The sequence below is a fragment of the Tenebrio molitor genome, chromosome 4 (assembly GCF_963966145.1).
Source record: "Tenebrio molitor chromosome 4, icTenMoli1.1, whole genome shotgun sequence".
NCBI classification, from domain to species: Eukaryota; Metazoa; Arthropoda; class Insecta; order Coleoptera; family Tenebrionidae; genus Tenebrio; species Tenebrio molitor.
Window position 1 is genome coordinate 24,828,569 of NC_091049.1, and position 122,543 is coordinate 24,951,111.

The following is a 122,543-nucleotide window of genomic DNA, read 5'->3' on the forward strand; positions in this document are numbered from 1 at the left end:
GATCTCAGCAGATAATAAGTGAAACTGCCAGGAAAGGAAAAGGGATATAAAAAAAACAAAAATTATAAAACAAAATAAATTCTAAAAATTAAAAGAACAAATTATAAAACTGAAAACAAAAATAAACTTCTCAAAATTAAAATTTACTTTGTACTAAATTTTATTAACTACCTAAAGTAAAAAAACAAAAAATATTGGGCCGTATCACGACACCCTTATTAAATTTAATCATCACTCTAATTACCTTGGTGACGAATTCATCTCTTTCTGGCAGGTTATAACTGCATAAATCTATATCGTTTTTGTTTACTTTAATCACGAATTTAGCTAATGGCAACTCTAATAACGGTGTCGTGATACGGCACATTATCTTTAAAACAAAATAAAAAATCAAATAAAATACACCTAGCTATTAAGACAACAAGTGTTTTATAGACGATTTAAAAATCGAGGTCGTAGTTTAAATCAGAGCGACCGCAGGGATCGAGGATTTAATAGACCGACATTTTTAAACTATAAAACACGTGTTGTCTTCAAGATTTTTTCTAACAGTAACATCTTATCAGAAATTTAAATAAATTCAGAAATTATTCGAGACGCGTCACAATACACAAAATGCGAAGGTTGCTGTGGTACTATGGTAATAATATCAACAAATTTTGAAAAAAACAATTTTCATCGTTGAAATGCGCCAAAACGTTCCAGAAGAAATAAGAAAAAAGGGGCAATTTGTTACCAATGAAGTCTAAAAGTGCAAACGAAAAGGTGTATGTTTTGTTTCAAGGCCGGAAAACATTGTATCGCGCGTTCAAATGAAATCCTGGGTTGAGTAGGCGTTGGAAAAAGTAAACCGTTTAGAACAGTGTAAAGTTTGAATTTCCCGCCGTTTGACACGAATGACATTTGTTTATGTTTAATCGGGACATAATTGAACATGTTTGTTTTCAGCAAAGGATGCCCTTAGATATTTGCAAAGAAAGAAAAAAGAAAGATTTTTTTGTTTGTAAATTTTAGGTTAGCTGTCAGCATGCTCCAATTAATCTACGCTTTAAAAAACCACAACAATTGACGGTTTCCAACGCCTTACCAGCCCAAGATTTCATTTGAACGCGCGATATTTCTGCTGTAGGATTTAACACGTTTTAATACCGAAAAACTTCTTTCTACCGATACTGATGTTAGCGGGAGAGATACAATTAAACAAAACAATTTATTTATTTCCGGAAAATCGATAGGTATCTAGTGATATCATTTTTATAAATAAATTTGTGACAGAATTTGGATAAAACAAAAGGCGACTAGATCAAAATTTTACTTTTAAAATTAAGACATTACCAACGGCCACAAAAATCCCTTAATCGACTAAATTTAAAAAAAATTGATTAAAAGGGGCAAATTACAAAAAAACAGTATAAAAAACTCGATTCATAAGACCTCGAAGCACTCATTCTTTAAAATAACTCACTCGTTTTTTAAACTTGAATTCGTGCTTCAAGACTGGTCTTTTGAAACTTGTTTTTTAACATACTAGGTATTACGATGCCAAAAGGTGTGTTGCGGTTTGGAAGATGTAAAGCGTGCTGGAACAAAATCGGAAATTGTGTGTTAATAAAAGCAATAGCTGACACTAAAAATTGATGATTTTTTTTTTATTTACCAGAACATCTTCCTGTAACTTTATCACATCCATCACCTGTACATAATGGACCACATTCGTTGCTGCAGGAAGATCCCCAGCTTCCATTTTCACAACCTGCAACATAATTAATTATTTTATTCCGCCATTCAAATGAATTCGTCTAGTTTACTCTGCTGACATAAGAATCCTTGGTATCCCCAAGCGCAACCGCACTGGGAACCCTGGCAAACTCTGTGCTTTTGACAATATTCGAACTCATTGCCTAGAACGTTGTTACAACTCATGTTACAATATTTTCCTAATTTTCCAGGTTCACAATCAAAGGCTGTATTCATAGTTCCATTGTCTTTATCTTCAGATTCCAAACCATCCAAAGTGTGACATGCATAATATGTTGTCAAATTTGGAGAATCTAATCTGTGAATATTTTCTAGTAGAAACATTTTTCTTTGTCCATTAATTTCTGTTTGAATTTTATGACAATTTCTTTGTCTTGATTTAGCAAATTAAATTTATCAAAAGATAACAACAAACGAACAATGGTAAAAAGATACAGTAAAATAATTACCTGTATTGTGTTTTACCAGAATACCATCTGATGTCAACTTCCCATAGTCCATAATCCTCAAATTCTCTAGTCCTTCTATGGAATTCAATTTTGGTTTTTTGAAAAGGTTGAATTTCTATTACATGTTCTCGCCAGGACTTCAAAATAGATGAAGACTCATGTCTAGGATAAATCGATGTTGTGTGATTATTAGTACCAAATACAACTATTTTTAAGAAGCAAGCCTTGCACAATGATACATAGAATACTACGTAAGATAACTTTTCTATACTAGGAACCAATAAAACTGTGGGTTGTTCCTTGGTGGTTTCATTCGCCCATATAGAAGAATCTACAAAATACAAGTTTAAATAATTTAATTACATCAACAATCCAAAATCTTACAATTGTGTATTTTCCAAAATATGTCTTCTTTGCTTTTAATGACAAACTCGTAAGGGTTAAAATCAAGTGTGGTTCGTATTGTCTGGCCATTTTCCAACACGTACACGTTATTATTGTGTACGGAGATTGCGTAATGATTCCATTTCTTGATATTTTTTATTTCATGTTGGAAGTGATCCAAATTTTGTTCATCGTTTATAAAAATTTCTATCTTCGTAACCGAATGCACGTACAAAGAAAAGGAGATGGACTTGGTCGAGTTAAACATTTGATAATTTGATTTGATTGTAGAAAGATCTGAAAAATAATCGCATAACATTAATATCGGGTGTTTTTTAAATTTCACCTCGTAGTAAGCGTTGAAGAGTCGATTGTGAACGCACCACTCATGTAAAACGTAAGATTTAAACAGCTGATCCGTAATCCATAACCTGTACCTATAGTGCGTTCACAATCGACTCTTCAACGCCTACTATTAGGTGAAATTTAAAAAAACACCCGATATAACTTTATATATTTTTATTCTTTGTATTGATTATTGACATACAGTAGAAACTCGCTAATTCGTCACTCGTTAATTCATCATGTCCTCTAATTCCCCACCTGAATTATAACCAATTTTAATAAAGTGAAAAAAAAAACAAAATACTAGATACAAATGTAGAGGTTATGTAGTTACAGAATTCAAAAATATAAAAACAATACATATGTACTTCAAAATGTGTTTTAGTTATTTTTTCCAAAATTTTCTATAATTCGTCAAAGAGACTATTAGTATATGATATTAGTGAAAGTGAGTCTTTTTGTGCCAAGCCCAAAGATTGAAAACCGAAGCGAAGTTGATGCCGGCAACTGGGCGAACAAAATGCAAAAACTGTGTTATGTATTTACAATAAGTACCTAGCTTTTCTTTTGTATTGTTGTCTTTCAATAAATTTTGTCTGTTTGCTTCTAAATAAAAATGCGTTACGTAATGAAACCAGTGCGGTAATGAACTACATTACGCAACTCAAATGACTATAAATGAATGTGGTTATAAGGTCTTATCCAAGCAGCCGTAGATAAAATAAATTTTGTCAGGTAGATAGGATCAAATTTCTATGACAATAATCAAAGGCAAAATGACAATAGGTAAATCTTGAACTACATCGAATTTTTCCAAAACTGACAGAAATTTGATGTCCCATTTTTTATGCTCCCAATAGTACGTCGCCCAAAGCAATAGATAGATCCAAAAACTACATTGACTTGCTGTTGCAAAGGTCTAAATACGATTTAAGGCTACTGCTACTAAGACTGAGATTACAAATATTACCTACCTTCCCATCTTTTGTCTACAATAAGGCTTCCAACAACGCTTTCATTTTTTAAAATCCAGTTATCTGTCGTCCAATTGACTTTTTGTAAAATGCTTGATGTATATTTATTAACACTAGTAATCGGAGGTACAAGAAAAATAGGTGAGCTAATGTTTGCAGATACACAAGTTACGTAACTGTCATTTTGTAACGTAATAATGTTACTGTTCACAACTAAAATTAAGGAAATATAAAGGACATATTTTAACAGTCTCATCACGTTACGTTATTGATTATATGTTATCTTTGTATGTATGTACGAGGGAAATTTAATAAAGACTGGCATTGAATTTATAATAATAGGGTCTGGATATCTACTAATGACTATCTATCAATCGGCGTTGGTTATAGTTGGGCCAGCTGCCAGCTGTGATTTACTTATCGTTCAGTTGGGCCGATCATTAGTTAGGGGTAAGATTATAGCGTTATTTAAAGGAATGTGTATTATAAAAACTGCTACTAAATTTTGCATGAAATAATTCGCAGTTATTTTTAGTTCTATACATATACAGGGTGTTTTCGAAGTTGAGGCGTTCCTTTTAGCATGTGATAGTATGCGATGTTCTAAAGAGTTTTAGACAAAATCACCTTAGTAAAATGTGTACGGCAATGAAGATCCAATAAGTAATTTTTTTGAAATGTTTGAAACCGGTCCTACTCAAATTTGCCCTGATTCCTTAGAAATTAGAATTGACAAAAAAATCAAATGAGCATGAACGTTAATCAAAAATACTGTCAGAGTTGTCATCTAATTAGTCGGAATGGCTTTATCATTACGAAAATAATAAGCTCAAAGATATGTTGCTTTTGCTTTTGAAATGTTTTAACAGCAAAGTTGAATCATAATTAATCATAATGTCCCCATGAAAACTGAATTTCTGCTTTGCTTGATTAAGGAATTTAAATAATAAATATTTTTAGCTCTTTACTAAGGTTTAACTTTAACATATGAGTCATCATTGTTTATGCCGGCAGGTGGTGTGATCAGTGGCGGTTTTTCAATAAGAGCTGCAGAGCTGCAGCACCGGCTCTTAATTTGAAGAAAATAATATGTTATTATTGTATTTCTTAATCCAAGATTTACCAAAACAAAATAATATCTGCATTTTTCCCAGCATTTTTCATTAACTCGTGAGACTCGGATATCTAGAAATCAACATACACTATTTTGTATTAGATCGGCAATCCACAATACATTCGTTATTCCTTGTCTTGCCTCGTGACGTCAGCTAGCCGTTGCAGCCGACATAAACGCGTCAAATTCGTCATCCCAGAGCTTGAATTCGCATGAATATCATACTTGGCCTTGAGTTGACCAATGAACGTCAAGTATTATGGAAGTTTTGCATGGGCTCTGAGCTGCAAGTCACGCAGCCAGATAGTGTGACGTGAATTAGTAGATGAACAAGTGAAGTCAACGGTTCCTTTATTAGGATTAATTTTACGTCACGTGCTCGCCGGTTCCGAATTTTCAGTGGATTGTTTTTTAACATTAAATAATAAAAATGGATATTATTTCTAAATATCAAAATTTTCTTTTTATTTTATGAGCGAAGATGAAGACGACTTATTTTGCACGGTATATTTCCAGGAGGTATGGTTAGAAAAAGACAAATGAATTTTTATGAGTTTAATTCCCCAAAACTTAACTGTTACAAGTCTCAAAAGAAAATAACAAACGGCTAACCTAGGAGCCTCGCTGGGTAATAACAATTCTAGTCTAGGTTAACAAACTGTGGGGAATTACTCTCCCAAGATGGTGAACAAGATACAACGATACTAAATTAATTTAACGAAAAACCTTCAACACTGAAAAGACCAAATTTATAAACTGAAAATGTAAGGCGCGCTGAAAGCACTAAATTTTGTTAAAACCCTCACATGATTATAAAAAAAAAATACAGAATTAAATTCGAATACAAGGAAGAGATCTTACGCCAAGCACGAAAATGTTTTTCTCCCTGGGCGGTGTAAGTTGCAGATTTCAAAAAAGGAGGGTCGGAGGAACGTCTTGCTAGCGCTAATCTGCTACGGTGTCCGTATCTACGGAAGCCAATATGGCGGACTGAACAGGGACCGAGTATGACCTTGTCGGGAGGAGTTCGACCTGTACAAAGGGAGGCCTCGCCGAGGGCTCGCGGTCCGGACCTTCTGGAGGATTCCCGGGGGTGAAGATGGCCCAACAGGGGTGGCGCTGTCCAAATCCACAAGAGGGTAGGGTTCGATGAACCCTCGTGGGGAAATCTTGTATCCGCCTCGACGATAAAGCTGGAGAACTCCTGAGACGTCCTTACCAGCCGATCTAGACTTCCTCTACGGGGACGCCAACACCTGTTGCACCAAACACCCCCAAATGTCCCCCTTCAAAACACAAACACACCCCCACGTGCACAGTCGTGAAGCCTCTCCAAATGGCACCGGAAGTCGGGGTTCGAGAGCCCGTTCTGGAACGTGTGCGAACCTTCTGGAATTTACGATTTGCCCCAATAAGATGAGATAAGAAGAACCAGACATGCGCACGTCTACGATAAGCTTAATACATTAGTCACTTCTTATTATTATGTCAAGCAATAATCGTAGCGTCTTCATAATTTTTTTGACAGTGGTTTGTTCCTTACCCATCATTCAAAATCCACGAAACGACTCGGATTTGTTGGGTAAGTTTTCAAATAAAAACTTTTTCTACTTTACGTCTTTAATGACTCTATTAAAACACCAAAAACAGTGTTTTAATGAAGGCTACTAAGACAGTGTTCTTAGAAACTTTTTTTTTGTCATATTGGCAGTATCACGCAATTTCTGCTAGTGTACAACAAATGTTATTCCTTTTCGTAAAAGGGACCATTGAATAATTGAAAATTATCGCATTTTCACCTTATTTGGCAAAGTAGGAATAGAAATTACATTTGTAGGTTAATTTTCACAGAGGCAAATGACGTACTCTATCTAAAATATATTCAATGTCCAGCTTGCAAAAAATATGAAAAGTCCACGGAATATTCCAAAGGTAAGATTTATTTCTCGAGTTATCAGATCTACAGGGTAATTCATCTTTTACCGCCGGTGGCAAAACGACCCTTAAAAATTGAGAAAAATTTTGAAATCTACAGATTTGATTTGTCGAAAAATTTACTTTCGGCAGGTATAATTTATTTCAGAAAAAGTTTTTTTATGAGCAGATATTTATAAAAAACTATTTTTTAAAAAAATTTCATCTTTAAAATGTTGCATCAGAATATGGCTAATGGCGTATAATCCAATATCTGCAATCGGTTTCGAAAAATGTTTGATAGTTTTTGAATTAAATCGATTTTAATGGAAAAATTGCTTTTATTGGTACTCGTTGACTTTTAGTGTTGTAAATTTTCTTTAACAATGACTACCCTGTAAAACTGAGCTGCTTAGGTGAATTTGTTCGATTTTACGAATAGAGTTGTAAAGGGCCCACTGCTGTGGCAATAATAATAGATCTTATTGTTAAGATATTGGGACATTATGTCGTAAATCATGAAGCGAATACAAATTTGAATATCAAAATGCGTTTATTTCAATAATACCATATGCTAATAGTTATTTATATATCAAGGCTGCGAAATCGTACTTTGACGACTAATAAATAATTGAGAAAATGCCAAATTTGACCTAATTAACTTATAAATTGCATTTTTTTGATATTATGTGCCTTATAAATTAGGTCTGCAAAATATGAAAATGAGATCATAATTTTTAAGGTCAATTTTGCCACCGGCGGTAAAACATGAATTACCCTGTAAAAAGAAGTGGAAAAATTTAACCAAACAAGCCCTTGGCCTGCTATAGGCTCGTAGAGTTTTAAGCTTGAATTTACGTCTACATATTTAAAAAACTAAAACGTCCACCAAAAAGTCTTTCTTCTTGACGTGATACACCGAAAACTAATTTTGGAATTTATTTCAGGTTTAAAATCCTTTCAAGGACCGTACATATCTATAGAAAATGGTCTCGATTCGAGCTTCTCTGTTAAAACACACGTCTCAGGCCACTTACTAGTTCACCTAGAGATGGACGGCATAGTGTGGCGCTTTCCGACATTTTAGAAAGAAAACCAAAGGAACGACTACAGCGTTCGACAAATAAGTAATACCGTATACATAATAAAAAATGGAAGAGTAATAAACAAAACTGAGAGCCCCGTTTCAAAAACAATTTTCGTAGAATTTGATTCAAGTGACACATTGTGGACAGTTTTTTTTTTTTTTTAATCGTGAGTCAGGTAACAAAAAACACAGCTATATTTATTCACTATTGATTTTGTAGTACGAGATGGAAGAGGAAAACTCTTAGAAATGGGTGAAGAATATGAATTCTCCCTAGAAGAATTTTCTAAAGGTAAATATTAGTGGTATCACTACAATTATTCAGTACTCTGAGAAGTAAAAACTAGCTCTAGATTTTATATTTTCCAGATTTTCAATCATTTCAAAGTGGATCATTCTTTGTAAATGAGGACAACTCGAGATTCTTTATTAAGACATCCAATGCAGGCGCATTAGATTTTAACATCGTAGCTGATAACATTCCAATCCACTTTTCAGTACCAGAAGAAGGAAATCAATGGAATCTCTACAATGTTTTATTTATAAATGGTACCATATGGGTAACCAAAAATGGTAACATTATAAGACAGATTACTAGCTCCGCCCCGGAAAGAATTTACGTAAAATTTCCATCAAATAATGACACGTCGTGGATGGTTTTTAACGGTGAGTAAAGTTGAGAATAATGCGTTCATTTTTCTCTCTGACTGTTTGGATAAAGTGTTATGTTATTAATTTGCGTCATGTAATGAAGTTCATTATCACACTAGTGAGGTACTGAACTCAACTGATTTTATTTATACAAATAATGGAAGCAACAATTGCAAACAACAATTATAATGTGGTGAAACTTAAACTAAACAAAAAATACAAATTACACCTGCAAATAACACAAAAACTTAATTGTTATAAATATTATTTAGGTACGTAGTTTTTACGTTACAAAGTGATGCCACTTCTGACAAATCTTTGATATGTATAAGTTCTTTTTTTCCTGCAATCTCCACCGAGCCAAATAATAAATCAACGCAACCTCTAAATCAAAATTGTAAATGTACGGAAGTAATGTGGTTACATCTTAAATAGTCAGTAAAAAAATTTTCGTCAGCTTCTGGCAAGCACTTGATAGCATCGCGTTTGGTAAAAAAAATTGATTCCTTACGAGTTTCTGTGTAAATTGGGCTTTTCTAATTGTCGGAGGGACAAGATTCAAACACGAGCGTAGCAAGGGTTTTAAGGCCTCGAGGGCAATTAGAAAAGCCCAATTTACCCAGAAACGAGTTGCATACAAAATTTTGTTGTTTGAAACGACGACCCTGAAGCTTCCAAATCTTTTAAAAATGGTTTCGCATTTGCTTTTGACAGTTTTGACAAATTTTTCAAGACGTAGCAGAAATGTAGCGTTGAATGTGTTGTCTAGGGCAACTGCTCGTTATCTGCTCATTTTGATTTAGGGCAGTTAAGAGGCAGTTTACAAGGGAGAAAAATGAGAATTTATGACAGTTGAAAGCAATAAATTCTTTGACAACCGACAGGTCACACATAATTCACTCCTTTATGAAAATCAAGATTTCAATGTTCTCCTATGATGTTCTCAAAATCATTAACCTAATTTTTAAGACTGACATCTGATAATTGAAATCTTAACGAATTGCCAACTGAAATTTTTGGTCACAACCAACTCTAATTTTGTTTTCGATCTTACTAAAGAGTAATAATATTTTATTATTAAATTAATATTTGCTTTAGTGTGTGAAGATCGAGAGAGCAGATCCTGTGATATTCAATGTCCAGATTGCAAAAAATATGAAAACTCCACGGAATATTCCAAAGGTAAGATTTATTTCTAGAGTTATCAGATCTCTTTTGTCGATACAAAAACCCACAAGTAAAAGTATACAAACTTTGCTTAAGAGTTCGCGAGATTTGTGGATTTTTTCAACAATTTACGACTTGATGATTTTTACAAAATAACCCTCTTTTTTTCCTTTCAGAAAATGTGAGGAAATCATCTGCTAACATCCACTCCTCCTGGGAGGTCATGTTGACTATTGCCACATTCATCTCTCTAGCTCTAGGTCTTTACTAAGTAATAACTTATGGCAATGATTATTATTTTTAAGTAGGGTACGTTATTAAATATAGTTTGTGGACTAAATCAATGTTATTAGCGTTGCATTCACTTCTCTGTACTTAAGCAAGTACAAAAACAAATACAAATAAATGATCAATAAACGGACAACAAAAATAAACGTAAAAAAATGTTATGCACATTTTATAGAGAGTGAATGTAAGTTTCGCCTAAACTATACAGGGTGGTCCCGATATAACCTGCCAGAAGAAATCCAGTAATAGGTGACGATGAGTAGAACTCATACACAAAAAAAGTTTCTAATAAAAGTCTTTTCGTTTTCGAGATAAAAATAATTGAAAATTTGGTCAAAATTTGCTGTACGCTAATGAGTTAATCGGTTTTAAAAAGGTAATTCTGGTTACTTGGCTGCGGTTTCTTTAGCAACGGTACCTGCAACACCTATGACATTTGTCAAGTTTAATTTTAAATTTGCGAATCCTTAAAAAAGTTATGAAATTCACGAAACAAGAATACGCCGATTTGCATTTACTCTATGGCGAAACACGTGGTAATTCAAGACCGGCATGGCTACCATACGGCGAGCGTTTTCCTGAAGGAGTCCTTCCGTCTCGTTGTACTTTTGTGGAGCTACATCTGCATTTATGTGAGGTTGGTTCTGACTGATTCCAATACGATGGCGTCCCCGATCCTCCATTTAACCCCCCTGGATTTTAATTTTTAGGGCCACAGGAAAGATTTGGTATACGAAGTTGAAATAAATACAAAAAGCCAACTCCAGAAACGCGTAACAGACGCCGCGAACCAAATTCGTAAAAACCCAGAAATGCTGAATTCTGTTTATGAAAATTGGTACCAGCGTACTCAAATGTGCTTAAATGCCAACGGAAGGCACACAGAACATTTATTATAAAATAATGTTTCTAGTCTAGTTTACCTTTCATTAGTTAGTAGATATGCTCAGTTAGTATAGAGTTGAAAGTACGAACATGTAAAGTGTAAATAAATTTATTCAATACATTATTTTGGATATTTAACCACAATTAAGACGATACTCTTATTACACAGTTCTTCCACAATTTTGCACACACTACCTATACATTTATTTACACATTGAGGAACACCACTTTATTATTTTATTACTCATTCATCTCAGTCTACAAAATCAGCTTTTGTACCTAAATAAGCTGGTGAATTAACGCACGCAGTGTACAGCGTTTTCAATAAATGTCATTAATTTGATTTAGTTTGTCAGATTTGAGATTTGTCATAAACGATACAGGTACCTATGTTGCTTAGATACTGTCATCCTTACAAACACCAACAATTAATTCCTGAGTAGGTACGTATTTTTGTGGTCAGCAGCGTCGAATGGGTGTGGATAGGGGTTAATTTATCCCCATTATTTTGGACCTAAGGAAGGGGGGTTTTATGGACTTGTTAGATCCTTCTAATGACCCAGAATTTTTTTGACAGGTTATATCGGGACCACCCTGTATATTTATTTATCGTTCTTCTTTTTTTTTACTTTTTTTTATCCTGAGAATGTAGTGGTCAGTTGTGCTTATTGTTAGCTAAATAGAGTAAGAATCTAATTGTAAGTTAAACGTACTGTATATGAAGTAGCAGATTATTTTAAGATTATTTTCATCTTGATTTTATTTTTAATTTGTAAGGATTTCCAGTTACTTTTAAACTAAAAAATACCTTCTCATGTTTAAAAAGAGCCAACATATTTCTTTTAAATCAGTATTTCATAAATCTTGCCATTAAAAAATTATATCAAAAGTGTAGGTATTCTACTAATTAATTTTACTCATTCCTACTTACTGAACTGAGATGAATATCTTTCGGCGCATATGCATATGATATACCTACTTACATTACACAGTGGTATTTTTGTAATATGTAGTAATATAAATAAACTTTTCTTAATATGTAATCATATTTTTTTTACATATTTACATTTTTTCTGAAAGCAGAAGATTATACAAGGTTATTCATGAGGAATAAAGAAAGAAGAAATATTGTCCGCGTCCATATCCAGCTTTACTTTGCAACTGTATTGTGGGTTGCAATTTTCAATTCTATTTGGCGTTGTTATGACATCGCAAATTCTTGAAGACAGATTTTCTGTATTAAATATCACAACGCAACTGATTTTATTTACTTTCTTGGGGCGTACTAATAGCAGACATGCGCATTAAGGCGGCTTCACTCGGCCGGCCGTATGTCCCCTCCCTATTATTCTATACTCCTTGCTTTTGAGCAGTATTTTGGAACCATTCGATTTTTGACAAAAATTAGTAGCACAATGCTATGACGGTGCAAGTGTCATGACAGGAGATTTGAACGGACTTCAAACACAGATCAAATCTCTAGCTCCGTTAGTACTTTTTACTTGCTGCTGTGTTTAAGTTGTCCGGTCGTCACATCGATACCATAGAATTTGTAACAAAAAGTGTACAAATCAAAAGTTGAACACTTTTGGAATATAAATCCGAAATTGGTAATTGTTCACTTTAACTACTTCTGGAATTTTCGCGTTTTTTCTGGCTAGACAGCCTCAGGACGTCCTCCTACATCGTTTCCCACCAGTCAAACCTTGTGCAAATGAAAATTTTCCTTACCCTAAGGGCGCGTACAGACTACGCGAACCGAGCATGTAATGTAACATGTAATGTAATGCTCGTCGCAAAATTGGTGCCACGAACAGCCGACGAACCGAGCGCGCAACGAACAGCTTCTATACTCCGTTCACTGATAGATCGCACGCCTTTTCACAGACACATAGACGAGTGTCTACGCTGCAAAAAGTCGAATAGCGCACATAACATTTGTTTATCATTAATACATACTCGAAGAATAAATAAATAAATAAATAAATAAACTTCATTCAGATTTACAGCTGTAATTCTGTTAACAACATCATAGGCGTAGGAAAACTACTGGCGGGATGGAGAGTGCAGGTTTCTCAGGTCCTCTCGGGCTGTTGATGTTGCTATGGAAACTTTAAAAAACGCGCGTTTTTTTTTGAAAGTAAAATAGGTTACCAATAAAAAAAAATATAACCATCACGGGTGCTCTGCCCGTATTTCGGCGATGGTCAGAATAAAATGGATGCCCGTTTTGGGGCCGATTTCTAATTTTACCTGAAAAGGTAGGAGGTTACAAGGAAGGGATTCGTCGCTAAAGTGTGCTTTCAAAATAAAATTTTCATTCTCCGGCGAACGTACAAGTAGTATCTTTTTTCGAGATTTTCGGTCCTATCATTGTCAATAATTTGTCAAAGTCTGTAGGAGACATTCTTGTAAAATTTGTATAATGTCCACTGACATGTTGAAATTTTAAATCTTGCATAAGTTCATTACCGACGCGTTTTCTATAGAGTTCGGTTCGCCACCAACGTCGCCGCTTCTTCTCTTTTTTAATCATATTGCACCCATCGTAAAATTAAAAAAAAAAGGCAAAGCCATAACTGCACATCTTCGGAGAAAGTAGGTAGAATGTTGGTTGTTTTTTAGTTTTGGTACCGAAAATAGACTCCGTGTCATCAAAAAAAAAAAACGAATTATAGTTTAAAAAAATTAAATTATAATCGAAGGTAAAATAACAAGACCTAATTTTTTTATCAGATTTAACAAATTAGGTCGCGTTATTTTTGGCAAGATTAATTCCAGAATTCAAACTTTAACGTTAATTATTTATTTTTAATACTTACAGTTATTAAAAACACAATTATTAAAAACAATTTGGGAATCTGACAGGCGTAACATGCAATTTTATTCGTTTTTGACAGAAGACAGACTAGGAAGACGATTTATCCGCGATAAACATTTTTGATTGGATGAAAGCAAGCGCTGAACACGCACGTTTGATGTATGTGAGAATTAATCTGTAGTAATATAACAATAATTGACTTAAATATCGGATTGATTTGCGAAGCTGATGGCATGCTCCATCTCGACTTATGCATTTTTACAACAAATTGACACAATTCGCATTATTTTAGAAAATGTGAAACTTATTTATTAGTTACTGTAAAGAGTTGCTTTCAAAAATAATAACCTATTTATTTTGTTCAGCATAAATGAAATGCTTAAAAAACTACAGTGTTTCATTTGACAATCAAGACCGTTTAAATAAGGGACAAAAACTAATGGTAACTGAAATTGTTGGAGATTAGATTTATGAGTTTATGACTGTGGTCAGCTCCCTTTGTCGAGATGCGTTTGTGAATGGCTCTTTGTGTTCGTCAGAAAACCGACACTGAGCGGAGCACTGCGAACCGTTCGTGGCGCGCATGCGCTCTCGAGGTTCACAGCTTCGCCATCCAAATCAGACGAAGGCTTCCTTGTAATTTATTTAAAGAGTGTAGTAAGTTATGGTATCTATTTAATAAAATGTATGGATCACCATATTTGTAAGACAGCCTAACAAATTAGTGAGTAAATGTTATAATCAACAGCAACTTCGCTCCTACCTTTTCAGGTAAAATTAGAAATCGGCCCCAAAATGGGCATCCAGTTATTCTGACGGACAAGCAGCCGTGATGCCTTAATAATATTTTTGCATCATCGGAACTATTAATAAATAGATAAAATTTTCTTTTTAATTTATTAAATTGTTTGATTTTTCCAAAGAAGGCATTTTTTTACATTTTTCATACTAAAGTCCATTCATTTTGTATTGAACTTTTCAAGGTCAAATAATTTTATTTTTTAGCTCTAATTATGTTTTGTAAATAATGACATGCAGGTAAACACCGTAAACGTTGAATTGAGCATTGCTAAATCACATTATGTTGGTTAGATGCAAGTCACTATTTACAAAACATAATTACAGAGCCAAAATTTAAATTATTTGACCTTGAAAAGTTCAATACAAAATGAATGGACTTTAGTTTATGGCCCATTGCTCTGCACGCGATGCCGAATCTAAACAATAATTTCTTATTTGATTACTTACCGTCTTTTGATAAGTAAACATGTTCATGAAATCGGTAAACACGTGAAAATGACCGGTGGTGCAAAAACGTTTTCTACTGACAAATTGTCATTACAAAAGTTTACCTGTAAAATGGTAAAGAAAAAAAAATTTCTTCATTTTAATAATAATAATAATAATAATAATAGCTTTTATTAACCCAAGAACAAAACTGTCCACAAAGGGTAACAAATAATAAATAATGTATATGTATATTCATAGGCATATACATAAATAACAATAAAAGAGAAAAGAAAAGGTAAAAAAAAACAACCTAGAAAATAATATAATAGAGAAAAATTAAATAAATAAATAAATAAATAAATCCCCAACATAACCAGCAAATACATCAACCACATCTAATTCAACAAAGACAATGCTTCAGATATTCGACGACGGAATGTACCAGCATGATATTCAAATATATCAGCAAATAGCTGCAACTGGTTATACAACGTACACATAGCAATAATTGGTGAATTTTGATGGTAATTAGTGCTTGAAAGTTGATTGCAGAATGTAGCACTATAACGAATTCCCAATTTTGGGATTCTAAACTTTAACATTTCAACTAATTCCGAACAATCAATCTTGCAATGCACGATTCTGTGTAAGTACAAAACAGATGCAATCTGACGCCTGACATACAAGGGTTCCAGCTGAAATTCATTGATTAAACATGTGTAGGCATAACCCCTAACTGGATAAGCACCAAATTTAACAAGGTACAAATACTTTAAAAATTTCCTTTGTATGGACTCAATGGAAGAAACATGAGTTTGATATCTAGGGTTCCATACCACACAAGCATATTCAAGGTGAGAGCGAATGAAAGCATAGAATAATAGTTTAAGGCAATCAATACTTTTAAAACTCTTAGTGTTCCTAATTATAAATCCTAACATTTTATAACATTTAGAAGATAGATGTTCATAATGTTTAATAAAATTTAATTCTCGGTCAAAAACAACACCCAAGTCTTTTTTATTGTGACACCTATTCAATACAACGCCGTTAATACTATATGGATACTCTATACATGACCGTATCCTAAAGAAAGACATTGCTTCACATTTCTTTATGTTTAGGTTCAGCATATTCCTACTACACCAGTCACAAAGAGCATCTAAATTTAATTGTAAGGACAGACAATCATCAATGCATTTAACAACCTTCATTAACTTCAAGTCGTCGGCATACATCAAGACTTCCGAGGATATGTGTTTAGATAAATCACTTACAAATATTAAAAACAGAATAGGACCCAAGTTAGAGCCCTGATTAACGCCGCTAGTCACTTCATACATATATGATTTAACTCCGTGATATTCAACATACTGCCATCTATTTGTTAGCATTGAAAAAAACAGTCTCATAAGACCATCGCAAACACCAACATTTTTAAGTTTATCCAGAACTATTCTGTGCTGCACCTGGTCAAAAGCTTTACTGAAGTCAGTAAACACTACATCCACTTGACTCTTGGCTTCTAGTGCATCAGAAATACGCTGAGTGAAAACTGCAAGATTAGTAACTGTGGAACGACCCTTAACAAAACCATGCTGATGTGCGGGTATAAACTTGGCTACGTGACTATACAAATGTGAAGCAATAATACCTTCAAATAATTTAGCAAAATTCAGTATAATAGCTATGGGTCTGTAATTAGATACAATGGATTTATTCCCAGACTTGAAAACTGGGCAAATTTTAGAACAACGCCACAGGTCAGGATAAACACCAGTCTCTACAATAAGGTTCATTATAAAACATAATACATCTTCAAAGCAATTAAGACAATCCTTAACTAAAAACGATGGTATTTGATCACTACCCATAGTAAAACTTGGCTTTAGGTTCTTACAGGCCATCCTTAAATCCGGGACATTTACTGAAAAAAGATGCAATACATCACAGAATAGCGTGGTATCACAAATCGAGTCACTGCAACCCACATCACTATCCTCACCATTGGAGACAAACACACTCTTAAAGTAATCTGCAAATCCATCGACGATGCCTTGAGCGGAAGATAGTAGAATTTCATTATTATATAGTTCACCAGGTATTCGAGTTGAGTTCTTTTTAGTGTTAATGTAGTTCCAAAAATCAGTGGGGTTAGATTTGATTCTACTTTCAGCAGACCGTGGAGGGAGAAAAGACTGGAGATGGCACTAATTCAAATAAATGTACCCGCCCGCGAAAACTACAGAGTCATAAAAGGTTTCTGAATATAGACGCTAGGCCAATGGTTTCCTTCGCCTTCCTTCCAGGCGCATTTTGCTTCTTTATCTAGCGCATGGTGGACTGGGTCATAAAAGGTTGTTGCACGTGCTTTTAGAGGGTTCGCATTTTTAACATGGGCAGCATAGGAAATGCCATCTCCAGTCTTTTCTCCCTCCACGCAGCAGACTGAATAAATTCATTGTATTCAGCACGAATATTTTTCTTAATTTCATTTTGGATACGTTTGGCTTGATCTTTATACATTTGTAACTTGGTCTTTTTATATGATTTCCAAGCTCTTCCTTTCCTCACGATGCTGTTAATAGTACACTTACTGAACCATGGTGGATATTTAGAAACTCCATTCTTAAGTAATGGGACACATTCATCAATCACCCGCAGAATTTTAGTGTAAAAAAGGTGACACGCAGAGTTGACATCTTGGCAGTGCATTACATCATCCCAGACTATGGCTTGAAATGCTGCATACATTTTAGGGAAATTAGCCCTACGATAATTGTATCTCAACTCAGGAGAAGAGGCAGTAAAATTATTTTCAACCATAGAAAGACAATTCACCTCGATATCTAAAGATGGATGGTGAACATCTTCACTTACCAACGGTTCGTCGCATCGATAAACTGATATTTTAACTGCAGTAGATGCATACACTAAGTCTAGAAGTCTGTCAAAGCCATTCAAGATGTGGTTGTGTTGAACTAAGTCATGGAAATTTGTAAAATTAGAAAGAATACCTTTCTTACTTAGCAAAGAGGGTATGTTAGGGTCACTATAATCCGGAATATTGAAGTCTCCAGCCAATATTGTACGAGATTTCAGATCAATTGAATCTTCAAGATATTCAAGAATAACGTTGTAGTTATCTACTGGAGATGAGGGGGGTATATATATGGTTACAACATTTAACACCACACCATCACTACCAAGGTGCAGCTTACAAGCAACAATATCAATATTATTGACAGGGCAGTTGATAGTGAATTCATGGACCCTTAAAACTTGTCTGAAAGCAGATAACACACCACCACCTCTGCCAGTCTTCCTGTCACTTCTAAAGACACGATATTGGTCATTAAATATTTCAGACGATAAGACATTATCATTAAGCCATGTTTCTGTTAGCAGGATCACATCATTCTGACAAGAGAGTATATTTGTAAAGAAAGTATCTATCTTGGTGTTAAGGCCGCGTACGTTTTGATATAATATGTGGAGTGTAACATTGCTACGCGTTCTTGAGTTATTCATTGGTTTTTTCGATCATCAATTCTCGCATTGACGATATTGGGAATGCCGTTAGTGTACTTCAGCTTGATGTTTTCGCCCTTACTGCGTCGTTCACGGAACTCTTGCCGCACTAAATAGGCCTTATTCCGTTGACGAGCAGTCAAATCATGATTGACATATATATTATCCTTTACCTTATAACGTTTTAGTACATTAATCAGTGTTGAATAGGAATTAAATTTCATAAGGAAGAGACGAGGTCTGTTTCCTGTATTTTTACCAATTCTGTAACAATTTACAATGTCATTCTTATCAGCGTTAATTATACTTAGGCATCTTGCAAGATCATCAAGTTTCCTGCCCTCTGCCTCCTCGACTGTAGATTCGGGAAGATTATATATGATGATGTTGTTGATACGACGCTGCCGGTCATCAACCTCGTTAAGAATATCATCCTCAGAAAATACCTGATTAGGAATAGACGACGACACGGGTTGACCATGCTTCATGTTTTTCAATGCCTCGATTTCGTTTTTTAGCGCACTCATATCAGCTCTCAATTCATCGATAACTTGCACTACATTACATTTATCGCAAAAGAATGTGATTTTCCTCTTCTTAGCTCTTAATACGTCGGCTTCCTGTCGGGATAATCCAGCACAGGTCGGATGAAAGGGAGATTTACACCCATCACATAGTATTACGTCATTTGTTGACACAGATTGATTACACTTTCTGCAGGACATACTAACTGCACGAATGCTAATGATTCACAACAAAACTACTTAATTATTTGTTATTAAGAAATATTTTGATTATAAATAACAAGGAGGAGACGTTCGGACACTGTGCCGAATTTGCGACAAAGGCAGTGTCTTCGCACTTTATAATAATTTTCTTCATTGTTGTAGCTACTTTTAATTCGTTAAACAAATTTCTGAACTAACAATATTTGCGTTAATACTTACCTGCCTTAAATTGAGATTGCACATCGAAAACGCGTATTCTTTTTGGAGATTTTTGGGTCATATTTTGGTTAGTAAATTCTCACCGTCTGTGGGAGACATTCTATTAAAAATTTTATGCTGTCCGCTAATATGTTGGGACTTTAAATCTTTCTAAAGTTCGTCGAGGCTTTTTCTCTTTTTTCATCAGATTCCACATAATTCTTACTGCATCACTACACAGAATTAAAGCTAACGGTTTTTCGTTATCATTCTTATCACATACAGGTCGCTAAAAAGTATCGATACAGCTAAATATTTTCAAAACGGTTTAGCAAAGCTCGTTGAAATTTGGCACACAGCTAGAAGTGTTTAAATTCTATAGGCGGATCTTTTTTTCAATTTTATAACATCTTTTATTTTGAAGATACAAAGCCAACTTGATTTTTTTAAATGGCACAAGAGGTCAAATTTAACATCGTTAAAAAGAATATTTTTTTGTGAATCCAGTGATGTAGCACATGCATATCTCAATTTACTCGAAACTTTATAACAAAATTATCGAATTAATAAAATTTGAAAAAATTTGACCTTTGGAATGTTTTTTTAGCCATTGTTAATTCTTTGCCGCCTGCACTTTGGTCAAAAAATTAATAAAAGTAAATAATAAGTATAGAAGTAAGACATTTAATTGAAACATATATTTTAATAAAAAAGATAAAAAGTTTAAACCCGAAATACATAATTTTTAACCAAATATTACATTTAAGTCCCCTGTGCCATTTAAAAAAAAAAACAAGTTAGCCTTGCATCTTCAAAATAAATGACTGTGTGCAAAATTTCAATGAGCTCTGCTAAACCGTTCTGAAAATATTTAGCTAAATCCATACTTTTTAGCGACCCTGTATAATGTAGCTGTAATGACACGCAACCTCGGAACTATCGAACTGAACTGAGACGATTATTAAAAAAAATCACTTAAAAACAACGCACTGAAACATACAAAACTCTCCATCCCGCCAGTAGTTATCCTATGCCTATGATGTTGTTTACAGAATTACAGCTGTGAAGTTTCAGTACAGGTATTTTCAATAATTGTTATAAACTGTTGTTGGAATTATTTATTCTTCGAGTATTAATGATATAACAAATGTTATAAAGTGTAGACACTCGTCTCTGTGTCTGTAAAAAAGCGTGCAATCTATCATCAGTGGACAGAGTATAGCTGTTCGTTGAGTGCTCGGTTCGTCGGCTGTTCGTGGCACCAATTTTGCGACGAGCATTACATTACATGCTCGGTTCGCGTAGTCTGTACGCGCCCTAAGACTTGGCGCGACCTTGACGCGACCTTGAAACACAACAAGAGAGGAAAAAAAAAGGTGTTTGCATAAGGTTTGAATGGTGGGACACGATCTAGGAAGACGCCGTGAGGCTGTCTAGCCAGAAAAAACGCGAAAATTCCAGAAGTAGTTAAAGTGAACAATTACCCCGAAGTTTTTTAAGGGCCTTACCGAGTTAAATTTTGAATAAAAGACTTTCGACAATGGACTTAATAACATGGCATCTTATGGACAGGTGTTTCGCGGACACATAAAAATTGAAATTGTGCAGTTAAGAAGCATTGATTTTATGACAAAAAGCTACTGTAAAGATAGAAAATGACTTAAGGAATTCGCTGGTGCCCTTAATTACCATCCTTACCGGGCATTCCAAAGAGAAACATTGCGAAAACTAAGAGTAAACAGCTATTAATGCGTCAGCCATTGTTCAGACGACCACATGACTCACCACCAATGGCAATGCTAACGCAACGCGACCAACTCTTGAGTCAAAACAAGATCCGATTAAAAATGTCAACTTATATATTTAATGATTCTTTCTTTATAAATCATAACATTTTGATTGTACGAATTTAGAAATCAGTTGCTCTATTGACTAGAAACTGAGACGACCGGACTACTTTAAATGTCTTTTCGAAACAGAAAAGGCACTCACAGCATTTCGGGCAGCAAAATATTTTTTGCGACTCTGCCAGGCATTCAGTCTCCAAAACATGAGTTTGTAATGACCAAATAATTCGAAACAGATTACTTCGATCTAATGATAATGAAACACGCTGGTGGGTATACCCCCTTAAAAATCCTAGTAAGGCTTTTGACGAAGAAATAACCGCCCCCCAACTACAATTTATGTTTCAACGAATTATAGGAATAGTACCTCATAGATAAAACATAAAATCAAAGATAAAACCTACAATTCATTTCACGAGAGAATTCGGTTACGTCACAAATTTATTGATAAGTTACCACTGTTGCGCTAATATCACATACGTTAGAAGAAGAGATGTACAGTGACGAGCATTAAATCTTGGTCGTCAGGGTTATTTTGAAATTTCCCGCTACTGTCACAAATTAAACATTTTGCCTGTTTAATTAGAGCCAATGTCAATAAAACGTCAATCAACAAAAATTTGTCAAAGTCTTACTCTAAACATTCAAAATTATGCCCCCAATATCGTATTTTGACAGAGGAAAAATTATTTCACTGATAGAGACGGATGTGTCAGAAGCTAGGGTGGCAACCCAGTTGAGATTTCCAAAAAGTTGATAAGATCTTGACAAAACCAAACAAATAGAATTTATTAGAGGTTTCACATTAGAGCACTTTCCGTTGCGCCAAAGAATGACCTTGACGACCAAAATTTATTGCTCGCGACAGTATGTAACGAAATGCCACTGGTATCCCCTTTATTTGCTAAACTTTGTTTATCGTAGATAAATTCTACTAGAGAACATTAGACATGTTGCACTAGCTTTAGTACCTCGCATATGTCTCAAAATACTCGTAGTTATTAGTTGGTGATAGTGTTGAACACTTTGCTATTATACAATCAACTTTACCTTCTCATCGCCGTACCCAAGTCTATTAAGCACAGTACTGATTGCTAATGTGATGGTACCCCTTCTCATTTTGTATGTATGTACTTTTACCTTTAAGCATACTTAACACTAATCACACTAATCACACTAATGTTTTGAATGTAATGTAACTATGTGTAACGACCAACCGTCAAAACTTTATGTTAGGGAATTTTCTGTTAACTACAACATTTTGATAAGAGCAAGCTTAGTCGCCAAAAAATAGTTGCAATGGCAAATGATATTGCCTAAAAAATGGCCTATCGCCGAAATTGTATCAGAAATTGAATCCGAGAAAGTAACCGCGACCCAAGAAGATAAATAGCCCAAACGGCGATAAATCACCCCTGTTTGCAACCCCGCTGACATCATTTTCTATTGTTAACCGGTGCCAATCCACGAACACCATGCTGTCACCATAAGCCATAACTTATGGCTGTGTTGCTGTGTTTTTATTTCATGACTTTTGACCCCCCCGTCCCCCCAAGCGAAATTCTGTATACCTACCCCCCGGAGGCACTCGAACTGCGCACAGATTAGGAACAGGTAGTCAGGTCATTAGAAGGGTTGCTTAATCCTCAACTGAACTGCGCTCAGCACTTATGCAGGTACTTACTAAATTGATTATACATTTACTTGGTTCCACGTTGCCTCCTGTGGGTTTTGCCACAGGACGGCGACAAATAGACGTCGAATGATGGGATTTAACCAATTGTTTGAGAATTGTACGTACCGAAAGTAGGTACTTGTCGGCGGAATTATTAGAAGCAGCATCATAAACCAACATTTTCAATTTCCAAAAAGAATTTAACTATCAACTATCGGGAGGTCAAAAGATTAAATAGTTGTCCATTGAACATTCAGATAGGAGAACCGAGAAGGACGATGAGACGATGACCAATAAAAATTTTCAGAAAACGTTTACTGGGCGCTGGAAGGAGTGGTAAGGAGTTGAGAAAAAATTATAAATAAGGGAATTATAAGTAACTAAGTTATTTGTGAATTTTAGTTTTACTGAAAGGGTAAATATGGAAAACGTATTTTTATCAATATCATCTATCGAATCCCTTTGGATACTGAGCGCAGTTTAGGTGTTTGTAAAGGTCAGTTCAGGTAGAGTAAATTTCTTGAGCGCAGTTCGAGTGTTGGATTAAGGATCTAATGAGTTTTGTGCGCAGTTCAGTTGCACCCTACCCCCCTCTTGGTACCTGACGGAATCCACGGACGTTAATGATATGACAAGTGATAAGAATTCTCACTAAGATCAGTTAATTCCTAACTGTCGTGAAATCATCATGTTCAAGTGCATCATCCAGTTCTTAATATTTCCAGCGGTGCTTTCTTTGCAAAGTCCGATAACGAGCCCAGATGTCTGTGGTAAATATTGAAAAATACTTCTTAAAAAGTAAATTAATTAAAACTATGTTAAATATACTGCGGTAGCAGCAGTTTCATTTCGTTAATATTTTGTCTATGTTCTAAATTTCCAGCTGTTGTGTTGAGTTGTGTCAGTTTGATAGTTGTATCGAAGGTAAAATAACTAAACAGTGAACTCAAACACGATTGGCTATAGATTTTAAAAATCCCATTGCAGATGGGTGGTTCCTTGTTTCATTCCCTCTGCCACACTACCCCGCTGCCATCGTCGGCTGCCGAACCGCCGGGTCCCACCCAAATCGCCGACATGGTGGCGGCGTAGTGTTCGTGGAATAGCACCAGTTAACAAAAAATTGTGATGTCACTAGGTAGTATCTGGGCGGCTACGTAGCGTGCAATTCCATTGCCATCTAGTTGTACAATTTTATGCAATATGTATTATGAAATATAAAATTTAAAAATAAACTGTAGGTAATACAGATAATGTGAAAGAAATTTTCATATTGTGTTTCACTGGACTCGAATAACAATTTAATTTTAAGGAATAAATTTTATACAGGGTGATTCATCTTTTACCGCCGGTGGCAAAATTGACCTTAAAAATAATAATTTCGTTTTCATATTTTGCAGACCTAATTTACCTATTATTCATAAGGCACATAATATCGAAAAATGAAATTTATAAGTTAATTAGGTCAAATTTTGGCATTTTCTCAATTATTAGTTGTTTAATTTATTCAACCTTGTGGCATATGCACGCTCAGGTATTTTCACACAATTTTACCATGTTAAATTAATTTTAGCATATACGGGGTGATCAAGAATGACTGAGTCTGTTGGTAAAAATGAAATTTGGCAAATTTAAAATTTACCAACAAAGGTTCATTTTTGTAATAGTATAAACATAACCTGCATAACCAAGAATGTTTTTAATGTCATCTCAAGTTAAAAAATCCGGTCAGTGCGTGGTCAGTGCCAATAACTAGACAAAAATCACCAGTATTTCAATTGTTTCATTGCCAACAGACTCAGTCATTGTTGTTCACGCTGTAGTATTATTGAAATAAACGCATTTTGGTATTCAAATTTGTATTTGCTTCATGATTTACGACATAATGTCCCAATATCTTAACAATAAGGTTGTTGCGTTACACTTGGTTCACTAGGACGGGAACTGGACTGCTGAACTGAACTGCCGGGTGTGATGCTGGGGTGGAATTTGATTCCTCCTGGTGCCTCACAGAGCGGTAGTCGGGGGTTTGGGTCGCCATCTATCGGTGATTGCTGATGCTGGTGGAAGTTCCATTGGGATCGTCTAAGGCTCGTAGGCAGTAGCTGGTGATGCCATCTTCAGGCGATCGTTGGGAAATCTGCGGATAGATCTATTGGTGGTTGCGGATGTATTATTGGTTGCAGTGACTGGCTTCCAACAGGTCGCTACAAGGTCTATTGGGGATCTTTATTGCCACCACAGTGGGTCCTTTATAACTCTATTCGTAAAATCGAACAAATTCACCTAAGCGGGTCAGTTTTACAGGGTAGTCATTGTTAAAGAAAATTTACAACACTAAAAGTCAACGAGTACCAATAAAAGCAATTTTTCCATTAAAATCGATTTAATTCAAAAACTATCAAACATTTTTCCAAACGGATTGCAGATATTGATTTTATACGCCATTAGCCACATTCTGATGCAAAAATTTAAACATGAAATTTAAAAAAAAACAGTTTTTTTTTCTATAATTGATTCAAAAAATTGAAATTCACGCATACTGTGCCTGAAGTGGGTCATTTTCTAACGTGCATTTTTTTTTGCATTGTTAGTGCATACGACTATTTTCATTTCACGCACTGTTTTTTATTAGTTACCTAGCAACATGGTCACTGCATTGAAACTTCAGAGTTCCTTCACCCTGTATTTTAATAGTAGCAATTCCCATTTTTATCAACAGAAAACAAACTCCTGAAATACGTATTTGCGAAAGCAATAACAATTTTAAAAGTAAACAAAGATAACACCCCATTTACATCTCATTTACTGATTAATTTGCCGTCAGTAATTGTTTATGATTTTGTTATCTAAATACGTTAGAAAACTTACACCACAATCTACGGTTAAACATCACTCTGACATCACTTAGATTGTGGAGATAACAATTCACCTTCATGCAACTCTTATCACATATTTTATTTACCTAATGCCTAGTGATAATGTAACATATTCATCAGGCGTTAGAATAGCAAATAAAAACATCAAAATATTATCGTTTCATGAAATGGAAATCGCAAAACAAATACAAAAAAATGTTTAACCCAAATATCATACACCATATTTGAGTCTCTGCAACAGCTCACTTTGTAGTCTCATCTTATCAACTATAGAAAACTAAACAACGTAACTGTAGATGATCTATTTCCGTTGTCTAATATTGACAATATCTTATATTAACTTGATCATAGTAGAGAGTTTGCGGAACGTCATTTTTCGTTATGCTTATGCCTGATTTTATGTTATAAATATAACGTAATTCATAATTTTCAAAAGTAGGTATTTGTGGAAAATTTTCATAACCACAAAATATTATAATAATACCCTTATAATTTTGACATTCATTTAGAAAACTGTCACCAAAATGCTGAATATTTTCGAAAAACTTATCGTTTTCGGTGAAACAGAAAGTGCTACCGATTATATTTTATACAACTCAATTCAAACAGTATTGATGAAAAAAAAAATGTTTGTATAATTGTGTCCCATTTGATATTAATAATATCCAAGAGAAGAACTTCCAATATCTCTTTCGTTTTGAAAAGGAAGATATATTTAAAGTCCATTCAAAAATCAAAAAACCACCACCTGTTGCTTTAGGTTGGTAAAATGTAAAAAACCCTAGGTAGATATTTTTTCATACTATGCTTGTAACTATAAATTATGACATTTATTTGATTCAAAATAAAATAAATTGCTTTGAATTTCGTTCATATTGTTTTATTAGCAGCACGTTTCATTTATTTATTGATTCTTATTATTTTTACTTAAACATGCCCAGAAAAACAAGATACTTAATAAACATTTAACCTCAAAATTACAAGTCTCACCAAATTTTACACGAGGCAGCGTTGCCGATAGTAATTATCGAGGAAAATGCGACGTTGGTGGTTTTTTGATTTTTGAATGGACTTTATACTTCATACAGCTTTGCAAATGCCTAATCGATTTGAAACATCCAATATGCACGTTATCGGAGGTTTGAGAATTGAGTTACCACTAATACATAATTGTTTCAATCTAAAAACATTAATATTATTTTAACAGGAGTGGAGGGTTTGTGCCTTTTATTGCGAAGATTTGCATATCCAAATAGGTTAAAAGAGTTACAAAGCGAGTTTGGATTACAATATTCATCTATAAGCAAACTTCTCAAGTCAGTTTGTCACTTTGTATACAATAAGTGGGGTCGATTGCTACTCAACTTTGGAGAAAATACGTGGCTCACACGAGAATTCTTGCAAACAGTAGCAGCAGTAGTGCAGGCAAAAGGCGCTCCGTTAAATAACTGTATTGGATTTATAGACGGAACAGCCCGGCCAATTTGCAGACCTACAATAATGCAGAAACAATTATATAGTGGACATAAGAGAACTCACTGCCTAAAATTTCAATCAATCACTTTGGCTAATGGGATTATTTTACATTTAAGTGCACCATATCCTGGTAGACGGCATGATGCTTACATTTTAAGAGATACATTTATTTTACAGCAGTTAAGATTATATTGTCCCCAATTTTGTCTCTACGGCGATGAAGGATATCCACTAAAAACACAGTTAATAAGGCCATTTTTAAATACACGACTAACAGAGCAACAACAATTGTTTAACATAAAAATGTCGAGATTAAGACAATGTGTTGAATGGAGTTTCGGGAAAATTGTTCAACAATTTGCGTTTGTTGATTTCAAAAAAAACCAAAAGCTCTTCCTTCAACCTGTAGGTAAATTTTACTTTGTTGCAGCATTGTTAACAAATGCTCACACTTGCATTTATGGAAGTATAACTTCCAAGTATTTTAATATAGAATCTCCAGACTTATTTGAGTATTTTCGCTAAGTTTGGAACATGAATAAAATACATATATAAAAAATTTAAACTTTTATTTGAAAATCGTTACATAAACGGAAAATATTTATTTTTTTAAATTTCCTGACATAAGAACATTTTCAAGCAATTTTAACATTCTGTCATTCCTTTCTAGTTCCATCTGTCTCTCTGCTGCTTGGTCTCTCCATTTTCTTTCCTCAAACTCTAGCTTTGCTCTCTTAAAATCGAGTACATCCTCCTGAAGTTTTATACTATCGTCATGTTGTTTTCTTTCAAGCCGCAATTCTTCTTCTCTATATTTATTTTCGCAATTCATTTTCTCAGATAAATACAAAAAAGCCGCATCATTCTTAGAACTATTCCTAGTTTTTCTTGATTTGGAAATTTGTGCTCTGTTGACAACATTGTTCTGTTGCACCGTTATTTGGAATATCATTTACAGTTGCATCATTAATGTCTGAGGCATTAGAATTCAAAATGGAACGTCCATCATCATATTCGAAGTCCAAATTTTTAAAACTCTCATTATTTGTATTGATTTGAATTGTTTGTAATGCGGCTTCCCGAATGGTCTTGGCCAAACTAACGTCATCGTCCTTCTTCGAGTTAGTTTCTTTCCTAAGTCGACTACTTTTATTTTTCTTCCTCTGGGCATCAGCATTTACAAGTTCCTCAAAGTTAGACCATACAGTCAACAACTGTCTGACTGTATCACCCCATTCCGACCTCAATCGTTCTTTGCCACTCTCTGTGACTTCTTCTGCATCATATTTTTTAAATTTTGTTATTTGTTCCAGCATGTGGTCTCGTAACAGTCTTAGACTACAGTTTTGGAATCTAAAATTAAAAGTTATGTACTCACGTTCAACTCTAAAATGTTCTGTTAATTTAGCATTTATTATTTTCTTACCTTGGATTGTCGTAACACACAACAGAATGTAAATTCTTCCATAATTCTTCCTCTGTTTCCACTAATTCACATAGCGTGTTGAATAATTCTTTTAAACATTTTATACTCTCCACATTGGAAAACCGAAATCGTGTTTTTTTCCCTGTGAAGAAACTGATTGTTGTGGAAGTTGCGATAATTGTGAACTCTGAGTTTCTCGCAACCATGCAGCTTCGGAGCACATTTTCGAATTTTCAGACAAGTTTATTACTGCGATTCTGTTTCAAAATTTAGCAAGATTGTTATTGAACAATATTGATTTTGCGTAGATCCAACCAATCAACAGCTTCATATCATAGCAACTACAACATTGTTATATAGCAATATTGGTAAATTTTAAAACAGAATCGCACCAAATATTTGTCAGATTTTAACGTGCAACTATTTGATTGGCTACGTTATTTTTTAAAATAGTGTAAGGAATCGGCTATTACGATAACCTTATACGTGAATCTTATGATTATAAGCATAAGGGACCGTTTTATAAGCAAAATATTGCCTGCCGCAAACAGGCTAGTAGGTAAATATTTCGTTACATTACACTTAGTATCCTGTTTTCCAAATTGTGATATTATATGTATTTATTGACAGTGAAGTAAATTTCACTTCTTCATTTTATAACTACAAATTTTCGATTGCAAAAAAAAGTTGTGTACACCTCGGCCGCGAAATCCTTTGACGTCCTCGAGATTGTTCTGTCTCCGCCACAAGCGGCCTCGGCGACATTTCGCGGCCTTGATATACAAACTGTGACGCCGCGCCGGCGCCGTTACAAGTTTAGGCAACAAATTTTAACTTTTTCTGTGTTCAGGCCAGCTTGTCATGAACATTTTAACTGCGTTACTTCTACATATTATTGCCAATATTTTAATATACAAATTTAAAAATTAAATTTCCTTCACGAATCTTTTACATATTGACCGACAACAGTCTTTCTCATTTTTCACCTGATAAGTCTCTAATTGTTTCAAATAGATAATATTTTCCCAATCGTAAACAGTCCATCTATTTCTCTTCCTCCGGTGTACCACAAGGTTCAAATCTCGAACCTCTTCTTTTTAATATTTTGCTTAAGGGAAATCCTCGACCCTAATTGTCTATTGTAAACTGATGATCTCAAAATATATCAAAACATACGACAATAAAAGACCAACCAAGTTATAATCACCACTGAAAAATTACTACAACAAATACTAATTTTTGCATTTATTTCAGAATTACAATCATTCAATGGAACAACTATACGTTCCAAGGAAAATAATCTGCAATTCTTAATTAATGCAACCGTAGATGGAGAATTGGAGTTTCATCTGGTAAACCATGGTCTTCCAAAACGATTTACCACATTAGAACAAAAAGGGCAAATGAATGAGTACAACGTCTTCATAATGAATAACACCCTGTTCATAATTAAAAATGGGCTTGTTTTGAACAAAATCCATAATTTCACCCCAGAAGAAATTATTGTAATATTTAAATCAAGCACTAAGACTTTGTGGATAATTTTGAATGGTAGGTCAACGAGAAAAACCTAAGTAGTAATATTAATATATAGTCATGTTTTGCAGTCTGTGGAGATGAAAAAAATAGAAGACCGTGTCATATTGAGCATTCAAATTGTTGGGAATATGAAAACGTCACTGCGAAATACTCTCAAGGTAATTATAATTACTTAGAAGAAATTGTGACAGGCACGAGGCGAAGCCGAGTTTTCGCGCTCTAAATTACCTCTACCGTACTCTAATATACTCGTAAATAACTAATTCATTCTTGACAGAATTTTCTTTTCAGATTTACTGTCGTTCCAAAGTGACACAATATATGCTGAAGAAGATAATCTGAGTTTCCTCATTAAGTCACCCATCGCAGGCACCTTATACTTTCATCTGGTAATCGACAATTGGCCAGTCCGGTTCTCAATACCAGAAGAAGAAAATCACTGGAATCATTATAACGTTCTGCCAATAAATAACACAGTGTGTGTTATTAGAAATGGGTATATTATAAAACGAATCAATAGTTCTGCTCCGGAAAAAATTTCCGCAAAAATTTCTTCAAGTCGTGACACATCGTGGATAGTTTTTAATGGTAAGTCAAGAAAATAATCGAACTAAAAATGTTATATTAAATTGCATTGTAAAATGTAGCAATTATTACGAACAAATTTCTTTCAGCCCTTGCACATAATAATCATTAATTCGTTCAAATTAATTTTGCAGTGTGTGGAACCGGAAAGAGAAAACAATGTAAGATTCACAGTCCAACTTCGAAACATCAAGAACACTTGACTGAATATTCTTTTGGTAATAATTGATTTTTGGAATATCCATACTTTCCAAGTCAAAACAGAAAACATTCAATTTAATCAAACTTCTACTTCGCTATTTCTCACTTTGCTTAATTTTTTCGTTTCTTTACAGAAAACGTACCAAAAGCGTCCGGCAGTACTGGTTCTTGTTGGAGTATGGTGACGATTATTGCCATATCTAGTACACTTCTGTGTGGCGAACTCTACAACCGCTTCGTCTAAACACAGATCTAATGAATTTATTTCCTAGGATTTTTTATTATTCATACTTAAGTATTACAAGAGAGACAACTCCAATATTAAGTACTGGACCTGGATGAAAAATATAATTTTGGTGTAAGTATTTGATAAGACAATTCGAGGAATCAGAAGAACTTCTTTCTAATCCTTTCACAGTTTCTCTAAGGCATCATCGAAGTAAACATCTGCAAGAAAAGAAAGGAAACAGCCAGAGAAGACAGTTAAATTGATATAATCGGAAGACTATTTGATGGTACCCACTTTTGACGCCCATTTTAAACGAATTTTTTGCAAATCATAATATTCCCAACACCCATCAAAGAATTTCTTCAAGATGAAAGACCTTTTCATTCCTTCGGTGATGACCATTCGATACTTATCTGTTCTTGATGGTTCTTGGACTCTTTTCAAAAATCATTTGGAACGAAAGAAAATACTTTATCCTGGTAATCCTGTGCAACCTAGTACACAATTCTTTAAATCTTCTTGAAATACTTAATTATTAAATTAAATTTTCGTTTTATTATAATTTGTCTTTTATTATGCATTTTATAATGCATATTTTCTCCATACAGTGCACCACGTGTCTTGCATGTTGTTGAACTGGTACTATCTGAATAGTACCACTACATCTTCTCGTCCATAAAGTGCAAACTGTTTAGTAAGAACCAATAGACTAGGATATACTCGTATTTCGCAAAAAATAATTTTTGACAGTTCTTAGATGCTATAATTCTTTTTTTCTATTTTGCACCTATAACACAGTCAGTATAACACTCAAACGGGTTTCGAAAAGGAGCTCTTTTCAATACGCGTTTCAGGAACATTTACTTAAATTTTTACTGTTGGCAGTGACTCATAGTGAGTTGTTGCTACGTGATCACTGCATTTCACGACACTTAAATTCAAAATTTACAATTGTTCGTCTATTTACCAGCGTTACCAACCTTTATATTTGGCAAACATAATTTTCCTTGCATTATGTTGTGAACTTTTTTTTAATTTAAGGGGCAAAATAGAAAAAATATTGTATTATACTCGTTTTATAAGCCATTTTGTCGCACTTGTTTGACTTATAGCACTCGTCGCTGCGCTCCTCGTGCTCTAAAAAACACGTGCGACAAGATGGTGTCTTATAAAACTCGTATGATAAATTACTATTTCGTACGACGGATTGGTGGGTACCTTTAATATGTTATTTATAATCACTCAGTGAAAATATTTACAAAAATTAATCTAACTGGAAAAAAATTCCCAAGGATCATACATTACTGCTGGACTATACAACGACAACGACGGAATTGAAAATGCAACCCACAATACATTTGGAACAGAAAAATAGGTATTGCGCGTCCATATCCAGTTCCAAATGTATTGTGGGTTGCATTTTCACACAATACATTATTACTCGTGAATTACCTTGTATTTACTTACTCGTATTTCTTGTGTCCTAGTGTCCAACCCAGCGTATTTCTATACTTTTCCATTTTTTTGTGAACACAGTACGCAGCCGTTCTAAATTTATCGGGTGCACTCGTGTTTCCACTTATAAAATAATTTAGAATAAGTGGCACCGCGGTAGGCGTGGATTATCTAAAGTGAGCTTTATGTTATGTTAAAAAATTTACTAAACGTGTAAAACCGTTATTACTTTATTTTGAGGTTACTCACTGGAAATGTATCAAAATGTATCTTATAAAAAAAAACAGGGTTTTTTTACACTTTTTGTAAACGAAATAAAGAAATTCCAAATACTATAACAAGAAAATAAACACGAAACGATTCCTAAAACCAAATTAACAGCCAAGGATACCAACGTAAATTTGAATTTCCAACGCCTACCACGATGCCACTTATTCTGAATTCTAATATAACACTACTGAAAACGTTAAGAACAGAGTTCACTAATTCTCAACATTTCTTGGCACGAGTTAAAAAACGGTCTGAAGTACCACAAGATTAACACGAAATGATTCGAAGAAAAAAAAATCTGCAGCGGCAGAAAACCCCACAAAACCATTCTATAGCATTTCTTATAACTGAAAATTCCCTACATTCATGATTATTTCGAATTAAGAAACGCTGAAGGACTCTCCCCACACAGCGTGTCAGGCGTCTTGTGTGTAGACTAGTGTTGATAAATAGTTGTGCAACATCTCTCGTCCTCTTTGGTCCAGACAATCTTGTGCCGTATAAAATAATGCGATTGTTTTGCAGACTGATACACTTTCTATTGTTGGTGTCGTGTCCCACATTTTTTAAATATGTCAGTAGTGATAAGGGTAAGTGGAGGTGTAAATTAAATTACTTTAATATTTCACTTTGTATTATGTTAATTTTGTAATGTTGTTTAGATGTACGAGTGGATAACAACATTCTGTAGTCGTGAAGACTTACACCAAGGTCACTTGACCTTGTATTATCAAATCTGAGAATTATGACTCAATATTTTTTACTGCGTTAATGTGTTCGTTTCTTCGTGTGAAGAAAAATAAAGAAATTTCGTATTAGCTCAGTATTCATGTATGTAAATGTTTTAAATGACATTTGTGTTGCCTAAATACAACAAAATATACAGTTCAGCCACAATCATGGGAATTTCCAGTTTGTTTCAAATCTTTAAAAAATCTGGCCTGCTTGGAGATTAACAGAAGAAAATATTTATTATCAACGCATTCGATTAATTTAGGATGGAGACAAAATCAAAACACAAAAATTGAGAAAATATACAGCCTGTCCCAGAATTATCTCCCTATAGAAAACAGGCATGTGCTGACAGCAAAAGAAACTCCAAGATGTCTAAAATAAATTTTGCTGTAGCTGACATAACCGAGTTATAAAGTTTTCAATGTCACCAGTCCCAGAAGCTCGGATTTCGAAACTTCGGCAACGCAAAATTGCGGTCATCCTACCTTGACGATGCTCAACTCTGATTGGTCAAGTTTAGGAAGTCTTTTTTCGATTATCGCTTGAGACAGGACTTTTTTGCTTTAAAATTCAGATTAATACATTTACCCTATACTCCTTTTTTTCTCTGGAGAGGAAGTTCTAGGACACTGTATACAAATAATAGGTATATGCCGTTCACGATTATTTTAAACACGCAGGAGGCCGCGATATTTTTTTGTTAGATTGGCGTCAGGTCCTGTCATATGACGTTTCGTTTTTAAATATTCCCATTGTTGTCAATTCCGTCATTAATTTAGTTAATAAGAATTTACCTAGAACTGCCCTACAAATATGTATGTTTCATTTCAATTACAATTTTACGATTATTGTTCCTAATGCGTTCAATTATTTAAAAAATGTAACAACTTGGGAGCAGTGTTCGGTTGAATTATAACCTAAAATAGATTTATTAAGACAAATCACAATACTGCCAACTAAAATGTCAGATTTTCATAGATAGCCCGAATTTGAAATAATCATGAATGGTATATATTCTGTGCAGTTCTAGAATCACAAAATTTTCACCAAACTCAAATAGTAAAATACAGACAAAATATTTCAAAACGGATCTTCTTGCACCAAAAGGAAATAAAAAGATTCTTGCTCGTCCACTCTTATCTTATTATTATTATTACCTAACCCTCCACCACCCGGCGGCACGGCAATTTTGCCGGAGTACATACACTATTACTTATTATTCTTATATTCGCAGTTGGGGAACATCCTGCGAGCGATTTCAGGCATTATACCCTCGTGAAACCCCGGATGTACCATGGGCGCCAAAAAAGGGAAATAACAACCACCAAAAATGAGGTGAGAACATGTGAAACTAACACAATTAGTCGGTTTTTTATTAGATACGTTTCAAAAAATGTTAAATTCAAAGTCCTACATAAAATCTATAAACTCTACTCCAATTCCATTCCACAGAATAATCTTCATCACCTCGACCACTTAACGGTGACACTTCCCATCGACAATGAGGAACTTGTTCTGGATCTGACCCTCAACAAGCAACTTATCCCTGAAGGATTTTTCCGAAAAATACAAGAAAACAGGACCGATAAAGTAATCCGTCCTGGTCCAGAAGAAATAGACTTGTGTCATTACAAAGGTAAAGTGAGGGGCAAGTCGGGCTCGTGGGTGGCTTTGTCCACTTGCGATGGGTTGTCGGGGGTGATTTACGACGGTAAGGAGATGCACTACGTTGAAAGAAATTTACTTGGAGATGACAATGTGCATTTTTTGTACAGACATTCAGATCTGATAGACAATGACAGATCGTGTGGATATTCAAAAAACTATCATGATCATGAGAATAAACTGTCTAGGGTAACTGTCAAAATTTTGCAGAATTTTCAAAAATAATATTTGTGATTTCAGTATAAGAGAGCTGTTCAACATGGTACTCCAGTACGAGGACCTTACAATTCCAACAGAAAGTCAAAATATTTGGAACTAGTTTTAGTGGTAGACCACGGAAAGTACAAAGAGTTGAACGAAAGCGTCAAAGAAGTAGAACACTACTGTAAAAACATCGCCAACATCATCTATGGAGTAACTTATCTTTCCAAGACATTTCTTTACCCTACTCTATCACGTTCCAGCTCTACGCCCCTTTGAACATATTTGTAGCTCTAGTGGGAGTGGTGATTTGGACAGACCACGATGAAATCACAAAGTCTTCAAATCCCATCGATACTTTGACTGGATTTTTGAGATACCGTCGCCAAAAACTAGTTCCAGAACACTTCAACGACAACGCCCAACTCGTGACGTAAGTATAAAATGATCTCAACTTCATTCCTCACTCCACTTATCCAGAAAATTCGTCTTCGAGAAAGGAACCGTTGCAAAAGCTTTAAAAGGAACTATTTGCACCTTCCAATATTCGGGAGGTGTCACTACTGACTTTTCCCCAGTTGCTGGCATTGTAGCTGGTGCTGTAGCACACGTGATTGGTCACAATTTCGGGATGGAGCACGACAGTACCAACTGTTCATGTCCGGATGAGAAGTGCATCATGACTACCAACATCACAGCAACGGCGCCAACTCATTGGTCTTCATGTAGCGTGGAGTCTCTAGAGTTGGCGCTCTCTAAAGGCATGGGTTACTGTCTGGAAAACAAGCCGGTTGCGCTCTTTGATGGTTCTCTATGTGGCAACGGGTTTGTGGAAGAGGGGGAAGAGTGCGATTGTGGTCTTCCGGAGTATTGCACCAATCAGTGCTGCGATCCTGAGACTTGCAAGCTGCACGGCAATGCCAGTTGCGCCACTGGAGAATGCTGCGATTTGAAAGTAACACAAGGATAATTCTTTGCCATTTTAGATTTAATGTGTTGTTTTTCAAGATTTGCAAGCTGAAAGGTGTTGGGACGTTGTGTCGTTCAGCTGACCAAGAGTGCGACCTTCCCGAGTACTGCACAGGACAAAATGAGTATTGTCCAGATGATGTATACAAGACTAATACAGAAATCTGTGCTGACGGTGAGGCTTTTTGTTATGAAGGCTCTTGTCGCACCAGAAGCGATCAATGTAAACTCTTGTGGGGCCCCACGGGTGAAGTTAGTGACGAAAAGTGCTATAAATTAAACGTTAAAGGAGGAAGGCATGGGCATTGCGGCTACAGCTTCTTCAACGAGACATTTGTTAAGTGCAACGAGGAGTAAGTGGTACATTACTTAATCTTTCAGCAAATAAGAGGTCACACATTTACAGAGACATCCTCTGCGGCATGCTTCACTGCACCCACCGGAACGACCAATTGGAGTTCGGTCTAGAACAGACTTCGATCTTGTCTTCTGCATTTCTCTCAGTAAACGGCTCAATTAAAGCCTGTAAGGGTGCCATTATAGATTTAGGTCTGGACCAAGCGGATCCAGGAATGGTACTAAATGGGGCGAAATGTGGTGAAAGCAAAGTGAGCCTTGAGCAAGATAAATTGTTTCCTTTAATTTACATGATCCTGTAAATTACTTGCAGATGTGTGTCAACCAGAAATGTGTGTCTGTGAGCAGTGTAGCAGGTCGGACATGTCCCCACAATTGCTTTAATAATGGGTGGTGTAATAATCTAGGACATTGTCACTGTAAACAGGGTTACACTCTCCCTTTCTGCGAACATATTCATCCAGGGGGGTCGGTCGACAGTGGACCAGTGTCAAATTAACAGCGAGAAATGGAGGTCACGTCGTGGATTGAACCCGCCACATATTGTCATTACTGAGAATAATATAATTATTGACATTTTTTTTCATATTAGTGCAAATCTTTTTTTTTTATTTTGCTTTACCTACTCATATATTGACATAAGGGGCATTATTTAGTCATTGGTGCAATGAATCAAACATTTTTAAACGTTATACATCTTCAGAACACTCCAAGACGAAATTCAAAAAATGTTGCAGCGTCAGTTGGATTTATTTGTTCTGCTTCTTTGAAAATGGTAGTTGCTTCATGTGGTGATATCGAGCTTACTGTCAAATTATAGATGAGAAGTGTCATTTATTTAACACTAGGAACTGATCAATGTAGATTAAAATTAGGTATTGTGGGGCCCCACAGGTGAAGCTAGTGACGAGATTTGGGCATCGCGGATATAACTTCTTTAACGAGACATTTCTTAAGTACAACGATGAGTAAGTAATACATTAATTAATCTTTACGTTAAATGAAAGGTCACCATGACGTAATTTCCATTATATCAATTTATTAAGCTGTGACATTTAAAAATGTGGCAGCAAAATATAAAATGTTCATACAAATCTTCAGAGACGTCCTCTGCTCCTCTGTGGCATACTTCAATGCGTTCGCGGAAACGAACATTTAAAATAAATAGAATTGACGTCCATTTTATCTTGCGCTTTCGTCCAAGTAAATGACACAATCAAAGCCTGCAAAACTGCTATTTTTCTATGGTCTTCCTTTTTACGAATATTTGTACCCAGGAGAGTCAGTGGACAGCGCCCCAGCTTTCAAATTTACAGATTCTTACGGATAAAGTGTGAAAAGTTAATCAACATTTAAATTCATTGAAACATGCTGTATTGCTGGTTGAAGACATAAAAGTGAATAAATGATCTCTATTGTTATTTTCAAGTTTTAATAGTATACTAGAGTTGGTATTTAACGTAATTATAACGTAGATGCTATCCAGAATTCAGTAAAAGTGATTAAATGTGTTATTTAAATTTGACAGAATTGTTGGATCGCGTCCTGTTCTTAGTGTGTGTTGGCAGCCCTAGTCAGGTTGTGCAACAGTCCCGTATTGTTTTCATGTGTCACTTTTTGTCAACAGACTCGCCCCCCAGCCCAATTAATCATCAATTAATAAAAAACCCGTGCACGTCCGAATTACAATTCCGAACGTTAATCGAGTGATTAAGTTTTTACGTTATTTCCAGAAGAAACGCTAACCAAAAATGGCACCCAACCCATCGACGACTTGAAAACATATTGGACAAGTCGCAGTGAAACCATGCAACTGACACGAAACTAGCGTCGATGTGAGTTTCTCCGCGAAATGGCATCCGCATTCAACGCAGACACCATTTCCGAGTGCAGCGAGGCGAGCACGCTCATCGACGGAAGTGTCATCTCGACAGTACCTGACCGCCACGGTTTCCTGGGGGGCTCCCAGTATTCGCCTGAACCTCGCCAAGGGCCCCCGCCGGAGATCGTGCTGAGGCGTGAGCGGAAGTGGCTGAAGATGTTGTCCCAGTGGAACTTCTACATGGACAGGAATTACCGGAAGATCAAGGAGAGGTGTCGAAAAGGTAACTTGTGACAGGGAAAAGAAATTTGTCCTTGATCAAAATCGTTTTTCAATATTGATGTTTCTACGCGAATGTTTTCTTGGGGGCCCAATTGTTCACAATTATTGCCACATTGTGTAAATATTTCACAGATTTCTTGCTGATAAAAATGACAAATGTATTGTAACAGTTATCTAAGATAAAACCATTAGACACTTGTAAAATTTTGTCAACATTGTACATTTAAGAAACTGTATCTTTAATATAATCATGCATTTTATAGATGTTTGCATCACATAAATTCTTATCAGAAACATGAAATTCTCGATTTTTATGAGATGTAAATGATGTTTAATAACACTTGATAGATGACATAAATAAAAAGAAATATTCTTATTGCTTTTACTATAATCATAGCCATGGTGAAATAAAACCAAAATTGAATAAAGCAATAAAAAACAATACATAGCTTCATAACTCAGATTTTTAGAAAAAAATTGTAAAAACGCTGTAGTTTGCGGAATGACAGTAAAAGGAAAATGATACTATATATATGACAGTTACGGAAAAGTCACCAGATATTACCAACTGAAAAAATAATACAACAGAACTTCGCCAAATAGATTACCCAGAAAGTTCTTCAAATCATTACTGTGATTATCTTGAAAATAAAATTGCGAATGTGTTTTAATCGGTCTTATCTTAAAAAAAATGTAAAAGCATCGGGTTTAGTTGTTCTACACTGTTCAGAAAAAGTATAACGACCTTTTAAAACATTCAGTTGAAGAGGTTTAATGAGCAGATGCATAAATAAAACGCGTAGAGCTGTGATTTAACAAATTTAATGATACAGTTTATTTTAAGAATGGTTTATTCAGTTATTCCAAGTTTTCAAAGTTACCCAGCGATGGTAGCGCTGAAAATACGTGACATATCGTTTTGTTTCTGTTTTTTGATTAATTTAGATTTTCTGATATTTTTTAAAATAGAAACGTTATTTCCCTTGATTTATGAATTGGTAAGATTTTTTTTTTGCGATTGTGTAACATCTGTAACGCTCGCAGCTCGTAAACCAAGCATCGCAGGTATAAAATGTCTAGTCAAAATGTTCGTCTTCAAGTCCCACTAATGAATGTCTAAAAATATTTGACGTAGCGTCATTAGTATCGGAAAAATGACACGTCAAACATGTTTAATATTAACTGAGTTTAGTTAATTGCGAAGCGTTAAATTACATTTGTATTAAAAATAGGAAAAAGTGTCATATACTTTTTAAATGTTACGCTAACGAAATGGAAAAAGATAACTAAATTGGATACGTAATCAGTTGGAAAAACCGTTAACATCCCAAAGACGTTAGTTAACGCCACGCCACACAAGCACCATGCCGATTTTTTTTCCGGCTAAACTAAGACCTACTAAAACAAAACAAAAAAAAACACTGTGTTGGGAAAGGTTCAACAACAGAACTCGGCAACTAGTGTTGGTTTACAAAATTTATTTATAAAGATGGAAACCTGGAAGAACGTGATGCTTTGAAGAAGTAAGGTTGAACTAAATTCGATGCAAACATTGCAAACATTTTTTGTCACAAAAAACAAGAAGAAAATTGATGAATTTTGCCACATCCACCATACTTCCCCGATTTGTCATCCATTGATTATCATTTTCGCAAACATCTGGATCACTCCTTAAGAAAATAATTTGGTGATCAAATGCTGCCGAAAATACATTCCAGAAATATATTTCTCCACGACTATTAAAGAATGAATGCATTCTTGTTGGATATTCAATGAAAGAATAATATCAATTCCACGCCCCGTGTTAGAATATACTGAAGTCACAGAATAGAGAACAAAACTGAAGTCCAGGGCTGTCGGCCAATCACATCCCACGTATTTTCATTCTACAACGACAGATCGCCAATCGGATGCGTTTGTAAACAATAATAAGTCGCGCATCGCGTAACAACCGCTAAACGAGACACAATTTTAATTCAAAGATTGTTTTTTCTTCGTATGGTTGTGGAGAAAGTAGTCTTCAACTCGCATATAATGGCTATTATTCATTCGGATGATTCGCCACTCGCCTATGGCTCGTGTTGCAATTTTCATCCTCTTGAATAAATAGCCATCATTATACGCTCATTAAAGAATGTGTACTATTCTTCCACGACCACGAAATTTTTACCAAAAGAAAATAAAAAAACTTATGCCTCTTTGGCAGAAGTGTACTGCTGCCCATGGCTTTTCTTTTCGTCGTGTTGTTTCATTCATAAAATGAGTTTCATAGTGATGTTGTCGCAAGAAAGAACTGTTTTTACGAAACATTTAAAACACACTAGGTAAACAAAACAGTTTTGTTTGTTGTTATATTTCATGATTTGCTTCTAAAAGGAAATAACTTAAAATAAATTGTTGTTTATTTTCTATCAAACTTTAATCATTTGTTTATTTTAGTTATTTATTTATTTATTTTTTATGTTATTTACGTTTGGAAACATTCCGATTTCGGTGAAATTCAGTACAATTTCCAACCAAAATCTCTTAGCTTGCTGATATGCTTTCTTGATTCTTGCTAGATGCGATTCTTGCGTGGGCTCGATTAAAGTGTTTAAAATGCACAGATGCATCAGAGAACTCTCGAGTATTAGTCATCAAGATGGTTATGGAGATTCGCCCAAAACCTCAAAAAAGCTTGTTAGATTTATAATGCCTTATCGCTTCACGTAAAGAGTCTTTTTTTACCGAGTGGAAATTTTAACCGCAAGTAAATTATTAATTACTATTATTAAACAGAGGACAACAGGCGAATACCACAATTTTATTTGAGATGTATATAATCTTCTGGGGTTCCTCAAGGGTCTAACAAAAGACCATTATTATTTAAACCATCTGTAAATAATACTTACGAATTTATCAGTTGCCAAAGTCTAGTAATTGGAGATAATTTTAAATGTGTCAGAGGAAAAATCTGTAAATGAAAAAATAGAGACAAAACTAACATAACAAATGACGACGTTTTCCTGTCAGCTTGTAGCGCCCCTACTTGAGACCGATATTCGTCATTTGCGGAGATATGACACATAGCCCATGAGAAAATCCAAAACCTCTATACCCTGCAATTTTAAGGTTTTTATACTGAAAATTGCATAACACTTGAGTCAATTTGTCAATAACAGGATTCATTTATGGATAAAATATTATCCGGGTTATTTACGAAATGAGTGCGAGAAGACATTTTTCGAACATGAGCGAAAAAAAATCGGTCTATATCTTTATTATTTTATAGCTTTATATCTCAAAAACAAAAAGAAAAAAAAATGTAATTAACTTATATTCATCGTCACCAACTACCGATATTTTTTTGACATGCATTTCGAGGACACCTGTATAGGCAATGACGTAACGGAATTCTTTCGCGACAAGAAGTGTAAGTGATAACTGGGGAAATAATACTTTTTTTTTTCATTAAAAATATTCTCTTTTCAATATAATTAATGAAATGACGTATCTCTATAAATATTTAATAAAAGATGTTTTTTATCAGATATGAAAAATATTTCTGTGACACTGTAAAAGCTTTTTTTATTATTTACAGTAACATTTCCGGAATAATCAGATTTTAATTTAAAAATCGTGATTCTTTTATCAATAACAATGTTGACAAAAATGGCGTCTTATTAATACATAATTGCATAACTATTTACAGATATTACGTGTTGTGAGAATGCATGAATATATTTTTTTTTTTATTTATTACAATACAATAAATAAAGGAATTAGGAGTTTATGACAAGATCTGCCACTTTGTTATTCAAAAAAAAAAAATTAAATCATTTTTTTACCGCTTATCTTGTGCTTCATATAATAATTTTTCCAATAACATTTTATCCATAAATATTTTTTGCGTTAATGTTGCATTTTCAAAGCTAAAACCTTTCCTACAAGCCAGTTTTGAGAAGTAAGATCGATGCCGGCTTGCTTGATAATACGAGAATACGACATAAATTTTTTTGCAGTGTACAACTGATTAATTTGGATTTGAAATTATGAACTAAAAAAAACACCAGTATAATTCAGCTACAGTTAGTCAGTCTAAATCTGCAATCAATTTAGGTATGGTGTGCTACAAGGTTCACTTCTTGGCCCGATGTAATTTCATGGCCTTATCAATTATTGCAGAGTTGTAGTTTCTCAAGGAACGAACTCTTGGTTTCAGGTATACCAATGTCGATCCGACCTCGAGCTTGGTTGTACCTGTGCGGGGGCAAGATCCTGATGGACAAAAACCAAAACCTGTACGAGGACTGTCTTCGGGCCGACGGCGACCCCAAATGCATCGAAGAAATAAAAAAAGACATCCACCGACAGTTCCCCACTCACGAGATGTTCAGTTCTGAGGACAAACCTGGCCAGACGGAACTGTTCAACGTCCTCAAAGCCTACACAGTGCAGAACCCGAAGATCGGCTACTGTCAAGCCCAGGCGCCGGTGGCGGCGTTCCTCCTGATGCACATGCCGGCAGTACAAGCCTTCTGGTGTCTCGTCAGCATTTCAGACAAATACCTCGAAGATTACTACTCGCCCAGCATGGAGGTGGTGCAAAGGGACGGGCTGATCTTGCAGGGTCTGCTGAAGAAAGTTTGTCCGGCCGCTTACAAGCACCTGAAGAAAGTGAACGCCGAACCGATGTTCTACTGTACGGAATGGTTCTTGTGCGCGTTCACGCGGACTCTCCCATGGGACTCGTTGTTGAGGGTCTGGGACATTTTCTTGTGCGAAGGGGTCAAGATCTTGTTCAAGACGGCGCTGGTCATACTGATCAGTTGTCTGGGGACGGCCAAGAGCAGGAAGCAGTGTCCGGGACTGTGCGAGACCCTGAACAGATTGAGGAATCCTCCCGAAGAGATCTTGTCCGAACAGAATCTGATCTATAACATTTACAGGCTGGACGTCAGCGAGAAAGACTTCGAGATGGAACACCAGAAGCAAACCGTCAAGCTCAAAAACGAAAAGGCGGCGGCCAACGGACAACGGTAACACCGTTGCCGAAAGGGAAATAAATTATTATTGCGGGGCTGTATGGGGTCGAGTTCGTTCTCGTGTAACGAAACTATCGAATATTATACTTCTTGTTATTGTTTTCACAGATATTTGCATTTATTAGTTGCGTAGATGCTTAGTTGGAAGTAAACTTTTTTTTATCATTTAAGGGCACCCGATATTTTCTAGTCTGCGGTGCAAACATTTTAAAAATCTAAGAATTATCGTTTCATTTATTATAGGTTAATCAGATTCGGCTATAGTAGTGTTTCTATTACGCCAATGTTTTCTATCAGATGTATATAAAAGTGAAATAATTTTTCAATCTAAATTAATAAAATTTCAGATATTATTACAGATTGTGGTTTGGGTGAATCACATCCCATCTGTCAAATATGCAAACGCAAAGGAATCCATTTCACGGATTTGTTACCAGATTCGTTCGTAACTTTTTCGATGGCCCAGGTATACACTTCAAAGATCATCTGGTATTCACAAAAGAAAAAATAAGTAGTAAGAATTTTTTGGGGCAGAACGAGTGTCACAGTGCGTCTTATAAAACGAGTGTAATATACTATTTTTTCTGCTTTGGTCGGATTAATTTCATAAAAACTCAAAAATCTAATCATGAAATAATCTAGGGACTTTTGTGTGGCATGAGTTATGATGGCATTTCTGTAAAATTGTAAATGTTTTAACAGGAGCTCGATAGAGATGTTGGACGCTGGCCAGCGTGCTATTGCAGCAATACCAACGTAATACGTATAAAAAAACAAAAAACAGTTTCACCAAAAATTCCTTTGTGATACTACTTTTAGTTTCACAAAATTCCTTTATGATCGCAAAGTAGAAAAAACTTCTTAAAACGTGCAGTGTAACCTAATAAACTGTCACTTGTCAATTATGACATTTGTGTGAAGTTTTTACAACAGATATTCATTAAGCAGAAAAATGTTAACAATTTTGAGAAAATGCTAAAGGGAAGGACGTATTTAAGACAACTAACTTCTTTTACTTCCAAGGTGGATTACAAAGTGCACGTGAAAAACTGAATACATTTAGACTTTCACGATACACCAGATAGAAACTCCAGAGTGCGCTCGGTACACTTCCCAGTTTAAAAAGTAATAAATATCATGGAACTATTCCAATAAATTCAAACAAAAACAACAACACTCAATTATTTATAATTATCTCCACGTGTATTCATTCAAAAGATGACCAACAACATGCCAACATAACCTCAAACTTGCCCACCAGATCCCCACTCCGCGGAATAATGACGCAATTCCTGCTGATAATAAAAGGATTATAATTTTACAACTGCGATAACAATCGAAGTACAAAACTATTTGCGTTAACCGAGTACAAAAATGAAACTGACGCAACTACGTCCATTTTTGTCGCACTCACGCAGCTGACAAGTTCGAAGCTGCACGCGTAACGCCGGTCCTGTCTTCGACTAAGGTCACCTCTGCGAGACCCACACTCCAATTCTGCTTGACCCCGTACTGTATCTGCGTCTCTTTTGCGCACTTCCATCCTCACGATCTCCCCTCTCGGTCGCTTTCTATGTGACACCTATTAAAGAATGCAGTGGGGTATCGAGACCAGTTTCCGATTTATTTTTGAAAAAGTTGACTGAAAATTTACGGTAAGTCCTGTTATTTGGTCGTTTCTCATCTCGTTTCCGCCCCCTTGATCGAAACAAACGCGAGATTACTCGGATAGGCGGGCAGGAGGCCAATTGGTTTTTTCGGCGATTTTTTCCTTCGGAGCTGTTTGTAAATGCCAAGAGATAAATCTAATCCATTGATAAGTGTCACCCAACCTCAAAGTATTCGATGACGCACTAAAAGCATCGCGTTTTCATTCAGAAAATGTCGAGGGAGAGGTCTTCGTCGCGCCGCTTCTACCGGGGCGAGTCCTACAGCAACCTGATGGCCTGCATGGACCGAGGGATGCAAGCCGAAGAGGAGAACAGATGGACGTTCGAGATCGCCTGGGAAGCGGCCAACAAAGTCGGCGGCATCTACACCGTCATCCGGTCCAAATCCTACGTCTCCACCGAAGAAATGGGCGACCAGTATTGCCTCATCGGGCCCTACAAAGAGCACTGCGCCCGGACGGAGGTCGAGGAGGGCCCTCTGGGCGCCGACCCCTTGAACGAAGCCGTCCAAGCGATGAGAGAGAAGGGCTTCAAGGTGCACACCGGCCGCTGGCTGGTCGACGGCAACTCCCAGATCATCCTGATGGATATCGGCTCAGCCGCCTGGAAGCTCGACGAATACAAGTCGGAGCTGTGGAACAAGTGCAACGTGGGGGTGCCGCACTTGGACATCGAAACCAACGACGCCATCATCCTGGGGTACATGGTGGCTGATTTCATCGCCGAGTTCAAGGAGGCCGCTGACAGGTACGGCACCGGCGTGCCGGCCAGGGTGGTTACGCATTTCCACGAGTGGCAGGCGGGGGTGGGCCTCATCATCCTGCGGACGAGGCGCGTCAACGTGGCCACAGTCTTCACCACGCACGCCACCCTTTTGGGGCGCTATTTGTGTGCCGGTAATACAGATTTCTACAATAATTTAGACAAGGTAAAAGTCGAATTTGGGGCTCATTTTTGTATGAAAAAGGACGTTTTTGCAGTTTAACGTGGACGAGGAGGCGGGCAAGAGGCAGATTTATCACAGGTATTGCATAGAAAGGGCGGCGTCACATCTTGCTCACATTTTTACAACAGTTTCGGATATTACAGGTGAGAACTTACCCAAGACTTGACTTTGAAATTATGGGGCTCCTGTGACGTCATTTCAATGTACGCGTGCCCCCAAAAATAGTTTATTCACGATTACTTCACGCGAACTTTTGGCGCATATTTTTACAAACGTCATTTGTCAAAGTGTCACAACAGAAATAGTTTAGGGACTTTTTACGTTTCACATATACAGAGCGTCACAAAATATTTTCTTTTACCTTCCACAACAATGTGACGTAGGTAATTCACATTCTGCTTGGCATTTTAGTGTCACATCTCAATTGCATAAATAATGTCAAGATGAGACCTTGAACCGTATTTAATTGCATCTGCATATTGCACTAGATTATGTGACGTGATTTTGTTTTTTTTTTTAATTTATGATCCGTTAAAACTGGAAATAACCTATTATAACGCTATTGCCTATTTAATTAAATGCATAAAAATAGACACAGGTAAATCAGTGTTCTCAAATTATTTTTTTAGGGACTTTTGCTCCTATCACCTATCAAGCGAATAATGAAATTGATTTATCATACAATTGTCATTGTACTTTGATACCAGATGAGGTCATATCGTGAACTTAATCTTTATATCACCAAATAACTGTGACATAACATCCATCCATGGCACAGATTGCGTATTTTCTAAATTTAATCACACCAAACGCTTCCGTATACCTTCCAAAAGTCTTCTTCCTTGACCAAACATGTGAAATTCACTTTGGAGTCTGGATTATGCGATAGAAATATTTTTTTAGCAGGAAAAGAGTTTGAAATGCTTGCAGCTCCTCTCCACGACCTTGTTGGTTTCAGGCTTCGAGGCTGAGCACTTGTTGAAGCGCAAACCCGACGTGATCACCCCGAACGGTCTCAACGTGAAGAAATTCTCCGCCTTGCACGAGTTCCAGAACCTGCACGCCCTCTCCAAAGACAAGATCCATGAATTCGTGCGGGGCCACTTCTACGGCCACTACGACTTCGACCTCGACAAGACCCTCTACTTCTTCATCGCCGGCCGCTACGAATTCGGCAACAAAGGCGCCGACATCTTCATCGAGGCCCTCGCCAGACTCAACCACTATCTGAAGTCCACCCACCCGGACGTAACCGTCGTCGCCTTCATGATCTTCCCGGCGCGCACCAACAACTTTAACGTGGAGTCGTTGCGCGGCCACGCCGTCACCAAGAGCCTGAGGGACACCATCAACGACATCCAGAACAAGATCGGCAAGCGCATGTACGAGACGTGTCTGAGCGGGCGGCTGCCCAGCGGAGAGGACCTGCTCCAGAAGGAGGAGATGGTGAGGCTGAAGCGGTGCATCTACTCGCTGCAGAGAGACGGCTTGCCGCCCGTCACCACCCACAACGTCGTCGACGACTGGAACGACCCCGTCTTGAGCAGCGTCCGCAGGTGTAACTTGTTCAATACGAAGCACGACAGGGTGAAGATCGTCTTCCATCCGGAGTTTCTCAGCTCGACTAACCCTCTGTTCGGGTTGGATTACGAGGAGTTCGTGCGAGGGTGCCATCTGGGGGTCTTCCCGAGCTACTACGAGCCTTGGGGTTACACCCCCGCGGAGTGCACAGTCATGGGCATTCCCAGCATCACTACCAACCTGTCAGGGTTCGGGTGCTTCATGCAGGACCACATAGCGGACCCCATGTCTTACGGCATCTACGTCGTTGATCGACGGTACATATCTCTGGAGGGGTCGGTGCAACAACTAGCTCAATACATGTACGACTTTGCCAGATTGAACAGAAGACAGCGAATTATACAGAGGAATAGGACAGAGAGGTTGAGCGACATTTTGGACTGGAGGAGTCTTGGAGTGGTAAGAATTTTACTTACTATCAAGTGGTGGAAATTCAGTTGTTAGTGAAAGACAAAAAAAAGTTCACTCGTAGCTTGACTCGTACGTACTCGTATATGATCGGCGGAGAAAAATTGGCAGCATCTGTGACATTTTTTCACTTGTTTGTATCTTTGATCTAGAAGCTGTTGAGAAACAAGTCGCAACAGTAAACTATGTATTGGGTGATTCAAAATGGTTGTGGATAAATATGGAAACTATTTATGTGGCAACTCTCTAGGTAGGATAGAGTTGACTCGTGGAGTTGACATTTCTCTGGCAGTTCATAGTCGCGCAATTTTGAAAATTGTCAAGTCAATGTGCAGTGGTATAAAAAGAAATTAAATGCGCGCATATGAAATGGCATACAAATGTCAACTCTACCCCACCCACACAGTTGCCACATAAATTTTCGTACATAGTTGTCATATTTATCCACAACCATTTTGAATCACCCAATATATAAGAGACAAGAAAGTTAAGTCATCTGTCAAGGACATCTCTGAAAGTAAGTTTTTGTTCGAATCTAGCACAAGACAACTTTAAAATCGACAAAAGACGTAATTGTTATTGATGCTTCATTTTTGATTTGGTGATTTAAGTCGTATGGAACTGGCTACGAGGGGGGTTTTATTTTTCGCCATCACCTATATTTCTAACTATTGTTTATTGCTTGCGGTCGGTAAAGTAGGTACTTACTGAATTTAATTAAATCTGCTTCGGAAGATTGATAAATGGGATTTAGTCGGTAATTATCGGTAATTCAGAGAACAACCGTGAACAGTGACAAACAAAATAAGTAATTAAGCGACTAAAAAGTGAATAAATCGCAAGTTAGAAGTGTTTATAAACAAATACAGTGTGAAATAAAATGATTTACATCTAGTTACCTTTGCATTACCCTTGTAAAAATACGAAATGCCGCTCTACAAAAAAAAAGAAAGCCTAACCTCAAAATATTCCAAAATTCCAAATGTAATTTATTGCGAAGGGATGATATGAATGCAAAGTAGAGATTGAAATTAAAAAGGAGCTAACAAAAGCAAGTCACAGCTAGTGTTGAAAGTGGCCACCAACGTTTGTTAATTCAATTTAGTAAATTGTAACAATTGTCAATTCGATTGATGACATTTATTGACAGAACTAATAGTTCGGCACTTCAAAAAAAAAAGTAGAGCGGTACAGGAAAATTTACATGTGCAAAAATTCCAAAGGTAACTAGATGTAAATCATTTTATTCCACACTGTACAAAACGTCGTTCGAAGCTATAAATTCGTATTTATAAAAACACAAAGTAAAGACGTCAGGAAATGGAGTAAAAATAGCGCCAACACCATCTAAATTTAACCAAAGCATAATTTTTTTCAAAGTGTCGATTACATCATTAAAAAAGATTTTTGGCTATTACCTAGTACAGGTAATTACAAATGTTTTTTATATAGTTATTGGCTATGATTTATAGTACATGTATAGATTTGCCGCCTTTTTTGGATTTGTAAATTTGACATTTGACAGTTTACACTTGTCACTTTGCAGCTTTCATTGTTTATTACTTTTTTTAAAGCGTTCAGAGTTGGTTCAAAAAGTAAAAGACTTGTTATTACTAATTAATCACTAACTTTATACATAAAAAGACTATTTTTTTTATCTCCCACGATCAATACGACAATACGACCTCCATAACTATTATTCTTTTTTTCTTTTACTCCCACTAAAATGTAACTTTAGATGGCAAGTGAAAAAAATTACGTTTTGTGGCTTTGCAATAAATTTAAAAAAAATCATAGTCCCTAACTTTTAACTGCTGCAATACGTCCCCTTTTCCGTTGCTCTCCTCATTTTCTTTTTATTGCACCATAAATCCTCATTGCCTCTGAACCCCACGCGTTATCTAAAATCATTTACGATTGGATTATAAAAGTCTTCCGCCGCAAAATATGACATACTGTTTGTGGACTTTTTTCTGGAGAAGTAACAATGTCGCAAATGCAGGACGTGCGGTTCGGAATTCTAAATTGCAAACAAAATTCGCCTAAACGAGTTATTTAGAGGATAACGCGGTCGCAGTTTTCGTTCGGAGCCTTCGCACTTCCGTCCGTCTCAATTCCAATTTTTAGTATTACAGGCAAGCCAGAATGCGGGCGTTACGTGAGGTGTTTCCCGATTACAAACAGGACGACGAGAACGGAATAGGAACGTTGAAATATCCTAGACCCATTTCCGAACCGCCCTCGCCTAGTTCGAGCAGAATGACGACGCCGGCGGCTTCGATTCACGGCAGCGACGACGAGAGCGACTCGGTTGACGAAGAAAAAGAACTGGAAGAATTGGGAATCAATCACCATTAACGGAAATGACAAGACTTAAATTCAAATTCAATACTCTCTGAAAGAAAATGCGATTTTTTTAAGATACGTATAGTAAACTGTTGGTATATTCTTGTTTTATCGATTGTTAAGGTTGGAATACCAGATTAGACGATTTATCTAATTGTCCATGACTTATTTCAACATTCCTACATTCCCACCGATAAAAAAAAATCGAAACAAAAACAACTATGCGCAACATTGTGATAGCTAAATTATAGTTCTGCAAATGTGGAAAAAGATTTTGTAAGTGCTGCAGTAGTAATACATTCATGTAACACGAATGAGAAATCGAAAATTAAAAAAATTGTAATTTATTATACGAGTTTTATAAGACACCATTTTGTCGCACGCGTTTTTTAGAGCACGAGGAGCGCAGCGACGAGTGCTATAACGCAAACAAGTGCGACAAAATGGCTTATAAAATGAGTATAATACAATATTTTTCTATTTTGCCCCTTAAATTAAAAAAAAAATTCAAAACATGCTAGGAAAATTATATTTGGCAAATGTAAGGGTTGGTAACGCTGGTAAATAGACGAACAATTGTAAGTTTTGAATTTAAAGTGTCATGAAGTTAGTGACGTGGTAAATAGAATAGACGGAGCGTAAGATACACCGCTTTTAAAGTGCCTATAAGATACGTCGTTAATGACAACGTTATCTTATAGTGTTATAAAATACGCTGCTGCATGGTATTCAAGTAACATTTTATTTATAGTAAAAAGTACAATTATTGAATTGGAATCTGTGATCACTGCTTGAGCTAGAACTGTCATATTTTTTTCAATGCTATTAGCTAAACGATGTGGGAAACCAACTTTCCCTCGTTTCCTTCTTCTATCGGCAACATAGACTAGATCTAATCTGCTTATTCTTGACGCCATATCCTGATCTCAGCGGAGTCTTCCTTCATCGATATCCAACAATTGACTGTCCAAAATTAAATTTGTGCAAGTAGACGGATTTTGCAAAGAAAGTGTTAATCACAGAAATGAAAGATGTGACGTCTACTTGCACAAATTTAATTTTGATTTCTTGATCTCGAAATAACCGACCCCTTGTAATTTTTTATGGCAGAAAGGACAAACAGAAACCAATTCGCTGCTGGAATTTCGTGGAACGCCTACTTTAGTACTCCAGTATCTAAATTTAGAATCATTGTAAATAAATTATGCTTAACATTAATTACAATACTTACATTGCAGCTTCTTTATTTATAACGTGCCCACAAGGTGTAAATGCACAATACGTTTCCGCCATATTAGTAAAAAATACAAGTTGGGGATCAAAAAACATTTTTTGCATTTTACATTTATATTGTGTATCATTTGGTGATATATTTTTTAGTTGAATACATCCACATTCTCGGCATGCATATATGTCCAATCCTTTATCTTCAGGTCCTCTTGGTAGAATGATGTAAGAATCATTATTAGATCTTGTGCTATCAAATAAGTTAATTGACAAGGAATCTTCCAACTCTGCCCTTTGTGGAAGAGTATTCAAATTTTCTCTAAATTTCCATAGAAATGTAGAGTATCCCACATTAATTAAGGACCCGTCTTGTAGATGATTGGTTTCTTCTTCTACAGGTATTCTTTCACCACCTTGTGTTTTGAACAATATATTACCTTCACATGATACTTCATACCACAACCCTGACTTAGGGTTCTTTAGAAATACGCTGTTTGGATGTAAAGCTATTACCCTGACAACTATCTCTGAAAACCAGTTTTTGATTTTCATCATTTCCCCCAGCAAAAATTTTAGCTTTATTTGCTGTATCTGAATGTAAAATTCGAAAAGCGAAGTGAGGGATCCTGCTGCCATATTTGATGTCTCCATAAATTTTGAAGTCGTTCATTTTGCTTCTTGCACCACCAAATTGGAACGTACACCACAAATGGCCATCATGAACATTTACTACAAAAAGATGCTTCAAATTAATTTGGTTAACCTTAAGTAAAGTCCATTCATTTTGTATTGAACTTTTCAAGGTCAAATAATTTTATTTTTTGGCTTTGTAGTTATGTTTTATAAGTAGTGACATGCAGGTAAACACTGTAAACGTTGAATTGAGCATTGCTAAATCACATTATGTTGGTTAGCTGCATGTCACTATTTACGAAATATAATTAGTGCCAAAATTTAAATTATTTGACCTTGAAAAGTTCAATACAAAATGAATGGACTTTATATCTATTCATTTTGATTGTGACCACTCCTAGTAACTTTTCAGTTGCTAGGTTATTGATAGGGAATTTTAGATAACACTAAATCCAGTCGCAGTTGGCAACTCTCGGAGGCGCCATTTTGACAGAAACGTCACTGACAGAAGACTGAACGGAGAACGACTTGCGCAAACGTTTTTCGAGGTACACTGTGCGCATATCTATAAAATTGAGTTTTGGTACAAAATTTTAGAATTCAAAAAGAAAATGCCACGTCGTCTTCTCAAAGTTGGGACCAAACGGTTAATATTGACTTGTTTCGAGACATTTATTAAAGCCAACGAGAAAACAACTCACAAAGACGAACATCACCAATAAAGTTAACTCTATTTGTGCTTTTTTGTTCGACACTGTGAGAATTTGAGAATTTTCTCCTATGTGAACGGATTTTGATAAATGTCACAACTTGCCAAAACGAAACGTCAAGCTAATTTTAAAGATTTTAAGCGATTTGGAGCCTTTAAGGGGCTCGTCGAACAAAAAAACGTTGTATTCAACTCGTTCGTGTGTAAATGGGACCTTTTTTGGCACTCGTGGGCCTTTAAAACGCGAGTGAAACGAGAAAAAATAATTTAAAATTTAAAACCGTTAAAGTTGAAGGATTCCACCCAAGGTCACGTCTGCGGTCTGCCGCGTCACCACAGTATCCGTCAATATTAAAAAATTAAATTTCACTGTTTTTAGTATTATTATTATATCACGCCTTTTCCTGTTACGATACGCAAAACAGTATCGTAATAGCATCAGTACGAACGCAAAGTAGAAAAACAACATTACATTACAGATCCTTGTAATGACATTATCTATAGGATTATTGTTCTTTTTTGCAACTTTTAACATAACACGTGCTAGTCATCTTCAAAAAGCATGAGTTTTATAATTATATGAAAGCAAACAAATATGTAGGTGCAGTGATCACGTAGCAACAACTCACTATCAGTCACTGCCAACATTAAAAATTTAAGTAAATGTTCCTGAAACGCGTATCGAAAAGAGTTCCTTTTCGAAACCCGTTTGAGTGTTATACTGACTGTTTTATAGGTGCAAAATAGAAAAATAGATTTTTTCGCAGGTTTGGCGCAGTAAGAGGGCCATCTGCATTTGTTTGGGGATTAACAAACAAACAAAAATTAAATGCACTCCCGACCTTATTACAGCGCTTTTATGCAGTGTATACAAAAGCCAACTTGCACATTGCACTTGCACTCGAGACGTAGACTCGAGACAAGTAAAGGAATTTTTTGTAAGCAGTAAACATTGACACGCACCGAATAGATTACGACATTACAACCGAAGGTTTCTCTACTAGATTCATTCCCAGATGGCGCGCACAGTTGCGTGTTTGTCGATTTTAATAAAGTAGTCGGAGATAATCAGTTCCTGTTCATTTGTTTGTGTCAATTAGGTATTCTTATCATAATTATGCACTTCACTGAACAATCAAATGAAATTTTATTTGCATTTCAATTAATCAAATTGAATAAGTATAATTTATCTACTATCAAAATGTCAAAATTTATAACATTTATTTAAATATCATAATGAGCAATGACATACTGGACTACAAGGTGATCAACAAGAAAACAAATCAAGAGTGCTATCTCATATTTTGTTTTATCTTAGCTTCATCGTACACATAATATGTGTTTTTTGTGTTTCCTGAAAAGTTGTGGATTTTGAAATACGAGGTTTTGACTTCGAGGCGACGATATGTATAGTTGCTATGCACAGTCGTTTTATTGGTTGCCTACCCCTCGAAAAATTTATTAATAATTAGGTAGTTGTTAATAATTAATGCTTTTTCTTCAATGGTAAAACCCACTTTCCACTTATTCTGGGGTAATTGGTGCTTACAATTACAAGAAACGTCTAAATCGAAAACTTTTTTCAAGGTTAACAACATGGTGTTGTTTAAAATTGACGTTTCTTTGACATTTCACCGGAAAATCTGCTTTTTATAAATACAGTTATTATAGAAATAAATAATAAAAAATAAACAAATGTTAACATCCAAAAGATATTATAGGATATTATGATACGAGTCTTATAAGAATCATTTTGTAGCACGCACAGGTTTAGGGCACGACAAGCTTACGAGGAGTGCCATGAAAGAGTAAGTGCTACCAAATGCTTCATAAACGAAATGTCACACACGATTTTTTCTATTTTTCCCCTTTTTAAATGAAAACTCGCAGTTTTAAGATTTGGGGGCATTTTATGGTGGTTGGTAACACAAATATTACAGTGGAACATTTGAAAATGTAAGTTAATAAGTTATTGTTATATCGTTTGTTTAGCGTGATTTGTCGTTTAGCATTTGATGTTTGACATTGAAAGTTACCAACCTTGAAAATGTAAATTGTACTGGTCTATTACAGCACTCAAATCATCTATTAACGCACTCTTTTGACTGCTGCTTTGTTACAAATGCAAAATACAATATGTTTCGATTGCACTTGTTTAGATAGAGGAGAATTTCATAATTGTATTCTTCACATTGTTTCATCACGATAGGATATCAGCGAATTACTCAGTAACGACAAATCTGAGCCGAGTACATTGCGGTGTAGTGAGTTCCCCTCGCTTATTTCTATTTCGTCAATTTTAGTGTAAACCGCATGCTGTCACATCATCTATTTTTTAAATTCAATTCTTAATTCTTTTATCTAAATTTACTGTAGCTACTTATTTTTCTATCACAACGCTTCACTGAACTGAAATTGAATATCATTTGGGGAAAAGATTTTAACTAAATTTACGACTGTTTTGCTAGATTTCTAGAGAATTTCTCCTGTGACTCAATTCTAAGAGACAACATTTTGTTAAAAAAAAATTGCATCTTTCCGCGGTATTTTAAAATCTCTCGATTCCCGATGCTTCAAAATTACATTTTGCTACCTACAGCAGATTTATTTTTAATAATATTTAATAACTGTTGTTCCCATCTTGACCATCTCCTTTTCAGTGAGTACAGCTCATAATTAATGACTCAAAAGATATGTTCAATTGAATTCCGCTTAATTAAAAGTCATCTACTAATAACATTTTTTGCGATGTCTTTATAGGTACCACATTGCTTTTTAAATTTATTACCTGAGCTGCTCATCCATTGAAAACAAGATAAATGACTCGAGTATGTTTCTTACAGGACTCTCTTTTATAATACAAGTATTCCATAACTGTTATTCAATTAACAATCTCTGCTAATACTCAGTACATCCAGTAAATGTCCATTACAGGATACATTAATAATAATTTATCAATAGATACTGCAGACAAATTTAATGTTGCATCGTTTTTCGGTTCGCATTTGTACAAAATAGTATATTAAAGAACAAGTTTTATAAGGGTTGATTTGGCGCACGAGTCCCAGGTGTAGAAAACGAGCCGTAGGGGAGTTTTCTATGGGACGAATGCGTCAATACCCTTACAAAACAAGTTTTTATGTTATTTTTTCGAATTTGCACCCTTTTTTTAATTTTTAAGTAAAAAAATTAAATTTTCAAATTCTAGGGAATTTTGTATCAATTGTTAATTCAAGGTAACGGATGCAACTACATCTGCAACAGATGTTAAAAAGTAGAGTTTCAATGTTAATATTGGAAGTTTTTTGGTGTAAATGACAATAATACACTAAAATATTGATAAAAAATTTCTTAGAGATCTATTAAGCCACAAGTGCGTTAATAGATAGCCATAAACGACTCCAACTTGAGTACAATAATAGACCGATTAGAGACGCAAATTCGAAAAATGACGTTTATTTGATGTTACTTTAAACACGAGCGTTCTTCATAAAAATGAACATAATTGTTGGCATTCAGTTTCACTTCCAAAAAATACAACTCTTGATCAAAAACCCCTTTTTTTATTAAGTACCAAAAAATCAAGTATTCAACAATCATAACGCAAACCGATCTAGGAACCGTAACTGTCAGCTGTCAATGTCTAATTTGACGGTTATTATTTTTTTACTAAAAATTAGTGATTTTGCAAAATGTTATATAGAAAAGTTTCATAAATTGGCGAGTTCTTCCACTGGTTAAAATTAACACACGTATTTCAGATACACCCTGTATATACATATATATTTTTATTCTTCTCAGCAGGACTGTCTAACATTATGGAATATTTAATTTTAGGCGTTCTAGACGAGAAAACAGTTACCGGTTCATTACAAAACAGTTAAGAAACTATGTTAAACCAAGTAAACAAGCTATAATTACACATCAGCCGCACCGCAAGAAATCAAAAAACGAACAAGATCTGCAGGAAATCGTCAAACCAGCTCAAGTGAAAAGCCAGCAACAAATTTTTCAATAAACAACAACAACACCGATTTGTTACACAATCGTTGCACAATGGAACCCACAACATCCGAATCTGCTCCATCATCGAAACCACAACAAAAATCGAAAGTGTCAAATGGTCGGCTTTGTTAACCCATCAGCTCCGACCGCAGCCAATTATCGTGTACAATTGGAAAAAAAGCAGTGGCGTAGCGACGTGTCAAATCGCGCCACCACTCATTAGCGCCCGTTCAAAATCCATCTCGCACCTCTACCGTTCCTTCCAGGCAAAGACCGTGACAGCAAACCCACCACGGCTTTAACACCAGTCACGTACCGACAACCGTGGTGAGTGCGTCAAGACGGTGATTTCGACGTGCGATGAGACGCCGAAAACTGTGATTCTCTGAAGTGACAAGTTACGATATAATGACAAGGAAAAGTTCACGGGGTGAGTGGAAAATCAAGACGAGTGAAAGGAGCGAGTGGGGCTAATTAGCGATTAACGAGCCCTCGTGCGTTGTGTTTTCCCCATTCAATGGGGTTCCCACACTTTTAGTTTCGTTGTAGTTCGGCGATTGTTCCGATTCAATGCGGAACAGCATTTTTCGAATTAGTCGCCAGAGATTTCTTTTGGAAAAATCTCGCGGCGATTAATTGCTGGAGATACGCGAGAAGGACGCGGCTTCCTTCCGGGCCACGAAACGACCCCTGTCAAAATTAATGCACCGGTAACGGTTTCGCAAAACAATAAATTAACGGTTCGCTCGCAGATGACTAAGTGGCCAACAAGCCTGACCGGCGCTGAGCCATCATGGTACTTCATTACAGTGGTAAATCGCTTATCTAAATCGGAGCTCATGTCGTAGACGCTCCACCGACCACAGACCATATGGGGCCATAAATTTGGACGAGTTGTACCAAGATCGTGGAGTGAAATCGCCGCGTCCTAAAATTATAATACTGCGACCATCGTGCTGTATATTCCTCCAGCTCTAGTGCTAGTGAGGGTGATGAGGAAATTTTTTGCGAACTCATTTCATTATGCTCAACTTCATTGTTCTTATTGCTACATCAAAATGTAATCATTTTTTGAAATTCAATATATACAGGGTGTATTAAAATGGTGCATAATATTGACATGACATGATTCTATGTTGAAATACAAGCAAAAAACTCTAGTACCAATTTACTGTCAACTCTCTGCTCATAGAGTTATTAACAGTCAAACTTGGAAATTTGCTTGGATTATAATATACATATATACATATATATTATACCTAATAACACATAATTCAACAAGTAAAATAAATAAGTATAAAGTAACAAGAATTGTCATTAATGTAATTTTTGATAATAATACCGAGTGACTATAAATGATTGAAAGAAAATAGTGGATTGGCAACACTGATGCAGTTGGTAGTGCAAGTCTTGTCGTGCATTATCTGTCAGTCATTTCTATTTAGGTTAGGTTAAGTCACGAAATACATTGTCGATTTAGATTTTTTTGACGTTTGTTTCAATTTTAAAAATTACGTGTGTCATGCCAACGATGTCGCCAACTAAAGATTTCAAATGTGTTACCAACATAACAAAATAATTTTCAATCATTTATAGTCACTCGGTAGTAATTTAAAAAATATTCGTCTGAGACCAAATTCGAATTAGACTTTTTTGTTTGGTATTCAATGTAGATTCCCGTGACATAAATATTATGCGCCATTTTTAATACACCTTGTATATTTTATTTATCTCTTGTTCTTGATAAAGTTGTATACTTTTACGAAATAATTAATTTAGATTTGTAATTGAGATTTGTTTTGCATTAATAATAGTAAACCGAGAAACGCAACTCATCTTGGAGATTTTTTGGGATGATGGTGTTACCACGTGCGGATGCCCATCTGGGACGCGGTGTAATGGATAATGACTGTAATTTGGTACGGCGCTCGCACTTCAAGTGCGATATAAAAATTGCGCCGACCTTATTCTCGTTGCAATAATTCGGCGACGAAAGCAAAAGTGCGATTTTTTGCAGAAATGTCATTGTGCTCCACAACGGGATTCCGGATTATATATTTATTAGGTAACTAGAAAGCGCGCTGAAGAAGCGTGCGGCAACGAACTACTTTTTTCCAAGTGGGATTGTTTAATTCATCCGCGATTAATTTATACCGTTACGGCGCTAGACCAGTAAGTCATGCTGAAGAGGTGCGGGCCTAAGACGCCACCCTGCTGAACACCGCTCATCTCCTTGTTTGCGCAAATGGTGAAATGTCGCGTAATTCTCGTTAGCATTAAAATAGGATTTTTTGTACCAGATCAGATAAATCGGTGAAATGTCGGATGAGCTAATCCCTTCACTCTTTCAATCTTGACGAAATCGCAAATCTCTTTGTAACAATAATTCGTCACACATTCACAATTAATTATTCTTTCACATTTTCTACTTTTCGACTTGTGTTTAAAACCCCAGTTTTTAAGCGATAGCTAAATTTATTGCATTGTCTCTCTAGATCATCAAGACAAGAATTCCATCCAACTATTCTTGATTTTACGAGGCTCGTGATACTAAATTCCGGAATTGGAATTAGTGTCATCAAAAGTTGACTCGTTCTAGATTTGCTAATTGTCTAATGCACGGTTGTGGTTTTACATCGAGACATAAAAAATACCTAAAAATGCGTTTTTGAACTCACTACCTTTAAAATGACATTTCGCGACCGCAAATGCGCGATATTTGCGCACAACTATGCGGTCGTAGACCATTTTGAAACACTAGTGCGCGAAATCGACGTTTACGCACTACTGCCAATGCTTTTTGGATTATTTTGAAGCACTAGCGAGCGAACGTCGATTTTGCGCACTAGTGCTTCAAAATAATCCAAAAAGTATTCGCCTTTTTGACTATTTTGAAAATACATAATTTGACTTGATAATAAAATGAAAATTTCGAAAAAGTGAAAATAAATCGCTATTAATTCGATTGATACTTTGGCAATCGCATGGACAAGCGCTCGCTCCTTCGTCGCTCGTGCCTCAAACAATGCGCTCATGCGGGAAAAATGTCGCATTCATTTTTATGTACATAACTATTTTGTGTTCTTGTTGTTTCGTTAAGCCACCCGGTATACAGTGTTTTGATGAAACCTCATTATAAAAGTTGCCGTGTCATTATAATATTGTAGCAATTAATTACACAAGACTGCAAATGTCAAGAGATCGTCACCATTCTCTGCTGTTACGTGTGGCTCATCAACACTTAATTTGTGTTTAAATGTTTAAACATTTTTTAAATGATTTTCTTTTTTATTATTTCATTTAAAAATGGTAATGGTGCGTTAATTAGCAACGTTTCGAAATTTTGCATATTAAAAGCAAAAGTAAATAAAAATCGTGGAAAGTGCATCAGAATCGCATGGTTGACAGAACAACTGAAAGTTTGATTTCTTCCAAAATACATAAATGAGATGATTAATATATTAAATGTAATACTAAATATTATTGTTAAAAGAAATCGACAGCGAAATGGCTGGCTGAATAAAATATTGCCTATTTAAATACAAGCTCCATAATATTTTTAAATTAGAAATTGAATACAGTTAAAATAATAATAATAACTTATAGGTAATAAATTATTCGTAATAAAAGGGGAAAGGTTTAATAGTTACTTGGGTATCAAGGCCAAAAAGTGCATTTTTTTGTCTGAGTCTGAGTTTGCTGGCCGAGGCGCAGCCGAGGTTTGAAACAGGCGAGGACAAAAGGCACTTTTTGGCAAAGGTGCACATAAGAATGTTTACGCGACCGCACGAACTACAAAGCAAAAGACATCATTGGAAAAATTATAAATTTATTTTGTATCAACCTTTTTCAAATAGATACATATTAACAATTTTTTTAATATAAATTTTTATCAGCTTACTAACAAAACGAGAAATTTACTATTTGCAATACAATTACCTATTTACGTAATTTATGGTGACAGACAAATATTATCGGTTGGGTCGGTTTCGTCGTTAACACACTCAACAGACCAACAGATGTCGCCACGGTTCAGCGCCCGAAAAAGTGCGTCCGAAAAAGAATTACTTTTCATCTGCTTTTAGAACGTAAAATTACCGTTTTAATTAAGGACGCCTAAAAAGACCTTTTGTTATTATTAGATAACCTGACCTTTTGTTATTATTAGATAATAAAATGGGTCACTTCATCAACAAATACAAATTTTACAATTCAGTGTCAGATGTAAAATATTGATATTCAAACAATTAACTTGATCTACCACAGTATGTTTATAAAATACAAGAATTTTTGTTTAAATTTGGTTTAGCTTAATGGTTTACGATTGTCCAACAGTTCTTTGTCAAATGTGAAGCTTCTTAAAATACAGTTAGTTAATTATTTCTTGTATTGACTAGTCCAACAGCTTCTGCTGTTGTCGCACTCAATTTCTCAATACTGGTTAAGATGAACCCACTACTGGTGTTTCAAGTTCTCAAGTAGAAAAAAACGTTAGGATATTAGTAAAAGTAGTATTTTTCTTTGTTTTTGTAAGTAGTGAAAATAAAGTGTGACAGTGGCGCAGAGAGTAGATCCCCACCCCATAGTCGTAAAAACATATCGCCGATAAAATTACATTAACATTAAAAAGGAGCAATAGAAAGTCGTAGTCTATTGAGAAGTGACAAAGGGAGAATGCAATTCATAAATTAGTGACGAGAAGTAACGTAACACATTTTATTGAAAACCGATTGAGGAAAAATCAAATCGAATTTTATATAAATAATCTAATAACTGCGGTCTCTCGATTGTAATATAATTATTCGATCAGTTAAGCAGTGTCGGGTGTGACCAGCTATTGGATGGGCGGCCGCTGGGGGAAATCGTGTTCTGTTGTAACTAATAGGTACAAAAATATTTTTTTAAATCTTACAACATTTCTCCCATTAATAAAGAATTTAAAAATGATTTAGCTACAGTAGGAGGAAAAGATATTGGAGACGACTTATGCAGGTCTTTATCACGTACTATAGTATATTATTTGACGAGCTAATAATCCCTATCATAATCCACGAGGGTGAAAGTTAAAAAACGAGCCGCAGGCGAGTTTTTTAATCACCAGAGTTAATTATAGGCATTATTCGTGAGTTAAATACGACGTTTTATCTACGACCTACCACTTTTTTTCATAAAACACTTAGCTTACAAAATTTTTAAGATCTGTGACTTATGACAAATCACAAGTGACTTATAATAAGTCACGGGTGTAATTTATGACTAGCATTATGTATCTATAGCTACGTAAATAATAAACGTATAAGATCTGTGACTTATGATAAATCACAAGTGACTTATAATAAGTCACGGGTGTAATTTATGACTAGCATAATGTATCTATAGTTACGTAAATAATACTTATAATAAGTCACAGGTGTAATTTATGATTATCATAATGTATCTATAGTTACGTAAATAATAAACGTATTATTTAATGGTAGTAGATAAATACTTTTATGAGGGTTGGAACGGTGGGGCCAGCCCATTGCTGTCGGCCAGTTTACCAGTTAATTTATTTAAAGTGAAGTGCGCACCCGTTACGCTATCTTTTGTTTTCTCCATGTTCTCTTTTCCTTATTTCTTCATAAGTGAAATTGATCTGTAGTTTTTTCAAATCTTGGTTTTTAAGTACATATTCCAAACAATACATGCGTTGCTCTTCTCTTCTTTTCTTATCTTGTACCACGCTTTGAACTAGGTGAATTATTGATATGCATTAGAAATAGCAATGGTTCGAAAGCTAGTCCTTGCGGTATTCCACGATGTACAGAAAGAGCGAGCACAAGAAAGATAAAAAATGTATATAATTAAAATATGCTTCTAACAAATCACAGAAGATGTCACCTAGATCTAGTTCTCGTTAAGAGAATAAGAGGTGAAAAATATGTGTTTAGAATTTTTTTGAGAAATTCTTTTTACCCTTCGGCGTAAAGTTGCAAAAAGTTAAATGAATGATGTACTTGTTTATTAAAAAATACTCGTATATGACTGTCTAGAAGTAAATATCTCGTTTTATTTGCTTTTCACTGTTTGCTGTCATTCGCCGCCTATACTTTATTACCGCATCCTCCCCCTGACAGTTGTTTGCAAAGTTATGTTAATTCAAGTCGATAAACTGGTAAAATATCTTTGAAATTTTAATTCCAACCATTTTTCCACACAATCTGCACAACACGTACACTCGTGAGAAAGTGCATAATGATGACACACAGATGTTGGATACGCTCGTAATTTTTAATTCTACGCTTGCGGAGATACATTTTTAATCTGGTGGCTGCGTTAAGCTAGCCTACACTTTATTACGAAAATAATCCAAACAACTGTGTCATTTTTCAACCCCGGTGAATCACGAAACACTCTTTTGATCAATCTTGTATGAGTTCATTAAACAGGAATGTTTATGAAGCTCTCAGTACGATCGCAACGAAACGCTTGAAAGAAAATACACCCTCGTAATTATTCATCCCTTGGGACCCTTGTTCTGGTAATGAAAGAGCAACATTTCCGACTGGTACTGTGGTTGCGATTTGGTCATCCTGGTCAAGGAACCAATGTAATGTCTTGTTTGGCGAGTTTTGTTTAGTTTTTCTTCAGGAAAAATTGTAAGAGAAGAAAAATGTATTGAGTTTTGTGTTGTGTTATTTATTTTGATTTAATTAAGGATCTATGAGAACCTTTCCATTGATCGATGAAGGGTGGCGCGGCTGTATTTGCGCTCTGCGCCAGATATTGATCACCCTCGTACCTGGGTCCTGGTCCACGGAGCCGTAAGATTAAAATTCTTAATTTAACGAACCCATTACAGTACCGCCGGAACGAGCGTCATCTGTGCACCTAACGGTACACCTGTTGACTTCTTCGAGACCAATCGGTCACCACCTTTTCCGATGTATTTTTTCTTCTTTCGGTGATAGCTACCGGATGATTTTTCGGTCACCAGAGGCTCTCATGAGCCACCCATTACACGAACAGTTGCCCACGGCACGCGAACGAATTGCGCATCAGACACAAATGGCCAATTACGTGGTTTGTCTTCCAAGATGTGCAAGATAATGGCTTGATATAAAAAGCGAGTAAAGTGTCTGCGGCGACTGCGCCACCTAGACAAAGCAGAGGAGTTTCAACGGACTGGTGTATGCACAAGTAATTAATAAATATTCAAGTTTGAGCCAGTTTTGTTGATTGTTGTGGTAACAATGTCTAAAGGTCGGGGGTCACTGGAACGGACGATACGCATGGTACGACAAGTAACCTCTAGGAAGTATGCTTTAAAACAAGGAAACCGCGTTGGTCTACGTTTTATAAAATATCTATGATAAACAGGGTGTATTTTTAAAATGTGCCGAAATTTTACCTACGAGGTTGTAGGACAACGTAGAAGACTAAAAGCAATTTAAAAAAATCGTAGCTCAAAAAATAAATGTCATTTTATTTTTTGACATAGACTTTTTAAAATATTCTTTCCGAGTTCTACATGAAGCCAGTAGCTCGTGGTTACAATTTGTCCACGCATTTCAATAACACCCTGTATATTCTTGTTTTTAACATTTGTTATCGAGCGATTGGATTTTTATTATTTGTGACAAACTATATTTTAAAATACTTTCTCTTAAAGCCCCTTATTTTTAGGCAACCAAATAAGCACATTAATTTACCTTGACGATAGTGTAACTACCTTCTGTAGGAAATTTCACAGCCCACTAGACTTATAATAAGCCTGTAGTAATAAGTAAACATTCTGTTTACACCTAAACTCTTGCTTTAGCAACAATAAATAGCTATTTTCAATACAAGTGACCAAAGTAGTGCGTTTAATCACGAGTACGGAAGTTGGGCGTCTGAGCTGAAGGCGAGGACCTCAACCGTACAAGTGTTTAAATGCATGTTTGCTCATGCGTGTTGAATCTGATTTTTTCCATGATCATAAAATAGAGTCACGGAATTGAAATTTCGGGCACCATTTTTTGTCATTTTTTGAATTTTGAGTTAATTAAAGTGAGTTTGTAATTAAATCATCGCTTTCATCTGCTGCCTACCCCTTATTATGCCGCAGATCACTATTTTTTAATGTAAATAAATCAAAATGACAAAAACATGACAAGAGTAAAAAATGAGGTTATATTAACGTGAACTGTACTATCATTATCTATCTGCATCACTATTTTTCATAACTGTTAAAATCACTGAAACAATAACTTCTACAAAATTAGCGCGACAGGAAAACAGTTTTTCACAACAAAACGTGGATCAACAAAATTCCAAACAAAAGAGGTTATGTTGTTAGGCGTTGCGTGTTTGTGATTGGTTTACTGATTTTAGTTTAATCAGTGATACCAACACATAATGCATTTAGCATGAATTATGAATTTTTCCAGTTTAACCCCAACCAATTTCACGTTTTTTCGTCAATTGAAATCTAAATAACAGGTTAAAAATTTAAATAAGTCAAAAATAATACATGCTCTATTTATTAATATTCAGAAAGTAGGTATTTTAAAAACAGATTAAAAACACTTTCAGTACAACATATTTGGCACCCTCTATCGACCTATCCACAAACTCTCAAAGCATTCACTTTGCTCACTAGTTAGAAAATATTTTTTCCTCACTAGTGATTCAATTGCCATCTTTGCTCACTATTTTCAGTGAGCAAAGACCACTGAATGATCATGGAAAAAAATATTGATGTTATCCTGAAAATGGTATTTGTCCCAGGCTTCTCTCAGTTCATTTTACGGCAGATATTTTTTCTTGGGAGCCTTGAGGATCTTGTATAAGTGGACTAACGTTATATTTCTTTATAAACTCACACATCCCAAATCTGATTATCCTCTTATTTTGGGCCTGACATGTTTTCTGTAAATTGTACGTTGGACGGTTCTCGCTTCTCAAATATATCTTGTTTGTCTACGCCAACAGCCAACATCGGAAAATTCTCCACGCTCTGGAGAATGTGGCAATTGTGATACAGTTGATCTTACGACTGACGTTATTAGCTGTTACATGGGAGATGCGAAGCAATTTAAATGGTCTCGAATTTATTGAATTTTATCTACACAGATGCATATTCATTTATTTTGTTCATTGTTTAATTATAGGATTTTACATTGTTTTAGAAGTAGCTAGTACTAGATCATTGGTAAATATAAAAATATCGAAGGTCCCAAATTTGATCCTTGAGGAATACCGGAAATTACATTAAACGTTAAACACATTGATATCAAATTCAAAATCAAATAATAATAATAATAATAAATGATAAGTAAATTTGACCTGGATGCCATGCCCCCTTTTGAAAACTGAAATAAAAAAATTAAAAATCTAATAAAAAGTAGTTAAAACAAATACATACATTAAATACGTTAAATTAAATTAAAATACTTATATAAATAAATTGGCGAATTTAACAATTGGAAGTCTAGCTCAAAAGGTACAACAAAAAATGTTACACAAAAAAAACATGAAAAGAGAAAGAAAATACAATTTAAAATACAAGCAGAAACCTTTTTTTATTATCTGTAAAACAACTCAACAAAAACGATTTCATACGTTTTTATAATTATTTACAGAAAGATTCTTTCATTTTACAGGAACTAATAGTGATGTAATAAAAAATGTTACAAGTTTTTTCTCAAATCCGATATTAGAGGTTTATTTTAAAATATAGAATGATCTAGTATACCAAATGTCTTATTGCATTCTATATCTGCAATCTGCAATAGTTATTTACATTCGATTACGGTAGGGGCATTTTACAGCGCCAAAACTAGGTTTCAGGCACGAGGCGAAGCCGAGTGTCTGATTAGTTGGAATGCTGAAAAATATCTACCGTACAACATTTGAATTAGACTTTTCGGCTGACCAAATGTTTTATTTTGCAATTTTGCAAAACATTCTTCATCAAATGTTGCGTTTTAAAAATTTTGCTTTTATAAGAAAAACAGTAAAACTTTATGCAATTAAGGTACATCAAGTGTTTGCAGTCCTGCAACATCTCGAGTTGTGCAAAAATACCTGAAAGAATTTTTATGAATGTCGCAAGTGAGCGTCCTCTCCAGGAGATTTATTATAATTGGTAACATTGCTGTCAGAGGAGTTTGACTATTTTGCCATTAATCACGCAAACGCTTGACGTTGGAATATTCAATGCAAAAATTAATGAATGATTACATCCACATTACGTGATATGTGAACACGCAGCTTTTCGTAGGAAAATTCAGCACACTAAAACAACTTCATATTTGACATCTAAACTGTTATAGCTTCTTGCTTAAAAATTAGGTGAAGCAAAGTAGTAAAACTTTACAGTGGGCTTCCAAATATTTCCGTTCAGTTAAAAAATTTTTTAGTGATTATATTTATTTCTGTAACCAAACGCTCATTCTCTCAGAGTTTTAGACAACTAAATTAATATTTTTTGAATAATAAATGTATGTGAAAAATAAATTTCGAAAGTAAAAAATTTACTTTTGCTGCTATTAATACATAATGGCATACTTTACCGCACTTGTGTGGTTAAGTGACAATTTACTGTAGTATAGTGACACTTGACCGCACCGAAGACAAATGACAGTAGTACGTCTTCAGCCTATGACTTTGGTTTGTGTAATGTTAATAATCATAATTTACAATAATAATTGATAGGAGATAAAAGGTTGTACAATATTCGTCGTACAACAATTATTAATATGTATTAATTATTTATATTAATTTTTATTTAACAACATTTATAGAAAAACTTGCTATGGATAGTCCAATTTTACAATTTCAGTTTATGTTTGGAAGTGTGAGAGTGACTTTGTAAAGAGTCACTTTCATTTTTTTCATAATTCAGCTCTAAAATTTTATTTTCAGTTGAATTATTCTAACATTTGAAAAATTTTTCAAAGTGAAAACAACGCCTTAGCAAGTTTCGTAATTTGTTAAACTTTGGACAGTTTTGAAAATTTGCGAAATTCCTCTTTTTACGAAAACCTTGAATAACAAAGCGACGTTCAGCGATTATTAATCGTGGTGTAAAAATTACGAAATTTAGAACGTCATAAAATGATTGCGAGTTTTGTGTTATATTACGTAATTAAGTGCTTTGTAGATAATAAAGTTAATGCAGAGATTAAATGAATATTAAGTCAACAGCCTCGGGTTATAAACAGTAATTGAATGATTATCTTCATTTTCACTGAATAGTTATTAAATATACTGTTAGAAACGAAGTGAGGCTCCGTTTTGATCTATTTCCGTCAAATAAAGAAAAATTTTAAAAAATACAATGGGGTCAAAAGTCTTATTGGGGTCCTCTAGACTCTAAAAGCAACAGATCACAATAACAGTTCTTTAGATTTTTACAATAATCTTTCAGGCATTGCACACAACTTGCACACTTTTTTAAAACATTTCTTACATAGTTTCCGCAGACTGATTTCTGACAGCTGACACCATAATCTGCAGTTTCTTCACCTTCCATTGTAAAGCCCCATTTGGTCTCTCTTGCGTAAGAATCCAACATCTTTCTTCATGCAGCCATAAAGAAGAGGAAGAAACAGCAAACCAAAAAAAATATCCGACAAAAGATTTAAAAAATAAATCGTACTTCTTGTGTTAAAGCTCTACTAATTATAAACACTTTAGGATATTCACAGTTTGCGACCTGTAATAACCGTCATAATAATAAAGCTCTGGCTGTGTTATCATCATGGAAGCAGTAATTATAGTTAGATGAGAAATTAAGCAACGCTGGCCGCAATCCATATTTGGGCGGGTGGCCGACGCGAAAGCACGTTCCTCTGGCATAAGATTTTAATTTGAACTATTTTCAACCGAGCATCGTGGCCCAAGGACTTAGCGCGCCGCTCTGCATTCGGAAGGTGCCGGGTTCAAACCCCGGGACCGCTTGATTTGGTGTGGGTTTTTTTAAGGGGTTCTACACACCATCACATCCTGATATGAACACAGGTCTCATAGATAAGGCGAATGCTGGGTCAGTATTTCCTCAAAGCTGGCGTTGAAGAGTCGATTGTGAACGGACCACTCGTCAATCAGCAGAGTAAAAATACAAACAACGCAAAAAGTGAGGTTAGATTTAAACAGTTGATCCGTGATCGTAATCGGTGGTGCGTTCACAATCGACTCTTCAACACCTATTTGGAGGTGAAATTTAAATAAACACCCGTATAATAAATAAATAACAAGTAGAAACAAATTGATCAAAACCACACATTAATGGCTGAATCGTTCAAAACAGCACAGATTGTTTATGCTGCAATAAAACGAAAAACCGCACTTGAGAAAGTTGATCACGTCAACAAATAAATACATTTCGATTATGACTCAGATGTACTCGTAGCATCTTTTGGTTTTGCTCAGAAACTCGCGTTACACCATCGTACCTGTAAATTCAGCCATTCATCATTTTCTACAGAATCATCCATCAAGAAACTGTGTTCCTGTTATGATGGCTCGATCGTTACCAGTTTTTACAACCGAGTGAAATCACACCAGTCAGCTTTTCTGGGTTGCTACACTGGTTCAATCCATGACCATTACATCATGTGATTTATCACCGACGACTGAAATGCATTCCGCTGTCTGCCAAACTTGGAAGAAACTTGTTTTTGGGATGGTCTTTACTTGGCGAATGTCTCAAGTTCATTTTTTCTTGGAGGTCAAGGATTTGATTGATCGAAATGTGACCCCGTCGCCTCCACCAGAAATCAATCACCGGAATACAATAAATACAAAGAAGATGATGGACGTTGCAAATTCAACACAAAGACATCATAATTTTTTATGAGGAAGAAGCACTGGGTCAAAATTTGGCCAACATTCAATTGTACCGCTAGTTGAATTTAAAGGATACTTAACCTTGTTCTGAGTAACATTAACTATTCATAATTTGGTGTGGTCATTGTGTTATTTAAACACCGTTCCTTCTCTTCAACCGCAATTAATTCTGTTGGCTATTTTCAACAATATTTTAACTGCTGCTGAATCGAGAATAAAGCGAGTCAGAAGGGTTTTCCTCGAGACAATGTAGAGCTTTACGCTTTAGCTGACATATTTCCACAGTCGTAAACGTCTTATTTTTTATTTGTCCGTTAAGATTTAATACGGAAAATTGGTTTAAAGAAAGTTGATCGTAAAAGCTGCGCAAACGGTATTAACCATTTTAAGAGCTTTCGTACTACCGCATTTAACCATGGCTAGGTTTTATGCGTGTGTACAGTGTTTCATAAATGTAAAAAAACAAATCTGGAAATATTTTGCTTTGATTTAATTATATTCAAAATAGAAAAAATAATGAAATGAAGTAATCAAGAATCAAGTATGATTGCGACGTAAAAAATATAAGACGTGAGAATACATGACCGCACTGCTTAGGTTAAAATCCAGGCGAGGCGAGCTCACTACACCGCAATATACTCGGCACAGGTTTATCGTTATCATGCAGTTCCTCGACGTCGTATCGTGATGAAACAACGTGCAGAACACACCAGGAATTGTCCCCCTCTATCAGGCTTCGTTTGAAGAAAATCGATTCATAACTTTCGGAGTTAAGTGGATTCAAACAAATAACCAGACAGACACGCTTGTTCTCGTCACAGTATGCAAAACAACCTGATAAGTAGTTAAAAAAATGGCGCCTGAAGTGATATAAACTGCAACATTTTATCCACCAGGTATGTGGACGCTCATTATTACCTTCCACTTTTTCTATCACAACTGTTGTCGTACGAGTTCTTGCACTATCTCGTTATGGATACTTGTTACATACATAAATACATTACTTTAAATGGATATATTTGAAATCCATACATCCATGCACATAAATCAAACTGGAGTGTCTTTTTTATTTTGCTTAGGCAATACAGAGAATATTTTAGCAGCTTTTGGAATTTTTGTTTGTCTACTTGTTTTCTTTTAACTCAGTAATAAATAAATCGATTTCTTCAAATTAAATACACAAGAAGCTTGAAAGTCTTGGTTGTGATTTGCACTTTGTTTCGTCACGATATGATGTCAGGTAGCAGCGCAGCAATGATTAATCTGTGGCGTGTAGTGCGCTCACCTCGCTTATTTCTATTTCGTCAATTATAATTTAAACGAGCTCCTTATGTTTTCGACATTGCAATCCTGAACGTTAGAAGTTGATTTTAAATATAATTCTCACTCTCTGGACGGACCTACCATTGAGGAAACCGTGCTGCAGAGAGATGGTACCATGCAATAAAATTTCGAAGGCTTTGGAAGATACAAAGTAAAGTGTTATAGGTGAATAATTTTCAATTTAAATTTTTCCCTCGTTTATGAACGGGACAGACACACTGTTTCCAAGCAAAGGATACGCCAGATCTGAGAGGAAAATGACAAGTAATGGAAAAACGCAGTCCTTTAACAGAATGCTGTCAGATCCGGATGTCATTTTATTTTCCATTTTGTGTGTGGAAATATATCCCTCATGTTCAGTGAAACATTTTATGTACAGAGGAGGGCAGCGAGAAAAGGATGTAATACAAGGTGGATTAGGTGGAGTAAAAAAAATAATATCCTTTTTCGATTACATAACCGAAGTGGCAAGTTGTACAGGCTTATTCAGAACTTTATGAACAAAAAGCTTGACAATAATTGTTTCATTTATCATTGTGGGAAAATTTCCCTAGCATTATTGGTTATTTCCTTAAAAATTAAATCATTTTCGCTTTTCATTTAACTCGTTTTAAATGCATTCTCGCGAAGTACCTATGTGATGTTCTTGCATTTCACGTTTAGGGAAACACTTTCTTGCCAAGGCGATCTTTTCTTCTAGAATCTTGAATTAAAACAGATTTTTCATTCATTATTCGTTCCTTGGGGCTCTCGTAGTCGGGGACGCTCCATCAGTGGCCATTATACTCAAGCAGCTGTGGTCCGGCGCAGAGCATAAAATTAAGCCACGCCACCCATTAATGAGGATATGGAACTTTGACAAACATCTGGAAATCTTTATTTTTTTTAATGCTTTGTATCTAGTCCCAAAAAGATTCCGACTATTATTATTATTACTTCTCGTTTTGTGTATTTTTTCCCTGATTTGACCCGTTTTTCAGAGCAATATGCTCTTCGAGAACTGCCACTCTGGAAATCTCATTACGCGTAAATCCCACTTCTGAAATAATCCGAAAAAATCCCCGTTTATTGATACTAGCAGCCGCGTCGGCGAAGACATCTCCCCCAAATTGCCTCTTCAATCGCTTTAATGTATTCGAACGGCGCAAAACTCATTACATCCGATCTCCCGCATTACGACATTACGCAAAATATGAAATTCAAATGTGACGGCGCCTTTCTTCGGCCGAATTCGACCGGATTCGGTCGCACCAACGCACTTCCTCGACCGAGAAATTAATTCGTTATCGAGCGAATCGAGTTTGTTCAATTTTCGAAGTCGTTAACACGAGGATGATTAATACCTGGAGATACCCGTCGAAAGCATTAACCCGTGTTTATGTAAATGAGCGCACGCGACGCGACCTCCGACACGAAAACGTTAATCATTCAGGAAATTCTTCACTTTCTTCGTGTTTCGGTCAAAACCACTTTTACTCTTCGGTTCGGGGACAATTGGGTCGATTTTCGATTTGGTCACGGTCAATTATGAAGGAACTTTAATTAAGTCATGTCAATAATACCAGTTCTAGACCACGTGTGATTTGGACCCCTTTTAAATGATTTTTAAAATCCTAAATATTAGCTTGATTTCAACCAATTTTACTTCATTTTCGACCCCTTTTCAAATATTGTAAATGGCAAAATAATTTTTCTTTTCAAAATATTTCATATAACTCGTTTTAAATGCATTCTCGCGAAGTATGTGATGTTCTTGCAGTTCACGATTGGAATGACGCATTCTTGTCAAGGTCATCTTTTCTAGAATAATTTTAACAGATTTTTCATTCATTATTCATTCTTTGGGCTCTCATGGTCGGGGCTGCTCTACCAGTTCAAGCAGCGGTGGTCCGGCGCAGAGCACGAAATTAAGCCACGCCATCCATTAATGGGGAATGGATCGTTGACAAACATCTGACACTTGAAAAGAGTTTCTCGTCTTTGCATTACATGTTCGAAAAAAATTTCTTTTTGCGTGGAGCAAAATGATAAACCAAACAATTATTTTTTCAAAACCGACTAATTGAGTAAGTGCATCTTTCACTGTTAAAATGAAACAATTTATAAATTGTACGTGATTCTAGTAAACCAGTTGCGGAGAATTAAAGAACATTAGTATTTCTTCTAATGATGATGATGAACTTCGTATGAAATTTACCCATCCAAAAATCACAAGAAATGGTGTTTAGGATGATTGTTTTATAAACAACTACATTCAGTTATTGTTCATTAATAGTCATGTTAATATCTCAGATTTCTCTTGTGGAATAAATGCCAGGCTTAATTTGTGGCAATGCTAAAAGTAGCAAGAATGACAGTGGTATTGCTATATTAATTAATAATGTATTAAGTAAAAATGTAAGATATTCAATAAGGAAGATGGTCTTTTTAAGTCTACAAATATCTTGTTTTATTAAAAATCTATTTCAGCTGTTGATGATATAGTGTGTGATTTACTTGTTTCTGATATTTCTATTACTTCAATTCCTGGACTAGAATTAGTAGTGGTAGAGCAAAAAAAGATAATCTGGATGCACTAAATAATAATTTTATTATAGATACACTAATTTCGATTTTATAAAAATATATACAGGGTGTATCCGAATTCGACCGACAAAATTTTAGAGCAGTTTCTACGATCAAAAATAAGCATAAAACTCTTAATACATATGGAGTCAAAAACGCTTAATTTGCGAGATAATCAACAAAAACGTAAAAACAATTACGATCTGAATTCCTTGGATTTTATGGGGTTAGGTATCTGTGCATTGAACAGGGGGGCGAAATTTTGACAATTTTTGTAAATTGTACATACCTCCTTTTTATTTTTGTACGTTTCATCAAAAAATTCCACCCGATTCCTTTTGTTGCTGGTAGAACTTTTTAGCCGATTATCTCGCAAACTAAGCATTTTTGACCCCATATGCATTAAGAGTCGTTAGCTTATTTTTGATCATAGAATCTGCCCTGAAAGTTTGTCGGTCGAATTCGGATACACCCTGTATAATAAAATAGTTTTTTTTTCTATAGCAAATGTTAAAGTGTGCTTTCACTCCTATCTATTCAAATCAAAAGGTCAAGTAGCATTTTAACCGCAAGGGTAGATAAAGTGCTACTTTAACAGCAAGGGTAGATAAAGTAATATATTTTTTTTATTACCCTAACAACGATCATGCTACCAATATTTTAAAATGTAAAAAAGCTTAAATTTATGATTTTAAAAATTTGCTTAGAAGTCGAAAAATCAAGTTAAATTTATTAATCCCTTAACTAATTTTATTTCCGTATTTACGTATTATCCAGAACTGGTACTGACATATCCACTCATTCTGTCGGCAATAAACCATCCATTGTCTTTAACTCAGTCACGAATTTAATTACGACTGAGTCAGATAGTTCCTCGACGAGTCCTCTGCGCTGCAACGACTTAACTGTTGTTAACATGCACCGGGTCTAACGTCAATCAATCACTTAAAGGCACCGACTTGATTCCTAACTGTAAAGGATAAGAGCAGGAAGCGTTCTATTCCTGGAACTATTTGTTCAAACCATTTCGAAGATAAACGAATTAACTTGTTATAATCGAGTTAGAAAGCGTGACAGGTCGAAAATTCAATTAATGGGAAACAAAACGAAAATTTTTACACTGGTGGTAGTAGAGTTTGTAATTGTGGTAGCTTGACGAGGAAGTGCTGATGTTCAACAGGTAGTTGCTTATTAAAATCTTCAATACACTTTACTGCACTGTGACAGTTTGTATTGTAACTTTTTTTTTTAAAGAGAATTAACAAGTTTCAATTTATTCACTAAATAATATACAGGGTGACTTCGAAAGTAGTGCAGATATTTTAACCACGAGCTACTGGCTTCATGTAGAACTCGGAAAAAATATTTAAAACATTCTGTCTCAGCTACAATTTTTTTTAATTGCTTTTAGTCTTCGACGTTGTTCCACAACCTCGTAGGTAAAATTTCGGCACATTTTAAAAATACACCCTGTATATCATATTTTATAAAACGTACACCAATGCGGTTTTCTTGTTTTAAAGCATATTTGCTATAGGTTACTTCGCATTGGCGTACATTTTATAAAACATGATATACAGGGTGTATTTTTAAAATGTGCCGAAATTTTACCTACGAGCTGTTAGGACAACGTAGAAAACTAAAAGCAATTTAAAAAAATTGTAGCTCAAAAAATAAATGTCATTTTATTTTTTGACATAGAATTTTTTAAATATTTTTTCCGAGTTCTACATGAAGCCAGTAGCTCGTGGTTAAAATATCTGCACAACTTTCAAAGTCACCCTGTATAATAGTCAACAGAGAGTGAAATTCCTAATTTGAGGGATTATTATTAGTATTATAAAGGTGGGCACGATATCGAGGCCGGATTGAAGTTATCAAAGCACTTGTATAACATCGGGTGTTTAAATCTAACCTCACTTTTTGCGTTGTTTGTGTTTTTACTCTGCAGACGTGCGAGTGGTACGTTCACAATCGACTCTTCAACGCCAGCTTTGAGGATAAATTTAAATGAACACCCGATACTTTCTTCTGCGTTGTAAATGCCTCTTTATTTGAAATCTTTAAAGAATTTGATTTTGCTTTTATTGAAACCTTGTCATCCGTTTCTCTTAAAAGTTTCCGACTTTCTTCTTTCTGTACCAAACCTACATTTTTTTTTTCGTTCTTCCTTTCTTCAATCAGGATTTTTTCTGTTTTTACAACAATAAAAAATATTATAGTATTTTCTATTTGCAATCATTCCATTTCTTTTAATTTTCAATTGTTGATTTCTCTAGGATTTTTCTTCATTTCAATCTCTTTATCTATTGTATTTATTCCATTCTGTATTTTTACTATTATTATGAAAAAATATGGTAATTTTATTTTACTCTACATATTTCATTTGTAATTGCTTCTTCATTCGCACTTCCTTTACATTTCATTATCATGTTTTTGTAGCAACTGTTTCACTCTAAATGTTCACTTCATAGCTCTTATTTTTAAAATTATTTCTTAACTAATGACATTCGATTTTATAATAATTTATTTGGACTGTTCAATGGACTTTGTAAATCGTATTTAACAGAAAGACATCATAAAATAAAAATCCATGAAATTAAAGCAAAATACACCATTGTTGACTCATGGAACGCCCCAACGTTCAGCACTAAGTCCTATTTCAGATCCCATTGTAGAGGTGTTGGATTCTGTCATGGGCTGTGACCTTGGAAATATCTGCGCGAAGGTGGAGAAATAAACGATTTGTAGCGCCTGCTTGAGACCGATATTCGTCGTTTGCGCAGATATGACTCATAGCCCATGAGAAAATCCAAGACATCTACCACCAAAATGTCTGCTTCATTCTTTCCACCTTTGCTTTGATGATTAAACCACAATATTATAATTATTACTTTTAAATTTTTTGTTCTGACCTCTTTTCATCATTCTTTGCAGCAATTACATTCCAAAATTTTCTACTTCTTTATTTTTTCCATGGAAATTCCGTCCTTCTGCTTCTACCTGTTGTCTACGGTTCTTGAGTCGTAAAATTCAACCAAAACCAATCTCCACACCGTGTATCAGAAGTAGTTTCGCAACAACTTCCCATTAGCAACATGCTAGCTAATCTTCATCTCTTGCCATTGTAGTCTTTCGCTGTAACAGTATTCTCTTCCCCGAGTCCACCCCTTTCAAGACGTCTCTTCGTGGCGATACCGTTAATCGAATTAGAAAGCGCGACTCCTCGCACAAAAACAAAAAGGAAAATGATCGCTCAAAATAAGACGTAACGGTGCGCAATCTCTTTATAATACTCATCAACCGCGTAAAAAGCGTATACCAGAGGTGGCATCGAACACATGTCGCGAATTATTCCGGTCCGCAAGTTGTACCGCAACGATCTCGAAATCGTTATGTAGGAATCGGCGGGTGCGCCTCAGGGCTTTTCCGGGCACCGCAACTGTTCCCGGACGAATGTAACTTTTGTGATCGCATCTGTGTCACTTGAACGAGCCGATTCTTCTCGTCGATACGGTTTCGCGAGTAAAAGCGTGAAACGTTATTTATGTAGAATTTAAATGGCGCGCATAGACCACGAAGGTATTAAAAGCTCCGCTGGTAACTGCGTTTCGCATGCGTTGCTGCTTCCGAGCGGTGTTACGCACGGATTTACATTTTCTGGTACCTGCCACGCATGCATATTCATCTTCAATTGAGGTGGCTCGAAGAGCGGATCGAAGCCTCTCGATGACCTTGTATCGATTGACCTTCCGCTGTTGCGAGCTTTTTCTCTGTTGTTTCCAGTCGGATTGACTGTATATTACACTTGTCGCTTACGGCTGGGTCGCATTAAATCATCCATTACAGTTTAACTTTCACTCTCCGGATGTGAGTATGTATATGAGTTTATTAGGTCCCCAGCGGCGTTATTACGACTTAATAACACACTTCTTGCTTAGTTCGTTTTGTTTTGTCTCTTGTTATTTACGGCTCTTGCACTGAGCATATCATTTTAATTATCTCGAAATCGTGATCGACAATTACACAGCGCTGGTCCGAACGCACCGCCCTGTGGACTACTAACTTACTCCAACCAAGACAAAAGTTGTTTTTTTTTTGTTGCCTTATTAAAATTGCTATTTTGGAGATTCTTATGCGCAGCATAATATTTTTCGTTTTGGGATCAGTAGTACCAAAACGCAAATAATTTTCAATAATACTTTTACAAAAAGCAAGAATCGCTTGTCATTAAAGCTGTTGGAAGTATTAGTAATGTTTGTTTCGTACAATGCTTTGAAAAAAAAAATTCTATTTGGCACAATTCACATGAAGAAGTAGGTACCGTGCGATCGAAAATAAAAAAAATCGAGATGGCCATGATTAATACACTTCAGTTGGCAGCACGTAAAAATTTAATTCAAATGTCATTACAATGGTAATTGTCATTATGTAGCGTTACGAAACGCCACAATGGCGATTGGCCGGAGTAGGAGGCCACGAGGTCCTACTTATGCTCGCGGGGCTAATAGACCGCAGTTCGAAGACCCGGAACTAGCAGTTAACGCACGGCATTTGGCAACGCGACGCGCCCACCCTGCCTTCAAGTTTTTTTACGTCGCTCATTCCGGAAGCGGAAAGTTTCAATTTAGAGTCATTTGTGCCAGCCACCACGGGGGGGCTGGAAGAACACATGTTACCCCCGCAAATGTCAGGCTGAGGTGGCCTCACGCCTCTAGGTTGGCGAGCTGCAACCTATCTTTCAGAACCCCACTTTCACTTTCTCTTTCTCTTCACTTTCTCTTCTTCTCTTCTCAGCGATAGGTGACCGTACGGCAATGTTGGGTCCCTTTTCCTCTTTAGTAACTTGCCGGAAAGTCATCTCCTTCTTTTCAACCCCATCTTTCTTCCTGTCCTTTTTTTGACCTGCGAGTTACGGCAATTAACATCAGGATAGACGTGCACGACTTACCGACACAATACCGTCCAAAATCTGAATTCTCCCGCTCGGTATAATTTCGAGGTAAACAAACCGACGCCATGACGGTCCACCTGTCATGACACGCGCACGTGTAGTACCACCGGAAATGCACATTTTTGATTGCGCAGTACCACGCAAGCGCAGCCCGCCTTATAGCACAACTGAATAAGGTCGAGAATCGCGCGCGTGACGATTTTCGCGATTTATGGGACTGCGGTACCGAGATTAAAAATGCGGAAGTCGGACACTTCGTCGAGAGCCGTCGAAGCGACGCCAGCGAAGCGCCTTTTAGAGTTCGTGGTCGAGTGACCCCTCGCACTATAGAGGTAATTATCGTTCAATTTTGAATTCATTTCACTAAGACCATGTATTAGGGGTGGTTCGATCCAGTTTAGAGTCAATCCCGTTTGGATGAATTGATCCAGTACCGTATCGCAACTTTAGAGTACCGAAAATTTTTGAGTAAAGGAGTGCCGGAAGGACTTCGATTTAGCGCCAAGAACCCCCTTTTTCGCTGAAAGGTAATTACCGAATCTTCCGATTTTCACAACACTAACGACAATTCGTTAGGGGTCGTTCGCAGGGCGATTCGTAGCCAGATCGTTCGCAGGGCGATTCGTAGCCAGATCGTTCGCAGAGGCGACCATTTTGGAGAACATCGTTCGCAGAGGCGATCGTTTATTTTGAGCACCGTATCGCCAAGGTCACACCGCAAGTCAAAAGGACGCTATTCGAGGAGACAACAGACCCGTCATAAAGCTAAGTCGCCATATTTTTTACCGCGGCATTGCAAAATTTAGGAACGCCTCGAATTTCTCGCTTCTCGCTTTCATAATTTTTGTATGTTCACTAAATTTTTTGAAACTTTGCAAATGTTTAGAATTTTTTTGTAAGAACCTTTTCATTCAATCTCCAGTGTCAACTTAAAGAAATTTCAGTCAAATTTAACGTTTCGGAACTTCACCGATTTAAACTTTCCTATCAGGATCAATTTTAATTTTTTTGTCAAGGTGACACCCCAATCTTGACCTTGGGTTTCATTAAGTTTACATTTAATAATTAGCTCGATCAGAAGGAAGTCTAAGTTCGGGAGGTTCCTCATCAGGAATCTAAACATCTTTTATTTCGTCGAAGAATATCATGTTTAGTTTAAGATTCGGTCACATGTGAAAGAAAAGCTTTTCTGGTTACGACCAAAGTAGATATTAAGGCCACCAAAAAGTACTGGTTCCGCATCTTTCAATTTTCATCTAGTAGTTACAAGCGAACCATTATCGCATTCGTGTGAACCAGTACCGAACCACCAAATACTGTTCTGTGGATAATTTTGCAGTAACCGAATAAACCAAAATTTGTTTAACGATCAGAAAGCGTTTGCTTTTACTTACCTTCGACGAGTAAGATCTGAGCACTTGTCCCGGCAGCTGGACAAGCAACAACCAGCTCAAGACAATAGCTGCCTGGCGCCCATTTTTTTAAAAATCCGAACCCACGCCCTCTGCCCCGAAAAACCCCCTGGGAGCCCGGAGCTGTCACTGGCCAACTTTTGGTCACAATTATTAATTATTGACTATTAAAATTTGCTATTACAATATGTTCACTTTAGAGCAACAAATTTTCATTGTCCAGTGTTTCTTCAGCAATGGAGAAAGGCTTGGTCCCATTTGACACCTCGAGTTTTTGAGGAATTTCAACAAAAGTTTCCGGACTTTCAAGGCACTTAACCAACAACTTGCCCAGAAAGTCTACAAATGCGTAAACATGTTTTTGGAAACAGGTAGTCTTCTGTGCAAAAAAGGCAGTAGATGACCGACAAAAAGATCAGCTGAAAATATTGAAGAGGGTGAACAATGAATTATTGCAGAGATTAATCCAAGAAACTAACCTATAATTTGGTACAGTTCAGCTTATCCTTAAAAAAGATTTGCACTTTTTTCTCTATCGTGTGTCTGTTGTGCATGAAATTACCCCTTGACAATAAGAGCCCCCACAACCGACAACAACCGCACTGGATAATACTGATTGGTCGATCTTGGATCGATTTATAAACAAGCGGCGTGCGCATGCTTCGTGCTCATCGTGACGTTAAATAAAGGTGCGGAAGTTTTAAATCTCATTGTTTCATTGCACTAGCTGAGGAAATTCTTTTATAACCGACGGGTCACACAAAATTCTTTATGAAAATCAAGAAGATTTCAACATTCTCAAAATCACTAACCTAACTTTTAAGACTGACATCTGATAATTGAAATTTTAACGAATTGCCAACTGAAATTCTTGGTCACAGCCAAGTCAAATTTTTTTTCGATCTCGGGGTACTTATAAGTATTTACAATATCTTCTAACTTTTTTTTGAAATCTCTAATTCTGATTTAAAAGAATTGTCGTTTAGTGGTTAGTGAAGAAACTGAGTCATCCTGGAGAATTCTTCAATTTAAATTTTGAAAAAATCTGAGTTAAAGATGTAAATGTTTAGTCTTCGGGATTTTTTCTTCATGCGCCGTTGAATAATCTTTTACAGAAGTTCTGATTCTTAACTCAGTAACTTAATTCCTTTTTCATTCAGATCCATATGCTATACCTTTTTTCTTCGGTACGATTTCAGTTTTGGGAACAATAAAAGACCAAACTAGGTCTGCCAGATCCCGATTCTGTTGCTAAAATTCAGATTCTCTAAATTCAAAAATATTGTTCTACTATATTCTTTTGAGATAATGGCACTTCCTCATTATAAGTTATTAATAGCTTCCAGGGAACTTTCTGGGAGCAGTTTTTCTTTCAATACATTCTTTTGCTAAATGAAATTGTATAGTCTATTCTTGTACATTCAGAAATTCGAAGTGGAAGAATCTGCTTTGGAAAGATACCCTTTTGACCTAAACACCAACAACATTTTCATTGGCTCTTTTGTAGATTCTTCAATGAATCCGGTAACATTTTTCTCTCAACTTTCATAAAAGCACAAAAAACTAGTTCGTCCCGAAATTCTAAAATAAACTTCAATTCCTTCATTTCTTTATCTTTATCCGCCTCTCTTGTAACACTTCTTCGTTCCTTGCTTATTCTTCCTTGATAGTAGCTTTAAGAACCTGTCTTGGTAGTTTCGAGAATAACAGCAGACCAGACCAGGACTGTCAGGTAGATCCTTCTGTTGTTAGAAGCTAGGTTGTCTAATTTCTTCCAATTTTGTTTTGAGATAACAGAGCTTCTGCTTCCTAGAACAAGATGAACCCATAGGATTTTGACAGGGCAATACAATTACAGCTAAAATATTGTATCGGTCCTGGCAGTCATGAATTCAATAACATTTTTACTTCGACATTCTAGAAGGCAGAAAACTAGTTTCTTCTGAATTTCTAGAATGGGGATTTGCAACACACCCTGCATTGACTTTGTCTCCTTAAACACATTTTGTTGTGGTTTGGTTTTTAGTCACCAATCGTCCAATATTCCTTTCTTCACAATATCAATAGGATATATTCTTCAGTAATATCTTTCAAAGAACTTTCTTGGAGGAGTTTGTTTCCAATAGACTCTTTTGCCAAGTGGAATTGGAAATGGAATGATCTACGTAGAAAGATAGAACTCGAATCTTATGATATGTACAGCAACAGCTCCACTGTGTTAATAATGACAGAAATTTCTGTTGGCCATCTTGTAGATTTTTTGAATCAAGGTCGTTGATGCATTTTTCTCAGTTTTTATAAAAAGTCAAAGATTATTTTGTTCTGAACATATAATGTACTTACTTCAATTTTTCAATTTCTTGGTCTTTCTTGCTCTTCTTTGTTTTTCTTTTGATGCTTTGAAAAATTGTCTTGTGGTGTCTGTTTTCATTACTGTGCGTTGAAATTCGAAGCATAATTCATACACTTAATTAAAACCTTGTCACTAATCAGTTTTGAATATTTTCAAAATTTGCTCCAGCCAAGGAGTTACGCTTGATGATATATTGACAATCACGTCATAGATTTCCGTGGTGGACTAAATAAGAACTCATTGGTAAAATGTTACGCCACCAACCACTTAAAGATCCTTTCGCTGTAGCAACTATATTGCGGAAATCTATTTGATAAAATCTATGATAAGTGTTGAAAAAATCATTAAATAGTTAAATATGTCCCTAAAAAATTTTACTTGTAACAAAATTACTACTAAATATTAAGCAAAATCATAAAGTTTATGTTTTTAACACCACCAATAAAACTTTTTCATAACCTTCCTTTATTATGTAAAAGCTTTTTAACCTGGCTAAGATAATAAAAATCAAGAACAACAAGAAAACAAATCAACCTCATCTGTTTTTTCATCGAAACGTCTGTCTTAGCTTGATCGTACACATATGTATACTTGCTATACACAGTCGTTTTATTGGTTGCCTATCTCTGGAAAAATCTATTACATATTAATTAGTTCATTATTAATGCTTATCTCCAATGGTAAAACCCATTTTTCCACTTATTCTGGGATAATTGTTGCTTACAATTACAGGAAAAGTCCGTAAACTTTGCCGAATCCGAAAACTTTTTTTTTTTTCAAGGTTAACGACAACACCGTTACTTTAAAATTGACATTTCTTTGACAGTTCACCACTAAATCTGCTTACCAGTGGCGTCGCGTTTCCCAATAAAGCTGGTAAATTGCGCATTCTTACGAATGTAAAATGTTGCTCTTGTTTTTTTATAAATTTTCTCCATTATCAGATAATAATAATAAAATGCACAATTATAATTCCAACGTCTAAGATTATAAAGTAGCTTTTGAAACACAAATTGTCTACGCCCATGCATTGAACGCTTATTTGCATAGAATTTCGCTACGACATGACCGATAATTTGCAAACGCCTGCTCTGATTTGTTTTGTTCTTGATCACTTTGTAGATGTATCCCATGATAATGTAGAAATTATTAAAATAAAATTTATAGTCTACTCTGTTTCCTCAAGACTGAAGCATTATAGGTACCGTTAACCTAACATTATACGTATTATTTTCAATCTAATCAACTCTAGAGTACCAATTATAAAATATTGTTTCATAATTATTATACATATTAGTATTTGTAAACCAGTTAAAAAATTACTTTACTTTCTCTTTCACCATACTAAGAGACAATTTTATCTCTTTGTGCCAACATGCTGGTGGTGTGATTAGTTTCTACAAATGAGTGCAAAACATGCTAAAGTATTTGTGTTATCAAATCCAAATTAATTAAAACGTTCTCAAAGGAAATATTTCTCTATTCCGTCCATTCATCGACGTAATTTGCACAGCACATTGAGAAAATTTTCTAGGATTTTTCATTCGCTAGCAAAACACAAACCAAACAAGTAACAGATAAACAACACCTGATACACTTTGTGTTAAACAATACTTTGCTATAATAACAATAAAACAACTATAAACGTAAGCCAGGACATGCAAAACCTACATAACTCGGTAATTAATGTTGGCTACTAAACACGACACGATAATAATATAATGATCGTTTTTGTACTGAATGAACATTTATCTTTGAAGCATTGTCACTTTTTTTCTGTAAAATGCTCCATTAACTACGCTGTTCTTCACATGATTCATTAACTCACATCCGCTCTGCATCAAGATCGAATAACTTGAAGAGTTTAACTCTTATTGATCCAATTTCGCACCTTAATAGAAATAATTCACCAATAGGTGAGTCTTCTGTTGTCCAGAATGAAAATATGATATCGAAGACCGGGCAGTTGTAAAACCGAAAAATATGTGTATAATAAAAGTAAAGTAGCTGGGTCGTAACGTTGTTAAAAACCTGAGTGGTATGGCTGCTATAAAATGTGAGCTATGGAAAACCGTCTGGTGTTTACAGTATGAAAGCTTTAAAATGTTCAACGCTTGGCCGTGGTATTAGCACATAAACGTAAAAGAATGGATGATAGTGCATGCATAATCAGCTGAAACGATCCACTTGGCTGAAACTAAAAACACATTAAAGCAAACGCTCTCATGACATGTACATTCATTTCTCGATCGTCAGAAATAATGTCTTCGTCGTTTTCATGAGAAAATTCCTTCCAGAGCGATACAGTTCTCAGCATATTCATGTATTAGACCCATTATAAAACCTTCACGTCTGGATATTTTTTAAATACAAATTGTATTATTTCATTATCGAAAATGATGAAATTATGGATAGCAAAGATTGCTGAACAGCAGCCCCGTAGATGCGTGGCAAACGCGTCTGGTTTAAATTCGGGAGGTCCGGGGTTCAAATCCCTGACCGGACTGTAGTTGGAAGAGGTTTTTTTTCAGAGGTGGACTCTCATACACAGGAAGCGAATGCTGCTCCAGTGACCATATCCTCTGAAAACACTCGAATTTGACAGTGGTCCCACCCAAGGGTCAGGCCGGAATATGGTATATGGAATATGGGCGCAATAACGGTCTCTAGTCGAAGAGCCCTCAGTCATAACAGTCCAGTGTTTTTTCCGCGGCAGTCTTTCAAGATTCTCATTTGGGACCAATGTTACTATATCTCTTTTGTGAATTACGAGTATGTAAGAAAGTTTTTCATTACAAGTACTTTATAATTTCATATTTGAAAATATCTATTTATGAAAATTGCTTCTTATATTGATGATTACAATCTGTAAATTTGTGAAAAATATTAAGATTTTCCTGTAAAAACAATTAGAAAAACTTAAACGTTATTAAAATCTTATGACAAACTTGTTTACTTTAATGAATTTGGCTGATCAATACCATTAAAGACATGTGGGATTTACTTACTTAACTGTTATTTGGAACTGAAGAAGAAGTTGTGTCTTCTAAAATGTAAAATATGCTGAAAAATATTTAATTCCTGGACCAACTTAACTACCGATAACAATTTATAACAAATCTTTTTACGCTCGAATACTTGAATAATAAGTAAAAAAATATAAAGGAAACGCATTACGACACATGTAAACAGTTTTTGATTTATGCAGAGAGAGGTCATAGTAAAAGTAGATTTTATAGTTTGTAAGTTATTATGTCATCTACACATAAAATAAGTTACAAGTGAATAATGTTATATTAATTAAAATTGGACCTAGAACTGAACCAATGTAAAAAGAGAGCTACAGGAAATGTTTCGTTTACATTTACAACGTGACAACCGCAAGTAAGGTGTGAATGTGTCAAATCTAGCACGCTGAAGGAAGAATTGTAGGTTTCAAGTTTAAGAAATAATATTTGGTAAGATATGTATTACTTTTTATAAAAAAAAATTACTGAGTCATTTCTTTGGAGAGCTGGGGCTCTTTCACTCTTTCAAAAATCGCATCGAGGAAACCATAAATCGAACACACTTTTCTCCATCCTAGGCCGAGTTGTCTTCGGATTTCCAAGACCTTTCTAGGAAAAGTTTCCAGCACAAGATTCATATAAATCTTTACGGACACGTCGTACATGCAGTAATTCCCGAACCAGCCGCAAAAATAACTAAATGCAAATAACGTGAAAGGCAGGCTGTTTACCTTTCCTAACCCCAAACTATGCAAATTTCAAATACCAATCGGAGTTTTTCAGTGAAATTCCCCTATTTGCAGAACACTCGATTTCAAACATATTTGCAGAGTAATCGGCCTCTGCCAACATGAAATTTTTCAAAATTGAGGTCGGCAAGAAACAAGCAATTGCGGTTCGACTGTTAAAAGTAAAAGTAAATGTACGTTTTGTCAAAAAACTGGCGATAATTTAGAACGCTCGATTAAAACCGTCGTGTCAGTAATTAAGGAGTTAATTACAAAACAGGTGTTTTTGATTAAAGGAGTTTTTCACGGCCACACTATATTCAGCGCGCTGGTCTCAACATGGATCACTTCCAGTCGGCGTTGCCACATTGACAAAGTTACCTGTTTTACAGGAAAAATTCGTCTGCTGCTAAAAAATAGAAAATGCCACAGAAACGGGTTGTTTGTTGCAACTAATTTGGCAGCGAAAAATCTATCTTATAATGTTTTTTCTACTTTGCGTCTTAATGACTACTAAAACACCAAAAATAGTGTTTTAATGGAGGCTATTAAGATACTGTTTTTGGAAACTTTTATTTCTGTCATATTGGCAGTATCACGCAATTTATGTTAGTGGACCTTGAATATTCAACAAAATGAAACGTCAGTTGACAAACAATAACAATCAGAACAGAATTACCAACCCAAACAAATTAAGAGCAAAGTAAAAAAAAAACTGTATTACACTCGTTTTATAAAACATTTTGTCGCACTTGCTACCCGCGCGTGCGACAATATTCTTTATCTACGCCCGTGGGATAAATGAGAATGACGTGCGATAAGAACTTCATTACCGCACGCACTTTCGTTACCACACCCATTTTCATGCATGCTTTTTTAACAATTAATCAAAATTTAAATTTAATAAACATTCAACTACAAGAACAATTGATATATTTTTATAAATATTAGTTGTTGTGAATTTTTACCTACTATATTAAATTCTACGTTATTAGTAGTGGTAGATTCCCACTTCGGTGAAAAAAAATGATTTTTTATTCTGGGCGGGCGTCGATAAAGTATTGTACAATACACGTGTGGATAACGCATCATTAACAGACTTGTGCGATTACACAACTCGGCTTCGCCTCATTGTGCAAATTTCGCACGCGTTTGTTAATAATGCTCTTATCCCACTTGTATCGTAAATATCTATTAACAAATTAAGAAATTAAACTAACACTAACACTAACTTCTAATAAATTAGAAGAAATATAAATAATAAAATATAAATAAAATAATAAAAGAACGACGCTTAGAATGAAAATGTAAAGAAATGTAAGACGTGGGGTGAATCGACCGCACGTCGCTTAATTTAAATTCGACGAGACAGTAAAAGCGAGGCGAGCTCACTAGACCGCGATGTACTCGACACAGATTGATCGTTATTGTGGAGCTCCCTGACGTCGTATCGTGATGAAACAACGTGCAGAACACATCAGGAATTGTCTCTTTCAAACAATATTCGTTCGAAGAAAATCGATTCATTAGTTTTTAAGTTGAACAGATTTAAACAGAAAACCAGCCAAAAATTCTAAAACTGCTAAAATGTCCATTTGGCACAAGTTAGTGTTATTCTAATTAATTTTTCATTATTATTATTATCTTCTCAAACGAATAGTCGACCAATTAAATCACACAGGCACCATGACAAGGTCAAAAAACAAATTTTTGGCCCCTTCTGTTGGAATGTCTTGTTTACTGCAAGTACCACAGAACGAAGACGAGATCATTACTAGTGGAAGGCATGCTCGACCACTACCCGTCCATTACACAAATTACTGCAGAGAAATTAGCGTTGTTAGTCGATCAACTTTCTTCTTTTTATTGCGATTTCTTCGCGAAGATGCAATCTGACCCGCTTAGCGAACAATTAATTCCGTTGAACTAGGTGGGAGCAGGACTGTGGACCGAAAGACTGGTCGATTGTTCGACGAGAGGTACGCGCGACACATGTCGAACACGTCGATTGTTAACGACGGCCGCGAGATAACAGTAACGACGGCTTTAACTGTTACGCAACGAAATAATGACCTAACTGTAACCCATCATCATATTGGAAATTTGTAATGTACAAGATGGCCGACGCCACAACATCTGTTCCATTCGTAACAATCCAGAGAGCTCTAATTTATTCTGTTTGTTTGGAATAACGGGCCCTCGGGGATTAACAGGGCCGGTTCGGATTGGGGAGATTCGGCGCCCCAGGGTCGGCTCACGGTTAAAGGGTGCCCATGAATAATACATACTGGAACATTTTTGCACCTTCGTTTTATCGTTGATTGGTTTACAATTACGTTTCCAGCTGTTGCGACCCCACCACAACCCGAGGCCAATAATTATTGTCTAGATGTCTTCAGTTTCATCACATCATCAAAGAAAAAAATTGATTGAACGAGCTGATTTAAGTAACTCCGCATCACGGTTTCCGAGTACGCAGATAATAACTCTTTTGCTTTCTACGGCATTCAAACAACTACTTCTCTAATTGGTGTAATTTGATTAGTGTTAAATACAAGCTCTTTTTAACACCACTAATCACAGGATTAGAACAAGATAATTGTGAAATGTGATCAGCAAAAAAAAACGTTAATTGATCCAGAAGACAATTAATCCATTTTTAAAGTAGTAAGATTTAAATTTCCCGCACAAAACTCAAATTTGGCGAGGCAGTGTAAATCAGGCTTTTCATGACGTCGCTACGAACTAACACGTGACTACTCCACTGGTTCGCCGCGCCAACTATAGTAAACTGCGTTCCGTTTTTCAATTGGTGTGATTTTTCTTTGCCAGATAGTTAGACATTAGTACCGAAGAATGAACAAAATTTATTTTTTTAAATATTTTATTTTCTTCAGAATAGCAAATCATTAATACAACGTTAATATTTTTCAGGGTTTAATTAATTATTAAATCTATCTAAATTAAGCCTTTTGAGCCATGAATGATTCTGCGTTAAAACTTATTAACTTGTCACGTTTCGAACGTAAATTATCAGGAAATTGAACATAAGACAGTTTGAGGCGCCCATATTTAATTGATAAACGAGTCTAGATCGTGTTGTCAAGCTTCGGACAGCTTTGACGCTGATGAGCATTTTGTGTAAGGTAGTAATTAACATCGCTTGGAGATAGGTTAGTGATGACATGAAAAGTAATTTGTTAAATGAACTGGACAGAGGATGCACTTAGTGCCAGCACACAGTTGTTTCAAAGACGTGTAACATCTACCTAACTAATGATTTACTGTCGAGATTTTGAATAAAGATGTCACAGTCATCGTAAAGCAAACAAATCGTAAATTAGTCAAGGGGACAACCAGATCTGAGTCTCATAAAATTATCATGGGATTTATTGACATTTATAATGGCATTAATTATGATGAGATAAAATAATGATTAACGAGTCCCTGGAGGCTTCTCATTATTAAATATTTAAAATTCTGCATAATTAATCAACTAGTATAATATAGACATTTAAGATTTTTTTAAAGTAAAGTCACCAATTTTTAATTAATTCAGATTCACATGCTAAACAGAATAGATTCACATACGAATTAAACTGTATTAGTTCTCTTTGTAAAAATGACAAGGCAATAAAAATGTAATTTATGTGAGAATCCACGCTACTACTTTCGAATATTTACCAACATAGTGAGTATTTCCTGGCGTGTAGTAAAATCAGTACTAATTAGTAGTGAACTACAATACGTCTAAAAATTACAAAATCACCCAAACATTTAAGTAACCCTTAAAGAACCAACAAGGGTCCGTTCAGACCCCGCGATGCCATTGGGTCCGAACGGACCCCTCAGTAGTACAGCCTAAAACCGTTAATTTGAATTCTTTCAAAAATGCGATTTATTTCCGAAAATGTTGAAAGTTTCTGTGTGGGATTTTTCATATATTGTAGATATATTTTTAAGACCAGTGAGTGAGGCAGAATTTGCCCAGAATTTTGACCAGATTTTCACATTTTTGTCGTAACCCTTAAAGAACCAGCAAGGGTCCGTTCAGACCCCACGATGTCATTGGGTCCGAACGGACCCCATTAGTACAACCTAAAACCGTTAATTTGAATTCTTTCAAAAATAACACTGCGAATTATTTCCGAAAATGTTTGAAGTTTCTGTGTGGGATTTTTCGTATATTGCACATTTTTAAGACCAGCGAGTGAGACAGAACTTGCCCAGAATTTGGCCAAATTTTCATATTTTTGTCCTCTTAGCAAACAATTTTTTCTTCAGTTGAAAACTGCGATATGGTATTTTCTTACTATAGTCGGTGCGGCTACTCAGTGGAGTAATACACGTGATCACGTGGCCTTTGGGGAATGGTTTCCTATTGGTTAAAGGGCGCGCGTTAAAAAGTATGGTGCAGCTCAAAGCATGCAGCCGAATTTCCATCCATTCTAAAAGTAGTAGGATTTGAATTTCCCGCACAAAACTCAAATTAGGGGAGGCAGTGTAAATCAAGCTTTTCATGACGCCGCTTAGAAACTATCACGTGAACACCTCGTGACTACTCCACTAGTTCGTCGCGCCAACTATAGGATCTCATTAATATCATTTACTTTAATTTATTACTCTAATGGAAATAAATTCTATGACTCATTCGAGAATCAGCGACCTCCATTAATTAGAGTGAAAAACGTAGAAATTATGAATTACTTATACGATTGATAATTACCTAGTTATCAAGGAAGCAAAGATTTATTATTTTGTTCGAACCTTCTTTCTTTACGAAACATCTGAAACTGCATTTAATTTGCATTATAAAATTCTGCAAGATTTTGATGAACATAAAGCTGCTCATTATGAAAATAGAATGCTTGAATTAAAAAGAAGACAAACAAATCACAAAACAACAAATTTTTCTGTTGTTCAAGTTCCAAATTTGAGAGTTGTTTCTTTTCCAGATCGTCTGTCCAGTTGACAAGAATCACCCAAGATGATCATAATGGACAGCGTCGTCATCCCCCGCCCTCCAGCCCTGCCCCCCGTGCCCCTAGTGCCCCCGACGGGAGCCCAGCTGGTGCGCAAACCGAAAAACCCCAGCATCTGCAGCCGGGGCAGCAACAACTCCCAAGGTTTCCGCCTGATGGACGACCAATGCGACACCGGAAGCGTCTACTCCATCTACAAGCAAAAGATCGACTCCATGTTCGAATCCGACTCGAGCTCCAACACGAAGAACTGCGTCCAGGCCCGCATCGAGAAGATGTTCACGGATGTGGCCCAAGACAACGGCATCGCCATCGCCGACGGTAGCGTCCACAGCTTCTCCGTCGACTACCTAGGATCCGTCGGCTTGAACGAAAAAGTGACGAGTTTGGCGGGTCTGCAGAGTCCTCTCAAAGAGCTCTACTTCGCCTACAAGAAAACAACGAAAGCGAAGAAGACTTTGACAGGAAGGCTGGAGATCTCCGGGCAAGGACTCAAAGTGCAGTACCAAGGAGAGAAAGGGGATCTCGAGCAGTTGAACTCTTTCCCGACGATTGCTGTGTGGTCGGCTGTGAAGTTTGTCCTGCAAGGAAATCACAAAGGTACGACGTACGCGTTCCTGCCGCTCATCACCGATCCTGACAACATCGACAAGAAGGCATTGTTCAGACAGTTGAACGACAACGAAAAGAAGTACATCACGATGGAGGCCCACTCGCCGTTGTTTGCAGTTGTGATGAGGAAGATCGGAGTCCAGAAACAGTTAGAATGTCACGGGTAAGCTTCTTTCAGTTATTGTTTGCACACTTTTCGGCCAAGAGCAAATATTTGGATTCTTACGAGGAAGCGCCGTAAGACACATGTAGTGATGTTATAGCTTGGGTAAACACTGACACAAAACATACGAAAAAACATCTTTAATTTTCTTCAAGTATCATTGAGATTAGTGGTGCATAACCTTGAAACTGTCAAGTAAATTGTGTGACATTAAACATGTTTTAGGAGCACACAGCAAGTCAGGTTGGTATTGTAACGAGCGTTCAGAAACAAATGGTCGTCTGGTCATTTGGCACGCTTTGACATTTCTTCCAGAGACATAACCTAACTTTAATCACCACAATTCAATTCCTATAACAAAATAATAAATGAAACACAGTTGACTGTAATTGATATTATCAGAAATTAGACAATTTAAATCATTTTAATAATTACTGCCATTTTCCTGTTGTATTCATTAAAAAAAATGTTTTAATAATTTTTTAATCTAAGCTCAAGAACATAATGTACATAATTTACTGATAAATCAAAGGTGTTAACTGGTGTTATTATAATTATAATACAATAAAGTATATTGTTTTTAGTTTCAAGGTATCTACATTTACATTAATTATGATAATTCATTAAGTTGATGCATTTTGTAACATTGTATATGGTTTGACGTTATATCAAGAATATAAAAAAATGTTTAATGTAAAAATTGTAATTATTATTATTGAATGAAAATAAACAAAAAATTTAAACACAGATTTAAAAAAAAAATAATTTTTATCAGAACATTTGTAAGTACGAAAATCAGCTGTAAACCATTTGTTTTTCCAACAGTCGTTATAAAAAAACATTTAAAAGCTTCGATGTCAATTGCGTTCCTCTTAACTCTCCTATTGATGAATTCAATCGATTTTTAAAATAAAAATCTTGTTATTTCAAGCTTTCAGTCACTCTGAGAACGATTTTCATTCACCCCTAATGCACACCTTTTGTACATGACAGTCTGTTTTCTGTCATTAATTGAATTGTTGTCACTTAAGTGGGCCTCCTGTAAAGAAAACCCTCGACTAATTAATCGAAAACAACGTTCTCTTCTTGGTTACACAAAAGAGGTAATCTGTCCAAATAAGCGGTCTTTTCAACCTGTTCAGAAAAAAAATTCCTTCATTCAGCTACTCTGCAATTAAAAACGAGTCTCGCTCCTTGCGATTTAGGTCTTGTAACGACGGTTTCAACAACATGAGCACTACGTCAACATCATCTGAAAACTTCTTGAGAAGCTTATCATAAACTATTAGAAGTAATAACAAAGTTTGATAGTTGCAGAGTTTGTGTTTCTTAAATTTCGTTATTCAAATTGAGTTTATGTTATGTTAAAATTTACCTTGTCGACCTAACAGTAGAGTGGTTCTGTCACACTTGTCCTTATCACAGTAATAATTTATGTCAAATTTAATTATCAAATTTCTCAATTCTCATAAATCGGTTATTAATTGAAACGCAATTTCACTAATTGGCATTTGCAGCAGGATAAAGCAACTTCTTTTAATCGAAACGAAACAAGCACTGCAACACTTGTTGCTCAATCTATTCTAATTCGTACCCTTCACTTCAATCACTTTCCAGATTCGTCTGTCAAACATCCGAAGACGCGATTGTGATAGCAGCAACTTTGTACAAATCTCTAATGGCCCACATGAAGGCCAAAGAAAAGAAACCCAAAAGCAGAAACGGCATCACTTGCATGTCAATAGCTTCGAGTACCTTCAACGAGAAGTCAGTGGCCACCCCCGTGAGACCTCCCAGGAAGAAGAGAAGCACTACGTCTTCGATAGCAAGCGAGAACGAGGCTTTAGACGTGAGTACTTTTGGTACTGTTTGGAGTGAAGGTAATGTGTGAGTTGTAGATTTCCGACACCCAACCGCTCCTCCACGGGTCGAAGAAGAGCACGAAGACGCGACGAGCTCCGCAAGCCCCCGACGACTTCGACGCCATCCTCCCCTACGAGGAACCAGTGAAGGTCGAACCGGGAGAGGTCAAGCCGAAGACCTTCTCGGACAAGATCAACACCTTCATGAGCCGCGAGCAGAAACAGATCACGGCTGAGATCAAGCAAGTGATGAGCGAGAGCACCAACAGGGGATTGAAACACGTGCAGAACGTGAGGAAACTGGACGACGAGAACAGTCTGAGGAAGAAGGACAATTCGGGGGATATCCTGACCAAGGTGACGATACCGAGGTCGGGCAGTTTCCTGAACGCGGGAGGCTTGACTCGATACAAATCCAAGGTTTCCAGGTACGAGATCTCATTAAAAATACAAATTACGTCGGCTCCCTTTCCCGATGACGCAATTTAAGAAATCGCGTTTCTTTGATGTTTTGTAATTACGAGCTTTGATATTGGATCGAAACGAGGGAGACGCAGCGGCGTGCGAGTTCTTTTCCAAATATTGCAGAGGGCACTGGAAGTTCTTACGTAAAGGTCGCATCTAAAGTTCACTCACTAATAACTACACCAACGCTAATTTTGATAACAGAGCAATTTTGCCCTAAGGGCTTTCCGATTCCTGATTATATTTTTCTTTAAACATAAAACAGTAATTCCAAAAAAATACAAAATAAACAGTTTTATTCCTATCTCCCACCCCTCTCCTTCTCTGTTCTTTCCCTCCCCTTCGCTTCCTCAAAGCTATTTCCGACTCTACTCCTTTCCATGCATCCTTCTTTTCTTCTCCCTTTTCTTGTCGCTTTTCTTTAATCGCCAATTTCACCCTTGTTATCACTTCCCCGGTAGCTCTTCCCTTTTTCTTTTCTCTTTTTGCCCCCTGACCTTCCCATTTATACTCTTTCGGTGGCGAATTTCCCCTTTGTGCTGCTTTTCCTGTTTCCGTTTTCTTTGTCCATCTACCTTTTTATTCACCTTCTCTTTGTATATTTTCTCGCTGATTCGTCTTCTCTTCTTCTCTCCTTCTTCTAAATAATTTTCTTCAGTTTCTCTTCTCTCTCATCCCATTTAACTATTCCCCTTTTATCTATATTTTTCATCCTTTTTCCTCTATCTCTCTCTCTTCTCTAGCCACCTCTCTTAACTTCTTTTGTGTTTTCCTTTCTTCGTTTGTCAAATCATCTTCTATATAGATCCTGTCACCTTTTCTTTCCTTCAGCGTACTCTTATTTAGCATAATGTTCTTCTTCTGCTCCCAACTTTCTATTTTTGCCAGCAATGTTTCCTTTACGTTCACTTTCACCCCCATCTCCCTTTGTAACCATTCTTCCACCCCCTCTCTATATTTCCTTTTATTCCCCCTATTCCGGTTATTATAACATTATTCTTCCTCTCCTTCTTTTCTCTTTGTTCCATCTTTTCCTCTATTATTTTTATCCTTTTTGGCTGATTTCCTCCCATTTTTTAATTCTCCATTAGTTTATTTTCTTAATTAGTTAGATCAGATAAGATTTGAAGGAACCCCAATTTTCCTTCTTTGTAGAAACAAATTTCTTGGTGGAATTTATACCGAACTCGTCCACAACTCCAGAACAAGCATGTTTCAAATAATTTATTAGGGATAATGTGAATAATGAAAGACCTGTGCTGAAAATGGATCATGTACACCATTATGCGTTCCCAAACTTAAATCTATAAACCCGATACTGTACAAAATCTATTGACGACTATGAAATGATGAGAAAAGTTTTAACAAGTTGTTACATGTTCAAAGGAGTAAGTATAGGGGGAAACTTTACGGTCAATAACATCAAAAGCTTTCAATAGATCTGTCTGTTAAATATAAAGTGATGTAGGTTATTTAAAGTTGCTGAGAGATAAAATACATAAAGATTAAAATTTAAGGAGACTTTTTAATACCGTCAGAATGATTAATGTTTTTGCTTCAGAAGTAATGGTCAAGCAACCGGAGGGTCCCCTCTCGGCTTTAACGAACTCTTCAACGAGTTCCGACTGCAGGAAGGGCTCCACTCGATGGACGAGATCCTCGGCGTCATCATCGATCCGGAAGGAATGTCTTTCAACGACTTGAAACCCATCTACAAAGAGTTCCTCTTGAAGCTGTCAGTCACTTTAACAAAAGACGAACTGTACCAACGCTCCAAATCGATAATGCGAAGGCAAAAGAAAAAATTGTTGAGGCGAAACAGCAGCTGCCAAATGAAAAACTCTCACCACATCTTGGTCGGCAACAAATTCAAACGCCTCAAACACATATTCCAAAAAAACTTGAAACTGAAACTGGGCAAATCGAAAAACCCTGTGTTGGAAACTCTCCCCAAAGAAGACCCCAAGCTGCCGGAAAGCAGCATCTCGACGTCTTCCTACGACACGAGACAGTTCTCGCCGAAAGAAGAGCAACAAACCAAGAAACCCACCTACCGGAAGAAAGAAGTGAGCAAACGCGACAGAACGAGCACCTCCGAAGAGAGCGACTTCTTCAGCATCCGCCGCAAGACGAAAGCGTCGAACATGGTGAACAACAGCCACCACCAAAACCGCAACTCTTCCAGCGGGTACGTGTCTTGTTCGGAATGCTCGTACGACAGCGACACGTGCACGTGCGTCTCCGCCGACAAGTGCTACTGTTCTTTGGGCAACAAGCACGTGAAGAAGCCCCACTGCGACTGCCACTTGGACAATTCGGTCGTTTTCTGCGGCTGCGACACCGACAGCTGCACCGAGAGCAACAAGTGCTACTGCCAGAACCCCGCCAGGAGCGCGGCGCTGCAAGAGCTGAAACGGAGAGGTCTCGTCCCGGAACAGAACAGGCACAAGAAGCTCTGCAGGAAGCTGTCGAATTCCAAAAGCACCAAGAGTCTGGAGTACATGCGGGGCCCCGTCGAGGCGTACTACGAGAAGCTCGGTGCCGGCAGCCGGCGGAAGAAGAGTCCGAGAGGCGACTACGAAGTCTTCAACGTGCAGAACCTGAGGATGGGGGCGGCGTACGCGACGGTCTTGAGCGACGGCATCCACAAACAAGCCTCGTTGCGTTCTTACGGCTCGTCGAAGAGTAAGTATGGCTGGGGGAAAATGGGACAGGGTCGGAATCGAATTAATTACGTTGTCAAAGTTCGTGTTGTGTGTGATAATGCGATTCAGCGCGTATGGCGTCGGCCTTCTCTTCAATTTACAGCGTGGACGTGTCAAGGGAGGCTTTCACGTTTCACAACTAGAACCAAAACAATCACGTCTGGGGCGATTAACAAAGGCGACTGGCACGAGATAAATCACCGACTAACCTAAATACGAACCTGATCGATACATTTCGAGGGAGACAGCTTAATTCGGACGATTTTGACGAGAGTGACGCTAAAACGTTTTCTCTGTTGGACGGCGTCACACTGGCGATCATTTTCCAGGCTTTCCAGACGGTCTGCGATATCCAGACAGAATGCAACTGACCCGGACACGGCCGTAACAAAAATTGTGTACTGTGCCTTTTCAAATGAGTCTGAAGCCAGATTTTTGAAGTGAAAACTTCTTTCGCGACACGCTAAAATCGTCACGCGACACGCTAAAATCGTCGTCAATCTCGGACCTTGAAGTGAAAACGTCTTTAGGCGCACCACACGGGCAGTGAATTAGTTTCACGCGACACGCTAAAATCGTTCGCATCGAATGAAACTGACCCGGACAAGGCCGTACCAAAAATTGTGCACTGTGCCTTTTCAAATGAGTTTGAGGCCACTAAAATTTTGACGTGAAAACTTCTTTAGGCGCACCACACGGGCAGTGAATTAGTTCACGACACGCTAAAAGCGTCACGCGACACGCTAGAATCGTCGTCAAGCTCGGACCTTGAAGTGAAAACGTCTTTAGGCGCACCACACGGGCAGTGAATTGGTTTCACGCGACAAGCTAAAATCGTTCGCATCACGCTAAAATCGTCACACAATTGATATAATACAATTATCAATTTTATTTGTGGTGCACTCCGTTGTGGACAAAATAGACTTTCTTTTAAACCTACATAATACAAATAATGATTGTCGAAAGCTGCTCCAAGAGAATACGTAATTACATAAATCAGCTTTCCTTTCAAATATTCGACAAATAATACATCCCGATGTTTCTACCTTAAGAAGCTTATGCCCAAACACAAAAGTAATCTTCTTGGTTCAGAGTGTATAACAAAACTGAAATCCTTGCAACCAGCTCTACAATTTTTTTTATATTTTTTTAAGCGTGCGTTCACAAATCGAATTTTGTCGAGATGAAAGTGTCTCTCGTGTCGCCACAGAAGTCCGACAGAACGTTTACGACGGCTTTTACTTCACCAACGGCTCCAGCCAGGTTTAATAAGCGACATGTGACCTTATAAAACAAAACAATAACGAATTATAAAAATTCCGCCAATCAATTCCAGTGAAATACGTTAATAATCGCTTTATTGGCCGATTACTTCTTCATTGGAAAGCAATTTTCCAGGAAATTTACTGTTTCCAATATCGCACGCCACGTGGGATGCGGCTCCAATTTAATTCCCTCCGCGTTAACACGACCATCCAAAAAAACTGATAATTTTCTCATTAATGCACAATTATTTTAATTACTTTTCGAAAGTCACAAATACCAAAAAAAAACAATTATTATTATTAATAATTCGATCAGAGAGGTTAAGCAACGCTGGGCCCGGTCAACATTTGGATGGGTGGCTGGCTGCTTTGCTGCGCTTCTTGAATTCAATGAATCATATATCATTATTTGATTCCTACACATATCCGTAGCGATAAACAAATCCGGCCATTTGATTCCTACACATATCCGTAGCGATAAACAAATCCGGCCTGGATGCCGTGCCCCCCGTCACAATAACAACAATGCTTGTTCATGTTAGTCACTTTTACAAGCTTGACGGAAACAAGTGGTACCTATTTGTTTTTTTTTTTTTTTAGACGGGAGGACGCTGCAGTCGACGGCCATTTCCGGAGCTTGCACGGAGGCCCTTTCGGTGAAGAAGACTGCGGAGATCGCGGCCCTCTTCGCCGACATCAAGCTGAGCCAGACGACGGACATCGCGCATCTGACGCCGCGAAACTGCGACATGGAGTCCATCATATCGTCCCGAAACGCGTACAACAGACTAAAATCGCAAAACGCGGTTACTCGCGCCGACATCAAGGCCATCGGTCCCTACGGCCAGAAGATGATCCAGAACGGCTTGTACCTGCGGAACAACCCCAAGAGCAACATGTACAGCGCCAGGAACGGGCTCTACACCATCCAGAGCCAGTCGGACGAGTCGCGGAGATCGAGTCTGAGCGACGAGAAGAGGGAGTACTTCGAGGTGGAGGGCCAGAAGAAGAACGTGAGCAGTAACCTGGAGAATTCCTTGGGTTATCTGCCGTGAAAGACTTTTGTATCATAGCAAGCGAATAATTGCCATTTTATGCAGTTTTGGGAGCATCGGGTGGTTGCAGAGCGGGGTTTCAACATTTTAAGTGCAATATGGATACGTGCAATATTGTTATTTATGTGCAATAATTTATCTTTTAAGCAATAAAGATTTTATTTCATCCGTTTCTGTGTGTCGTCTGTAATTGATCGATTGGCTTATCCGATCGTACTTACAGATTTTCCGCTTTCCCAGTTATTGGTTAGTCTTCAGAAAAAAAGCTCCGGAGCTTATTTATAGGATGAAATTGGAGCCGGCCGACCGTTCGATTCACAGTTTCTCGGAAGTGTTGTTTTAAGGATCCGTTCACATTTATTGTTTGCATGAGTTAAACTTCAGCTTAAATCATTTTTATTCATACATTTTCAGATCACAGGACTGGGCAAAAAACTTTTGCAAACGCTAGAGGCTTCGAAAGATTCTTAACAAACATTCGAGACAAAGTTATTTACACTTCACTGAAAAACAACAGTTCAGTATAGAAACAAAAATGTATTTGATACTTCACAAGTGACTAGTGACAGAATCACTAAATATTTTACGGCGTACATCATTTAACATAATAGGTAAACAGCAGTGGGCTCAGGAGCAAACTCTGAGACACATCAAAATCCATAGTGTTTTAATTTAGTTAACACTCTGAATTACGATTTTTTATTGTGTCTATAAATGTAGGTGGGATCTTAGTAGGCGTTGAATGTTTGTCGACTCTTTCACCAGAAATCGAAAAATGTTAGTATGACCTACGATATGCAACCCTCGGAACAAATTAAAGAAATAGCTCGAAGTGTCCTTGGTTTTGCTCTAAACATATTCTCACTTTCACTTTCTTATTTTCAAAAATATTTTGTAACATTTGTTCATTGATGTTACGACAACGGTTGGTAATCACTTTTATTAATTCATTCAAATTATCCATTTGTAGTTTTTCAAGTAGGACAGATTATTCTGAAACCAGTTACAATAATAATTTATGCTGCTTTCAGGATCACTTGTACTCTTGTTACTTTGTATGGAAGTAAATGCAAATCCTTTTTAACAATTTGCGATTAGCAGTATTTCATGAATTTAAACTGGGTGGAAAATGCAAATTCCAGAGCCACCTTCGATCTTACACTCTTTTATAGACAATCTGAAGAAAATCACAAGCAAAACAACTAGGACGTCGACACAATAAAATTATAGAGCAGCACAATTCCATAGGACTCTTGATATACGTTCTTTTATAGACACTTTGTAAGCTAAATCGCTTTCCTAATTACTGAAATTTATTTTCATTGTTGTTATTACTTTTCTAAACAATGTAATATTCTAATTGTTAAATAAAACCCAAGTCGTTTACGAGAAACGTAAATGGACATCGTGACCGGCGCCAATTAGGATAAAATATTAGTAGGTAAATAATACAACCAGTAAATAACAACATTCAGTAATCCACAGAGGCGTGTTCAATTTCGGGATGTTTATTTTTGAAAGTGATTGGTTCTCCTTAGTAAATAAATTTTGTTTGAACGAACTACTCCACCTACAATTACATTTTTTGTTACTTGTAAAATTGTTATTATTAAAGAAAGGACACGACATCGAGACCGTATTTATTTATCATTACGAATATTTCTATCAAGTCTATCTTTGAAGTTACAACGAATTTCGAGCGGCCACCCATCCAAATATTGTCTGCACCCAGCGTTGCTTAACTTCTCTGATCGAATGATAGTGCCTCAATATTAAAAATATTCTACAGGGAGAGCACAATAACAGAATGGTTTTAAAAAACAACAAAAAAAGAAAAAAGTATGAAATAAAGAAACCAATCAGACAAACTAAACATTATTGATTTACGAAGGATAATTCTACTGTATAGGTATCTTGTATTTTTGCCTTCTTTCCTTTTATTGATTGGATAAAAATAACTTACTTACAGTATATCCTAAACCTGTGACATTTAAGTGACATTAAACAAAATTTAAAATCGTTTTCCCTTCATTCCACGAATGTTATTTTAAACAATTAACCACCAAAACCAGACTTTACTCTTGCGTCATTCAAATAACTCCAATCATGTTTCACCACTTGTTTCTTCGTCATCTACAAATGAGTAAAATTCCTGAAAGCTTATTTCTGGAGGAATCGAGTTTCACAAAATATTTGTTATCAGATCGTTGCAACCAATTTCGACTGAACAAACGACAGCAAGAATATCAATTTCATTGATTCTCTTTGTGCCTCGTCAGAAAGGCTTGGATACTCCCAGAAGTCCCAGAATCGAATAGTTTTTATTACGTTTCCAACAAAATGCAACAAAACGAAACAAGGCTTGTTGCTTACACACTTGGAAGACTTTTCTAAATCACAAATTAATAATATTCTCTTATCTTAACCAGTTCTTTAATTATTTCAGCTTAAAACGTTTGCACAATGGTGCAATCAGCAACAGCGTCTGAATTTATAGAAGCGCCGTGCGATTAGAATTCCAATTTCATCTCGTTCTCCTTGAGCGACAGTGTGGGGTGTCGCATTATCTTGCACAAACGGCATATTCCAGGTGTAATAAACAAACAATGACGCTCTGGGACAGGTGTGACGCATCTAGGATTGCTCAAAGAAGTAGTAATTAAGTTCCTGCACCCCTCCTCATCATCCACCCACCCCTCCGTAATTAATGCGTAATGTTACACCGAGCAGAACGTTCATTTCCTTGTTCTCAGACCTCACCAAAGCATTGAAGATATAATCCGGACCGATTTGCAAGTAGTTGCAAGTTGCTTGGGGCTTCTCGTTGGAACGAATCGTCCTTTCAAAGTGTGCAACTGTGCCTGACGAATTTCCACCGTAATCAAATTGAAACAAGTAATTAAATCAACAAACACAACATCTCCAAATCTAATTTTATGAAGAAGAATGTACGTACTCCTGTTTACACTACAATAAATCTCCAGTTGTGCGAATACACGGATCATTTAAGCTAGTTTTGCAACTTCCACCAACTTCGCTAAGCTTCCAGACTGCAAACAATAATCACGCGGCTAATCCTTTATTGCTGCTTGCTCGGCAATTTTCTGGGAAATTTAGCCCATTCATCACAGGATCATGTAGGCGTCTTCGATTTAGTAATTCTCCACGGGTACACATTATCACCTTCCAGTCAACAAAAATCCGGGTGAAATCAGTCTTCGAGTGACGACGTAAATATTTACGAATCGATTTTTCACCATACACTTCCTCCGGAGCCACTTTACACGAAAAATAAATTCAGTTTGACCCAATTCCAGGCCACGCTCGTCGAGTGTATTTTTATGTAGCCCCCGAGAATTAACCCCGTTTGATTGAAGGAAGCTATTTTGAAAATTATTACGTCATCACATTAATCCCACATCATTACTTTCTATTCAGGACGGCCGTCCTGCATGTCCTACAAAAAGGACACGTCGTGTGCCGAGGACAACGCTCGAGCTGATCCCACGCTTTTCAAATTTAACCACGTTGTGGTATTTGCAAGAATAATCTTTGTTTATGTTGTGTTTTTCGATTTTGTTCGTATTGTTATTTCTCCGTTTGTGCTCTCTTTTCGCTTATCTTTATTCGGTCTTTGTTTATCGCGAGGTGAATTTTTTAAACCTTTTGATGTGTTTTTCCATTTTAACGCTTCGTTAAGCAATTTTCCTTTCACAAATTCTGAAGCTAATTTTACGTCAGTTACACTTCCCAACACCGATTGTAATGACTTACTGTTGTGTTTACGAATTAAACGGATTTTGTTTCAGCAAAATATTGTTCATATGTATTTTATTCAAACAAAACCATCTATTCCTGTTTTTCTTTTACAAAGTTTTACTTTTATATAAGGCTTGTATTGTACTGCTTTTGTTACGTGCATCACTCATTCCACTCCTAAACATTCAAAACAAAAAGCGAAGAGAGTAGCATTATGTTTGGAAGCTGAAGGCAGACATTTCGAACTGTCTTTATATTATGAGTACTTTTTTTTGTTTTTTTGTTAGCCTTTCCCTTTTCACCGTACTGGTCTACCTTGCGGTCGGCTTGTTTTTTCCTCTCTTTCTTTTTCCTTTTATGTGCGGTACTTTCCCGGCCACCCACGCCCACGCCCACCCTCTCTTTCTGGACAACACAACATGAAATACTGCAGCACAAACATCCACGGGAGGGGCCCATCCGGCCTGGGATTTGAACCCTGCTGACCTCGCGGTGGTGTCGGAAGAGTGTCGCTCTTCTTTCACCCACCCTACCGTCAGCCCCTGAAAGACAAACACACACCCATGGCCCGGCGGAGGTTCTTTCCTTTGAAAAAATCCTCCCCCTTCGGTGGGATTCGAACCCACTAGCATCGGGACCGCGACCTCGGAGTAGTTTCTCCGACAGCCATGCGGCCACCGAGCCACCTTATTATGAGTATATTTTTGATTGCTTTAAATTAACCAATCACAATATACCTCTCTAAGAATGTCTTGCTCTTAACGTCAGATAGTACCAAAGATCTCTAATGAGCAGTCTTGTATGGAAGAGAAATACCCAAGAAGCGGAAATTTGTCGGTAAGCTCATTACCAAATTTAAATGTTGTTCAAAAGGTTCTGAATTCAATTCACTTTCGGGAAGTGGTGTTTAAGAGAATTAAGAACGGTTGCTTTATTCGGGGTTTAGATATTACGGGAAGGGTTTAATCCCGCTTTAATCTCTTCAAAACTTTTGATAAAATCGAAGCAAATTCCTTCAGGTTTGGACACATCCGTGCTTGTCACTTCTGGAAGAGCCATCGATCAAAACCACTCACGGATAACACGGATCACGTTGCAACATCGCTATCAAAAAAAAGAAAACTAAACAATGCGTGCGCACCTCATTTGTTTTCCGTTTAATAATCCCTCCCTGATCGTAGCCGACGTACCGGAATAATCGTCCGTCGGGCGGTCCCGTCCTCCCATTAACCGGATTTTCCGCTTTTCCGATCGGATCGAGGCCGGAAGGCCGGATAATTGGCGGTCCCGGCGCGTCCTTCCAATTGACGAAACGTCGCCGCCGCCGCACGTCCACCCTCATTGTCATCGCGATGGCAATCTGACAGAGCAAACGACCGGAACGGGCCGATATGCGTGTGTACGTGTGAAATAATATCGATTCGGGTGACGTCAAGGAGACGTCGCGACGCCGAGCGAGCAACAGGCAATATCAACAGGCGACAGTGCCGTGCCGGTGGCCGTCGAGACGGCAGGATTTCGCGTTCCGGTGCCAGACGAGCGTTTCCGGAAGTTTCCAGTGAGTCGCGGTGGTAGTTTCGACGGGAAATAAGGCAACGGGTAAACAGAGGGGACACTGTAAACATGGTTGATTGTGGATCGAGCGACACTACCAACAGATTTGTTTGTCCCAACGACAGACAATTAGCGCTGAGAGCTAAGTAAGTATTGTCAACAAGAATATTTTACTTTGCGACTTTGTTGTCTCAGACAATAAAAAGGATTGTCTGGATGAACCGGGGGAATTCGATACGAATTCGTGACGAAAAGGCATAATGTACATTTACCAAAACAAGAAAATTTAAAAAAAAATTGTACATACTAGACAAAATATTTTAGGCAATTATTCGTACTTACTGTTCTAGAGTAAATAAACAAATATTTACCTGGAAAATAATTTAATAAATAAAAAGCAAGAGTAATAAAACTACGCTAGTATTAAAGCACTGTCATCATTCGATCAATGAGGTGAAGCAACATAAGTGCGGTCACTGTTTGGATGGGTGACCGCCGGAGTTTCGTTGCAACTTGTGCTTCACAGCTTCAGTAGGTACTTCATTTCAGCATTGTCTATAATTTGTGATGTCATATGAATAAACTCCAACCTGCATGTCGTGTAAAAAGTGGGTGAATAGAAAAATAAATGATAATATACTCGTAAATAGTGGTTTAAAGGAATTATCATTATTATTAATTATACCTGATAAAAATATCCGTAATGATAAACAAATGTGGTCCCAGCGCCGAGCCCTGTTTTTCTAATTAATGACTAGTAGTACATAATAAAAACCATTGTTGAATGAACTAGCATTTCGTTTCAAAAGGTGAAGCCTTTAGGTGTTTGTAATATACAGGGTTATTATAAATGATTGTCCCGTCGCAGTTGGCGTTGAAAACCCGCACAAATTTTTGATGTGCCGCCAGCCACGTAACGTTAGACAAACTAGTAGACAGATTTCCACGACCGCCGGTAGCGCCACCTATCGGCGATACTCGTCTCACTCATGTTATGAGGCTTACGGCACATTCAACTACATCACCAACTGCGATGGGACAATAATTTATAACCCTGTACAAATTTGACCGAATCGATGACAACATGGTTGTAATGCATACCGCACAACAATTATCGCATGACTTTGTTTCTTAAGTATACCCTATACAGGCTCGGGCATCGTATACGCGCACGCGCGAAATCCCGACTTCTAATTAAATAAAATTGTCGAAATTTTATACACCTAACTAATTATTACTGATAATGTATATTTGAGGATATTTAAAAAAAAAAATTGTTAATAAATAAGGCCATAACAGTTTTATTAGTTTTCTGAAATTTTGGCTTGGTTAGCTAAATAATTTGCTTTTTTATTTAAACGCAAACCAGAAGCGTGATTTATGGCCCAAATGGTATAATTTGCCAACAAAAGGACCATTCACTCCTAGCCGACCGTTTTGAGCCTCTTATTTGCAGCTTTGCCATAAAATTGACATTTCCCATTGTCACCTAAATTTACAACAGCACAAAGGTCATAAATAAAAATGATTTTCAAAGTTAAAGTGTAAAATTGCGTTTAATTCAAAATCTAATTGGTGTTTTTTTCCGCTGATTTCGTAAATAATTTATAGGAAGTAAATCTGGGTAGGTTAGTATAAAAATCAGAATTTGACTTTTTGGTAAAATTTACTTTTTATTTTTTTTGGCTTTGTTTGTAAGTGAAAAATTATCAAAAAAAAATGGAAACGTGTTACACAAGTCACTTATCAAAGCAGATAATAATTATAGGTACTCATACTTTTCTAAATCTCAAACTTGTGCAAAAATAAATAGTCAAGCAGAAAAAAACTATCCACACAGTATATTTTTGATCCAGTACATCACAGAACACGTATCTGGATTAAATTTTTCATATGATCTACATTAGGATAACGTCATATTGTCAAATGTATAGATTAACAACTGTGTATCATCTTTTTGAATGGTAAAATGATTAACGATGTCAAATAAATCTACATTATGATGAGAATAAAAGCGGTCCTAAAATTGAGCCTTGGGGTACACCTGACGTAAAGAGTTTGCAACTCAACGGTAATATTTTTTAAAACGATCACTTGGATAGTCTTGTTAAATTATTACCATTTCACTGTATGAGTAATAGAAATATTTCAATTCAATTTACAATATTTATTAATAAAAACGACGGCAAATACAATGCTTCAACAATGTCGGTTGTCATGGTTTTGAATTTGCAACGCCTTATCGAGCCGAATTTCATGAATGAGCCCCTGAAATGATAACAAAGTGCACTCTAGAACACAATACATTTTCAAAATATTATTATTTTATATTAGCAATAAGCTCTATAGGTCCATTCATACATATTTGAAAGATTGTTATCTCGTCTTTTAAACACGTTCAATTCGAGGAGAGCATTGCACGTAATATAAATATCGGATTTTTCTCCATCCTGTTATCTGCATACAAGGCAGCTCCAAGGAATATCGTAAGAATCTCGTCAAGAAATCTGAGCTTCAGCACAATTTGTCAAGAGATTTATAAATTTAACAAAAGACTTTGCCATTTTTAGAATTTCATTTGCGCTGATAAAATATTCCAATATTCCTATAGAGCAAATACAAATTCAAAAATGAACGCATCTTCTTCTTTTACAGAAAATGTATTGAAATGTAGATAGATTCGCTAACCTAATCGAAAATAAATTTGATTTTTCTGATACACTTTTTCATTTGAAACAGTATACAGGGTTATTCACGTAAGATGACGAGTCTGACCAGGTAAAAATGCAACCCAAAATACAATTTATAGAGCTATCTCGATCCCTATTACATTTTCATAATGCACATAAAACATACATAGCTTTTAACGTCAGCCTAATGAATGTCAAGTTTTGACAGAAAAATGCCTCTGTCAACAAAGATTTGATAACAATAATAAGCAATTAAAATCACAAAAGTAACAGGTAAGTAGGATCATGTCGGTTCTGTCATCGTCCGAAAACAAATACTCTCGTATTTATTTTAAATTGAAACTATTAAATCAGTGAGCTTTTAACAAATTTGACGAGTTTCATTGTTTTACCCCGAAGAAAAAAATAAAATAAACGAATAGCTGAAACATGCCAAAGTGTCAGAATTGGTAGATTACACAAGCCTGCACTGATGTCGATGTTTGCATAAAATTGACAGTTTTTGAAGAATTTCGACCCCCTGATTACGAAAATGATTTTGGTTTTGCGCTATCACGTCTAGTTTTTTCACAAATCGTTTTTTCTTAAAATTGAAATGTTCACCTAGAATGAATGAATTATTTCAAAATTTCGATATTGTAATATCGGACAACAATATGGATATTCGAAATTGTAATATGAGTTTGAAAGTGAATTTACTCTTTTCGCACTTAAATCTTTTTCCTAAAAATCTTGGTGCTGTCAGAGAGGAACAAGGGGAACGTCTTGACCAAGATATAAAACAAATGGAGAGGTGATATCAAGGAAGATGGAGCGTATCAATGATCAATGCTGGATGTTACAGCGCGATGTAAAAAAAATATACAGCAGGCAATCAATTAAAAGAAGTTTCCTCACAAAGCGTTAAAGATGCCATTCTCATAAGGAATAAAAAAATTAGTTAGATTATTAACCAAGAATTATTATAAACATCTTATTTTCCTAAATAAATTGCTTATTTTTTTTTTGTTAATTGTGAAAAAACCTGACGTGATACAAAAAAATGAATTGTATTTTTGTAATCAGGGCTCCAATGTTATACAAAATCAGTTATCAAAATCAAAACATCGATTAAAAAGTTTTGTTTTGCAGGCCTGTGTTATCATATTGCACCATATAAAGCATTAAATTAAATACATATAAAAATAAAAAAATTAAAAACATATGCATTGTTAAATAAATATTTAATTGTCCTCTGCTTCACGTGCAAAATAAATTTTAATTATTTCTATGGGGCATAGTAATATTAAAACATTGAAACTAAAACTTTGAAACGAAAACAACGCATCCTTAAAAATCACAAATATTTAAAAAAATATATATATATATTAATTTAATATTATTTTATTGTGTACAAATGCATTAACGTTGTTTTGGCATAACTGGAGGCCATGGAAATTATGCATTTAATTTGGTAGTAAAGCTGTCTGTTGAAATAGGTTATGTTTTTCTAAGTTTGAGGTTATAAATAGCCGTCTCCGGCAAATTCCTCGAATGCAGTTGCTCGAAATCAAATGCTCGAAATCAATTGCTCGAAAATGAAATTGCTCGATTGTAACTTTTCTCGAAATACAAGTTCCTCGAACTGCAATTTCTCGAAAATGTTTTGCTCGAATTTACATGGTCGAAAATGTGTAATTGGAGTGTAATTAGTAATTATTAGTAATTACGGACTAGTGGTAACAATGACATTAATGCCTTCAAAATATTCCTGTAAAAAAATTTCTCGATTCTGTTATAATGCACTTACTAACCTTATATCCCAATTGTATATTGCATAAACTTATTGTTTTATAAAAAAAAAAAACTGTTGCGGCCTTGGAGAAAATAATGGAATCTCAAATGCCTGCACCCGAAGATCTGTAACGGCCTTACCGCCTTACCGCAATTACAAATCCCACATCATAAATAAAACCAGTCTTCACATTTTTAATATCGTTTGATTTAAAATCTAATTCATATTTTTCTTCGGTAATTTCGTTTATAAATTTTAGAAATGAATTCTCTTATCAGTGTAAAAATCAGAAGTTAAAAATTTTGTGTAAAACAGTTTTTTTTTTAATTTATTAAATGCAATACGGATGTGGCCTTTGTAATAACAATCACCGCATTATCCTGGGTATGATAATTACTTTCGAGCAAAACATTTTCGAGAAACTGCCGTTCGAGGAACTTGCAATTCGAGCAAAGTCATATTCGAGCAATTGACTTTCGACCAGCTGATTTCGAGCAATTCGTCTTCGAGCAATTGCATTCGAGCAATTTACCTAGATTCTTATAATCGTTTCTTAATATTGTTATTGTTTATAAAAAATAAATAAACAACCATTAAGTTGTACTTACTGACTCAATTTAAGGAGCGAAAAATAAATAGTATATTAAAGAACGAGTTTGTAAGGGTTGACTTGGCGCACGAGTGCCATGTGTAGATAACGAGCCGTAGGGGAGTTTTCTACGGGACGAGTGCGCCAATGCCCTTATAAAACGAGTTTTTAGGTTATTTTTTAGAATTTGCACCCTTGTTTTAATTTTTAAATAAAAAAATTAAATTTACAAATTCTAGGGAATTTTGTGTTAATTGGTAATTCAAGGTAACGGATGCAACTACAACTGCAACAGATGTTAAAAAGTAGAGTTTGAACATTAATATTGTAAGTTTTTTGGTGTAAATGACAATAATACACTGAAATATTGATAAAAAATTTCTTAGAGATCTATTAAACCACGAGTGCTTTATTACATAGCCATAAACGACACCAAATTGAATACAATAATAGACCTATTAGAGACGCAAATTCTGAAAAAATTATTATGAAATTTATTATTGATTGAATTGGTGACCAAAGATGACAAATCTCATTTTTTATGAAAAACAGTACAGACTGCAATTCATGACATTTACTGCAACTTCAATTTCTATCTCACTGTTATACAATAACAAACAATATCGTTGACAAACGAAACGAAATAGAGCCCTGAGGAGTATCATGATTCATGAGAAAGACCTCTGCCAATCCCCACAGCAGAACTTAAGAGTTTTCTGAATTCTTATAGAATGCTTTTGTCTTTGTTTTTTGACAGTTTTAAAGACAAACACAAATTGTTTTAGGCCCTTCAGCATCGCCACACTTAATACGTTCAAGTCTTTGGAAACAAAATAGTCCCTTTTGTTTTATATTGCGGACAACAACTGATGAACCACCCTCGCGGTGTACGTGCTTGTCAATAAAACAATTCTGTGCTTCACCAGAATAATGAGCGCTGTCACGGGACAAAAATTACAGCGCATCAACAATTTATCTTTAGACTCGAATGATCTGAATAATGCAACTGTAAATTACGGATGAAATATTTCTGAACAAAAGCATTTCTCCACACTTACTTTTAATTATGTCTGCGTTGTATCATACTTAATTAATTTCATTACGTTACAATGCAAATTTTTATACAAATATCCTCGAGTCGTATTAAATTTAGAAGCTCATATTTTCAAATGAAATTAATTAATTAAAAAAAATTCTACAATATCTCTCTGATGCGTAATGCATTCGCCAGTAAGCTCCATCAAAGCGCTGAAAAGCCAGTTAATTAAGCTACTTCAAACGAACTGGAATTTCAAGGCAAGGGCTCTGTAGAGTAATATTTCGCGGGGTTGGTAAGACCGAAAAATCACCAAAATCCTGTTATTTTTCGGCCTTAATCTAGGAAATACTGATTTTCCATTCGTCTAAACAGGAAACAGGAATTTTTAATGAAAGATTTTAGGTTGGCGGCACTGAATGTCAATGTCATTGTACAATTTTTTAAGTGTGAAATATTAATGTTGAGCAAATTTCTATCCTTGATCGCGAACTGTACATTGTGTGTAGCAGAAGTCGAATCAGTAGAGGCCGAGGGGGTTATCAGACTTATGGGCGGGCGGCAACCAGGTAATATTTTAACAAAATTATTATATTTTGCTACAAATAAATTGTCGGCCGAAAAATGTTGTGTATTACACGGCTAGAAACGATTTTGCAAATTACTTACACTTGCAAAATTACAGTTTCTAGCTTTGCGATTCATATCCTTGTGATACGTATCTCCGTTTTTATTGGAACTTTGATACCTTCATAATGACAATAACAGTAACACCGAGAGTAACACCTAATGATAATGGAGCGACATTCCAATTTGGACGTTATCAATGAAAAAATAGCAACATTATAGCGTCATTCGGTTTTTGAATTCTACACAGTTTTTATAGCAAAAACCTAGAGCACAGGAAGAAAGAGAAAAATGTAAGTACTTGACAAAGTTGGGAATAACAATGTTCCCAAATTGGCACCTTGTGGCACTCCCGATGATGCAGTTTTGGGAAGGAATCTGAAGATGATTAAAATGATATATGCGACTTGTGGCTGAAGTACTTTTTTATATATTGGATTACAACTCGCGCTACGTTCGTGCGTGTAAACTTCCCTCTCGTGAAAAAAGCAGTACTTTACACACAAGTTCCATAAATAACTAAAGAAAAGTCTTTTACTAGTATGTATAGCAATAGTCTCCATTACTCGATTAAATTTTCTTTGCGTCTGGAATACATACTTCCAATATTGGAGGAACTACAATGAATAGCGTACTTTGAAAATATTGATGTACTTACATTAGTAACAAGGAAACCCTTTTTAATATCGAAATTTTTATTTGGGTATTATCTTATGCACACTGCAACCGTCCCCATTTTAATACTCTTCGTACATTGTTTGAACTTCGCTCGCATTATCACTGTTATTATCACTAATCTCTGGTAATATCTTATCATTAGCAGATGGTGTTGTTCGACCGGTTCGAATCTCCGCATCAAATGACGTGTCTGTTAATTAAAAACCGAACGCGACGCACGTAACGAGATTTTCCGACTCCTTCATCGATATCCAATTATTTTGCTTCTGGTGAAATGACAACGTCGTTACGGAACGTTTTACGGGGTAAAACACTAATTGTCGAAGAATGAAGACGTGGGCGAAATGAACACGGTCTTTTGTTTCCCGTGTGATACCCCGGTTCGGGTCGACGTCACCGCTAATTAAAATTCTACGTCGAAATTTTAATTGGTAGCCTCTTCCAGTTCGATTTTTCCTTTTCCGTCTTCCTTACAATTTAATTAAATTAATTAGCGGCAGGCTGTACGCATGGAAATCTTTCTGATACGGTTGATTGAAACGCAGGCTCAAGACGGGATGGAGCGTGAAGACGGCGTCGCTCAGTTGCCATGGCAGTTCTGTTAATCAACCGTTGGGTCCAGAAGAACAAGCCGCCATTGTGGACGTCATTAAGAGGGCCGAGGAAGTCGATCTCACCGAACAGGAAAGGGTAAATCGATGTGACCTCATCAAGAACTCCTTTTTATTTTATTTTTTGACGAAAGGTACCACCGATACTACCTTTCTCTCGGTTAAAAAGGACTTTTTCTAATCATCATCTTCCACTCATTTTTTAACGACAAACAAAAGATCCAAACACCATCTCCGGGTTTAAGTACTGTTGAAATCAACTTGAGTATTTCCAAGTCCAGTTTGTTCCATAGAAATTCAACAGTACTCAGGTCTGGAGTTTGAAAAGACTTCTTTGTGTTTTCCAAAGTGTTTTGCTTTTTCCTTCTAATTCCTTCAATTAACCAACCAGTCTCTGCTACTCCTTTACGTATACTGTATCAGTATGTTTTCATTTTCATTTCTATTCCTTCTCTCTTTCTTTCGATTAATTCAATGAAACAATTACTGCAGGACCTCTGAAGATATCTTCTATTTATTTTGTTCGATACTTCCCTAGAAAGCGAGTCTGTATCCATAGTTACCAATGTGTGACGGTTTCTCTTTCGTTCACTTCACTTTCCTCATCGTTTTTTGCTCACTGTCTTTAACTCACTGGTTTTCATTCACTCGTAAATTTTTCCAATTCTTTCTGGTAACGTAATTTTGATTTTTTAGGCAACATTTGGTACCCACGACATCATCAGGAACATATAACCCTTCATTATCCATTTCCACAATTTCCACAATGTGTACACAACCACTTTACTGACGTTACAGAACTTTGCTTATTTTGTATTTTATTTTTTTCCATAGCAACAAATCCGCCCAAAAATGTGATTCATATTTATTTAAAATTCTGAATACAAAGTTTACAGACTCACTCTCTAACGAAGTATCGAACAAAACCAAATACAGCACTCGAGAGTAAGGCCGCTTTCGCTCACTTGAATTGCATCGTCCACGAAGCGGAGCAATTCACGTGAACGAAAGCCTTGCCTTCCTCACTCTTACTGTAAATAACTATTCTTTTTTGTTGTGTCAAAAAAAAAATGTCTCATCAAAGTCGCCTCTGGATTTATAAATGCATGGCTTAGTGTTGGTAGAGTTGTATTTGACACATGTCACACTTTTGTCGTAGAAACTTTGACATTATTTGCTCTATTTAGAAAAACTGGAGGCAATTTGCGGCATAATCGTAAAGAACTCTTGTTTTAAGTAACTACCGTTATAAATCCAAAGGCGACTTTGATAACAATTTTTTTAGACATACTTTATGATTTCCACCTCCTCTTAAATGCTGAAACCATAACAACAATTAATTTCAAACAATTTTTTAGACGTACTTTATGATTTCCACATCCTCTTAAATGCTGAAAGTGCCGAAACCATAACAACGATTAATTTCAATTTTAATTTTGTTCCAAATTTTCATTAATGTGGAAGTATTTTGCTAACGAAGTGTGGTATTTGCACATTCCATAATCTGGAATCCCCCAAGTGGTGTTATAAAATAATTTCAGAAATGCGTAATATTTGTTGAAATGTTTACCCCCGGAGTAATTAATTACAAGCTAAGCAGTTAGTTCGAAAATTATTGTGTAACATGTTTCAACAGTATTTTAGTATCTACTTCATATTCCATGTTACATCAAAACACTCTTGAAATTTGCGTTAATTATTACTACGTTAAAAATGACCTACAGAGATGAACTGACATGTGAGCAACTCCATTTATATTCCCAAGGACTTTCCTCTTTCACAAAACTTATTTAGGCTTAAAAGGAATAACAAAAGTCTGTCCAAAGCGTACTAAAAACTAGAAAGTTAGTTCTTTAAATACACCACCCTACCACGAACGGGAACTCTACAAGAAACTTCCAACTTCCATTAGAGTTTTATCTGCTAATAAATTAACTTATTTGTTTCTTGTTCTGAATACAATTTCAGTCGAACATAATGTAAAACTAAGTTCCGGGCACTAAAATGTTTAAAATAATAAACTTCTTGGTCTCTGGACTCCCAACTGAACAATCTGCTTAGGTAATAAACAAAACAAAACTCGCGATCTAACTTCGCTTTTAAAAAGACTTTGGTAGACTCCAAACAAAATAAATTTGGTCCTTCAAGAACGGTAGGGGTGTTGGATTTTCTCATGGGCTATGAGTCATATCTGCGCAAACGACGAATATCGGTCTCATCACATCATTACGTAAGAGTCGTCTCTCTGTAGTGTATTTCCAAGGTCACAGTCCATGAGAGAATCCAGTACCTACACTTTCAAAAATTCTCTTTTTCAAAACACGAGATCTACAAGTTCCACCAACTCCATGTAGTTCTTCTTGTACGTTATTTATCTTTGTCTTTCTAAAATCCCCTTTAGATTTTTTCTTCCACCTCATTTTCCTCCTGTCATTCTCTCTAAACAAAACTGTTTGTCTTTAGGTGGGTCGTTTGGTCGAACGGCTCGAAAACATGAGACGCAACGCCCTCGGTAGAAACCCCTCCCAGTGTCTCCTGTGCGGAGACGGCTTCGGCATGTTGGGTGCCCAAAAGGTCCTCTGCATAGATTGCAGACGTCTCGTTTGTCAAAAGTGTGCCATTGAATCCTGTCCTGCGAAAACTACCAGGTAGGCCGTCCTCCTCTTCCTCCACTGCCATCATTGCGTTTCTCCCCAGTTCCAGAAACTATTGGTTGTGCTTAATATGTGCCGAAACCAGAGAGATCTGGAAGAAATCGGGGGCTTGGTTCTTCAAGAGCATCCCCAAGTACATACTCCCCAGCGAAAAGCCCGCGAATTACCGACAAGGCGGGAGTAAAATCCTGAGGAACGCCAAAGGTGCCCACAGGGAGGACGACAGCAGCTCCGACGAAGAACGAAAGGTGTGGAGCAAGATTCACAGGAGAAATTCCAGTACGGAAAGCACGCACGGTATCTTCTTCCACTCTAATTTTTCTACTTGCACGCCCCTCTGCACCTCGGGGATGCTCCCGCGCCTTCCGCGGGTCCTCCTAGCGGCACACCACCTGATCAATAATTCACCTCCCTCGAGGCTTAATTATATCCTCTTAAATATTCACGAGCTTCCAAATACCGTCCCTCTATAATTACGGAACTTTGTCTATCGGACTGTACCGTCCTTTTATAAATGATGGCTTCGATTGTCGATACTTTACAGATGTCCACGAGTCCGTCCAAGACGCACCCGCGATGTCGACGTACAAGTAAGTCTCCCCTTCAGGTCTCGCCGCCGTGTTAATCCCTCGTTCCCCTCAGCAGGCAAACGAGCTCCAGCGAGGCCCAACTGGGCAAGGACGTGGAACCCCTCAAGGGCTACATGGGCTCGATGAGTCTAGCGGAGGCGAAGACGTGGGAGAAGGATCAGGCGTCAGGGGACAGCTCCGAACTCTCCCGGAGGGAATCCACGGTGAGCCGGTCCCTCTCCGAGTGGAACTGGAGCGACACCAGGAGCGAGGAGAAAATCTCCCCGAGCACATCCAGCGTCAGCAGCAGCGTTTTCAAGGTTAGTCTGCGTTTGCACAACTAATTCGACTAAATCTGACGAAACAGTTTAACTAACTATCACAAACTGAAACTTTCCTCGTTGTTTGATGAGTGAAATGATCTATTTACCTTCCCCAACTTGTACCCGACGGTGCGGGAAGGGCGATCGCCGTGTCCGTTTCATTATGTGAACGGACGTACCGATGACGTGCACTTTGTGTTTTATCTTATCTACCAGAAACGTGACGTTTAGCAAGAGTGATCGATGAAGCGATGAAATATGATCCAGTTCTTAAGTGAAGCAAGAAGCGAACTCAAGCGACCTAGTCTTTAAACACGCATTTCAAAGGAAAATTCCCACCGGAAAATATTGTATCAAAATTTTCACATAAAATATTCAGGTGCAGCACAAATAAATACGTATTTTTATATTGGATTTTTTCGGACAAAGATATCGTTAATTTTTCATCACCAGCAGAACCATTGTTCTTTCATATCAATATATTTTCGTTAATAATTCTTTAATGAATTATTTTTAATTAACAATTCACGCTAAGCCGTAACAGGTGTTTGTTTCAGTCTTTAATAAGAAATTATTTTATTTCACGGTGGTTAAATATTAACAATCTTAATTGCTGTGTTTTTAAAAAACATAAAATAAATATTAAATGATACAGTGTACGAAAAACAAAGAAATCTTGTCCAAATATATAATATTGCGTTTTAACTGAGCTACTTTATTATTTGCTTTGTTGTGTGTTGTCCTGTAGTTGTCATCAAAGAAAATACTTTGTACCTATACCCTCAAAGAAACAAAGCTTTTTTAATGGAATATTTATAAAACATGTGAAATTTTATTGGAAATGAATTTCACAGAAAGAGGGAATTCAGTTGGGAAATATGCACATAAATATGTAGTATTTTTTTAGCGAAATATGCAACAAGATATCCAAAATATTCAACATGTAACGAGCGTTCGAAAAATCTTGTGATCAAGCGGTCGTGGTTTTCTCTCCCTCTTCCACAAACGCAACTCGTTTTTCACTTGCTATGTGTTGACATTTCCTTCAGATACATAACCTCACTTTGATCATAATTATTATAATTATAATACATATAAATGAATGTGGGATCCTAGTAAGCGTTGAAAGTTTGCCGACTCTTTCACCAGAAATCGAATAATGTTCAAGTGTGAAGACGATTTCAGCAATTAAGTACTTCTAAAATATTTGAGAAATTATAAAATTATGCCGATTTTCAATATAAAAACAGATATAAACAATACCTTTGTAACAACACCGCAAATTATAAGCTTTTTTTTAAGAATAAAGAGACCAGGAACGTAAGAAACAACAAAGCAGGACAAAGCTGAAATGAGGTTAAGTTGACTTTGTGTTGATAGCTTGTGAATGTTCGACATTTTGCGATTAGTATTTCATGAATTTAAACGAGGTGGCAAAGTCAAATTCCAGAGCCATGTGCGACCCTACATTCTTTTATGGACAGTCTGTATATTATTGTTTCAAATTAATATTGTTATTGTTATGTTGTTTTTATGACGTGTTCATTTCCAGAGCACGATAGATGAACACAAACCATCAGACACGTCAATGGGCACCATCGAACTCTCCCTGACCTACAACCCTGTAACCGCGACCTTGATATGCACCGTCTATCGTGCAAAAAATCTCATACCGATGGACATCAACGGTCTCTCGGATCCCTTCTGCAAACTGAACATCCTCCCCGACGGCAAAAAGGCCACCCGTCTGAAGACGAAGACCGTTCACAAGACGCGAAATCCAGAATTCAACGAGAACTTAAATTTCTACGACATCAGCGAAGCCGACCTCGCAAAGAAGTCCCTCCACATTCTCGTCTTCGACGACGACAAGTACGGTCACGACTACATGGGCGAGACCAGAGTCAACCTCGCCAAACTGAAACACCAGAAGACCATCTACGTGGCCGCACCTCTGGAGGAACTCAGACACGAACAGAAGGGGCCGCTGCCGGCGCCCGAGATGAACCAGTGGTTCGACGACTCGTGGTCCAGGGGGCAGATTCTTTTGTCGTTGTGTTACAGCACGAAGAGGAGAGCGCTGCTGGTGATGGTCTGCAGGTGCGCCAACCTGCTTCCGATGGATAACAACGGGTTTTCAGATCCTTTCGTCAAGTTGTGAGTATCTTACATTTGAAATAGTTCTTTGTAGCACTTTGCAAGTGCGAGCACGGTTTGTGGGCAGAGGCGTCAGCCGAGGCAAAACAGTTTCTGGCCGTGTGATTAACGAAACAATTTCGGGTGACAATTTATTTAAAGCAAATAAAGACCACCACAAAAGTCAATCAATTCCCCAAATATTCAAAACCGTTGTTGACTTGGTGGCCGCCCGCCCGTAAGTCTGATAACCCCCTTCAATTGCCCAAAATCAATATTTCACACTTAAAAAATTGTACAAAAATTCCACATGACATTGACACTCAGTGCCGCCAACCTAAAATATTTCATTAAAAATTCCTGTTTCGATTTTCTTGCCAAGGCACATGAATGCCATTTTCAAGACGCTTAGACGGAGACCGAAAAAAGCTATTTTTCAATAAAAAAAAAACAACAGTTCGTGACATAATAAAATAAAACATTCATTTTAACGAGTAAAAATAGAATGAAGACAATTCTAACGTGATTCAATAAGTGTGGGAATTGAAGCACGTGGCGGCCACGTGTAAACCAATACCTAGCTTGTTACATGTTTAAAACATGGCCAAAACCTAAAAATAATATACCGCTTCTGAATCTATTAAGTACAGCAACATTGTTATTAATTGTATTTTTTATTAATCACTTATTCTAATGTGAATTTGATACTGTTGTAAGAATTTGAGTTGCTTCTTCTTTGTGAGGTGGTCTTACGTGCTCTTTCTCTCGGGCCTTTTATTTAACAGAGTCGACTGTTTCATGTGTTTGAATAAAGTAACACACTGTAGCAAATTTTAGAATAAATAAATACATTGAAAGGAGAAAAAAACCGGAAACAATTCAAAAACAATCAAATGAAGATAACTTGTGCTGCTTTGAGTACAAGAATTAAGTAACAATAATTACAAAATTTCAAATAATTAACACTTTTATAAATTACTAGGGTAGCGCCAGAATTACCCGGCCTGACTATGAAAGAGGCAAAATAATAGTGTATTATTCAATGAGTGGATAATGATGGCTATTACTCGTGAGGATGAGTTTCTGTCACGAGCCGCAGGCGAGTGGCTTAATTCATCCGAGCGAGTAATAGCCATCATGAGCCATAATGAGGATACATTTAAATGAACACCCGATATTATCTCGTTCTTAAAAAAAAGAGAGTGAATGATGTAACAAATGAAATACGTAGTTTCCTTGCAACATTTTTCCAAAAACATTTATTTCATTACCATTTTTGTCAGTGGCTTTCTCCAATGTAAATTTTCTACAAAAAAAAAAGCTAGAGAGGGAAAAACACTTAAACCCTCCTTTCAATAACACAATTTTCCACCAAGCCCAGGCTTCCATACTAGTCATTACACGCGAGTATAATAAGATACTTTTTCGAAGATGTTGGTACTGTTGGTTGCAAAAAAACGAAAACGAAAATTTTCCTAACGTAAATTTGGTTTTGTCCATTTGTCAATTAATTGTCTACTTGACAATACCTGTCAAATAATTTTAAAAAATGTTATTGAATTTTATTTTGACAGTTCCCGTTTTTTTGCAACCAACTGTACCAATTATACCATTTTTACTACTGAAATTCATTTGTTACATACTATTTTTAATAAAAAATACACTAAATAAACTCGCAATTTCGCGAGTGGTCACAACCCTTGGAGTAATGATTCATTACTCAAGCTCGTGCAAAATGAATAACATTACTTAACATCTAACGCATATAAAATGAATGTATTTTGAATGTTTGCACATGCAATTTTACGATTGATGACAACCCTTGGGCCTTGGAGTAACGAGTCATGACTCACGGCCGTGGGAAATAGATATCATTACTTAACATTTAACGCATACGTAATGAACGCATTATTCAATAGGGATACAAAAAAACGATTCCTTCTGCAGTTGACGTTTGTTTTTCTCAGGCAACTGCGTCCCGACCCTTACCACAGGAAACATAAGTCGTCCATCAAGTGGAAGAATCTGAATCCGGTGTATAACGAGGAGTTCGCTTTCGAAACTCGCCCCACGGAGCTGGCCACCCAGAGCCTTTACATCACCGTCTACGACAAGGATTACGGCAAGAGTAACGATTATTTGGGAGGTTTGATCATAGGAGGGACCGGATCGAAAGGATTAAGGTTGAAACAGTGGCTCGACATGATTCGTTATCCTGATCACAGACACGAGGCCTGGCACAATCTCACCGAGGACGTGCTCGACTGAATGCTGACATGTTATTGAAAAGGACCAACTTAATAAAATAATCAAAGCTTTTGAACGGTTGTTGTGGCTTTTTTTTAAGCGTCTGCACCGTCGATCCGCCTCCATCGATTTTATCTCCGGGGAATTAATTTAAAATTAATTTATGAACCAATAAGGTCGAATTTCGAAACGACGGATATTATTTTGCAATCACTTATTTATGTCGATATCGAAATAAAGCGATTTTTAATTATTCATCCGAGTTTATCAGATCGTTTCCGAACGGGGAGGTCACCGAAAGACTAAACTCTTGAACCAGACGACATTTATTCATACTTCCTCTGGCAATTTTATTTGTGGAATTCAAATAAACCCACATTAATGTGCAACGAAATGTCAAAACAGATTATCGATTTTCCTCCTGTGATGAATTAATTTCATCAAAAACAACCCCCGTCCACGGCAAAATTACAGGAGGTAATTTATTTAATCAGGAGAAAATTGCATCTCTGTTGAAGTAAAATTACTCAACGTAATTAATATATCAAGTCGGTTTAAACGATTTACCAAATCTCTTTTTCGACGAGTTCAGAACGTGATAATTTGAATTTATCATAATGAATGGAACGTTACGCAGAAAAACTCTACTTAATCCGTTAATTTGGGAGTTTCTCTACTGTTGACATAATTCCAATTTTATGAAAGCTTAATTGAAAGTGTTGCCGGCGTACCCAGACTTGATTAAAATTAATGTGATCTAATTGTACATCTCGGCTAATAACAACCAGTGGTGCTTTCATCAGAGGGGGTTGCTTTTGTTGCGAAATTTCTCGTAAAAATTTTCAATAACTTTGGTTGAAGTTGGGAGAATTCCAACGACGAACAGACGTATTAAAATGTAAATTTACGAAGATTATGAAGCTACTATCACATGTAGATTCTGATTCTCTTAATCTGCTGTCATCCAACTTACAACCACCCTTGAGACAGTGGATTATTATGCTCTTAATAAATTAGTGAGTTGCTTTGATTAGAACCGCTCTAAATCCCAACGTAATAGCTTTAATAGCTTCCCCGAGAGAAATTTCTCGCAGCGTCTTGACAAATAATTACTTTAACAAATTGTTACAAATGAATAACAATTTATGAATTAAGAATGCAATCATTATAATAGCATATACGATAATGCCAATTCTAGCTCATATATACAATATGGCGAAAAAAATGTATCTTTTAATACTTTTTCTACGTTGGTTATTTTTATGATTTATCAAAACACAGATGGAGCAATTTCTCCAAAATACCCCCATTTAACTCATTACAAATTTTTTCACATTTATAA

At 36.3% G+C, this 122,543-nt stretch overlaps 7 protein-coding genes and 3 long non-coding RNA genes across 17 annotated transcripts in view; 8 read left to right on the plus strand and 2 right to left on the minus strand.

The window, feature by feature from the left end:
- Window positions 1-4,304, minus strand: part of LOC138128548 (uncharacterized) — a 5,251-nt gene extending 947 nt beyond the window's left edge. The window contains exons 1-6 of one of the 2 annotated variants that reach the window (XM_069044755.1): window positions 3,911-4,304; window positions 2,592-2,888; window positions 2,208-2,538; window positions 1,809-2,056; window positions 1,658-1,753; window positions 63-1,580 (exon numbers count right to left, since the gene is read on the minus strand). In XM_069044755.1, coding sequence (XP_068900856.1) covers window positions 1,528-1,580; window positions 1,658-1,753; window positions 1,809-2,056; window positions 2,208-2,538; window positions 2,592-2,888; window positions 3,911-4,166 — 1,281 coding nt within the window. In that variant the 5' untranslated portion in view covers window positions 4,167-4,304 and the 3' untranslated portion in view covers window positions 63-1,527. Of the gene's footprint in view, window positions 1-62; window positions 1,581-1,657; window positions 1,754-1,808; window positions 2,057-2,207; window positions 2,539-2,591; window positions 2,889-3,910 lie in introns of those variants that run through there. The other variant, XM_069044754.1, reaches the window with a different exon arrangement.
- A 2,158-nt stretch (window positions 4,305-6,462) lies between these two features.
- Window positions 6,463-12,059, plus strand: LOC138128551 (uncharacterized). 3 transcript variants are annotated; one of them, XR_011158760.1, is made up of 7 exons: window positions 6,463-6,606; window positions 7,886-8,192; window positions 8,246-8,317; window positions 8,395-8,691; window positions 9,775-9,858; window positions 10,020-10,768; window positions 10,842-12,059. It is a non-coding gene; the product is annotated as an uncharacterized lncRNA (long non-coding RNA). The 3 variants fall into 3 exon arrangements; XR_011158759.1 differs by having other exon boundaries at window positions 6,469-6,606; window positions 10,020-12,059; XR_011158761.1 differs by lacking the exon at window positions 6,463-6,606 and adding an exon at window positions 6,822-6,956 and having other exon boundaries at window positions 10,020-12,059.
- Window positions 12,060-22,285: 10,226 nt separating this feature from the next.
- LOC138128550 (uncharacterized) lies at window positions 22,286-31,943 on the plus strand. Of its 3 annotated transcripts, none has more exons than XR_011158757.1 (7): window positions 22,286-22,497; window positions 30,082-30,378; window positions 30,435-30,524; window positions 30,658-30,954; window positions 31,086-31,169; window positions 31,287-31,510; window positions 31,571-31,943. XR_011158757.1 is itself a non-coding variant. In XM_069044757.1 (7 exons), exons 1-6 carry the CDS (start codon window positions 23,735-23,737, stop codon window positions 31,394-31,396), a joined length of 960 nt encoding a protein of 319 aa, XP_068900858.1. In that variant the 5' UTR covers window positions 23,656-23,734; the 3' UTR covers window positions 31,397-31,510; window positions 31,571-31,943. The 3 variants fall into 3 exon arrangements, 1 of the variants encoding a protein (XP_068900858.1); XR_011158758.1 differs by having other exon boundaries at window positions 22,286-22,493; XM_069044757.1 differs by lacking the exon at window positions 22,286-22,497 and adding an exon at window positions 23,656-23,816.
- A 1,568-nt stretch (window positions 31,944-33,511) lies between these two features.
- On the plus strand, window positions 33,512-37,631 carry LOC138128545 (disintegrin and metalloproteinase domain-containing protein 12-like). The gene is made up of 9 exons (XM_069044746.1): window positions 33,512-33,696; window positions 35,076-35,176; window positions 35,294-35,695; window positions 35,747-35,920; window positions 35,971-36,140; window positions 36,188-36,662; window positions 36,716-37,029; window positions 37,083-37,284; window positions 37,347-37,631. Exons 1-9 carry the CDS (start codon window positions 33,615-33,617, stop codon window positions 37,530-37,532), a joined length of 2,106 nt encoding a protein of 701 aa, XP_068900847.1. The 5' UTR covers window positions 33,512-33,614; the 3' UTR covers window positions 37,533-37,631.
- Window positions 37,632-38,595: 964 nt separating this feature from the next.
- On the plus strand, window positions 38,596-44,519 carry wkd (whacked). Its single transcript, XM_069044756.1, has 2 exons — window positions 38,596-39,138; window positions 43,339-44,519. Exons 1-2 carry the CDS (start codon window positions 38,886-38,888, stop codon window positions 44,157-44,159), a joined length of 1,074 nt encoding a protein of 357 aa, XP_068900857.1. The 5' UTR covers window positions 38,596-38,885; the 3' UTR covers window positions 44,160-44,519.
- Window positions 44,520-45,471: 952 nt separating this feature from the next.
- Window positions 45,472-51,267, plus strand: Glys (glycogen [starch] synthase). Its single transcript, XM_069044747.1, has 5 exons — window positions 45,472-45,816; window positions 46,040-46,759; window positions 46,812-46,920; window positions 47,736-48,757; window positions 50,894-51,267. The coding sequence occupies exons 2-5, from the start codon at window positions 46,043-46,045 to the stop codon at window positions 51,122-51,124; spliced, it is 2,079 nt and encodes a 692-aa protein (XP_068900848.1). The 5' UTR covers window positions 45,472-45,816; window positions 46,040-46,042; the 3' UTR covers window positions 51,125-51,267.
- Window positions 51,268-51,787: 520 nt separating this feature from the next.
- On the minus strand, window positions 51,788-54,582 carry LOC138129313 (uncharacterized). Its single transcript, XR_011159181.1, has 3 exons — window positions 54,524-54,582; window positions 52,344-53,068; window positions 51,788-52,288 (listed from the first exon to the last, which is right to left on the minus strand). It is a non-coding gene; the product is annotated as an uncharacterized lncRNA (long non-coding RNA).
- A 3,018-nt stretch (window positions 54,583-57,600) lies between these two features.
- On the plus strand, window positions 57,601-100,120 carry LOC138128796 (uncharacterized). 2 transcript variants are annotated; one of them, XM_069045004.1, is made up of 6 exons: window positions 57,601-58,116; window positions 91,801-92,602; window positions 94,220-94,451; window positions 94,501-94,892; window positions 96,491-97,614; window positions 99,500-100,120. In XM_069045004.1, exons 2-6 carry the CDS (start codon window positions 91,833-91,835, stop codon window positions 99,952-99,954), a joined length of 2,973 nt encoding a protein of 990 aa, XP_068901105.1. In that variant the 5' UTR covers window positions 57,601-58,116; window positions 91,801-91,832; the 3' UTR covers window positions 99,955-100,120. The 2 variants fall into 2 exon arrangements, with proteins under 2 accessions (XP_068901105.1, XP_068901106.1); XM_069045005.1 differs by having other exon boundaries at window positions 96,494-97,614.
- LOC138128610 (uncharacterized) lies at window positions 79,556-80,720 on the plus strand. Its single transcript, XR_011158799.1, has 2 exons — window positions 79,556-79,676; window positions 79,725-80,720. It is a non-coding gene; the product is annotated as an uncharacterized lncRNA (long non-coding RNA).
- A 4,812-nt stretch (window positions 100,121-104,932) lies between the features above and the next one.
- On the plus strand, window positions 104,933-121,282 carry Rph (Rabphilin). Of its 2 annotated transcripts, none has more exons than XM_069045162.1 (8): window positions 104,933-105,413; window positions 113,207-113,351; window positions 115,736-115,920; window positions 115,970-116,223; window positions 116,471-116,516; window positions 116,569-116,815; window positions 118,371-118,975; window positions 120,922-121,282. In XM_069045162.1, the coding sequence occupies exons 1-8, from the start codon at window positions 105,337-105,339 to the stop codon at window positions 121,220-121,222; spliced, it is 1,860 nt and encodes a 619-aa protein (XP_068901263.1). In that variant the 5' UTR covers window positions 104,933-105,336; the 3' UTR covers window positions 121,223-121,282. The 2 variants fall into 2 exon arrangements, with proteins under 2 accessions (XP_068901263.1, XP_068901264.1); XM_069045163.1 differs by having other exon boundaries at window positions 115,970-116,205.
- The last annotated feature ends 1,261 nt before the right edge of the window (window positions 121,283-122,543 follow it).

Bases quoted from the DNA above. Each gene is read 5' to 3' on its own strand.
- LOC138128550 (XM_069044757.1), top strand. From the start codon at position 23,735: ATGTTCAAGTGCATCATCCAGTTCTTAATATTTCCAGCGGTGCTTTCT. The intron at 23,817-30,081 runs GTAAATATTGAA...CATTTATTTCAG, and splicing joins AACGAGCCCAGATGTCTGTG to AATTACAATCATTCAATGGA. The intron at 30,525-30,657 runs GTAATTATAATT...TTTTCTTTTCAG, and splicing joins CACTGCGAAATACTCTCAAG to ATTTACTGTCGTTCCAAAGT.
- LOC138128545 (XM_069044746.1), top strand. From the start codon at position 33,615: ATGCGATTGTTTTGCAGACTGATACACTTTCTATTGTTGGTGTCGTGT. The intron at 35,696-35,746 runs GTAACTGTCAAA...TTGTGATTTCAG, and splicing joins ATGAGAATAAACTGTCTAGG to TATAAGAGAGCTGTTCAACA. The intron at 37,285-37,346 runs GTGAGCCTTGAG...AATTACTTGCAG, and splicing joins CGAAATGTGGTGAAAGCAAA to ATGTGTGTCAACCAGAAATG.
- wkd (XM_069044756.1), top strand. From the start codon at position 38,886: ATGGCATCCGCATTCAACGCAGACACCATTTCCGAGTGCAGCGAGGCG. The intron at 39,139-43,338 runs GTAACTTGTGAC...TCTTGGTTTCAG, and splicing joins CAAGGAGAGGTGTCGAAAAG to GTATACCAATGTCGATCCGA.
- Glys (XM_069044747.1), top strand. From the start codon at position 46,043: ATGTCGAGGGAGAGGTCTTCGTCGCGCCGCTTCTACCGGGGCGAGTCC. The intron at 46,760-46,811 runs GTAAAAGTCGAA...ACGTTTTTGCAG, and splicing joins TCTACAATAATTTAGACAAG to TTTAACGTGGACGAGGAGGC. The intron at 46,921-47,735 runs GTGAGAACTTAC...TGTTGGTTTCAG, and splicing joins AACAGTTTCGGATATTACAG to GCTTCGAGGCTGAGCACTTG.
- LOC138128796 (XM_069045004.1), top strand. From the start codon at position 91,833: ATGATCATAATGGACAGCGTCGTCATCCCCCGCCCTCCAGCCCTGCCC. The intron at 94,452-94,500 runs GTGAGTACTTTT...TGTGAGTTGTAG, and splicing joins GCGAGAACGAGGCTTTAGAC to ATTTCCGACACCCAACCGCT. The intron at 97,615-99,499 runs GTAAGTATGGCT...TTTTTTTTTTAG, and splicing joins TTCTTACGGCTCGTCGAAGA to ACGGGAGGACGCTGCAGTCG.
- Rph (XM_069045162.1), top strand. From the start codon at position 105,337: ATGGTTGATTGTGGATCGAGCGACACTACCAACAGATTTGTTTGTCCC. The intron at 116,224-116,470 runs GTATCTTCTTCC...GATACTTTACAG, and splicing joins CAGTACGGAAAGCACGCACG to ATGTCCACGAGTCCGTCCAA. The intron at 116,517-116,568 runs GTAAGTCTCCCC...CGTTCCCCTCAG, and splicing joins CCCGCGATGTCGACGTACAA to CAGGCAAACGAGCTCCAGCG.